We start from the raw sequence: 126,857 nt of genomic DNA on the forward strand, positions 1-126,857 counted from the left end.
ATGACAATATTAATTTTGTTATAATCATAAGTGGAAAGTTCAACAGTTGTGCACTTGAACAGTGAAACTCTATTAAGGGCTTGTTTGCATTGGCTAATTTAAGCTTAAATATTGGCATAAGTACATACGAGACTGTTTGAAAGAGCTTATGGAAACGGTGTGACATGTCCATAAGCTGTTTTCAGCTTCTTTTCATAACCTTTCCAAGACACCTTATCAAAACAACTTATAGTTTATATGAAAATAGTTTGACCTGATTTAATAGTTTGTTATAGAAATAGCTTATACTTAAGCACTTAGGGCTCGTTTGGATAGACTATTTTTTGAGCTTATGCGAAATAGTTTATGCAAAAAAATAAGCTTTTATGTATTATTATAAGTTTTTCAAGGTAAATTATGAAAAAATATCCTATAAAGATGGAAATTTTGTTAGTAAAAACTTATGAATTAACATAAAAGTTTATTTATTTGCATAAGCTATTTTCTTAAGCTAAAAAATAAGCCAAATCCAAACGGACCCTTATATAATAACCGCTTATTATTAAGTGTTTAATTAAGCTGTTTATCTAAACAAGGCCTAAGTGCAACCTTTGGTTTCTTTGTAAGGATTAATAGGTTACGTAACTTATCTAAGTTATTGTTGAATAGGTGGATTTCGGGTGACGGGAAAAATCTGTACTCAGTGTTCTTTGTCTAGTCCTATTAATGGTGAACTAACTGTAGAAGCATCAGCAGTTGCAATTCAGTCTATTGACATTCAGTTATTTCGCGTTGAATCCATTCTTCACGGGGAGAAAATTGTGACGGAAACCTCTCTGATTCAAACAACTCAGGCAAGTGATGCTGGATTTGTATAAGAGCATGTCACACTTCACAACAAGTTGTTTATTCTCCTTTTTTGTTGAGTAGATAGCAGATGGAGATGTATGCCGTAAATTGGTGCTGCCTATTTATGTAATACTTCCTCGTCTTTTGACCTGTCCAACAATCTTTGCCGGGTATGTGTCTCGTCTTGTGCATGATAATCCTCCTCTAATGTAAATGCTATATCCATATGCACACACACTGACTCTAAATGGTTGATACTAAGGGGAATTTGGAAGAACTTATTTGGACTTATCTTATGACATGTTTGGAACGTGGAGAAGCTTATGAATAAGTTATTTTCAGCTTATTTTCTTAAGCTTTTAGTGTCATAAGTTGTTTCCAATTTACCTTCATTCTCCCTTCGATTGTAGAAATAACTTATATACATAAGCTCTTTCCTCTGATATGATGAGTATGTAATTAAGTTGTATATTCAGACATCCTAACACAGTTTGGATTAGCTTCTAGCTTATGGAAGCTTCTCAATTAAAATAAATTTATAGTTCTTTAGTTTCGAAAGGTCCTTATAAGCTTATAGTTGTTGGAGAAGTTAAATGGGAGAGCTTCTAAAAAATTTGAGATGTGAAAAACAAAAATTTATTTCAACTCATACAAGAATCTTTTGTTTACAAAGCACAAAACTTCTTGCAAGATTCTATTAATATTTCATTTTTTACAATACTTGTGCGAGTTTGTAATTTGACATTTTTCATTTCATAAAAATCTTCTCATATGTCATGAATCACTTTATACTCATAATATTTCTCGGGTACTATGAAGCAAGGACACACAAGCACAAACACATCAACATTGTTAAGTAAAAAACATAGGAATTGACACCGATACATATTTGAACTGTCGAACACAGTGACATGCCTGATCCTAGAGGTGTCCGTACTTCATAGTACAGATATGTTGCCTATCGAATTTTAAGGACTCATCTTTTTAGTTATTGTATTTTTCATGCAGTCCCTTTTCAATTGAGTTTAAAGTTGCAATTGTTATAAGCTTTCAATCAGAGCTATCTAAACTACATAAAAAGTCTGACTCAAGAACTCCAAGACTCTGGGTAGGTGCATCTACATTTCATCTAAAAAATAGACTTCTGTTGAATTCTCATTCTCATCACTAACTAACGAGTCTTCACTTTGGAGGATCATTTAACAATTTTCTCATTCTGAATTTTCAGCTGGCGATGGAAACATTACCGCTTGAATTGGTTCGGACAATTTAAAGATATGATTGATGTATGGTTTCTCAGAATACAACTTTACATGAATGTGGATAATTTTGAGTGTTATTGACTATATGGCTTTTCAGTTTCATAAAATGTAATTCTATATTATTAAAAGTGCATTTTTTCAAGATAGCCTACAGCAACATTGGAATCCTTCTCAGTCTCCGTATCTGTGCAACATTTCAGATATTGTAATTGGGTTGTCAATCCCAATTAGCAGGGCATAGCAACTAACCCTAAAAATGCTCTCACTTGATAGCAGTTGGCAAGATGACCGCTATTTTGAAATATTCATACAAAATTTATGTATACACATAACTCAACAACTGTTGCCATTAACTAGGGAGGGTAAAAAATGACCAAACCGAAGGGACGGTACAGTGAATGATATCGAATGTGTTTTTATTTTGAAGTACTCCCTCCATTCTAAAGTATAAGCAAAAAAGGGTCAACAAATTAAGTTAATGTATCTAGTCTAAATTTTACACTAAATACATTAATTTTTGTTGACCAATTTTTGCTTATATTTTTAAACGGAGTGAGTAGTTGCCTAGTGGTGACTCGTCTGGTGACCGTGACATATCTTACCATTTTAATGAGTTAGGGGATTGAACAAGATAGGAGAAAGAACTACCAATATGCTAGAGTTAAACAAAAATACTATGAATTTGAAGAGGTTTACTTTTGCCACCCTATTGATTCTGGCGCGCGCCTTACGAATTTACCAAAATACCTTCGTTCGCTACTTAAGTAACGGACACCTCTCAAAACATCATACCTTTATAATATCCGCTACCTAAGTAACATAAGGGTAAAAGGGGAAAGACATAGGGCGTACAAGTAACTGGTATGGCGGCAAAAATAATTCTCGAATTTGAATATCTTATGTTGTAACCGATAAAATAGATTCTAGGGACGAAACCGATAGAATTAAGTCTTAAAGTAGAAATTCTAATGAATTGAATAGAATTCGGTACAAATGAGATTATGCAAACATAAATAAGAGAGTTTTGAGAGAAGAAGGTAATTGTTCATTCATTGATTGGTTTTCAAAGTAAGGCATAATGCCTTTAAATACAACTCTAAAGGATAAAAATGTAAAATGACATAAACTAAACTATTAATCTAATATTATTTCCTGTTACAATACCCTCCCCTTAAGGATGAACAATCACAAGTGTCATGTTTAAGAGGCAAATCTTTCCATTTGATTAGAAGTTTAGCATCTTGAACATTCCCCTAGTTGATCATCTTTCTGTGAAAAATAGCCACACAAGTAAACCGGTAAAAAACTAGCTGAGATTGCCTTGGTGAATAGTGTGCAGCAACCACATAGGTGTTGTTAATTTAAAGCTTTTCAAAATATTCAAAAGAGATTACTTTTTCTTTTTTTTTATATTCATGAGGGCTTAAAGCCTAAAAGAGAAAAGATTACGTAGAGATCAATCTAGGATGTTTTCTCTTTAGGCCCCCGATGGTTCTTTTTCCCCCTGGATTTTACTTTTTTGCCCTTCAATAAAAACTGCGGTCGCTACAAACCGAATTTTTTTTGCCTTGAAAAAAAAATTTGGTTTATGTTAACTGAATTTTCCCTGAATTTGAACTAGAAAAAACTTAGGTTTCCGCGAACTGAAGTTTTTATCAAGGGCAAAATTGGAATATTTGGGGTATAAAAGATAGATGAGAGGCCTAGAGACTAGAGAGAAAACATCTCAATCTAGGGGTCGTAACTCCCATATTGTCTTCCAACATAATGTTACCAAGAAAAGAGGGACAAACATCATAAAATACAGTATCATATCCTAGTGAACATCCAACATTAGCTAATACATCTGCATATTTGTTTGCTTCCCTATAAGAATTGGAAATTTCAATATCCCAATCCAAATCCAAGAGCTTCCAAATTTGAACCTTTAAAAAGTGAATACTTAATACCCATCTTAAATAAAATATTGTTACACAGTAAATAATTTTATAAATACTTAATTTTGGTATAATGTTTTGTAAATATATAATATATCTGAAGATTAAGAAACACAAGAAAGAGGGTCTGAATTGGGTTTCGAGATTAAAAACTTTTTTGCCCAAAGACAATTACATCACAAGGGAAGCAACAAGATAATATACTATTTCAGTCCACTCGTCAGAGATATTTTGCCTTAACCCAAGGACTTAATTCACTAATCAACATAGATTACAAGCAAAAACATCGAATTTAACAAGAGTCAAATCCAATGTTAAAATAAGTAACATCTGTAGCTTATTTTACAAGTTATGTATCTCAACACACAATTGCAGATGTTAATCTATCGTGTCAAACTAAACTACATGAACGACAAATCTTTATATTTTTTTGGTATAAAAGAGGATCAAAGCCCAGGAAAAAAAAAAAAACTAAATCAACATTTTAGACATACAAGCTCCAGAAGTATCATAAAAAAGAAATCTGTTGAGTTTACTTGGTAGAGTCTCCAACACAGAACAATTCAAAGAATCCATAGAACATTTATTTTGCAGAATACATCAGGAGTTATTATAAAATAAAACAGCTCATGATGTGCTCTTAAAACTGAGTCTCTCAAACAATTAAGACAATTATTTAAACACAAGTAACAGTTTCAGGAGCAACCAAAGTTCAGGTTCTAAACAATAATTATAACCAGAACAAGTCTACCTTATTTATTTCAGTACTTATTCTATCTCTCCAACAATATTCATTCAATTGAAAACTCAAACAACATAGAATGTTGATACTTTTCACCAGGTCGAACCACAACAGACGGAAAATTCGATTGGTTTATAGCATTCGGGAATCCTTGTGTCTCAAGACATAATCCGGCATGCTTTCCATATACAGCGCCTCCTTTTCCAGCTACGTTGTCGACATAATTTGCGGTGTAAAATTGCATACCGGGTGCATTTGTCCACAAGTTAAGTACCCTTGAACTTGATGGATCCCTAACTTTTGCAGCATGCCTCAAACCAGCTTTCTCTTCGCCACAATCAAGCACATAATTGTGGTCATATCCTAATCCAACCAGATTGATGGTGTCACCTACTCTCTTCTCAGATGTGAAATCAAAAGGCGTACCCTTCACTGGCACGATTTCACCGGTTGGCACAGTATTCTGATCCACAGGAGTGACATGATTAGCCGCTATCTTAACTGAATGGTCAAGTATATGGCCTGAGTTATGGCCAGCTAAGTTCCAATAGGTATGCTGAGCTAAGTTAATGATGGTTGGCTTGTTCTTTGGCACTCCTTCCATGTCGAGCCTTAGAGTCGTCTTTGACGTGAGCGTGTAAGTTGCGGTAACAGTAATGTCACCAGGATAACCTTTTTGGATAGAAAACAAAAATCAGATAGTGTGAATGGAAGATCATAGTAACTGCAATACTACGAAGCACTAACATGGACACAGCACAGACACCAACAATTGTATTAATTTGAGAAAATAGAAGTGATTGTAATGTAATCATAAGTGTCAGTGTAGTGGTGTATCGGAACACTAAAAACGCCTACAATCTGAAGTGTCAGTGTTACATGCTGCAATACATACAAGTGAGAGGGAAAGAGGAAATAAACAATACCTTCTTCCCCATCATGGCTTTCATACTTAAAAGTGATAGATGGAGTTTCTCCCTTTTTATATTCAGTCACCTCCCATACCTTCTTATCAAACCCAACATTTCCACCTAAAATTTGGACAGAGATTAGGAAATCACAAGCAAAAATCATAAATTGTTCTAAGAGAGTGGTTTACCGCTTGAGATTCAATGCAGTTTCAAATTTCACTTCAGAATCATATTATTGGTGAAAATTGAAAAGAGCGCATAAAAGTCTAGCCATACTTGTAAGATGGTATGTAATTTTGACAAATAGCATATCATGTTGTATTGGCTAAGTTCAAGCACAAACCCTTACTTGCCTAACTTTCATTTTCAAATTCAAATTCTGACAGAATGGATGAAATAGTCATATTGTATAGATATATTAAGATTATGCGTTGATAGAATTGATACCATGGAGACTGTTTGGGGGTCTGTTGAGAGGCAAAGAGTACTCAACCCCATCAAGTTTAAACTTGCCATCCTTAATCCGGTTTGCGACGCGACCCACAATGCAGCCAAAATAAGGAGCAAGACCCTTCTGCTTGCAACAAGCAACATAAAAAACGTTAGGAACCACAGAATATAGTAATGAAAAGCAAACAGAAAATGGAATAAAGAAGACTATTTATTATATTTGACCAAATGGAATGTTTACAGATTTGGGGAAAATAGTAAGCTCCTATAGGAAGCCTTTTCAAGGTGCCTTATCGACCCTCTCCTACATTACTTATAACAAGAAAGATAGTTACAGTCTCAACAAACTCTCGACGTCACCTTTTACTGTGTTTCTTCCTGTTTACCTCTTTTATCCTTCCTTGAGTAAACTCTCCATATTATGGGCTAACAAAAATCAAATCAATCATACTGAAAACTTAAAACTATACACAGGCGCGCACCCACATAGATACATTATTGTCATCCACAACTGTAGTTGCGAATGACACTTGAATCTGAGACCACATCAGTCACTTATATTTTTGAATATATAGGTCAGTGACCAGGGATTTAAATAAAGGTTTGCGACGGCGATCTAAGCCGCGATATTGTCAAAACTGCTGCAAGATCAAGATTGAGGCCGCATCGGCCATATTTGACAATATCAAGGATCATGAAGTGACTGCAACCGTTAATCAGACCAGTATTTATGATCCTAGCAATATCAAGACAATGGACCATATTGCACTTGCAAATTTGCAACTGCAACTGCAGCTGCATTAGCAATTGTTAATACAATATCAAGGATTGTGGCATAACCGCAATACGACCCTGACCAAGATAAAAAAAAACCTCGATTGTAAGTTTGTAACCATGACTTTACATTGTCAATAATTCAATATATACATATCTAATTATAATTTTGAAAAGGGATACATAATGCCCATGAATGACAGAGGCAAATCTAAGTGAATACAAAACTACCCAATTACAAATAAAAGCTGAAAATTCATACCTGATAGGATTCAACAGAATCAAGGCCAAGAACAACATCGGACAATACACCTTCATGTTAGAGACAAAACTATCAAATCATCTCCATGTCAAAAAAGGGAAAAATTGAAATTTGAGAGAGAAGACAAACGAACCATCTTTGCCAGGTACAGAGAAGGATGTGATTGTGCAACCGAGATTGGTAACAAGGAACTGTACGGTTCCATTGTTGAGTTCAAAGATCTCTGCTTTTTGGTTCTGATCCGCCATTGAAGAGAGAGAGGGTTTGTGAAAATTGTGATAAGGATTGTGATTCAATTTGAATTGAATCGCAGTTTTTGTTTGCTGAGTCAGTAGTGATGATGATAACACACTCTCTCTCTCTATCGGATTTATTAAGAATGTTACATGTGTTGGCGTTACGAGGTTGTCGTTCTTAACAACTGATGATTTTTTGTGTCGGTTATATTTGAATTTATTTTATATATCGACGGTTAAAAAATTTCTTTTTTTTTTAAAAAAAATATTTTTAGTCTCTACATTTTATTCTATTATTAAAAATAGTCACTACTTTTTTTATGGGAAAAATATATCCTAAATTTTTTCCGTTAGCAATTTTAGTCCCTGCGATCTGTTTGCCAAACAGAAAGATGATTTGGCATGTGTGGGCCCAATTTTTAATTGAGTTGGCAAATGACATGATGACACATGTCAATAGAATGACATTTTATTTTTATTTTAAGAAAAATGGCATTTTAAATTAGAAAATGCATTTTTAATTTGTATTAAATCTAAAATTAAATTTGATTATAAATTATAAACAAAAACTAAAGAAAAATTAAAGAAAAAAAATGTAAAAGAGAACCTAAGGCTTTGTTTGGATTGGTGGTATGGAATGAAATATAATTGTAAGTAATTAAGTTTCATTGTTTGGATTTGTAACTCGGATTTGGCAATACAAAAATGTGTTTAATTCAAAAATCATATCAAATTTTGAAGATGATGATTAGTAAATTAATATGATCTTTGAATTAAATTAAAATAAATGGTATATCAGTAAAATCCCATAAAACATTTATAAAAAAAAATAAAAAATTATGGGATTTTAGATTGGAGAGAAGAAAGAAAATTGAAAATGAACCTTTTGGGAAGGAAGAAGAAAATATGTTCTAGTGCCTTCAACACAAATTTATGGGTTTTGAGAAACATGAATTAATTTCTGGGTTTTGAGAAATAAGAAGAAAAATATATTTTTGTGTTCAATTTAGTTTTTTGGATTTGGTCTCTCTCTACATTTTCATTTATGGATTTGGTCATTATAAGTGGATGACTGAGCATCATATTTGACACATCATCCTCGTTTGTCATGTCACACGTTGTCATATCAACCTCCATTTGTCACATATGTACTTTTTTAACAGGGATTATTTTAAAAAAAAAAGAGATACAGGGACCAAAAAAAAGATCTTTCAGGGATTATTTCAAAACAAAAAAGAGATACAGGGATGAAAACCTAACCTCTTGAACTTACGGGGACGAATTGATTATTTAAGCCTACATTAAATTAAAAAATCAAAACATTTGATTAACATTTCTTACTAACCAAAAAAAAATATTAATGTTTGTTGAGATGTTTTATGAACAAACCTATATTTATGGTATTTGTCAAAAAAAAATTATGGTAATAATTAATCTCAGTTATTTTTATCTTATTAATCTCAATTATTTTACACTGAAATGTCATAAGATTCTGTTTCGGACCAGGCCAAAGACTCATCTGCGTGCTAGATTAGATCACTCGAACCATGAAGTTACAACGTAGACCATACGATGAACATACCTTAATTATAGGCAATCACGGCTCCCCAAGGATAGATGGACTGTCTAAGATTGTCGTCCTTCAATGAGCAACATTTGTCATAATCACAGGTAGGAGAATATTTTAGGTCTTTTACAACCTTAATTTTTTCTTATATGTAATATTAACCCTAAATACCTCCAACGTACGGCACTTATCGACTTGATCATCGTAGTGTGCATGTAGGTACCACCCCTCCTTCTAAATATTTAAATGTCTACTGTAACACCCAAACCCATTATTTATATATTTCTACCTTAGTAAAATCTTTTTCAAAATACGCAACGGAAAGTAATGTTCGATATTATAAAAGTTGTGGTTCGAGTATTACATTCTTCAATCAAAATAATACTAATGTAGTTAATTAGTAAAAATACTTGTTTATACAAATGTTAAATCAACTAATGTATTTATTGATTATACAAAACAACCTAGACAATAGACTTTATATACAATATAAAACCCTTTCCCGTGTCACAATCAGAGCGGAGCTTCACCGACGACTCGACATCGAATACCACAAAATCCTGTAAAATCTGGACCCCCAACGGTCCAGCACATAACACATAAAAGAGAGTTAGATAACATACTCAAAATAATACAAGTGTAAGTAAATTGTACTTAAACACTTCTTCATAAAAACATGCATAATCATACATTATACATATACATCACCATCATTCATGCATATTCATATATCATGCATATTACTTCATTTATCACATAATCAATCATCTACAATTATATACCAAACATATAGTTTCACGTCGTCTCGGACAATACCAAAACATCAACAAATACATTGTTCAGATTATGGTCATGACGGACCCTGCGTTGTTCATTTTATAGTCATGACGGACTCTGCTACTCACATACGGATTAACAATCAACATTTACCAAGTATGTGTCAAACATCATTTATAATAAAATGCACACATAATCCCTAATGCAATCTAATGCTTCACATTCATGTTATGTCCTCTAGACACCTCTAATGCATGTGGTACCATCGTCTTTATCAGAGTATTTCACCTCCGATATCCTTCTTTATCAAACAATATAGTTCGATATCCTTCTTTATTGGACAAGCCAATATCCCTAAATATTCATGATGCATGCACTCAAAACTCATGAATATATTCATCAACAATTTTGGCATATAGCCCGTCAACAATAACGTGGAACACTATCCAACGTCCGTCTTTATTAAGATAATCAATACCTTAATATCCGTCTTTATTAGAATAACATAATTCTAATATCCTTCTTTATTAAGTTGATTAACACCTTAATATTCTTCATTTATACTTCATACATGATTAACAATCAATATATGCATCAACAATCATCAACAAGCATCAACAATCATCAACAATCATCAACAATCATGTAAGAATAAGATACTGGTTCGAAACTACATGCAAAGGAAGATCGCAGATGAAAAACTGGTGCAAACTGCAGCATTTACGCCTGGGGCGGAAATATTTACGCCCGGGGCGGAACTTTACGCCTGAGGCGGAAATGTTTACGCCTGGGGCGGAAAAACATCTGAAAGGCTGGCTGCTCACTGCTCTGCCGTTTCAGGCGGAAATTATTGGACAGCCTCTCATTGCAACGATCATAACTTGGGCTACGAAAGTCCAATGGAGACGCACATATACTCGTTGGAAAGCTAACAAACAGGGCTACAACTTTTATGTTGACCACTAAAACCAGTTCACAACGAAAAGAGGTCAAAATTGCACGTAAAGGTTCAGACCTCATAGATAACAATTTTCTACATTTCTCATTTCAAACTCTAAACTCTCAAGATTCTCACATAAACCATTTTTCATGTTATAAACCCCAAATAAGTTCATATTCAAGCAAAACAAACATATCTAAACACAAAAGGACGGTTCATTTCTCAGATCTACGCCATAAACATCGAAAAAGTAAAGATTGACACTTTTTCATCAAAACTCTCAAGAACACAAAGTTCTTGAGTTTAATCCATTAGAAAGCTCGTTTTAACCATTATTTCCGTTCATTAATCATGTTACAAGCATGTTAAACATATCAAGAACCTTAGGAACGATTTCCATCAAGAAAATCCGTTCTAAGCTAAAACGAAAATGGGGTGGAGGAAGTTCGGGTGAGGAGAAATCGACATTCTCCCCTTCCTCGAGTCACCCACGAATATGAAATCTACTCTCTTACCTGGATTCGAAGAAAACACGACGAAGATCTCGAATCCCTAGCTCTCCCCTTGCTCTAGCTCCCAAGCTCTCCCTTCTCTCACATGAACACACAAGAACAAAAGAGAATAATGAATTCTCTCTTCCCTCATGGCCATATGGCGCCACACACACCTCACACAAGGCCCATTGGGCCTCAAGCCCAATTGGCTTGGCCCAATAACACATTAACTCACTCTACTCGCTTAATAACTAAAGTATTCGATAAATAACTCTAGTTATTAACTTAATTAAAATTCCACGTTAAATAAAATATTTTAACACATAAAAATAATAATATGAAAATTGGGTCGTTACAACTCTCCCCCACTTAAAAGATTTTCGCCCTCGAAAATTACGCTACTAAAACAACTCTGGATAACTCCTGTATCCGACCCTCCAATGAAACGTTCAAAACACTGCACATTACCAAGTTTGACAAAATTAATTTATCCCATCCAACACAATTTTTGTCTATTTATCAACAAGAGATCAAGGACGGCCAGTTCCTCAATTTGTCGATAGACAGTCAACAATCATGATATCGACATAAACCATTCCTATCAAACCGCTAAAACGTCCACTCCGCACGAAACATCCATAGACTCACATTCTACGGTACTCACAACTCTACCCCAAAACAGGTATAACTAATCGAACTCTCCGAAAGATACTTCCGTGGAATACTTCCACAACTCCATAATTCTCTGATTCCCTCAGGAATCACTTAACCGTGTTACATCACTTATTCATATTCGAATCTTATTCCAACTTATCACTTGATAGTTCAATTCCAACAATCACTTGATGACCAACATTCTCAAACTTCATTGACACATGCTAAAAACTACCGTCTCTAACCGTCAAATTCCTTTTCTCACATATCTCCAATCATTGAGTCGAATCCCAACACGACTAATCCGTTCCCAAGTAATCTCTCAACCAACATTTGCATTCCTTAACGCAACATTTTCCAATACCACTTCTCCTTAATCCCTTAGCAATTCGCTACTTCAAAATTAGGCTACCGCCTAAAATTGGTTCTCCAAACAATCATAACTTCTATCTCGTTGATTCCAACAACATCTTCAATTCTCTCACACTCCATCTATCCATGTTCCCCATCATCTTGCATTGCAACAAGCACACTCTTCTCCGTTTATTCACTCATCGAATTAAATCCACAAAGCTCCAAATACTCGTCATACGATCTAATCCCATCCATTAAATTCTAATCGACCTTTGTCTTAGTACTCTTACTCATGACTCCTTGTCTAATCCCAATATGACATCTCTAGAAAATTTCCAAAATTCTCGTCCAAATACATTTTAAGTTATGCACCAAGTCACTACCGTTTCATCATCCATGATGAAACAATTTAAAATCCTTTACTTCATTGCCACCGATCACGATCATACTACATCAACATCCACGGTGCATCTAACAAAACTAGTCTCTACCGACTCTTCCATTCCACAAATCCAAATTCCTTAACAAATACTTACTCACTCTTATCTTGTGGGCACTACCAAATGCTCTCTGACATTTACCTTAGGCATCACCTTCAACTCCTTACTATATGTGCTAAAACACAACATCTACTCACATGTGTGGTAATCCTTTTTCGCAAACTCCCACCTAACACAAGTCACTTCCAACATGACCTCATATTACTTATTCTCTGAACGTTCTCCAACGGCTAACTTTCTTATTTCAAATCATTCTAAGACGTTACTACTCACTTAGCTTCATCTCAACCTCCAAGACTCTACGTTCTCATTCAACTTCGACACAAATTGCCCTATCATTATCCAAATCCAATTACCCTTTCTTCGGCAAGCCTCTCACAAAATCTTTCGAATTGTTATCCTACTTCCATCTTCGAATAAACTCGACTACTCATACAATCCTCACTTCCAACGATTCAACAAACATACCAATCCTATTATGATATTTCTCAATTCCATTCTCATTTACTTTAAAACCTACTTCCCTTCATCGATTAATTAACACCAACGGTTCACTAATCTTCACATCTCTTTCTCTAAGCTTCTCAAATCTCCTCCGAAAGTCACTCCACACACTAGACTTAGAACTCCAAATTGTTCAACCAATTCATCCTACTACCATATGCACGACTCACATAAAGCTTCTTACTCAAGAATCCGGTACAACATCCGATCCACTTGGATGACAACTTACTTCAAAATCATCACCTCTTCAAGAATCTTAATCACTCCCTCTTCCTCATATTCGACTCCTTTCGATCAAACATGTACTTCAACTTTGGTCCGACAACTTCTCTTCTAGTAGTTTCTCACAACTTGTTGCGCCCATTCATTCCACTTTGAACAACGTCGCCAATTCCTGAATATTCCGCTTCAAGAACATCTCTACTCATCTCATCTTCTCACGTTCGAAACATCTCGGAGGGATATAACCTTCTCCCCCACTTATCTCAAACCCACCTACACTCTTCCACTAGAACTTCTGGTGCTCACACCTAACGGTTCTATCGTCTCTAAACATATTCTTCCCAAAAGAAGAAACTAGTATCGACATCATTTACACGCATGTCGCATACAAGGGACAAAACCTAACCCACGATACCTAAACACTAACACAAATTCATGCAAGCATTCAAGTAACCTATACTTCCCTCACTTCTCAAAGTTAGGAAATCAAAACAACACAAGAAAAATGAACATTGCATAGCAATAATTCATACTCACATTCAATCAACTCAGAACAAGACGTCAACAAAATAAATTTCTTGTCTGGCTCCCTCGCTTAGCAAAAGCTAGCGAGCTCCCGGCGAGACAAGTCAAAAACATTCACAGGATTTAGCAAGACTTAGCGAGACTCAGCGAGGTTCATTCTTCGCCTAGCGAGCACATCCAAAAATCTGGGTGCTCTGCTACGGTTTTGAACTTACGCTCACTAAACTCTCGTTTTCTCGACTCACTAATCCACAAAATCCAAAACATCAAGCATATAACATCATTATATACTTGAAAGTAAAACTAGAATCATGCATCAATAATCACAACATAGGATTATGAGATCTTCATGTTTTTACTCATAAAACGCATAGCAATTCAAATGCCTAGTAATCATCTAGCACATGTTATAAACAAACATATAACAAACACATATCAGGACACATTAATATTCTACTCTTCTCACCATTTTGAAAATTAATTTTCACTCACTCAAAAGAAAATAACTCTATATTTTCATCAAAATCTTCAAGAAATAATATTAGTTTTTAAAATTATTTCAAATCATTACCACATGCAGTTTTATATCATGCCGGATCGTCACATGCAGTTTTATATCATGCCGGATCGTCAACAATTGGCAAATAAGCATCAATCAATCAAGTTTAAACTACAAAAAGGTTAAACTCTACGCATATACAACTATTATAAACATAGGAGTATAGCACTCACACCATTACTCACAAAAAGAACGAATAATTTAATCCAATTCACATCACTCATAGTTCCTAAATGAACAACATGAATGATTTCACAAAACAAACACAACAATATTGTTAGACAAACACGACTGACACACAATACTCACTTGGTCTGACTGCACAGACCTGCTCTGATCGACACATAACCCACACAGTCCGAAGACGACCTGCTCTGATACCAATTGTAACACCCAAACCCATTATTTATATATTTCTACCTTAGTAAAATCTTTTTCAAAATACGCAACGGAAAGTAATGTTCGATATTATAAAAGTTGTGGTTCGAGTATTACATTCTTCAATCAAAATAATACTAATGTAGTTAATTAGTAAAAATACTTGTTTATACAAATGTTAAATCAACTAATGTATTTATTGATTATACAAAACAACCTAGACAATAGACTTTATATACAATATAAAACCCTTTCCCGTGTCACAATCAGAGCGGAGCTTCACCGACGACTCGACATCGAATACCACAAAATCCTGTAAAATCTGGACCCCCAACGGTCCAGCACATAACACATAAAAGAGAGTTAGATAACATACTCAAAATAATACAAGTGTAAGTAAATTGTACTTAAACACTTCTTCATAAAAACATGCATAATCATACATTATACATATACATCACCATCATTCATGCATATTCATATATCATGCATATTACTTCATTTATCACATAATCAATCATCTACAATTATATACCAAACATATAGTTTCACGTCGTCTCGGACAATACCAAAACATCAACAAATACATTGTTCAGATTATGGTCATGACGGACCCTGCGTTGTTCATTTTATAGTCATGACGGACTCTGCTACTCACATACGGATTAACAATCAACATTTACCAAGTATGTGTCAAACATCATTTATAATAAAATGCACACATAATCCCTAATGCAATCTAATGCTTCACATTCATGTTATGTCCTCTAGACACCTCTAATGCATGTGGTACCATCGTCTTTATCAGAGTATTTCACCTCCGATATCCTTCTTTATCAAACAATATAGTTCGATATCCTTCTTTATTGGACAAGCCAATATCCCTAAATATTCATGATGCATGCACTCAAAACTCATGAATATATTCATCAACAATTTTGGCATATAGCCCGTCAACAATAACGTGGAACACTATCCAACGTCCGTCTTTATTAAGATAATCAATACCTTAATATCCGTCTTTATTAGAATAACATAATTCTAATATCCTTCTTTATTAAGTTGATTAACACCTTAATATTCTTCATTTATACTTCATACATGATTAACAATCAATATATGCATCAACAATCATCAACAAGCATCAACAATCATCAACAATCATCAACAATCATGTAAGAATAAGATACTGGTTCGAAACTACATGCAAAGGAAGATCGCAGATGAAAAACTGGTGCAAACTGCAGCATTTACGCCTGGGGCGGAAATATTTACGCCCGGGGCGGAACTTTACGCCTGAGGCGGAAATGTTTACGCCTGGGGCGGAAAAACATCTGAAAGGCTGGCTGCTCACTGCTCTGCCGTTTCAGGCGGAAATTATTGGACAGCCTCTCATTGCAACGATCATAACTTGGGCTACGAAAGTCCAATGGAGACGCACATATACTCGTTGGAAAGCTAACAAACAGGGCTACAACTTTTATGTTGACCACTAAAACCAGTTCACAACGAAAAGAGGTCAAAATTGCACGTAAAGGTTCAGACCTCATAGATAACAATTTTCTACATTTCTCATTTCAAACTCTAAACTCTCAAGATTCTCACATAAACCATTTTTCATGTTATAAACCCCAAATAAGTTCATATTCAAGCAAAACAAACATATCTAAACACAAAAGGACGGTTCATTTCTCAGATCTACGCCATAAACATCGAAAAAGTAAAGATTGACACTTTTTCATCAAAACTCTCAAGAACACAAAGTTCTTGAGTTTAATCCATTAGAAAGCTCGTTTTAACCATTATTTCCGTTCATTAATCATGTTACAAGCATGTTAAACATATCAAGAACCTTAGGAACGATTTCCATCAAGAAAATCCGTTCTAAGCTAAAACGAAAATGGGGTGGAGGAAGTTCGGGTGAGGAGAAATCGACATTCTCCCCTTCCTCGAGTCACCCACGAATATGAAATCTACTCTCTTACCTGGATTCGAAGAAAACACGACGAAGATCTCGAATCCCTAGCTCTCCCCTTGCTCTAGCTCCCAAGCTCTCCCTTCTCTCACATGAACACACAAGAACAAAAGAGAATAATGAATTCTCTCTTCCCTCATGGCCATATGGCGCCACACACACCTCACACAAGGCCCATTGGGCCTCAAGCCCAATTGGCTTGGCCCAATAACACATTAACTCACTCTACTCGCTTAATAACTAAAGTATTCGATAAATAACTCTAGTTATTAACTTAATTAAAATTCCACGTTAAATAAAATATTTTAACACATAAAAATAATAATATGAAAATTGGGTCGTTACAACTCTCCCCCACTTAAAAGATTTTCGCCCTCGAAAATTACGCTACTAAAACAACTCTGGATAACTCCTGTATCCGACCCTCCAATGAAACGTTCAAAACACTGCACATTACCAAGTTTGACAAAATTAATTTATCCCATCCAACACAATTTTTGTCTATTTATCAACAAGAGATCAAGGACGGCCAGTTCCTCAATTTGTCGATAGACAGTCAACAATCATGATATCGACATAAACCATTCCTATCAAACCGCTAAAACGTCCACTCCGCACGAAACATCCATAGACTCACATTCTACGGTACTCACAACTCTACCCCAAAACAGGTATAACTAATCGAACTCTCCGAAAGATACTTCCGTGGAATACTTCCACAACTCCATAATTCTCTGATTCCCTCAGGAATCACTTAACCGTGTTACATCACTTATTCATATTCGAATCTTATTCCAACTTATCACTTGATAGTTCAATTCCAACAATCACTTGATGACCAACATTCTCAAACTTCATTGACACATGCTAAAAACTACCGTCTCTAACCGTCAAATTCCTTTTCTCACATATCTCCAATCATTGAGTCGAATCCCAACACGACTAATCCGTTCCCAAGTAATCTCTCAACCAACATTTGCATTCCTTAACGCAACATTTTCCAATACCACTTCTCCTTAATCCCTTAGCAATTCGCTACTTCAAAATTAGGCTACCGCCTAAAATTGGTTCTCCAAACAATCATAACTTCTATCTCGTTGATTCCAACAACATCTTCAATTCTCTCACACTCCATCTATCCATGTTCCCCATCATCTTGCATTGCAACAAGCACACTCTTCTCCGTTTATTCACTCATCGAATTAAATCCACAAAGCTCCAAATACTCGTCATACGATCTAATCCCATCCATTAAATTCTAATCGACCTTTGTCTTAGTACTCTTACTCATGACTCCTTGTCTAATCCCAATATGACATCTCTAGAAAATTTCCAAAATTCTCGTCCAAATACATTTTAAGTTATGCACCAAGTCACTACCGTTTCATCATCCATGATGAAACAATTTAAAATCCTTTACTTCATTGCCACCGATCACGATCATACTACATCAACATCCACGGTGCATCTAACAAAACTAGTCTCTACCGACTCTTCCATTCCACAAATCCAAATTCCTTAACAAATACTTACTCACTCTTATCTTGTGGGCACTACCAAATGCTCTCTGACATTTACCTTAGGCATCACCTTCAACTCCTTACTATATGTGCTAAAACACAACATCTACTCACATGTGTGGTAATCCTTTTTCGCAAACTCCCACCTAACACAAGTCACTTCCAACATGACCTCATATTACTTATTCTCTGAACGTTCTCCAACGGCTAACTTTCTTATTTCAAATCATTCTAAGACGTTACTACTCACTTAGCTTCATCTCAACCTCCAAGACTCTACGTTCTCATTCAACTTCGACACAAATTGCCCTATCATTATCCAAATCCAATTACCCTTTCTTCGGCAAGCCTCTCACAAAATCTTTCGAATTGTTATCCTACTTCCATCTTCGAATAAACTCGACTACTCATACAATCCTCACTTCCAACGATTCAACAAACATACCAATCCTATTATGATATTTCTCAATTCCATTCTCATTTACTTTAAAACCTACTTCCCTTCATCGATTAATTAACACCAACGGTTCACTAATCTTCACATCTCTTTCTCTAAGCTTCTCAAATCTCCTCCGAAAGTCACTCCACACACTAGACTTAGAACTCCAAATTGTTCAACCAATTCATCCTACTACCATATGCACGACTCACATAAAGCTTCTTACTCAAGAATCCGGTACAACATCCGATCCACTTGGATGACAACTTACTTCAAAATCATCACCTCTTCAAGAATCTTAATCACTCCCTCTTCCTCATATTCGACTCCTTTCGATCAAACATGTACTTCAACTTTGGTCCGACAACTTCTCTTCTAGTAGTTTCTCACAACTTGTTGCGCCCATTCATTCCACTTTGAACAACGTCGCCAATTCCTGAATATTCCGCTTCAAGAACATCTCTACTCATCTCATCTTCTCACGTTCGAAACATCTCGGAGGGATATAACCTTCTCCCCCACTTATCTCAAACCCACCTACACTCTTCCACTAGAACTTCTGGTGCTCACACCTAACGGTTCTATCGTCTCTAAACATATTCTTCCCAAAAGAAGAAACTAGTATCGACATCATTTACACGCATGTCGCATACAAGGGACAAAACCTAACCCACGATACCTAAACACTAACACAAATTCATGCAAGCATTCAAGTAACCTATACTTCCCTCACTTCTCAAAGTTAGGAAATCAAAACAACACAAGAAAAATGAACATTGCATAGCAATAATTCATACTCACATTCAATCAACTCAGAACAAGACGTCAACAAAATAAATTTCTTGTCTGGCTCCCTCGCTTAGCAAAAGCTAGCGAGCTCCCGGCGAGACAAGTCAAAAACATTCACAGGATTTAGCAAGACTTAGCGAGACTCAGCGAGGTTCATTCTTCGCCTAGCGAGCACATCCAAAAATCTGGGTGCTCTGCTACGGTTTTGAACTTACGCTCACTAAACTCTCGTTTTCTCGACTCACTAATCCACAAAATCCAAAACATCAAGCATATAACATCATTATATACTTGAAAGTAAAACTAGAATCATGCATCAATAATCACAACATAGGATTATGAGATCTTCATGTTTTTACTCATAAAACGCATAGCAATTCAAATGCCTAGTAATCATCTAGCACATGTTATAAACAAACATATAACAAACACATATCAGGACACATTAATATTCTACTCTTCTCACCATTTTGAAAATTAATTTTCACTCACTCAAAAGAAAATAACTCTATATTTTCATCAAAATCTTCAAGAAATAATATTAGTTTTTAAAATTATTTCAAATCATTACCACATGCAGTTTTATATCATGCCGGATCGTCACATGCAGTTTTATATCATGCCGGATCGTCAACAATTGGCAAATAAGCATCAATCAATCAAGTTTAAACTACAAAAAGGTTAAACTCTACGCATATACAACTATTATAAACATAGGAGTATAGCACTCACACCATTACTCACAAAAAGAACGAATAATTTAATCCAATTCACATCACTCATAGTTCCTAAATGAACAACATGAATGATTTCACAAAACAAACACAACAATATTGTTAGACAAACACGACTGACACACAATACTCACTTGGTCTGACTGCACAGACCTGCTCTGATCGACACATAACCCACACAGTCCGAAGACGACCTGCTCTGATACCAATTGTAACACCCAAACCCATTATTTATATATTTCTACCTTAGTAAAATCTTTTTCAAAATACGCAACGGAAAGTAATGTTCGATATTATAAAAGTTGTGGTTCGAGTATTACATTCTTCAATCAAAATAATACTAATGTAGTTAATTAGTAAAAATACTTGTTTATACAAATGTTAAATCAACTAATGTATTTATTGATTATACAAAACAACCTAGACAATAGACTTTATATACAATATAAAACCCTTTCCCGTGTCACAATCAGAGCGGAGCTTCACCGACGACTCGACATCGAATACCACAAAATCCTGTAAAATCTGGACCCCCAACGGTCCAGCACATAACACATAAAAGAGAGTTAGATAACATACTCAAAATAATACAAGTGTAAGTAAATTGTACTTAAACACTTCTTCATAAAAACATGCATAATCATACATTATACATATACATCACCATCATTCATGCATATTCATATATCATGCATATTACTTCATTTATCACATAATCAATCATCTACAATTATATACCAAACATATAGTTTCACGTCGTCTCGGACAATACCAAAACATCAACAAATACATTGTTCAGATTATGGTCATGACGGACCCTGCGTTGTTCATTTTATAGTCATGACGGACTCTGCTACTCACATACGGATTAACAATCAACATTTACCAAGTATGTGTCAAACATCATTTATAATAAAATGCACACATAATCCCTAATGCAATCTAATGCTTCACATTCATGTTATGTCCTCTAGACACCTCTAATGCATGTGGTACCATCGTCTTTATCAGAGTATTTCACCTCCGATATCCTTCTTTATCAAACAATATAGTTCGATATCCTTCTTTATTGGACAAGCCAATATCCCTAAATATTCATGATGCATGCACTCAAAACTCATGAATATATTCATCAACAATTTTGGCATATAGCCCGTCAACAATAACGTGGAACACTATCCAACGTCCGTCTTTATTAAGATAATCAATACCTTAATATCCGTCTTTATTAGAATAACATAATTCTAATATCCTTCTTTATTAAGTTGATTAACACCTTAATATTCTTCATTTATACTTCATACATGATTAACAATCAATATATGCATCAACAATCATCAACAAGCATCAACAATCATCAACAATCATCAACAATCATGTAAGAATAAGATACTGGTTCGAAACTACATGCAAAGGAAGATCGCAGATGAAAAACTGGTGCAAACTGCAGCATTTACGCCTGGGGCGGAAATATTTACGCCCGGGGCGGAACTTTACGCCTGAGGCGGAAATGTTTACGCCTGGGGCGGAAAAACATCTGAAAGGCTGGCTGCTCACTGCTCTGCCGTTTCAGGCGGAAATTATTGGACAGCCTCTCATTGCAACGATCATAACTTGGGCTACGAAAGTCCAATGGAGACGCACATATACTCGTTGGAAAGCTAACAAACAGGGCTACAACTTTTATGTTGACCACTAAAACCAGTTCACAACGAAAAGAGGTCAAAATTGCACGTAAAGGTTCAGACCTCATAGATAACAATTTTCTACATTTCTCATTTCAAACTCTAAACTCTCAAGATTCTCACATAAACCATTTTTCATGTTATAAACCCCAAATAAGTTCATATTCAAGCAAAACAAACATATCTAAACACAAAAGGACGGTTCATTTCTCAGATCTACGCCATAAACATCGAAAAAGTAAAGATTGACACTTTTTCATCAAAACTCTCAAGAACACAAAGTTCTTGAGTTTAATCCATTAGAAAGCTCGTTTTAACCATTATTTCCGTTCATTAATCATGTTACAAGCATGTTAAACATATCAAGAACCTTAGGAACGATTTCCATCAAGAAAATCCGTTCTAAGCTAAAACGAAAATGGGGTGGAGGAAGTTCGGGTGAGGAGAAATCGACATTCTCCCCTTCCTCGAGTCACCCACGAATATGAAATCTACTCTCTTACCTGGATTCGAAGAAAACACGACGAAGATCTCGAATCCCTAGCTCTCCCCTTGCTCTAGCTCCCAAGCTCTCCCTTCTCTCACATGAACACACAAGAACAAAAGAGAATAATGAATTCTCTCTTCCCTCATGGCCATATGGCGCCACACACACCTCACACAAGGCCCATTGGGCCTCAAGCCCAATTGGCTTGGCCCAATAACACATTAACTCACTCTACTCGCTTAATAACTAAAGTATTCGATAAATAACTCTAGTTATTAACTTAATTAAAATTCCACGTTAAATAAAATATTTTAACACATAAAAATAATAATATGAAAATTGGGTCGTTACATCTACTTTGTTTCTTCTTAGTCTCTATGGATCTATACTCTTTTTATTATGACAATAATCTTGGCACTTGCCAATACCGAACAAGTCGTGGTTAGTGACAATTTTGACCAAGAAATGTTCGAATTAAGGGATTTTAAATGTGTTTTTTTGCTGATTTATGGACTATTATGACAGTGAGTGACACTTTCAGATACAAAATTCATATATGAAATAACGAAATAGAGAAATATTAAGAGATTCTATACAATCATTAAAAATGTGATTATAAAGAAAACAATACAATTCTTCCCTGTTTTTCAACCTTCAATGTGGTTATAAAGGCCACCTAGTTGTGTTATGTAGACTCAATGAAGTTAAGAACACTATTCGAATGATTATATCGTAGAATACACTTTTAGGGGAAAATATACCTTTTTGGTCAAGGGATTAAGTCCAGCGAGTGACCATGACATAAAAGGTATATTTTAGGACAATTTTTGCAAAAACATTTACCGTTAATTAGTTCCATTTATAACGGCAGCAACAATGGCTCCATCCATAGAGCTTGACTCTATAGATATTAGTGTTAAGAGTTTTACATCGGAGAGTGTCATCTAAAAGGTGTGGCTTGAAAGTTTATAACTCATGAGATTTGATCTACCTTTCGGCTTATGCTTCTAAAATTGGTAATTTTATGAAAAGAGTTACCAGCAAAAGGGTCTAACTGGTGGAGGGTTTTGACCAATGGTAAAGTTGATTGAAGTATAGTGGAGTGAAGATCATTTAAAAGATATATCCCTGCACTTTATTCTCCTGGATAAACAAATCCCTTTTACTGCTTAAATTGTATAAATAAAGGTAAACAACTCAAGTCAAATTGCAAGAAACCATAAAAAGAAAAAGTATAAGTGTAAGACAAGTCAATGAGAAATGTACTAATCATTTATTTTATTTTATTTTTGTTTTCACCACCAGTATCCAGCCCCACTGGACTGCCTACTCTAGTTCGAGAGTCAGTTCTGACATCAAGTAGTTTCAGCCTCCTCCCGATCGCAGTTGCGGGGATCGAACCATAAGTAGAAATTGCAAGAAACCATAAAAGAAAAAGTACAAGTGTAAGACAAGTAAATGAGTCTTATCAAAAAAAAAAAAAAAAAGGTAAATGAGAAAAAGTACTAATCATTTATTGAATTGAAGGAAATGTTGATAATTAATTAATGCTGCTGTAATATTCTTTATTAGAAAACTAATAGCAAGATAATATGTAGTTGATAGTCACCATTAATCCTAACAAATAAATTTGTTGATCATGCCTTTCCTGCTGAACCAAAGAGATGCATTTTTTCTGCTACTACAGCTTTCATGGCTTCTTTTGCAGAAGCCATAACATGAACTAGATCTTTTTTAGGAGTAATGAGCGAGTCCATGTATGCTTTTCTTACTTCAGTGTTGACATTGAACTTTCTAACACCAAGATTTATGCATTCCTGTTAGTAACAAATGAGAATTTACAGGGTTAGCAATATAAACTTTCAAATCTACATTGCCCATCACAAATAAATGTTAGTAATTTCTATGAATAAGAGGTTCCACTCCACATAAAGAAAAAGTTCCAAAATCTGTGATGTTGTATCCTGAGATCAATGTTCATAGCATGTAAATGTTAATTGAAAGACAGAAAAAAACATAAAGTGAACTTCCAAAAAAATTATGTTGAAAACTGTACCTTAACAAGTTCTTCGCCCAAACCTGACGCACCGTGAAGTACCAGAAAAACTCCTTTCTTCTGGCTCAACACTTGCAATTCCTAAACATAGTTGAATGTCAAAATCTCACAATGCAAAGAAACATCAACTGTAGGTTAAATGACTATCTATTAAAGGCACAAATACAGATCAAATGCCACATTGGATTACCCATATTGAAGAGAATATTACTTTATAGAACAATTTCTGGAACTAAAATTGCTTTCTATATATAATTTAGAGGTTGGAAACAATTTGTATTCTCTACTATAATCTGCTATTTTCCTTGTTCATTTTATAACAGGAGGACACCCTTCTGCTGAAAATTTGAATTAGGAGCTTTTCTTTGTTTTTAAATTTTTGGTAATTGGGAAAATGAATGGATATTATAAGCAGAAATATAAATCCACCTTAAGCAAATCTAATCTGAGATTTGGTCCACTTGCCGGGTACTTTCCATGCACATTACCAATACACACTGCCAAAGCATCTATACCAGTCTCGTCAATGAATTTTTCTGCCTGAAATTAATGAGACAAGCATTAATAAATTTAGCAATGTCAAGCACGGAAGAATATTTTGAGATTTTATTTGTAGAGGAGATAGCGACCATATTAACATCTGTTAGCTTGGCTTCATACTCTTCGACAGTCAAGTCATCTTCTGTCCCTGACAATCTTCCTAGCTCAGCTTCAACCAACATATCATTTGAGTGAGCCAATAATGATATAAATTTTGTGTATGCGGCATTTTCATCGAAAGAAAGATGTGAACCATCCACCATTACAGAACTGAATCCCTGGAGGAATATAGAGTAAAGAGATAATAAAGCAATGACAAACTATAAATGCACGCTGCATCATCTTTGAGATTGAACTTGTGCTGTAAGTGTTATGCAAGTAGAGATGCAAATTACCAGTTCAAGAGCTTCCACAAGATCTTGCTTTGAAGTTCCATGATCAAAGTGAACAGTAATGGGCACCTGATAGAAATATTGAAAGTGAAATATAACAATACACAAAATAATATTTATCCAAGTCAAAATAAAGATCATTGTGCTCTCCTCACCCACATATAATCACTGCAAATCAGATACTTAGTAACACCCTCATTTATTTCCTTAACTGATACTAGTTTCTTTTGACAAATAACTTTTCTTACTTATTACGATTTAGATGTCCATTCACTTCAAATAATTTTGCATTCTTATTAAAAATGAAGAATGAAAAATTAAATTAAAAAACTCAAATAATATCATTGCCACTTACACTGGCACGCTCTGCAGCAGAAATGCAACAAGCAACCAAGGGAATTCCTCCTTGCTTCAAAGCACCAGGATGAATCTGAAAATTATATAGGTTATACAAAAGTACTTATAGAAACACCAATTTTTAAAAATATAAAATAAATCAATTTCAAGTCATCTAAAAATCCATGTATAATATGATGCACATCCATAAATAACGAGTAATTACTAACATGAAACAATCGATAAAAAATGCAATAAAGTTTAGTTGCTTCAAAATTAATCCAAAACTCAGCATGCTATGATATTTCTATTGTTTCCTTAAACTAATTTGATTACCAAGCCATAATAGTGCAATTTTCTAGGATAGGAATTGGAAAGACATCATCACGCGTGTAATACAAAGAAAAAACTACTGAAAAAGTATTTAAATACCACATTAAGCCATCTATGGGAAGAAATCGGCAGAGGTTCAAAAGAAATTTGTGAAGAAAAAAAATTGTATCCAGAATACAGTATATCAGGTGGTTTTCCCTACAGCTTTACAAATATTTCTCTATCTCGCTTTTAAGATTCTTTTAGTTTAAACACGAGTCTGTGTTAGGATTCTAAAGTAACAGCTATAAATTCAGTAGATATAGTCATTTACGATTCAGTTATAGCTGAACTCTAACCATACTCATATCTCATGTATATACCAGACTTTTGAATACAGTTGAAACACTGTCATTTTCTGATTTCAGATTCTCTTTATTTTCTCTCTGCACTTTTCATCACTTCCCATCATTTTCTCTTGACTTCATTGGTTCACCAATTCCATCAAATAAGCAGTAGAGTCAATTGTAAGGAAAACGAAACAGAAGATGTCCCTTTAAACCTGGATCTTGACAACCACGCTATCTTATTCTCTATAGCACAACTAGGTTTGTCAGTTTTCACGTTGGTAGGTTCCCTGACGCAGAACGGAGGATTAGAGTTGTATGCATTATGTTGTTATTCTTAGAAATTTTAGAATTTCCACTTGAGATTTCATTATATTTAGCAGTTTTTTCATAAACAAACTATCCCAAAGGCTTAGGTGGGTAAGTGAAAGCATAGGAATGATTTTATATTTAAGAAATCTCCTCATGCAAGATCCCTCTGGGCTTGAAGTGTGCTTCTGACCTGTAATATTGCAGGACTTAGCTCTTCCTCTGCAGCAGAAACAACAGCATCAACTCCTTCCAAATTATAGACATTAAATGCTCCAACAGCATATCCACCATTTTCTGCATTCTTTTTGCCAAAAAGAACAAAAATCAGTATTCACGAATACTCAGCTGCAAATCCTAGAACCAGATTATCCTTACGTTAAGAATCTCTTTTGTTGATGAAAGCCTCATTGGACAAGTCCAGGACTTCACCACTTCTGCCAATGCTCCGCTGTCACCAACATTACCTACCAAAGACGGATTATTTTAGATAAGTTGAGATGAGATCTAGAATGAAGAAACATATAGATTTTTTTTTTATGAATAGAGAAACATAAATTTTTTTTTTTATAAATAGAAACACATAGATTTAACAGTATCAGATACTCAGACTTAGTTAGAAAGGGTACTTTAAAAAGAAGGAAAATGAAAAAAATACCTGGGAAGACAATGTAAGGAACTCCAGGATGTCTACTTTCAGGTCCTAGTTGCCACAAGGGAATACCGGCGAGTGCTTGTCCAACAATCTTGGCACATCTTGCACCAAGGGCTTTTGTAGCAAGGTCTGAAGAGGTAATACCACCCTAGAAAAGGTAATATTTGTCAGTGTTTGATTAAAACTTAGGAACATATCAAAAAAGAAGGATAAGCAATAAATTTTTTAAATACATAATAAATAGTCTTCAAATATTAGCTCTTATACAAACAAGTAACAAATTAAACGGGCAGAATGAAGGTTCACTAATTCATTTAAACATAGAGTACCTTTGCAATTATATAGCGAGGTTTTGTAGTTATTCTTTTCATTATTTCCACCAACGCAGAACTCACTTTATAGTTAATGTCCAAACTCTCAGACGCAGCTGCAAATTTGAAAATTAACCGAAAGATTAGATTGATGGGCAGAAAAATTATTTCCCAAATTTAAAACTAGCGTTCTTTGAATGATCATAACAAGAACAGAGATGCTATCTTAGAGATGATCTTGAATGCTAAGACAATAATAAAATCTTGGCAAGAAAGAAGTGAAGAGAATAAATAAAAACCAAAAAGGAGAGAGACAAACATCTCCCAGTTATGAGATTTCGGCTGGTCATTATAAGTGTGTCTTTATGAGTTTTAAGATATACATCCCCTAATTCAGCTGCTCTACTGATTTCATCCTCCCTCTCCTCAATAGTCCCCATTGCAAGTTTTTCAACGGAAACCTATTACAAAAGAATCTTAATCAGACCAGCAAATAAAATTTAAAAAGAAAGATTGCATTAGGCATAAAAATGAATGCTTTCACCAAACAGATTTTCATTATTATTCTCTACATGAGAGAATTTAAATTAACAAAGAATGATGAAAAGAAAATTAGAATGTTGATCACCTCAATGCTTCTTAAGAACTGGGCACACTGTAGTTTAAGCTGTTCAACCTGGAATTATAAGCACGAGAAAAGAATGGAAAAAAATAAGAAAGAGTTTGCTTGCGAAATTTGATATCAATAACTTGATTTAACTTTTCACCTGCTTCGTCGTTTTTGGAACATAAGATCCCACAATTATCAAACCTCCATTCCTTTCTCTGGCTATTCCTAGATCCTTTGGCAACACTGGAGGCTTAGAGATGATTCCGATACGGGCAGATACAAAGCTAGCAGCAGTGCGACACAAGAAACGTTTCCCTGACAACTCTGCCTGTTCATGTCAGAATAATACAAGAACATTTTTATTAGCAACAAAACAGCAGAGGGAAGAAAAATATTACAAAGTAGAAGAAAGAAGATTTGCCTTGATCATTCCAAGTGCAAATACAGTCATGTCTCTTTCACTAGCTGCATTAACTATGCATACTGACCCCTGCTTAATAAAATATATGTGATCTTAGTAAGTGGATTCAATACCTCTACTTATTCATAGTATCTTGCATATGCAAAGAAAACCAACATGTTTTAAAGAAAATCAACGATATATCAAATTTTACATACCTTCTGTAAACTGCATAGATGCTGAAAAACTGCATCTGGCCCCCCTTTCCTCAAAAGCTGGATAGAAATAGATACAACGCTACTTGCAAGTATGCGACCATTTGTCTTTTCCTCTACCCACTATATTAGGATAAAATGCATCTCGAAACAATATTATTCTTATCAATAATAATAAAATATAAAGTACATTGATCAAGTCAAAGGAAGGGACAAAATGTTTTACATCACGTAGGTTTGAAGATTTGTAGCCAAAGGCAGCATCTTTGGCAAACTCTGTGTCCCCTGCAGGAACAAGGCTGCAGACAAAAATAAGTAGGATTATAACTTTGTATCCATTCATAATTCCTTATAGCTAGATTATGAATGGAAATACATACATTTCGGAATCAGCAACATAATGTGTATCATTAATAGTGTAACGGCCTCCTTGAAGGAAAAATGGACAAATAATCCATGCATCCATTTCACCCAATACTGAAATGACAGCATCTGTTTCCTGTAAACAACTGTCATGTTACTTTCCAAATTGAAGCATAAGTCTCAATATCATTGACTAAAACAACTACTGAGCTAAAATATGTCATCCTTGCCTCTGGAAAATGACCGCGCAAAGTTGAATCTCCCCTCAAAACAACTGTATAATCCATGTTGTCAACTGAGTTTGCTGCAGTGTCTAGATTTCTGCAAATCTCTTTTATCAATATAGTGGCCTGTCAAAGATCAAATGTAAATTATTAATTTCATAGAACTCAATATGACTGATCATAGAAATATCTAATAGCTTGAACTCTGGTTTGAAGAACAGCCTATGCATCAGGTTTCTTTTGAAGTAATTATGTTATGTCACTAAGAGGCTCAACTGCTGCATCTATTACATAGCTTAGGTGGCTTTGGTTCAAGCCATTGGCACCTAGATACATCAGTGCTGCAACTATTACATGTCAATAATGAATACACTGACACTTCTTTGTACCATGAATAGCATGCTTTCCAGTTACAAGGGAAACAGGAGAACATAGTGTTATGCAAATATGTGGCCTATTTTATCTTTGAATATTATTCATAATTTTCATCTGTGGTCATAACTGAAAACAGATGACCAATATCTTGTGTTTGATAACTAAATAAAAAATGTGTGGATTTATTGGTATATGTGGACTAAGCTCTTTACCTTGTCAGAACTCAGTGCCCTGGAATTTGTCAAAATGAAAAAGCATTTTGGACATCTTTTAAACTGATCAATCAGTGAATCAACAGTCCTGCACAGGAATAACTTGAGATTTTACTTCTGAAAGAAGATCTGGCTTTCAGTTCCACTATCATGATTAAACTATCACTAATTTAGAAATGACAAAAAGTTATCTCAAATAGTAACCCAATGGTTTTGGCCGTTTGGTTTGAGATAATATTTCACTATTATGAGAATATTATTAAAAGTATAATTGAATCTTCCAAGAAATTAGAAATGACAAAAAAGAGAATGAGTAACACTTACCATTCTGTTAATACCTCAATATCATGAACAGTTTGTGTTCCTGTTGGATCATCATCCAGAACAACCAAAATCTTTGAATTGCTTTCTTTTAATTTTTGTATGTCAAGAACATGATCTTGGGGCCACTCGGGTGGAAGAGAATGCAACACGACATCTTTTCTGAGAGACTCGAGTTTTCCTTCAACTCTAACACCAGTTAGAGTTTCATACACCTATAAAAGTGATAAAACCATCCATGAGAATTCACCTAATAACTCACTTTTCAGGTAGTTGGTTATTGATAGTAAACACCAACAAACTTGAAATAATACAGAAATTAGGAAATAGTAAGTAAAATTGTTATTTTTGTCAAGCTAATTGCTTTCTCATTTGATTTAAGTATAAACGAAAAAATTATATATCAAATTCTAGAGTTTCTTTCAATTATCAATAGGTTCATATACCTTGACCACACCAGCATCATCTTTTCGCCCAAAGCCAGCAGCAGAACCTATACAACAATGTTACAAGTATGAGCAAGTACTTATAGTTTCTAAAAGTCCTTTTTTCCCGGTTTCTATTTTGCATCATTTTTTGAAACTGTTTTCACAGCTGACCCCGACTTATGGAAAAAGCCTTCTGTAATTGTATTTGCTAAAAACTATATAGCTAACTTTTATTGTTTACATGTTTTCTATTTGGGTACCACAATAATATGAGCATTCAAACTTAAGAACCCTGTGGAAATAATTCATTAACTAACCATACCTCTTTCCAAGAGGCTTGGTATGTACACATATATAAGAATACATGTATCATTCAGCATATTGAGATGCACTTAGGACTGAATAATGTGAATATTGTTGTCAATAACAAGGTACCTTTAATTATTAGCATACATTGAATTTCCATATTTTCTTGATAATAATTATTTACTAGGAGCACTAGTTCGTATTAGACCTGGTACCTTTAACTAATTCAATAATGTTCAGAATTTTATTTTCATATGTATTAGATGTCATGACCCAAGCTCACATCGTGACCGGCACACGAACTAATGATCAAACTTAACAAATATACTTGGTTAAAATATAGAGTTACTGAAATTATAGCTCGACAGGGAGGATCTCTGGTCCTACGTATCCCTAAATGATTAGAGAATCAGAGCCATGTAGTTCTCTAAGTGTTGGGTAAAAACATAGTATATAAAAACTATCTCGTTTCATTATGTGCACCTAGACCACATTATCTCAAGTTAAGGGAACTAATGTTCAATAAGGGGATATGACTAATCTGAGCAATACTACTATCTACTTGATTAATTTCATTATTCACTATGAGCAATATCCGTCTTCAATTACAATCAATTAATCTTTCATTCCTATTAATTAAGGATTCTAATTAAGGAAAGAAGTTAATTTCTCTTAGCCATTTTAATTATTCCCTCGAAGTGTCTCAAATTTCAATACCAAGGGACTAGTAACACAACCTCCATCTGCATAATTACACAAAATCTAAACAGCCATTTCATGCCTAAACATCCAACATGCTACACAAAATTTACAACATTTAATTCATGTATTCTAGCATTATCATGTTAAGACATAGTAGCTCCATTTTCAAACATATAAAAAGATTCTATTTGACTCATGAACTGCAATAGCATAGTTCAAGTTCTAATTCCTTTAAATTTATAGCAGCAACTTCTCAATTGACTTTCAGAGAATGTATCTATTCTAACATTTTAATTGTATAACTAGCAACCTCATATCAGCCCCAATATTCATTCTAATCTTTTCTAACTCAATAAATTACAATTACAAGTTCCAGAGTTCCAATCCTTAAATAGAGATGAATAAAATTCTAGGCTTTAAAATCTTGTGATTAGAGTATTTATATTACTATGGTTCTAACAGAAAATGAGTATTCAAATCCCTAAATTCTTTACATGAATTTCAACACTCCCATTATTCAACATAAAGTTATTCTAGGGTTCTAACTCTACCAAAACCAAACCTAGTAAGAACTCGCCGTTTAACATTTAATCCAACAAAAGCATCACTTCAAGCTATGAGGAAGGAAAACGAGATGAAATGGCCGTAGTAATAAATTCCGGTGCAGCAGAGGCGATTTCCAGTGCGGTGGTCGTCGGAGGAAGGTACTCAAATGATTAAATAAGTTTAGGGGTTTTGTTGAGGAGGAAGAGCAGAATTTAATGGTGCTAATTTCATTGCTAAGGGATGCCAAAACTTTGCTTAGAGCTGGCCTGAAGTTGTTTTGGCGGTGGTGTACATTTCCGAAGATGAAAGAGGTTGAAAGCTGTCTCTTTTTTAGTTTCTAGAAAGTAGTCATAAGGTGAAAGTTGTGTGTATTCAGGAGAGTTCAAGAGAAGAAGAGATAGAGATTGAAGGTATATTTTTATTTTCCTAAATTTCTTTAAAAATGACCAATGTACTTTGTTTCCTATAATATAAGCACCCTTAAACTTCCACTTTATTACTCTTGTGCCATTAATGTCTATTACAAAAAAATTCCCAACTCAATTACTATTTGCTCACCAGCTTAATCTATTTCCTAATGATAATACTAATTAAGATTAATAAAACAAATTATCATAACTTATTTATAAATTATTCGGGATATTACAATAGACCTTTGGGGGTAAACTAACATTCACAAGGAAGTAAACTAATTGTACTTTTGTATTATGTTGATTATTGTATTGTCAATCGAGATGATCCGGCTGAGAGGCAAATGCTCACAGAGAAGTTAGCGGCAGAAGTTTAGATGAAAGACCTTGGGAAACTCAAGTATTTCCTTGGGATTAAATTGACCCCCTTAAAACAGGATAGTTCCTTTGGATTAATGTGATTAATCTTTAGATTTGATAGAATATATTAAGTTATTTCCTATGATTAGTTTATATTCTTAGAGTATCTCTTGGGATTATATTTTATATTACTATGATCTTCTCTCTTCCTTTTGTCTAAGATTTTCAGTATCAATAATATTCTAAGGTTCTTATTATATTCTTTAGTCCTATTGGAACTAGCAAACTTGGATGAAAATCAACAAGTGGCCCCATCCAGCAAAATCACAGAATAAGTACTGAAGAGAAGAGTGTTAAGGTTGATAAGGTTCAATATCCAAGACTAATGGGTAAATTGCTTTACTTGGCACACAAAAGACCCGATTTAGCATATGCGGTTAGCATAGTGAATTAGTTCATGCATGATCCGAGAGTGAAACACTTGCAAGTTGTGAATTGTATTCTGCAGTATCTCAATGCCGCTCCATGAAAAAAGACGAGGGTCATTTGAAATAAGAGCATGAATAAATAGATCCTGAATGCACCACCCTTCATCTATCATATGGACAAGACAAGCTCATCTCCACCCTCTTCTTTTACTTTTTTTAGTATCAATAATAGGATTATGATTTATTCAACTTCCTTTTTGTCGGACAATTAAAGTCGACAATTAAAGTCTGCAATAGGAATGATCTAATTGAACAAAAGAACCTAAGAATGTATTCATCATATAGATTCAAAGTGATATACAGCACCTGACAGATACAGTTGGTGAACTATAGTTGACAGTTGAAGTGGAACTTTTAACGAAGACGATTCACGAGTAACGATCCCCTGTTTATGAAAATTATATTAATAAAATAAATCTCAAAATATTATTCATATGGAGTGTCTCACAAAGCCCATACAAAACATAGAGGGGCAAAAATAGATTTTTTTTTTCTGACCATATCTTTCACAAAGATATCAAGCGCTGAATAAGGAGTGTAATCATTGTTTAGCATGTGTGGAACACGATTTTCAAACATCCTGCAACAAGAGACATCTTTTAGGCATAGCATTAACACTTTCTATTAAAATATATGAATGTGTTATTCTATAGAAAATAATGAAGAAAGAAAAAAGAGAATGGACAACTAGGGAGAGGATAAGAAATCCTCCAAATTAAGAAATGAAAATAAACAGTGATCAGTGACAATCCTTTGAAATAGGCATGAGCAGAGAACGAAAGAGAAGCCATGAACACAATCATAACCTCAAGAGATGATTATGAAAAAGAAAGAAATAAAAACTTCAAATGACTTCGATTTTGTTCCTTATTTTCCTTATTTGGCCAGGAGAAGAGGAGGGAGGAGAAAGTGATCAGATCATGGAAGAGACATACCAGGATGTTCCCCCACTAATTGTAATAAAATCAAACAATAGTCTTGTATTCAAACCCAATCTTGCTGCAAATGCCATTGCCTCGGCAGCTGATGCAATATGAACTCCAGCTAGCAATTGGTTAACCATCTTTATACCACTGGAGAACAAAATCGACCAAAAAGATATTATACAATAATTTGAACTTATGTTATCTCATTCGCTCATCTTTAATATCACCTTCTATCAGAATCAACATAGAATTACCGGTTCCATGCATATGGAAAGTAATACTAGTATGAGACAGAGGACTAAAATGGAAAAAGAATGACGGACTTATAAATTGAACAGTACCTTCCAGAACCACAACCACCTTTGATAACATAAAGCTTTTCGCTCAAGGCTGATTAAAAAGAAACAACATGAATTAACCAGAAAATTATTTCAGAAATCTGTTAACCCAGATACAAAATTGACAATATTCACTTCTATGCTAAGTATTTTGTTACCTGCCAAGACATTACCAACACTCTTGAGAGCACCATCAGTCCCTGAAGCCATTATCTGAGAAATATACATGACTTCAGTGGCTCGTTTCACAAAATCAAATGAGCAGTTTAACTAAACTCCAAAGTTGTACTTCATACCGTAAGTGTTCCCATTGAGGCCCTTTGAACACCACCAGAAACAGGGGCATCCACCAGCTTTAAATTCTTAACTCCATCTGTTAGTTTCAAGTTAACAATTAGACAACTACATCCTTCAATAAAGGAATAAAAGCACACTGTAAACTGAACTCTAAAAATCATTCAACATAAAGAAATAGCATTCCTTATGAACATCATACAGATAACTATGACCAGGATTCGAATAAAGGAAACCACATTATATTTATATCTACTATACAATTTTGAATTGTCAGTACACGGTCATTAAACCCACAAAAATTATCATGTACAAACATTTACATAAACACATTTCTCTATTTGATCACAAACAAACATAATCCTAAAATAGAAGAGGACTCTGCACATTTAGACTAATATTAACTTCCATTTTTTAAGAATTAGATATATTTGATGGGGTGGGACAAACATACCCAAATTGCCTCAAGAGCTTTAAGCATTACTATTAAAATCCTAGCCAAGTGTATCAAATCAAGATACACACTATATTTAACTATAGTAAACCATGTTTTAGAGACGAAGAGTGTCCAATGTGCAGAAATTTTAATCTATGATTTGTAACAATACAAATTTCTGTTCGTTTTTAACTTGCACGATTCTTCAGGGTATTCACAAGTGGGAGGTTGTAGCTAATTGAAAATACAAGCTGACAGGATGGTATACTTATCGATTTTGCATGACACCAACAAAGCAGAAGCTAACATTAAACTCTTGAAGATTTTCTTAAACATAGCATACCTTCATGTATCATACTTGGCAAGAAAAATTTACCGAATTATCAAATTATATTTTACACTAGTCTGCCTCCTATTTTTAATATTATATATTAATTCGATTTACAACTAGGCTAATAAACTTTGCAATCTACTTTTCCTTCTACTTGCACGTCACATGAATCAGTCATAAAAATTCAAGTCCCATTATAGCAGTTGTGAGTTGACAAGGCCAAAACTCAATTGCTCTTGCATAAAAGAGGAAAGGAGAAAAGAAATTCAAAACATAATAACATTAGATAACCATCACAAAGGAGTAGTAACCTACTATGCAATCTACGCTCTAGCTGACTCACATATGCCGGAGAAACTGTAGAAGAGAGAACGATAGTTGCCCCCGGAGGAAGAACTACAAAGTGCAGAAAGAAGGATCAGTACAGTTAAAAAAATGTATCAAACGAGGGACTATTAGATACATATGCGCACCTGAAACAGCACCATATTCTCCATATAAAGCATTCTCTGCTTGAACTTCATTAGCCACCATGATTATGAGAACATCAACATCTGGAAGAAATAATATGTGAATAATTGGTAGACATAGAGGACTTGAAATTGATTGACAGACTTTTATTTGTATGAATCTAGAAAATTCATTTACATAAAAAGAAAGAATGAAAAAAAAAATACATTTAAAACAAAGAAATAAACGGGTTCAATACTTGGTGGCACAGACAACTCAGTTGTCCTGGGCTCATGCACACAACTAAATTACTAATTACCACAAAAGATCATTATGCACTCTTAGATTACATAAAATTCCTTGGTTCTAATAAAAAAACCATTTAAGTTTTTTTTTAATCATATTTCTGTTTTGATTCTTCATTATCAACTAGGAAAATAATATGAAAATCAAAGCTATGCCTTATGAGAAACGAATAAGCAAATAAATTGACTGGTTTATTGGCCTAATTTCTGTAGCAACATTAGCACACAATGAAATGATGATAAGCTCTATTAGATATGATTGAATTATTGAAGCTTGCAATAAACCTGTCTCTTTATTGCTGAATGCTATAAATTTTCTAGCTAATCTCTACATTTAAAACTAATATGATTTTTACCCTGTTGACCATGGGTGGTAACCAGGAAAGAAATAACAATTGGTATATTCAACAATATGACAAGTGAACTTGGATACCAAGAGTTGAGAACTTCTCATCTAGTCATCATTTTGAAATTCATCACAGCATGAGCGTTCAGTAATAGACAATAGTGTCCTTTAAAGAGACTAAAGTGCACTAAAAGCAAAATATGGTAAAGTTCGACTTCATTAACATTGTTATTACTCAGCGAAAATATGCTCTTGATATACTTGAGGAAACTGGATTGCTTGATTGTCGTCCTAGTGACACTCCCATAGTCCCACGGATCCCAACGTTAAGCTACTACCAGGTCAGGGGGAGCCATTGAAAGACCCTGGTAGATATCGACATCTAGTTGGGAAACTTAATTACCTCACAGTGACAAGACCGGACATTACTTTTGCTGTCAGTGTGGTTAGCCAATTTCTAAATGCTCCATGTGATGACCATTGGAACGCTGTGATTTGCATTCTCAAGTATATAAAGAGTGCACCGGGTAAGGGATTACTTTATGAAAACAAGGGCAACACTCAAGTTGTCGGTTATTCTGATGCTGATTGGGCAGGTTCACCAGCAGATAGAAGATCCACTTCAGGGTATTGTGTCCTCATCGGAGGAAATTTGATCTCATGGCGGAGCAAGAAACAAAACATAGTTGCAAGGTCGAGTGCAGAAGCAGAATATTGTGCTATGGCCGCAGCAGCTTGTGAACTTACGTGGCTAAGACAATTACTCCAACAACTCATATTAGGAGATGTCAAATCAATGAAATTAATTTGTGACAACCACGCTGCACTACATAGTCCCTCCAACCCGGTTTTTCATGAAAGAACTAAACATATAGAGATCGATTGTCACTTTGTACGAGATAAAGTTCTTTCGGGAGATATTGTAACTGATTTTGTTAGTTCAAATGATCAATTAGCTGACATATTTACTAAGTCCCTTAGAGGACCTCGGGTTGAATCTATTTGTAACAAGCTTGGTGCATACGACATGTATGCTCCAGCTTGAGGATGAGTGTTAGAATCAAGAAAATATGTAGATATTCTATGTACTTTACATCTTCCTAGATTAGTTATTAATAGTCCTAGTCTCCTTGTATTCATTGTATCTACATTATAAATACACAGTGTGTGTGATCTGGTTAGACACACAGAATTTACATATTCAATAAACAAGATATACGGAAAACAATTCCTAGTGTCACCTTTTCAATCTTACACAATTGAAAGAAAAGTCATTTATTCATCTTATTATTCAATGCTGTACTGGAGCATTAGTAGGTCTATAGGTAAGAACCAATTTGTTTGGGGTACATAATATGGTAAGTATCAACTTACCTTTACTCACTTCGGCTGGAGAGTTTCCAACAAAGCCACCAGCATCTGAAAATCGGACTCGAGTTGGTTCATACACCTATAGATGCAAAAATAAAAATAAGGACTTGAAATGCTTATAGAGATCATTCAACTTTAAACCCGTGATGTTCAATAAATAATTTGAGTTTGCAATAACGGTCAAATTCTAGACCGTACAAAAATTGCAATTGCAAAATAAATAAATTGCAATTGTATAAACAGATATATGAAAGCAATCACATATTCCAACAATCATGATAAAAAGAGTAAGTTAAAACCAGATTTAGTCAGAATCAGTGCTTGTCCATAATGGCTAAGATCAGCTTTGAATCTTAAATTCTGATGCCTATCATGTTGCCACTTCACTTTGGTTTTTTTTCTTAATGATTAAGAATTAAGTTAAAATACTAGTGCCTCATTAATGGTCTCATTATTTTCATTCAAATCTATATCAAGACATACAAATGAAGTAAACCTCAAAAGCAACTCATGTATAAATTTCTCATTGCCTTCAAAAAAAGATTAAACTTGGACCTGACTTTTGATTTTCTGATTCCTCGTAGAAAATGGGGAAATTTCTTATTAAATACCAATGCTATTGATAATGTGAACAAACATTTGCATCATTAACGAATTAAGACACAGACTAACTAATATGATACCATTATCAACTTTTAAAGCAAGTTTAACATTTGTTTAATAATGAAATATAGGTTAAGATCCCAAAGAGAGAAATTACGTCATAACCAAAAACGCTGAAATTTGATCTGAGCAAATGAGTTGCCATGCCAAATCCCATAGCTCCGAGGCCAATAAAACCAACCCGCTTGCCACTCTTAGAAGCAGTAGTGACTTCAGATGCAAGTTGTTCGGGGTTATATACATCTGCATTTGCAGCATCTGAAACTTTCACGCCGTAAACTTTTTCCCAAATCTGTCATGATAATGAAGAAGAAAAAAGTTACCTTAATGTTAAAAGATAAGAAAAACAAAAGGCATGTAATCTATGTGTCAATAACACACAAAGGATATATTATAAATACGATCACAAGGAACTATGATTACAGTTATTACATAATAATATAAAAGCAAAACTCAGCTCATAATGTTTCTGTTTAGTAACTACATTATTTCTAACAGTTAAGAAAAATTCACTGCAGCTTCTAAAAACAATAACTTCTTGTTGAAACTATCAAACAAATGTATATGAAATTAACCTTAATTAATGTTGTGTCATCATCATCTTCATAACAAACCTGTGAAACCCCTGAAAAAATGAATTTGCTAAACTATGTCAGCTGCAGATGGGTTTCTTTTATATAAACTTAACAGCAAATGAGTACTGCATAGTTTACTGGATTTCGTACCATGAATAAGTTGTTGGTGAGTGGTCGCCAAAAGTGGAAGTGGAAAAGTAAGTGACTTGGCGGTATCCAAAATTGTTTCCTGCAATAAAAGCGAATTCACTTCCCGTTGAAAAAAGTTTAGAAAAGAGTAACAACAAGAAGTGCTACTGTAAAACAAATAAAACGGTAATTTTCAAAACAAGAACCAGATAAATACAATAATATGACTCATTTCCAACTAAAATAAAAGGTAACAAGCAATTTCATCACCACGGAATAGTAATTCAAGGTATGAAGTTTACTTAAAAAAGTGAATTACATTTTTATCATAATTGTCAACAAATAATCTAACCTTGATCTAATTTGGAGCGTTTTAAGTAAAGACTAAAGAGGCTAAATTATGCTTATTTACAATTATAAAAATGTCTTTTCTAATATTCTCTCTGCTCGAACACACTCTTTGAAATCAGATAATTTCTAAGAAGGTACTAAAAACAATTTTTCATTATAACTAGAAGATTGTAGATCATTTTCACATTCTGATCATTTCTAAAAGTTGAAACAAACATATAGAAAAATCTAAAAAGTGATTGTTATTTTTAAAGAAAATATTTATTAAACAAAACAATCATTGGCGTTGCTCATAATCCAAGTGTGGTAAGACAAAGCATGCAGATAGATCTGCACTTCTTTGAAAACTAAAGGACTTTCCACTGAGCTATTTCAAGATCTTACTAGCAAGTTGGGAATGATAGATATCCACTCACCAACTTGAGACAGTGTTGGGAATTCTTATTATTATTATAATAATAATAATAATAATTATTATTATTATTATTACTGTTATTATTATTGAGACTAATAATAATTGCCACATATCTATCCAGTTGTAATATAGCTTAATTTAGGAAATAGCATCAGGGATTAGTATATATTATGGAAATATATTGGTACATGAGAGTTAGTTCATAAATAATATTTGATAATTTTCTCTCCTTCCAATTGTTTTATATCAAATCTAATAGATAATTCCCATTCAAAAAGTTTCCTCCATATGAGATCAGCAAAAGCAATTTACAGTCCATGAGACAAGCTAAAACACTGAATGTGTATACACACACACACACACTTCTGATTCTAAAGATCTTACCAATTCCTTAACCAAAGTGTTAAGAATTTGATGCTTAACCTCTCCTTTCAATAAAAGTGGAACATTATTCTTGAAAACCCTACAAAATAAATGAAATAACACCACCTTCCATTAATTGAGAGGGAGGGGTTGCAATTAGAGAATATTTGAACAAAACTGTGCATGGCACGTTTTAGTTATCAGCATTCCATTTGTGAAGAAACCAGAACATTTTAGTTTATAGACATCAAAGAATATTTGTAATAGCAGAAAGCCTCCTTATTCAATATTTTTTTAGTCACTCTTCCTTTTTTTTTTTTTTGAACCAATTAGTCACTCTTCCTGCCTTCAAAAACTTCTTTTTCAAATAAACAAAAAAATTATAAATAAATATAGTCCAAAGCATCAACAACTGTACATGTGTGTGCAAGAATTTGTTTAATGTGGGAAGTAGCTGTATCATATTGACTAATCACATACCATGAATTTCCAGCGGCATTGGAAATTATGTCATAGATTATCCATGGATGAATTCCAGCTTTTGCACCAAGAGAAAGGGCCTCCACTGAAGCAATGAAATGAATGCCTTCCAACATCACACTGACCATTTTAACCTTACTGCATTGAAAATGAATGGTATAAAATTAATGAAGTTAATACAACCAACAGAACACAACATTATATAACAGTAATTTCTTGTGGACATCGACAATATAAAGTAGCATATGATTATTATCTAAATAAATCATGAGGCATGTAATTTTACAATATTGTTTTGGGATGGGGGGGATCTGTAAGGCATGGTCATCTAAAGCTTTTTACATTGTGAGAAAATTAGGTTTAGCAAGAAGGAATTGCACCTGCCACCCCCAATTTCACCCTCAAAGGTGAACAGCTTTTCACACATTGCTGTCAACAAAAAGCAAACATTAACTAATATGTAAGGGAAAAAAGTCTCAAACACAAGATACTTACCTTTATGGCATATCGTATTTATGTACTGTATAACCATAAGAGTCTCAAAACTAACCTGAAAGAAGAGGCCGTACTCTTGCAATGGCATCTGATCTTCCAGATGATACAATCTAAGTAGTACAAGCAGCAATAGTCGACGCAAGATAGGATAGTTAAGCAGTTGATTAAAAGCAGGAACTTTATTATTAGCCGACAAGCCATGCAACATATGATAAATATAACGTTATAACTTACAATGACTTTTCCATTCAAAGCATCAGACCTCCCGTAAGAGCCATATGCGTCAACAACATAGGCTATCTTCTGAGTTTCTACAGAATAAATAAACACAGTTTCCAAAATAATCAGAAGTTGTAAGATATCATTCTAGAATACATGTTACATTGAGTGTGCAATGGATATAGTTGATATATTAGAGAAAATGGTAAGGAACTCCTATCGGTAAATCTGTATTTGTGAATTGCTATATGAAAAGAAAGAAAATACAAGGAAAGTAGAGACAATGTTCCTAACTCAGAGTGTGCCCTCTAGACTCCGAATTACAAAAGTAAACTTTCTCATGTCCCCCAGATTATTCATTCCCTCTTCACATAATAGACTCGGTCAGTTGTTGAACTTAATGTTGTTTGACTTAAGCCATAGGAAACATATAACAGTATTAACTTCTTCAAAAAAATATAACAGTATTAACATATGCATCATATTGACCCAAAAAAATCTGATAGCTTCATATCGTCAAATGTTCAACTAACATGAGACTGCTAAATGGATCAACTGGCTAATTATACATTCTGAATTCGGAAGAATAAGCCTAATTAGTTAGGAACTCCTTTTACAAAGAATCAAGCATTTAAATTAGCCAAAAACATGGAAATGCTACCTTCCAGATCTCTCTCCAGTTTATGGAGAACTGATGGTAATATGGTTGAACGAAGAATAAGTCCTGTATCTGGTTTTAGACCTGCATTTCAAAAAATGATTATTTTTTACATGAACCAAGATCCTTAAAATTAAATACTCCTGTCTAATGTCAAAAACCTCCATACAGACCTTTCAAAGCACCCTCATCCCCAAAAATCAGATCATTAATCTGATCCATGTGAGCTATAAGGACAACTAAAGCTTCTGCTCCTGTAAGTGAGAGAAAAATATGCATTATTGTAGGTAATGACAAAAGTAATATTCTATTCATCTAAGACTTATATTTCTCTAGAAGATGTTTAATTATTCGATGCAAAGTCAGGTGAAGTAATGAAAATCTAAGTTCCAAGAAACATGAAATATGGCAAAGCAGATTGTTTCCAACACAGATGTTCACCCTTAAAATATAGCTGAAATATCAATTACCTTTCCCTGCTTCCAAAGGGCTTGCACATCTAACTCCTCCAAGCTTTACAAATTCTTTTATAATGGGATCACTTATCTACAGAAAAATTTATTTGAACTTAACAAATTTAAAATAAACATAAGTTGCCCTGAAAATAAAAGTCTAACTATATTGAAGAAAAAAAAAACAAGGAAATAATTATACACGATGTCTGATTTATGGAAACAAGCAGGTAAGTACTGCAGCCTGACAAGAAGTCAATAAAATTGTTTGACTTCGAAAGTAAATTACTAATAAAAGGTTTGGTTTTGTATGAAAATCTAAAAGAATTCGTTTACCAAAAAAAAAAAGAAATCTAAAAGAATTCGAAAGTAAATTTATATAATTTTTTGCAATTGAGTTATAGTCTAAATATACTCTCTCATTTCATCTAATAAAAATATTTTCGTTGGGGAGAACTCGAATGCGATTCCTGAGTGCAAATCGTGTGAGATATTAGGAACTCTTTCTCCTAAAAACTGAAGGGTTAACAACAAAAACAAATCTAATAAAAATATTTCAAAATAAGCATCAAATTTGAATTTAGAAAATCAATATCCTAATTTGCAAATAAAAATATTAAAAGTGATAATTAATTTAAGATGAATAAACAGAATAACTTTTTTAAAGAAATAAAATAACATTTATAAAATAAGTAAATTCAACTTATTTTTATTTTAGTCAAAGAAAAACTTATTTTTATTGAATTTAATTTATATATATATATATATATATATATATATATATATATATATATATATATATATATATATATATATATATATATTTCCTATGTAAACACAGATAAACACGTCCTTACTTAATTTTTATTATATCTTTAGTCCCTATAAAAATTTCTTGCACATAGTTTTAGTCCCGACTAAAACTAAAGATGTTTAATTATCATTAAACTATTAAAATTTTGAATGATTTTTTATAGGTATGTTTAAAATATCATATAAAGTTTATTTACTAAAATTTAGAATTTTTTAACATGATATCAATTAAATATGAATTTTTTAAACGGAAAAGTTTCAAGAAAAATGTAGCAAAATTCATGACCTAGAAATTAAATTTTGAGCTCATTTTTTTTTGGAAGAACTTTTTATGATGTTCTAAACATACCTGCGAAAAAACCGTTCAAATATACATGTTGACTTAACAGTAGGAACTAAAAATGAGTGCATAATAATTTTTCAGGGACTAAAAATTTAATAAATATTAAGGACTAAATTAAAAGGTCGTCATTATGTAAGGACCAAAAACATATTTAACCCTTCATCTAATCATGTGATGCCACATCATTTTTTTTACAATATTGCCACATTATTTAATGAATTAAAAGTATATAACTTGTGAGATTTATTAAATGATGTTGCAACGCATTTATGCTTGTGTTAGCTTATAACTTCTTATATTAACTTTCTTATTAAATGATGTTGCAACGCATTTATTTATTAAATGATAACACAAATAAGCTAGCTTATAACTTCTTATATTAGCTTATAAGCTTGTTTCATAAAATTAGAGATGTTTGGTAACAAGATTTTTTCACTAGATTATAGCTTTTGTTTAAATACTATTTTAAGTAGCTTTTGAGTTTATAACTTATACTCCCTCCGTCCCTTAATATAAGCCCCTTTGCAATTTTTCACGCTTATTAAGAAAAGTTTGTAGTGTAATAAATGTGTATTTTTTGAGTATTACAATTACTATATTGTCCTTTGTAAAAAGATGTGTTTGTAGTTAACTTTACGTATTTCAATGCAAAATATGGTTATGTTTGGAAAAGTAATAATAAATGTGTCTAGGGAATTGAAAAGGAACTTATATTTAGGAACAAAATTTTTCTTTAAAAGAGTGTTTATAATTAGGGACGGGGGGGAGTAATTTTTTACCTTTCATTCAAATTTTAACCTTATTAATTTCATTTCTTTATTTTTTTTTAGTAAAAAACTAGTCACTTACAAAAATAACGACTCACTCACATACAATAATCATCTAGTTGTATGTCATTTGTAGATACAATGGTTAAATTTACAAGCACTTTAATTTCGCTAAAAGTTAGTTTATTATCTACTATCTTTTCGGTTATCAACTAGTTTATAGCTTAATTTTAACAAACAAAGCTATATCTTCTTCTCCCCTTCGTTTCTCTCAAGTTCGCGGATATAGATTTTTTTTTTTTTTACTAAATTCATGTCCGTGAATCAATTTTCAAAACTACAAAGAACAAAACCTGAACTATTTGTAAAAAAAAAAAAAACTGAACTGAACTATTCTTGCTATATAAAGGAAAAAGAACCTCGAAAGCTTGAACAGCATAGTCATGGCGAAGAAGCGACGACGCCATCTGTAATCCTAATTCATCCAATCCAACGAACCCGATCACTTTCCGAGAATCCATTGCTAAAACCTTCCAATTAGACACACTCAAATCCTAAAACCGAAACCTGTGTGTGTGAGAGAGAGAGAGAGAGAGAGAATATTGAAATTAAAGTAAAAATGAAATTAAAAACTGTTAGGAATCGGGAATAAGTTAAAGGAAGGAAGGTGTAGAGAAATTACTGTTTGTGATTTGGTGTTGGTGTTCGTCAAAACAGTACTCCCTTGACTCTTTTTGCCTTTTATTTGTCTCTCTAATAAATGGAAAAAAAATCTCAGAATCACGGTGGACCTCAATGTTTGGTACTAGTAAATTGATCCCAAAGGTGCTGTCACACGATCAGGAATTCGATGTATCGTCATTGAGATAGGACCCACTTTTGGAAGAAGGCACCAAAATATTGTACGCTTACATACCCTTTGCCTTTGTTTGTCTAGTCACTAGGAATGGCAAACTTTTCATCATATGTACGATTTCGGTCCTAACGCGTGTTTTTTTTTTTTTTTTAACTAAAATACAAATTTTAGTTTTAAATGAGATGAGATATTTCGTCGTTAAATTTAATGTTAAAGATAATAAATTATTTTTTTAGAATGTCAAAAATTATCAATTTTACAGAAAATATGAGTTGGATCAAAATTACAATAAAAATAAAGTCATTAGGTTTAGTCTAGTGATGAGAAATTTGAGTAGTATGTTATAGATTCTGGGTTCGATCCCCAACTCATTGTAAATCAAAAAAAAAAATTACAACAAATATGAAAATCAAGTCCGGCTTTATATATCAGCAATATTGCGATAGTAACCGACCTCAAAATTTCGAGAATTCAAAACCCTAAACCATGAAAATCCGGCTTCCTATACGTGTCTGAATTCATTTATTTATAGTTGTAAATTGTAATCATAGTACTAAAGTATTTTTCATAGGAAAAGATGTTATCCATATTAATATTAATAATTACTGTAAAAGAAAAAAAGGGATGTTATCCATCATCATGCTGAGTCATTTCAAAGTAATCCAATGCCCACTTACTTGTCGTATACGCTTTTTTAATAATGGTATTAGGTACCAACCTCCTATGTGGCATCCAATCAGCACATGAAAGTTCCCTCATTTGCATTTTTTCTTTCTCTTTTCTCTTTCTAGTACTACATATTAAGAAATGGAGTATAAGATTTGATTGAAAAAGTTATGGTGATTAATTTTGATTGAAAAAGTTATGGTGATTAGTAAAGTTAATTGCGATAAACGACAAGCAAATAAGGTAATTCATACTTTAGCGAGAGTAATCATGTCTATAACTAGCTCTAATATTTTCATTGATGTGCTAATATGTATTAACCATATCTTTTACTAGTAAAAAAAAGGTTGAATTGCTCATAGGCCTTCATTGTGATGATGTGACACTCTAATAAAATGTTTCCAATCTTTGTTAAAATCTTAATATGATCTCTTTTAATTTATTAAATTAAATCTAAAAAAACTAATACATTATATTAAAAGGTAATAAATATTGCTAATGACATCAACTTTGGGTGTGTTTGGTAACACAAATAAGCTAGCTTATAGCTTATTATACGAGCTTATAAGCTTGTTTCAAAAAATTAGAGGTGTTTGGTAACAAGCTTTTTGTACTAGCTTATAGCTTTTTTTCAGATGCTATTTCAAGTAGCATTTGAGCTTATAGCTTATAGCTTTTTACACTTTATTCCATTTTTACCCTTTAATTTAATAACTACCCATTCTAAAAAATAAACTACCTACTATCAATTATGTAATTTTATATTTAATAACCACTTTAAAAGCTAATTTTACCAAACACTTTAATTTCAATAAGCTAGCTTTTCAGCTATCAGCTATAAGCTAGCTTTTCAGCTATCAGCTAGCTTATCAGCTATCAGCTAGCTTATAGCTTATTTTTACCAAACAATGAAAAAGAATACGGAAAATCAATTTACTCACACCTTATGAAATGAATACATAAGGTCAATAAATATAATTAGGGGGTTATTATGCTATGTGACTCAAAGAATTCCAATAATAAACATATACGTTCATAAAATTAAGAAACCATAGACATAATAAGTATATATAGATACTAGCTAGCATAGAGATTTTATCATATATATATATTGAGACTTTTGCAAGAAGAGTCATACATGTTTGGGTATTCAACTATTCATATTGTAGGTTTTATTTGGTGTGTTTTCAAGTTTAAAGCTTATTCTATTTTTAATATTCATGTCCATTTTTCTTACTTTGTTAAGGTTCAAATTGTTCAAAGATAACAATGGAACAGATCTTGGGGATGTGAATTGAGATGATTTAGCAACACGTCAGTTTATACGTAAGTAATTTAGCTATACTTAAACTAAGGGTTTTGTATATGTAATGTTAAAAAAAAAAAAAAACACATATTTTTGATTTAGCAACACATCAATTTGTATATTGATGGCAAGAAACTCATTCGTGTAATTTTTGTAGGGTTATCATACCTTTGACCGTCAGTGTCACTACTGTCGTGAGTTACTACTTTGTGTTCATATATCTTCCCTTAAGCATAATGCATTATTATTTTGAACCCTATATAAAAATTTTAAAAACAATGGCTCTTAACTTTGTTTCTTTTTCTACTAAACATACTGATTATTCTTTGGCATTTCAAGTTGATAAGAATGTGAATGGAAATTTCAAATCGATTGTATTAAGTATTTTAGAAGATATCACGACAATAATTAAAAATATAGACATGTATAGATCACACTTCTATACAATTTTTTCATACTATATATTGTTCACACTTACTTTGAGTGTTTGGGTAAAAAAGTTAATTAATCTCGCATAAGAGCTTATAGAAACTGCGGTAAACTTGCATAAGTTAGTGATGATAAGTTCTGACCAATATTGTAAGATAGTTATATGATGATGGACTTCAACTCTGACAGCTCTAAAGTACTACTAAAGCATGATTGTGCTTGTGCATCTTAGATATCATCATTAGAGAAAAATTTTGGGAGGTAATATATAGAAAAGATAATGTATTATTTCTCTTCATTTTTTTATATTAATTATGTTTGACTCTTAATGTGTTGAAAATATAATTTACTTAAAATTTTAATTTGCAATATAATATTTTTATACGTTATGATCTCATTGTTTCTTTTGAAGGTATTGACTATGTATCTATTGTCAACATGAAACACCGTCGTTAAGAGCTTTAATATGCGGTACGTACTAACTTTATGGTTATTTTGTAATAGATAATTTTTAAGAGATTCATATTAAACATAATGTGAATTTTTTTTAATGTGAGCCACATTTTTTAGATTTTATTTTTCCATTTATTTTACTTTAGTAGTTTTTTTCCTTTTTGTAATTAGTCTTCCTTTTGTTGAATATGAATTATAATTATTATTATTATTATTAAACCTAATTAAATTCAAATATATGAAATCAACATCCAAACTTATATATTGGCGACAAAATTATTCAAGTTTATATTATAACAAAAATAAAATAAATATTCAAGCAAATATTATTTTCCACCAAGTGAATATGTGAGAAGAGACTTAAAAAAAAAAGAGAAGTAAGTAGAAAAGCTATATGCAGTAACTTAAATTGCATGGAAGAGAGTAAGCGTTTATGCTATTTTATACGTAATTTTCAAAAAACGAGATTATGTGATAAAAAAAAACATGTATGTATGCATTCCTCCAACTCTTATTGAAAAAATAAAATAAAGGATACACCAAGAATAAAACGCATAGTGATATGTGACTATACAATTGCAACTCATATAAAGAAAGCTAAAATCTCATACGACTACACCATTAAAATAGAATATGATGCATCCCTTCAAACTTATAAGATATTATCAAAGATATATTACATTAAAATAATATAAACAAAACTACGATATAAATCAATAAAAAAATCTAATATTTTTAAAAAATTTATACATATACTAATATTAAATATCATCATATTTTAAATTATTATTTATTTAACGATGTATGGTTATACTTAATTATTATCACAACTATTATTTTTCATTTATAAAAATATTTTAATTATATATTTTAATCGAACTCGTGCAACACACAAGTTTATCCCTAATTTTTTTATTATAAAAGAAATGTTATAAGCGCTTTTTAGTCACAAAAAATAGAATTAATTGTGATATTAAATTTATTAATATGTATGAACTCGTAATAGAGTTAATGTTATATTAGTTCATTATAACACTCAAATTCATCTTCATAACACTCATATTGAATTCATATAACATTAACTCTATTTTAGTCAGAAATTATTATAATTATATGAGTTCCTTATGAGTGTTATGAAGATGAATTTGGATCTTATAGTGATCAAACAAGCAAGCAACAATGATTGATTTTCTTTTGATATAAAATACCCTCCAGGTTATGGATGTCATCCAAGCACAAATTCTCAATTCTTCCCATATGTGTTTCTGTTATGTGAAAACCTATATATCTTTTTAAAAGCAAGTAAAGAGGTACCTTAGCGGAGTAAAACAACTTTCCTTCTCACAGCTGTTATCAAGCGCCCTGGATCATCGTAGCCCAACGCCTTAGCACCCCAACTCCTCCATGCTTGCAAAGCTTCCATCCTTTTCAAAGCGATTGTCAGGCGCCCTCGATAGTCACTCTTCAAATATATTCAGAGACATTGGTCATAAGTTGCAGAAGGTCGAGATATTGATTTCATCTTTCGATTCATCACAAAATACCCCAAGATAAACAATAGAAAACAACTGCAACATATGATGATTCTTGCTAGTAGTCATCAGCAACATACACACACAAAGAAAGAATCAATAGGTTATGTTATGGAATGATTTCCATAACCTCAGGGTGTGAGTGAATTACTCACAGCTTGACATGATAAACATGAAACTAAACTAATCTAAGACAAGAACAAAATGGAAAATGAACTAAGATAATTTTATTGGATGAACACAAATGTTACAAGCTTGGAATGATGGTCATTACCACGGGGAGATCGGCTATATCTATATATATAAATCCTAAATAGTTCTCCTATCACTAATCCTAACCCTAATTGTATTAACCAATCATAGCTTTTAAATCATTTTCTTTAAAAAAAATAATAAAAAAATTAACAACTGTAATTTTTTTTTTATTTAGCCGCATGCCACATTACTTCTAATGATTTGTCATATGCCACATTTAATCTCAAGCATTCATATGTCTTTTCATTTCATTTCTATTCATACACCATTATCATTTTCATATGCCCAATTTAATTACCAAGAAATCTAATGGTTTCTAATGAAAAGTTTTTTTTTGAAGCAATGAAAAGTTGTACAAATTTAATTTCATATAAACATCTATCTTTCCCGTAGACATTATAAATATTTTTCTATTTATTTGTTTCTTTTTCAATTCTTTCCACCACCCGAGTCATTTGGAAAGAATTGATTTTCTTCTTTACCTATGTTTTTTTTTTTATCTTCCATTCATATTCACCTCTTCATCCTTCTTATTTTTTTCATTTTGTTCATTTTTAACGTGTTTGCACAAGATATTAGGTAATAGTTCATCATTTTAACTATTTTTGTTTATTCACTTAATTACTTGCATTCAACATATTTGCAGCAGTAGGTTTAATTCATATGCTTTGAATATCTGTAAAATCTTTTGTTTTGTAGATATACTAATTTACATTGGTTGATCTAACAAATACTTTATTTTAATTTTTGTCCAGGTAGATATTGTTATCATCATGGAAGTAGGATCTAATCTATAATGTAATATTACTATTATGCAATTGCATTTATATATGCTACTATTTATTTTGGGTTTGGAGTATATATTAAATAGTGTATTGTTTTTTATTTATTTATTTATTTATACTTTTTTATGTTTGCATTATATATTTTTTTATTTTAATTTAGAGATTGATATACTTGATCTATATGTATACAAGATTTATATTATAATTGTGTTTCTCCAAGCAATTGACACTGTTTATGCTTAATAAATGATTTGTTTGTTTGATTTTTGTTTACAAAGTTGGAAGAACTTGAAAAACTATGTTTGTACAAAAAAAAAAACAACTTATGAACTATGTATGTCCTTGCCTAAAAAAAAAGTATTGTTCATGGTTTTTTTGTTTTTATTTCAAGTTTTAACTATAGGTCATTCTTCCTTCAATTATTTAAATTTTTATTTATGTTTGCATTATATATATTTTGATTTTAATTTAGAGATTGATATACTTGATCTATATGTATACAAAATTTATATTATAATTGTGTTTCTCCAAGCAATTGATACTGTTTATGTTTAATAATTGATTTGTTTGTTTGATTTTTGGTTACAAAGTTCGAAGAACTTGAAGAACTATGTTTGTACCATAAAAACAACTTATGAATTATGTATGTCCTTGCCTAAAAAAAAAATATTGTTCATGGTTTTTTTTTTTTATTTCAAGTTTCAACTGTAGGTAATTCCTCCTTCAATTATTTAAATTTTTTAGTTGATAATATATTATAAACAACAAATAACATCCGTGCATCGCACGGGTAAGGGTCTAGTATAGCCTCTAAGGCTGGTCATTTCATACTTGAGGTGATAAGTCACATATAATTGTCATTAAAAATGGAAAACAAAGAGCCAGAATTGTCAATTGCCATCATTATCCATTATCCCTTCATGTATTTGGACCTATAAAATGCAAAACAAAAGAAATAAAGTAAAATAGTTCCAATAACTTGACTAATAACCAAGTTTTATTAAGCAAAATTACTACTAAATTGGTTGCATTTTACGGACTTTCACATATTGTGCATTTTTCACTTATTCTTCCATTTTATTTTATGTCATTTTCAAACTCAAGAGGAAATAGGAACTAAAGTGAAAAAATGAACCACTGAAATTTTCAAAATATCTTATCAAGCAAGTCACGCTTTAATTTCAAATCAAATTTTAACACAATTATAGTTCAAGTTCTAGGAGAAACGACACAATCGGGATTAATTTCACTCAACAAAGAAAATGGCAATATATATTTTGCATTTTGGTCTTTAGAGTTATGGTTTGGTTAAAGTCTGGGTTTTTGTGAGGTTGGAGAAATAAGTTTCAATGGTGGTTTGGAAGTGAGAGAGAGTGAGAAAGTGAGCGAGATAATTGTTGAGAGGGTGAGGGTGAGAGAGATACTCCAAGTCTCCAATAATTAATTGGTAGCCCCAAGCCATTTATTATGTGTGCATGATTGGCGACCATCAGCCTTCAATAACGTGCAAGACAACTTTTCAGCTTCGCGTCTCCCAGTGTGCATTATTGGCGGTCCTCAAAATTCAATGATGCTTATTTTATTTGTTTTTTTTTATAAGACTGGTTTTGTGCATTATTGAGGGCTTTTAGCCCCCAATAAGCCATCAATACATTATTGAAGGCTTTTAGTCCTCACAAAATTTGATAAACAATTTTAGGTTTTCTTGTAGTGTTGTTTCTTTGTAGTACGGTGACAAAAAAAGTTTGAGAATTGAAACAAGATCAAAGTATGTTGATATTCACTAAAATAATAATATAGAATTAACAATTATTTTTTTGTTGACGGAGCCCCTAGAGTCATGTAACAGAGACGAGAGAGAGATAATCTTTCAATGGTGTAGAATGAGAAATGGGTAGCACTTTCCACCCCACTATTAAAAATGCACATTGACTAATTAAATTTGAATTCCGACTACGAGAATTATCCATAAGCAAAATAAAGAACATAAGCAAATACATTATGCAAAAATTATCTCAATTTTATCGTAGAATTTTAAATCAAACTACTCAAAATTTTTTTTAAAATAAACCTATAAATAATATTAAAAAAGAAAATAATATCGTGCGCAGTACGAGCTAACATACTAATTTAACTTTTTTTTATTGATAGACGAGATGACAAAACCATTGAAAACTCGCACACAAAATAGAGTGATCAGGGTTCGAACCTCGCTTCTGACGTCCGACACTAGCAATTTTAACACTTCTGTCGGTTGAGCTAGGATTTGTGAATCTAATTTAACTTAAATGATTAATGAAATAATCATTTATCATGTTTTAATGGCGATCAAACTCTGAATTATCGGATCTTCCTTAAAAACCAAAGTATTAATACCAAAAACTAAAATAAAATAAGTATTTAAGCAAAATAAATTAAAAAAATGCAGTCATTGCTACTTTGGGGCGTATATCAGAAAAATGAGGTTGTGTCGCTCTGAACTCCACTGCCGGTAATAACCTCGCCGGGAAACGCTACCGGAGTTAGTTTACGGTCGCCAGAAACGGTAATATAGTCCGTCCAGTTTTTCCCTTTTTCTCTTGTATTTTTCAATTCCAGCGCAATTTTGCCCTAAAAATCTACACCTTTCGCTGATTTCAATTTTCAATTTCGTTAATTCTAACAGTTACAGTTCCTCAATGGAGAATTCCGATGAAGAAACCGACGGAATCTCTGGTAATCATGCACCTAAAGAACTAACTCGTTTATCATCTAACGGTGCTAAATTTGTTGATGAAGTACTCAACGGTCCAAATCAACGTTGTTTGGACAATTTCCGAATGGATAAACAAGTATTCTACAAATTATGTGATATTTTAGAGACTAAGGGTTTATTACGTGACACAAATAGAATCAAAATTGAAGAGCAATTAGCTATGTTTTTGTTTATTATTGGTCATAATCTAAGGATTAGGGCTGTTCAAGAGTTGTTTCATTATTCTGGTGAAACTATTAGTCGTCATTTTAATAATGTTTTGAATGCAATTATGTCCATTTCGAAGGAGTATTTTCAGCCTCCTAGCTCTGATGTTCATTCACTAATCTCTGAAGATCCTAGATTTTTTCCATATTTTAAGGTAAGATTTTGATAAATTAGTTTTTATACATGTTGTTTGGATTTCATTGTGTCTCACTCAGTGTTGTCAAATAGAAGTCGTAGCTCTGGCGCCAACATTTTTTATGGAATTTGTGTTTGGTGTCCAACATGTGTCATTGTTTGACACCGACACGACACTACATTATTACACATGTGATTGCTATATCATTTTTAAAAAAGAATAATTATTACTGGTGTTGACGTGTCGGTATATTGTCCGGTATCCATGTGTTGTCGGTGCTTCATAGCGTTCTATCTAGTGTAGTGGAATTTGAACAAATGGCTATTGTTCCACCATACACTATTTAGAACATAGCAGTGTAGTCAATCGTGGATTACCAAAACTATTGAGCTTTTTCTAATTTCGCTATGCTACAGTATACTATAGCTGCTATGTAACAATACTCTCTACTAACTCGTATATCACAGAATAGCAGCTTGTTAAAATTCCGCTATGCTATAGAGCTATAAAGCCTATATTTGACAACATTGGTACAAAGTGTAATCAACTAGAGATTATAGTGATGCTATAGCACTGTACCGAATCAGAATTTAAACATTTCCTGTTTTAGGCAATCTATGATCGACAACACTGGTCTTACTTTCTGATTATTTTTTAATAGGATTGTGTGGGAGCAATTGATGGTATATATGTACCTGTGACAGTTGGTGTAGATGAACAGGGACCTTTCCGCAATAAGGACGGGTTACTTTCACAAAACATTCTTGCAGCATGCTCATTTGACCTCAAGTTTTGTTATGTTTTAGCTGGTTGGGAAGGATCTGCTACAAACTTACAAGTGTTTAATTCAGCAATCACTAGGAAGAATAGACTGCAAGTTCCTGAAGGTAATACTTATCTGTAAAATGCAATTATGATTTCAGTAGCAATTATGGTGGAGGTCTGTCTCTTGAAATTTTTTGGGTTACTGGATGTTATGTTTGAATCTGCATAGACTGCATATGTCCATTAATTTGGTTTGAAAATAAAATAAAATAAAAAATGAAAATCTGAGTCATTTTTCATCACATATCCTTTAACTGCAGTGAATTGAAGTTATATTTAATTATATAGTTGTCAACTTTTATTTGGTTGTAGTTGTAAGAGATTGATAGTTATGGTAATGTCACTTAGATGACAGGCAAGGGGTTAATATGAAAAGATTGCAACAATTATGTTAAATTTAAGATATAATTGAAACAAATAAAACTTGTGCAACAAAAACGAAGCTTGATGCAAATTTAAGGGACAAATGATTAGTAGTTCCAAATGATTACTATACACTTATAACTCTTACTTCAAATGTTGGATTAAAACCTTTTTTATGACACAGGTAAATACTACCTGGTAGACAACAAGTATCCGAATGTGCCAGGTTTCATTGCTCCGTATCCCCGAACTCCCTATCACTCCAAGGATTTTCCCAGTGGTTACCACCCACAGGATGCATGTGAATTGTTCAATCAACGGCACTCATTATTACGAAATGTCACTGCTCGAACTTTTGGTGCTTTAAAGGCGCGATTTCCTATATTGATGGCAGCTCCTTCATACCCATTACAGACACAGGTAAAGTTAGTGGTGGCAGCTTGTGCATTACACAATTACATTCGCGGGGAGAAACCAGATGATTGGATTTTTAAGATGTATGAAAAGGATACATCATTTACAACAGAGGAATCACTACCCCCATTAGAGCTGGAAATACATGTTGAGACCCAAAACCAGTATCAGGGTCTTAGTTTTAATGCTGAAGAAATTGCACTTGCTTCACAGTTAAGGGTCAATGTTACAACTGAAATGTGGAACACATTTATCCATGATTTTCCCTCGATGTAAAATTTCTTTAATTAAGTTTATGTTCTCAGGTTAGGTTTGAAGTTTTGCCAGGACCTTCAGGATATAGTAGGGTACTGTTTATTTATACTTTGATAGTGTACATTGCCATTTTGTTCATAAATAAGAAGCATGCATGTTGATCACATCTCATCATTTAAACTGAGGCCTTTAACTTCAGGGGCAAATGAATTTTCTTATGAAGCACTGGCATTTCTCGGATTAGACATGTCCTAGTGTCGGGCACACGTCGATGTCCAATACTAACACTTGAATTATGTCATTTTTTCAAATTATTATTGGTGTTAACATGTTAGTGTTGAATGTTGTGTCCGGTGACTGTGTCTTATGTCCGTGCTTCATAGGAATTTTCCATACCTCCCTAAGGATGAACATGATAGGAATACTGTTGCACTAAAGAATGGAGTAAAAAACAATTCAGAGAGCTCATCACCAATACAGAGATCATGTGGCAACTGGCAGACCATGATATTCATTTTATTGTCCAAGCTCTGAAAATGTACAGTTAGTGTATAGTATACTCCAATTTGTTCATGGGGCCATTATACAGAATCTGCTGGTATAGACAGCTTGCATATGTGACATTAAATGCAAGGGTAAACTAAACAAGGGTACAAAGGCAGGGAAATGACTTAGCTTGCAAGGTTAATCATGTTAATGTCATTTCGGAGTTTTAGTACTTCAGATTCAGTATTTACCTTCAACTCACTCAAAGATAATCACTATCCAAAGTGTTTGGTTTTTGTTTCGCAACCTTAAAATTTCACCCAAAAAACACTCAACTTTTAGTCCTCAAGAATTCCCTCTTTTGATGATGCCAGCTCTTTTAAATCTGCAAAAAAAAAAATTTGCTATTTTTACACCAAAATAAAGAAGTGATTACGTGACTAGTTCAACTAAGTGTGTCTTTGTCACTTGTAGTTCAACTAAGCATTTATTTATTTATTTACCTTTTTAGTTGGGTCATGTAGATATGTACTATCATTGGGATATTACCTCATGTGATTGTAGTCCTTTTCAACATAGCTTTGGCTTAAATTGAAGATTTTGAAAGCTATCGTTTTAGTTTACTTTACTTGCATCATGTTTGATGTCAATAAAAAATAAATAACTATCAATTTCTGGTGTGGATGCAAATGGAGGCACAAGTACAAGGTTTCTTTAATGCCTAGTAAATTCTTGAATTAGGTAAAGAAAGTGATAGAAGATTTTTAGGAAAATTTTAAGAAAGATAGGAAAAGAAACATAAAATTGAAGTTGAAATATATAAGAAACGCATATAAGATTGGCATATTCATTGGATGAATGATAAGATCAAGATGATAAACCGTCAAAAGAGTATGATGCTCATGTTGAAAATTCATCAAACCGTGGTTCTTCCTATTAAGTTCAGTGTCAATCACTACTGAACTAACTAACGATTGATGAATTTAACATCAATTTTAGAATAAAATGGGAAATTAAAGTTTTTAATTCCTCTTATAAATGAAGAATCAAGAATAATTAAAGCATTTTTCCTTCTATTTTTCACTTTTTTTCACATGCTCTAAAGTCTAACACCTTCAGCTTTTACAGTTTTCAAGCATCATTAGTTTATCATCCCTGATTCTATTCAAGTTTTCAACAATAGTAGATCTTACTAATATTTAATAGTACCCTGGATCTGGTCAATCTATAAAATATTTGTTCACATTAATGTTTCTTCCCGGCATAACTAATGTTTTAGAGTATCATTTTTTTTAAGAGATATTTTAGAGTACATAATATTAAATTGATCTCATTAACATTTACTTGAAGCATATTATCATGGTTCACATTATATTAGTAATTCTTTTTCAACTTACCAGCAATAATTGGGTATCCTATCCTGCACCCATTCAAAGCTATTATATACTTCTCATAAAAATAATTATAACAAGAATATTAATCATAGAATCTAATATTAAATTGATCTCCTAAATTCGTAAAGCATATTATAGAGTTTCATTTTTTACTTAATTGCACATGGTGTGGCTACATTCTTCTATTTTATTGGTATATCCATTTGTAACAAATCTAACTCTACTTGTGAATGTCTAACAGGTTTCCAGCCTTCTTTTTTCTTTCTTTCTTGTTTTTTTTTTTTACAAAGTTTTCAACTTTCTATTCACCCAAAGTTTATTAAAAAAAATAAAAAAAAGGCTAATCAATTTATAGAAAAGTGTTAGCAAATTGTTAGGTGTTACGACTAGGGTGGGCATGGTTCGGTTTTGGAAGAAAATCGAACTGAACCAAACTGTTTTCAAAATTCATAGTAACCGAATCGAATTGTTTGTCTTTCGAACTGAACCGAATCAAACTGTTAAAGTGGTTCGGTTTTATGGTTTTGAATCAAACCATAACTAATTTTTCACTAAAAATAACTGAACCATTAAACCAAACCGAACCGAACCAAACTGTTAACCACAAATCGATTAGCCTACCCCTAGTTTTAAAACCGTTAGATATGGTTCAGTTTTTTTGGTTTGGTTCGGTTTAGTTTGGCAGTTCGGTTTAGTTTTTGGCTTTTTTTGCCCACCCCTAGTTAAGACTCATTCTAATAAAAGATACGAAATAAATTTATTACCATGGATCTTGTAAACACAAAAATTCACTAAAGGATTCACGTGTTTACCTCAAAAAAGCGTCAATGAGTTTGATCATGAGCAAAGTAAATGTAGCAATGCCTCTATTCGTCCACACAAACAGAACTTCTCTGATGAAAGGTGCTAGTCAAATCGTACGAGACTTATGAGAGAGAGAACCAAAGGAGCGACTAGGTTTTTTATTCTTACGACTAACTCATAACGAGTCTTATTACAAATAAATATCACTTATTAATTTATAAATAAGTTTTGCTACTTATTTATTTAATCTCTCATCTGTCTATCCTATGTATGTGTGTGACATTGTAGGTTATCATAATGTTGACAATCATATTAAACCACATATTTAATATTATAAACAACAATTTACATCTAACAATACATCGACGTCACCCAAGTGACAAGAACGTCATGTGATCTGACGAAATCTTTCTAGGATAATAATCACGTGTTTAATTACCCATTTGTCCTTCATATCTATATTGAACACAATGTATAGATCGTGTCACCCTTGCATAGTTCAATATTGTGTTTCTTGATCTCCGAATATACTGAGTAACGAATAAGTCCAATATCTCATATTGACTTAGTTCGACGTGTCACACATCTTGCAATCATATTTTATCAAGAGACCAACAAATATAACTCATGTTATGCCGAATGAGCAAATTGTATCTAGGTCACTCATATATGTCAGCATGATTCGTAGAGTACCCATCAACCGACTTCATAGTCACCCTATTACGGAGTACGTTTGAACGACAACTAAATACTCAACTTCACATTTAGGGTCTATAATGGTTTAAGGTCGAAGAGTGCCATACACCGTTGGAGTACTAACGTGTTTTGCCGATACCTTTCCCACCATGATCCACCACACCTAAAACTTATCACCACTGTAGCTGTCTTAAACCTCACCATTAAAATTATCTCATTCTAATTTGCACCCAAAAGAAAAAGTTATGGATATGAAATACTCTATAAAAATTTCTATAAACACTATTTAAATAATAAAATTTCTATAATAAGGTAAATTTGAGAGGCCCCACAATTCTAAACTTTATTTCATAAATATTTCATTTAGTCTGTATTATAAACCATATTAGATTCTCAATAAATTTAAAAAAACAACATTTCTTTATGTTAAGGAGTAGAGAGTATCAATACTAAAATCACAAAACTAATCTTATCAAAAAAAAAAAAAAATCACAAAACTAAATGCTCAAAATAGTTTAAGTTCTTGGCATGACCTTCCTCCCAAAATTGAAACACTCATGACACAAGCTGTGTAGCAATAATACAATCATTTCAAACACAATCCCTTTTTCATGGATCCCTCAATATTTCCTCTCTCACCCATTCACTTAACAAACCATGATTGATTAATTAATACATATAAAACCACAAATTCAACCCGTTCATATTTCCTCTAACCCCTTTCCCCTAAAACCTCCAAAATCCACCTCCCCCCCTCTCTCTCTCTCACCACAAATCCACAACACAACAATGTTAGATCCAGCTAATGATTTGGTTCCACCACCATCTTCACCCTCCATCTCTTCCATTTCTTCCTCTGATCTTGACACCGAGGTATCAATTTTCATTATTCACTAATCAATACCATCAAACTCTCTCTCTCTCTCACACACACACACACACACAAATTTCTCTAAAATCTCCCTTTTTTCCATTTTTCAACTTGGTCCTTCTATAACACCCCAAAATTTCAAGTATCTAAATTTTCACTCTTCTTTCACTAATTAATTTAAATTTCAGATTTTTATTTATGGGTTTGTGAATTGTATAGTCCATTAGATAATCAAACTCACAAATTTCTCAAAAATTTATTTTATTTATTTATTTTTTCAATCTTCAATCAATAAACTTGGTTTGTTTTTAACACCCCAAAATTTCAAGAATCTAAATTTTCAATCTTTTTTCACTAATTAATTTAAATTTCTGATTTTTTTAATTTGGGTTTGTGAATTATAGTCCACAGGATCATTTTTTCATGATAGAAGCACAACATTGGGAACTCTAATGGGAGTGAGTTTTCCAGCCATTGGATTCAGAGTCCCATCACAGCACCGGGAATCACATTCTGGCGACGGTGCTGGCGCCGGTGGATCCAATAGGATAACAACTACCAAAAAGAAGAAAAGGACCGCCGCGGCGGTGGTAGCGGCAGAACGGCGACGAAGGTGGTGGCAGCTGTGTAGGGAACGCGATGCAAGACCTGCGTCACTAGGAGATTTTTTGGAGGTGGAGCGGCGGTTTGGCGACGGCGCATTTTACGATACGGCGGCGGAGCTTGAGGGAATGGTGGTTGGAAACCAGCAGAGGAACGGTGGGAGGGAGCTTTTTGCTGATGGAAGGGTTCTTCCGCCGGCGGAAGATATTGGCGGCGGAGAATCGCCGGCAGAGAGTCTTTGTAATAGGTTTCCGGTGTCGCTTGCCGGAATATGCAGCGGCGGTGCAGGGTAGTGCTAGTGATGTTATTGAGATATTTGGTTGAATTTTTCAAATTTTATGTATTTTTTTTCAGAAAGAAAGGAAAATTAAAATTTTGTCGCTTTATTTATTTATTTTTGTGTTAATTTTTGGAGTTTGTTTGGTTGTTACTTAATTTGTAGATTAAGATTATTTTTGTCTGTGGATTAAGTGCAAAAAAGCATGTTTTGGCTTTTACCCTTTTTTACTTTTTTGTTTTTCCTTTTTCTTCTTTTGATGGAAATATCAACCATGTGTGTCCATGTATATGGTGGTGGGTCCACATTATGATCATATCATATGATGAATGGTAAAAAAACACAAATGATTATTGAAATGAGGATTAACAACTAATATAATTCAGATACATCTATTATTTAATGAATTTAAAAAGTGTATTTTTATTTTTTATATTTCTGTCCGGAGGGAGGAAGTTTTTTTTGTATGAAAACATAGATAAGTTAAGTTGTGCAATAGTGCAATGCAATCCGAAATGAAAGGATCTTCTCCATTCTCCATTTTTTATGATTTTTATCTTCAAAGTTTTTTAATATTTTGGAGATATAAAAAAGATTTTGGCTCATTTAATATTACACTTTTATATTTATATATTCAAAATTATATAGTAATAGAGAAAATAAAAAAAATTAAAATGGAGAGAATCTCAACTCATCTAAAATATAAGGAAGAAAATTGTGTAAACTCCCAAAATAAATGACCTAGTTGACTACGGTCACGTTTGTCAATGTACAATTTTAATCGTTAATATCTTAAATTATATTTTATTAAAAATTATATATTTTGAAAATACTCATCGAGAAAAATCAAACATCTCATATATTTGTATTTATGTATTATATTAACAGAAAAATATGGTCAAAGTAAATCATATGAAAGTTAAAAAAAAATAATTTATTTTAGGACATAGGGAGTATATTTTAAGGAAATTCTTACCATCAATATTGTTAACTCTTCTTTCAGAGAGTGGATTCTCTAATGTAAGAATCTCTCAAGTTAAATTTGGTGTATTAAGTTTAATGGAAAAGAAACATTAATAAGTTTAATGAAAAATAATAAGTTTAAAAATGGAAAATAATACCAACCATGCACATTCCACAATCCAAAATAGTGGAACCAAATTCAAAATTGTCTTCTTGCATTTGTATACTATCCACCGCAACTTTTGAGTCTAATTTAAAAATGTCATTAGTAAGGTCTAATTCAAATTGTCCACTCGATATGCTAGTGGTGGCAAAACATGCAAAGTAAGTCAACTTAACTCAAGCATGACTTGTGTAAAAAAAATAAAAAAAATTCAAGCATGACTTAAGTTGAAAGCATCAAGATTTTGAAAATCCATTTCTCCTTGTAATTTTTGAATTGATAGTTTCTCTCATAATAAATAATCTAATAAGCTATAATTTTGTAAGGCACACTTAAATAAGTTATTGAATTTATGAATATTTTTTTAAAAAATTGTTTCCGTTAAATTTTACTCATACTAATATTTCAAATAATATGGTAAGAATTAAATTGAGAATGTGTACGAACTTAAAGATTCAATTGATAATAATTGATAACATATAAGTTACAAAATATAACTTAATTGATAGTGAGTGATTAAATATATAGACAAAGTTGACAATTTAATAGAATCATAAACCTTTTTAAATTATTTATAAAGTTAAAAATCTATTTAAAAATAAGGGAGAAACTAATTTAATAGTTTACTCTTTTCTACCATGACATCTCAAACTAATTAATTTAATAGTTTTTAAACTCCTCAAATTGAAAAGGTGAGAAAAGAAAGACATTATCTATTTCATCATATAATCTTTGAGGCTGGTTGACACTCGACAAGTGCACCAATTTTGTTGTCAAGTAGTAATATTTAAAATAAGTTCGTCTCTACAAGGATCATGCCAAAATAATTAGTTTAATTTAGAAATTAATAGAAAACAAAGTTTTGGATTCGCTTATAAGATAATAAGATACATTAATATATGCTCAGAAGAATTTTGGTTTGTTAAAAAAAAAAATATATATATTGAGAATAATTCAAGTTGAGACAAGTGCTTATATCTTAAGAATCTCTCCTCTATTCTTACTTGGTAATTGGTGTTATATCTTTTGCAATTATATCTATTATCCCGGAGGCTTAACCCTAAAATTGTGAGACGTGCTTTCACATACTAAAATCACCCATGCAATTGAAGACACCGACCACTTCATGATTTCTGGTTTGCTCTTTGGATCGACAAAGGAGACGGTTGAGGATCGTGAGACAGTTCTCAGAACTGTTGAGGATCCATGGAGGATTCAAAATTGTTGATCGGTGCAGATTTTGCAAGCGGTCAATGAGCTTCAACATGATTTCATGATTTCATGACGTCATTGGGTTGATAAAGGCCATGGAAATATTATTGATTTTATGACAGTTTGTTGTCACTGGATAAAGGCTAGGAAATATTATATATCTTGGATTCTTGGTGGCTTGTTTAATCACATTGCTGCGTAGAGCAGTGGTGTTGTTCCTTGCTTTAGTTTCTCTGTGTGTGCTATTTTATTGGATGCTTCCTATGATCCGGATTCATCAGGATCTAATGCGACCTACTAATGTTCGAAAGATCTAGGTGCGTAGACACTTCGTATTGACGGTAGTAGTCGTTCTCGTGCTTACGGGTTCGCTATTTTGGTGATTTTGCGGTCATGGTACTCAGTCCCGTTGATCGACCATCCCTCGATCTGGCTTTCGATTGGTTCTGGGTTGTTTTCAAACAGACTTGTTTCGTCAGAGGTGGCTAAAGAGCTATTGTGTTTATATTAACATCCGTATCATTCATTGATTTCGGACGGTTATCTTGAAAAAGCCATCATTGCTTGCTGCTTGGTGTAGGGAGTAGTGGGTACTTGGACCTTTTCCGTGTTGACGGTTGGTTCATTAATCGTCCTGAATTATTTTAAGACTTCTATTTTGTCTTCCATGATCATTTAGAAGTTGGTTTGTTTGGTTTCAATGTCCTCGGACTCACTGGGTTAAGGTCTATGTCCCCCTAGTTTTTGTGTATGTATATATATATTTTAATATAATAAGGAGATATAGGCAAAAGATGGGGGTAAAGCCTGCTTTATCCCCTAATGCCTAGATGTTCTTCGACTTATCAAAACAAAAAAGACACCAACCACTAACACTAGTTGAAAATCATGCAAGCATTAATTTTGTGACCGTTAATCCTATTGTCATCTAGTCTCGGCCTCTCGGGTGCTTGAGTTACCTTTTTCATGCCGGCCAGACTATGTATTCCAGTTCTAAACTTAGGGCTTTGTTATGACGACACCTAATTCCTAAGGACAATTCACAAATATGGCCACTATCTATGAATGTAAAAGCAATACATGAGATACAATTAGAGATAATAACTAATATCAATAATATAATCTTTTTCAAACCAATACCAATTATATGAATCAAATATTCCTAGGAAAGTTTGTATACTTGACCTATACTAAGGAAATTAGTTACTCATAAGCATAATTATAACAAAAGGGTTACAAAATTACACATACGAAATAACCTCGTTAAAACGTGAGGAAAACTACTCCCAATGATTGAAAGTTGCCTTCTTAGAGAGCCTTGCTTTCATTCCTTCTTGAAGTGCCCCTTCTTGAGTTGCTTCTTCAGTTGTGAGTGAATTTTGGAATTTTTCTGAATGAATAATTGTGGTGGTGAAAGACTCTATTTATAGACTTTCTGGACTTGGGCTTCACGCATCATCGTGGCACGATGTCTCACAGAGGTTCATCGTGGCACGGTGGGAAAGATTTTTTCCATAAATTTTGCAGATTTTCTTCAAATATATAACCATCCCATCATGGCATGATATAACCGGGCTTTTTCTTCATTTTTTGCTCTCTTTTTTGTGTAATTTCTTGAAATATTTCTTCTTGATCAAGTAACTTCGTTCTTTAGGTATTTTCCATGTTTTTTGTCTTGAAAACTTAATAAAATAACTAAAACCTAATCTAAAAATTATCTAAAGACATCATATATATTATTGTCATCAAAGGCCTTCTAGGATGCGAACTGAGTATGTATCCTAGGATGTGAACTCTTTTTTCATAATACTTTTATTCATGGGGGCGCAGACGTTGGACTTAAGTCAAATAAAATTGTCACTCGCAAAATAGGGTATGAATTGAAACACAGTTAACTATTTAGAGTGTGAATGCAGTTTACACTTTAACTAGTGAACCTTATAAAAATGTGGCAACTATCTAATACTATATTTAATTTGCCATTAGAGCGGTTGTGACATTATCAACCAATCACACACACCGTAAAGATAACTATATTGAATTGTTACTTTATTTGATATGACCAGGACATTTATACTTACAATAAGCATGTATCAAGACTACGACAGTGGCGGCTTGCACACATGTGTGAGGTGTGCGACGGCATCGGACCTCAAAATTTTGAGGGCCTCAACTCAAAATTTTGAGGTCCTATAATATTACTTATATATTATTTATACATATAAAATATCATATGTATATTAATAGATTAATTTTTAGGCCCTGAACTAATAGTTATATATTGTTAATGTTCATATAATATCATATGAGTATCAATAGATTAGTTATCTATACTCTTAAATATAGTTTTAGTCTATTTTAATCTTTGCATAAAATTTAACCTTAGATTAGGAGGTTCCTTTTTGACGTTATATACAAAGATAATTATTTTGTATTTCTTATTCATTTGATTTAATGCAATTGGTTTAATATTGATAATCTATATGTTTACAAGAATAAAAATGATTTTTTTATATTATACACAATTTAAATCGACAGTTTTTTTTAAAAAAATTAAATTTTTTATATTAAAGAGTCACTATTATATTTTGCACAGAGTCTCCTAAAACCCGGAGACACTCCTGAACTGCAAGAGCTGATAAATTTGATAAAAAAATAGAAAATTAGGATCAACACATGTAATTACAATGAATGATAAAATAAAATAAATTGATGAGTGCAATAACTAAGGAGATAGCGGTTGCATTATGATGATCATTTTATGCTTATTTATTTCATTTCCTTGATTTGGTATGTAGGTCAGTCTAACGCACACATCTTATAATTCTATAAATTAAAACCTCTTTGTTTCATTCAAAATATATTTTTTAATTTTTTTTTTAAACAAAAAAATAATCTTGGAGGTGTATAAAAATTTCATACTTTAATTTGAGAATTGTGTTTCATTCAAAATTGTTTCATAAGAAACTCTCTATTTATTCGGATTTATCAAGCCGATCTATACCAGAGGCGTCTCGCACACATGTGCGAGGTGTGCGATGACATCGGGCCTCAAAATTTTGAGGGCCTCAACTCAAAATTTTGAGGTCCTATAATATTACTTATATATTATTTATACCTATAAAATATCAAATGTACATATTAATAGATTAATTTTTAGGCCCTAAAATAATAGTTATATATTGTTAATGTTCATAAAATATCATATGTTTCAATAGATTAGTTATCTATAATCGTAAATATAGTTCTAGTCCATTTTAATCTTTGCATACAATTTGATCTTAGATTACGATGTTCCTTTTTGACGTTATATACAAAGATAATTATTTTGTATTTCTTGTTCCATTTAATTTAATGCAATTGATTTAATATTGATAATTTATATGTTTATAAGATTGATTTTTTTTTTTATATTATATGCAATTTAAATCAACAATTTTTTTTTAAATTATATTTTTTTTATTAAGGAGTCATTTTTATATTTTGCACAGAGTCTCCTAAAACTCGGAGACACCCCTGATCTATACGGACTAGTCCATTTTGATTGCTATGTACTCCAATAAAAGTAAAAATTAAGGAACTATTACTTAATATTTAAAATTCAACGTTGAAACTTTCCTAATTGATGTTCTCTTAGAAAATGCAAAGGTATAAAAAAGAAGAAAAAAAGGCAAAGGTATCATATTCATATAACATATATATAAATAAATGCAAGTACTAACCTTTTATGCATTGATTGGTGTTAATCATATGCTTCATTTACGCGAAAAATCAATGAATAGTGAAACAATAATTAGAAATAGTGAAATGCTATTTAGAAACAGATTTTGACCATTGAAGACAATCAATGTCCAGGTTAGTTTGCAATTAAAATTTTGCCAAAATTTTGGCAAAACGTAAAATTTAAAGAATTCACTTTATTTATCACTTAAAAATTTAAAGACCTATATGTAACAAACGTAAAATTTAAAGGGCATATATCCCCGTGAGCTTAACTCAATTGGTAGGATATAGCGTTATAAACACATGAGCTGGGGTTCAAACCTCAAAACTCCACTTGTCTGTATTTAGTGAAATTTCTAGCCACCAGACTATCTGACAAAAAAAAAAAAAAACTTAAAAGGACACATGGAGGCATTTTTCCTAAATTTTTGTATTGCTTGGAATCCAAGTAACATATTAGAAGCTTATAATTGTTCCATTTTGTAGTTAAATTAAATCTTTTCAAGTTTCATTGCGCCAACTTTATAGTTTAATTAATAATTATTCTTTTTCTTTTTTTTACACAAATTAATAATCGTTCTTAAAAAGAAGAAAAGTATCAAACACAATACAAAGTGTCTTATCAAATTATTATAAAGTTACTTCTCTGTTTTTTTTTTTGTCAAGTAGCCTAGTGACTAAAAATTCCGCATATAAGATTGGATAAGTGGAGTATCCAGGATTCGAACCCCGCCCTCTGCATATATAATACAATGTTCCTACCAACTGAGCTATGCTCATGAGGACTTTTTCCGTCTTATTTTATTTGTTGTTTAAGATGAAAGTAATTTTATTAATCAATATAAAGTATAAAAAAATTATTAGACTTAATTTAATTTAATAAATGGAAATATAGCGAAGGAGAGTTGCTCTAAAAAATATGCAGGCATTACACTCCATTCCAATATTCTAGAGAATACCAAAATTTTGTCCTCAATGTGTCTTCTATAACCTGTATCATCAGAAGCTGCTCCAAAGTACAGGGACACGCCAAATATTTATCAAGCACACTAAACAAATTATTTCTAAGGAAAGTATCTGCCTAGCTATCTAAAAGTATACTACACAGGCTGCTGTTTCTGAAATTAATCTGCTTATAATACAAATCTCAGGAGAAAGAAAGCAGTGTAGGATTTTATAAACCTGCAGCATCATTTGAATCATGTTAACATCTTTCAATGAAATTTAGTTCTTAACCTCATAAAAATCAACCAGAAATTGTATCTACATCATTATATTAATTTTTATGTAGAACTACCTTTCTTTCGATACTGCACTGAGTATTCTATTTCTAACAGTACACGTATATTGAATAATCAAATCAACATATCTGCATGTTGTATTTTCGAAAGACAATAAATCAACCAATGGCAACAACCCAATGCAGAAATTTCTGGTTGATTTTTATGAGGTTATAATACATTAATATAATGATGTAGATACAAATCAACCTAACAGTACACATATATTTCTTAAATGTATTTTTGAAGTCAATCCCCTTTCTAAAATTAGGTTGAATAATGCAATTGCCTAAGCTGCATGTTGTATTTTCCAGAAAGCACCTAACAAGATATTGTAAGTAACACCATCAACCGGCGGTCCACCAACATGCATCACTTTGAAAAGCTCCCATGCATATCAGAGATTCTGACACATTTACACAAGCCATCAATAAGAGAATTATAAGTTAGAGTATCGGGAGCCAAATTTTTGCCGTGCATTTCACTCAAGAGGACCATGGCTTCATCAATCCTCTTATTCTTGCAATACCCATTAATCAAGATGTTATAAGTCAAAACATTAGGAGTCAAAATTCTTTGAAGAGTTAACATTTATCGCTTCATTGTAATATAAGATGTACCTTATGCAGAAGGGGCTTCTGATATTATGCCTTTTGAACAATATAATCCGGTGCTTTCTTCTACAAATTAGGTTCTGCACCAGGCCCATCCGCAGTAGCATTCCGCAAAGCCACATCCTGAATTAGACCTGAAGCAGTCGTGGGTTCTCCCCGCATTAGATCTGACGCAGTCACATGTTCTGCAGAATCTGCAAGCATTAAACCTGAAACAGAACATGGTCTCAGCGCTAAATTCCATCCTTCAAGTAATTGACAAGCACAGTTTTCGACTGTAAAGCTCGAGTCTAGTGCTTGTTTCCATATGTTGTTACTTGTTACCATAAACTCCATAATATACAACAAAACAGAGCAGAATTATGAACATATAATAAGTCCTAACAGTTCAAAGAGTATACTATTTTGTAGTGGAAGCAATGCATGCAGCTGCTGAAAGTACATCAAAACTGAAGTTTTGTGTCTATTCCAAAGTGTAGTACTACTTGCACAACCAAAGAACTCATATTGTGATCCACATTTTTGGCATAAAAAATCATCTCATTAGGGTCATCCAAACACAGCACCCCAAGACTTGTCTTGGAATTCTTTTGGCAAATAAACAATTTCTTAGCCCAAATTAGCCTTCTTAGGCATGAAAATCAAGATTCACTGATTTAGCACCCTCCTAGATAATCAATGCATACAAAAAATTACCCCTAAACAACATTTGTGTCAAACAATATTTTGGAGACTGTGTTACTCAACGAAAGACAAAATTGAGTCAAATCAATTAGGAAAAAATTACAAATGATAAAGGATGAAAAATTGAAAACAAAGATGTAGATGTGATAAAAATCACAAGAAATCAAATTCATACAAGCGACATTGTTAAATCTGAAAGGATTTGCAGAGTCATTGAAGGTTCAATCAAGAAGTTTAAAATTATTTTCTATTTCTACATTAATAATGAAATTGCATTTAGGACAACAATTTAGGGTCAACAAGGGACATATATTTAATTTTCGCATCTAAGGTCACACATGCACAAAACTATTATTCCACAAGGGACATATATTCAATTTACCATTATGAAAAATCATGTAGTCATCGCGTCAAGGGTCATCTCCACTTACATCAAATTGCATTCATTCAGATCATCAATTTAGGGACATCAAGGGATATATATATATATATATACATATATATATATATATATATATATATATATATATATATATATATATATATATATATATATATATATATATATATATATATATATATATATATATATATATATATATATATATATACAAGTTAGGGATATTGATGGACAGATATTCAATTTAGGGATATCGAGGGACATAAATTCAATTTAGGGACATTGAGGAACAATATTCAATTTATATTCAATTTAGGGAGATCGACGGACATATATACTACTCCAAGGGAGTATTTCGCATCAATGGTGTCAAGGGTTATCTCCACTTACATTTGATGTTATGAATAAGTATTCACCTTGGAATTCCACTTAGACCATCAATTTAGGGACATTAACTCAATTTCGCATCAAAGACACCAATGCACACAACCATCTTCCCAATTTACTATAATAAGAAAATCGTTATCAAGTCTCAACTTGCATTTCGAATAAACATTCATATTTCAAATTGCATTTAGAGCATCAAAATTTCCATTAATACCATCCTGATTCCATATGAATAAAGGATTCATATTCCAAACACAATATCTCAAGACTTTTATTAATAATTCTTTTGGCAACAATACAATTTCTTTTAGTCCTAATTAGCCTTTTTAGGATTTGAATAATCAAGACTCGCGGATTTAGCATCTTCTTGGATAAAAAAGATTAACAACCTCAAAACAACATTTTTGTCAAATCAATGAGAAAAATTCAAAAAGATAATAATGAATCGAAAATTGAGAGAGTGATAAAAATTACATTGATTCGAGCGGCATTGCTAAACTTGAGACGATTGCAGAATAATTGAAGGTCCAATCAAGAAGCTTATAATTCTTTTCCATTTCTACATATCTCTTTCAAAATGAACCAAACAAGGGCAACAGAAAAATGAAGCCCTAAAATTGCTGAACCGTTCATATAAAAATTGTAGGGTTAATAAAGATTCACAAAGAATGAATCAGTTTTGCAAACAAATAAAAAATTGGCTCAAACAAAATATTCGCAACAATGTAACATTGTTGGTTTCTTAATAGAATTGAACTGATTATCAATTAGAATGAAATTGAATTTGGAATTAGAAAGACCGAAAACGATGAAAAGATGAGAAAAATAATGAGCAATAAAGAGAAACACATACATATTGTTGATGTTTAGCCTCTACTTACTATCTCAAGCCTCTCTCAATTTTGAACCCATGTCTTCCAAACAAGTTCTTACCACAATCAAATAAGAATTTTGTTCCTTTTACTATGTTGTTTAATGATAAACTAAACTATTCTTCTGTAAGAGTTTACATAAGAATGCACCTTTTAATACTTCTATCCTTCTGCAAGTCATCCACTAAAATTGCCCTTCTTCTCGAGTCTTTTTCTACTCTATACCTTCATCACACTTTAGGTCAACTTACCCTATGCAAACCAGTCTAATATGGGATAGTTAAGCCTTATCTTAATCAAACAGTTATGTTTACTACCTCGGAACTCACATAGGTTAGGCAAGCTCTGAATATAAATATTTTATGCATATTCAGAAAATAAGTCAGCAACTATTAAAGGCGAAGAGCCATCTAATAGTTTCTGTCGACTAAATAGGAACACATCTAGTGGTATTATTGACAATAGTATGAGCATGAGCAATATTTCCTACTAGTTTTTTATATGTAACGACCTCCGGCAAGCAAATAACAACTGATTTCTACTACATTTGAACACTAAACAAGACTCAAATATTACGTGATAGACATAATAACATCTCTTTCAAATTCTTTGAAGAGTTGGTACAATAACATTTATCACTTCATTGTATTATAAGATGTACCTTGTGCATAAATGGCACCTGATATTATGCCTTTTGAACAACATAATCCTGGTGCTTTCAGCTACAAATTAGGTTCTATACCAGGCCCAGCCACGATAGCATTCTGCAAAGCAGAAGCCCATATCAGACCTCAAGCAATCGCAGGTTCTGCCCGCATCACCTGAAGCAGTCACAGTTTCTGCACGCATCACACCTGAAACAGTATGCGGTCTCTGCGCTAAATTCCAACCTTTAAGTAACTGACGAGCATAGTTTTTGACTAAAGCTTAGAGTTTAGAACTTGTTTCCATATGTTGTTCCCATACACTCCATGATAGACAACAAAACAAAGCAGAATTATGAACCTTTGTAGTGGAAGCAGAGCATGTTGCTGCTGCTTTAAGTGCATCAAAATCGAAGCCTGTATATTCCAAAGTGTAGTACTAGCTACACAACAAAAGAATTCATATTGTAATCCACATTTTTGGCATAGAAATTCATCTCGACAGGGTCATCGAAACACAACATCCCATAACTTGTCTTAGAATTCTTTTAGAAAATACACAATTTCTTGGGACCCAAATTAGCCTTCTTAGGCATGAAAAGTCAAGATTCAATGATTTAGCACACTCCTGGATAATCATCAATGCATAAAGAAAATTACCCCAATTCAGACCATCAATTTAGGGACATCGAGGGACATATATTCTATTTCGCATCAAAGGCACCCAAGGGTCATCTTCACTTACATTTGAAGTTATGAATAAGCAATTAAACATTCACATTGAAATTCCATTCAGACCATCAATTTAGGGACATCAAGGGACATATACTCAATTTGGCATCAAAGGCACCATGGCACACAACCATCAATTTAGGGACATCGAATTGCATTCATTCAGACCATAAATTTAGGGACATCGGGACATCAATTCAGGGACATCGAATTGCATTCATTTAGGCATCAATTAGGGAGATCGAGAGACATATATTCAATTTAGGGACATGGAGCAACATGTATCCAATTTAGGGACATATATTCTATTTTGCATCAATGGCACCAAGGGTCATCTCCACTTACATTTGAAGTTATGAATAAGCAATTAAGCATTCACGTTGAAATTCCATTCAGACCATCAATTTAGGGACATCAAGGGACATATACTCAATTTCGCATCAAAGGCAAAATGGCACACAACCATCAATTTAGGGACATCGAATTGCATTCATTCAGACCATAAATTTAGGGACATCGGGACATCACTTTAGGGACATCGAATTGCATTCATTTAGGCATCAATTAGGGACATCGAGAGACATATATTCAATTTAGGGACATCAAGCAACATGTATCCAATTTAGGGACATATATTCTATTTTGCATCAATGGCACCAAAGGTCATCTCCACTTACATTTGAAGTTATGAATAAGCAATTAAGCATTCACATTGAAATTCCATTCAGACCATCAATTTAGGGACATCAAGGGACATATACTCAATTTCGCATCAAAGGCAACATGGCACACAGCCCATCAATTTAGGGACATCGAATTGCATTCATTCAGACCATAAATTTAGGGACATTGGGACATCAATTCATAGACATCGAATTGCATTCATTTAGGCATCAATTAGGGACATCGAGAGACATATATTCAATTTAGGGACATATATAATATTTCACATCAATGGCACCAAGAGTTATCTCCGGTTACATTTGAAGTTTGAAGTTATGAATAAGCATTGACATTGAAATTTCATTCAGACCACATCAATTTGGCATCAAAGGCACCATGTATAGCATCTAATTATATATGAATAAAGAATTCATATTGTAAGCCACATGTTTGGTAAAAAATTCATCTCATGGGGTCATCTAAACAGAATATCCCAAGAATTGTATTAAGAATTCTTTTAGCAACAATACAGTTTCTTTCAGTACAAATTAGCCAGCCATCTTAGGCTTGAATAATGAAGACCCGAAACAAGATTAACAACAATAAAGTGGTTTTCAGTACAAATTTAGCATCTTCTTGGATAAACAAGATTAACAGCATGTTAATGTTGCAAACAAAAAACAACCTCAAATCAATTAGAAAAATTTAAAAAGATAATACAGAATCGAAAATTGAAAGAGTGATGACAATTACCTTGATACGAGCGACATTGCTAAACTTGAGAGGACCGCGGAAACATGAAACCCTAAAATTCGTTTCCATTTCTACATATATCTCTTTCAAATTGAACCTTGCAAGAGCTGCAGAAACATAAAACCCTAAAATTGAGGAACCGTTCAAATAAATTTTTTAGGGTTCCAGTAATCAAGATTCGCGGAGAAAGAATCAGTTTCGTAAACAGAGAAGAAATTTGCTCGAACGAAAGATTCGCGGCAATGCGATAATGAATTTTTGGTATAGTTAGCGACAATGAATTTTTGTTACTAGGGTTGAATCGATGATGAATTAGAATGAAATAGGAAGATCGAAAACGATGAAGAGATGAGAAAAATAGTTATTAGCGATAACAAAGAAACCAAATCACAAATCAAGAATCATGATAGTGTGCGTATGTTCTACGTCAAATCGTATTTATAATGTCAAGTCAAATTAAATTGAGTCATTATAAAAATTTTAAAAAAAAAAACAAAAAAAAAAGGCTAAAATACATTTTTAGCCCCCTAACATTCATAAAATTGCGATTTGGTCTCTAATTTTAAAAATAGCAGTTTTGGCCCCTAACTTTGGCCCTTTTGCAAAACCTCAATTTTGACTAAGTCAACGTATAAAAATTGAATCGTATTTTTTCGTAGAGTCATTATAAAAATTTAAAAAAGACATTCGTCACATTAAAATCTTTTGATTGTTTTTTATTTTTTATGCATACAAGTGGCCACATGGACATATTATGTTCCCATTTGACAGAAAATAGGAAATTAGCATCAGCAACGGTAATTACAATTTGCATTCTAAAATGTGAACTTCTTTCTCCAATTTTTGTTATTTACAAGCTCTCACATCCCAAGTAACGAGTGAATAAATTGGGAATGTCAAGGGGCACGCAAGTGTAATGGGGAGCAAGAAGAAACTCTATTCGAATTTGACAAGCCAATCCACACGTATTAGTTCGTTTTGATAGCTATATATTCCAATAAAAGTAAAAATTATGGAACTATTGCTAAATATTTAAAATCAACGTTGAAACTCTCCTAAGAGATGTTCTCTTAAAAAAAGACAAAAGTATAATGCAATGTTCCTACCAACTGAGGTAAACTCACGTAAACTTTATCTGTCTTAAAATAAATTTCTCTTAGCATCGGGTTGTTGCCATTGGTTCATTTGAAGTAATTTTATTAATCAATATAAAAGTAATAATAGTATAAAAATGATTTTATCAATCAATAATTTTTTATTTATTTTCTTAGACAGGGAATCAACAAAAGTCCAGGTTAAATACACCTATAACATTCTGGATCAAGAAAAAAAATATTAGACTTAATTTAATAAATGGAAATATAGGGAAGGAGAGGTGCTCTAAAAAACATGGCATTACCCTCCATTCCAATATTCTGGAGAATACCATGAACTACACATACACACAAAATTTTGTCCTCAATGTGTCTTCTATAACCTATATCATCAGAAGCTGCTCCAAAGTACAGGGACACACCAAATATTTATCAAGCACACTAAACAAATTATTTCTAAGGAAAGTATCTGCCTAGCTATCTAAAAGTATACTACACAGGCTGCTGTTTCTGAAATTAATCTGCTTATAATACAAATCTCAGGAGAAAGAGAGCAGAGCACTGTAGGATTTTATAAACCTGCAACATCATTTGAATCATGTTAACATCTTTCAATGAAATTTAGTTCTTAACCTCAGAAAAATCAACTAGAAATTGTATCTACATCATTATATTAATTTTTATGTAGAACTACCTTTCTTTCGATCCTGCATTGAGTATTCTAACAGTACACATATATTGAATAATCAAATCAACATATCTGTTAAAACTGTAGAATTGGCAATAGCATAAATATTGTCTATTCGTAAAAAGGATACAGATATAATATAGGACAATTTAAGTGCATTTTCTTCGGTACTTTTGGTATTGACGTATTGTTCTTCACTTAAAATACACATTTTGCAGTTATAACAAACTTTGAGAAAATTATTGATTTGGAGAACAACACACCTACACCTAAGTTTTGTCCTATAATATATTATTAGAAATAGCAGCACATAGAACATGAATGCCATTGTCATTGTATTATATGAGGGACATAAATGAACTAGCATAAAAAAAATATCTAAGCTACAAAAGAGATCCTAGAAACAATTGATAGGTGGAACATCATAAACTTATTTGCCAAAGTAAATGTATAACTATTAACTATAATATAAAGACAATAAATCAACCAATGGCAACAACCCAATGCTAAAATAACTTAAAAAAAACCTTGCATTGCCAAAGCATTTAGACATACCCATCATAAAGTATAAATTTGGGTGTACAGACCTCCAGCAACCATTTCTTGATGCAATTCCTCTAATTAGATATTACTATCACCTTTAATTCGTAGACAGAAAGCTGCTGCTTCTTAACGGAACAAATCTTAGGAAAGTCCATTGGTTATTGTGTTATATGTGATGTCTTTCAGACAATCAAAAGATGCTGAACAATCTCTTATGCAACCATCAATCTTAGACCCCTGTATAAACCATCAATTAAAAAAAATAGGAACGAAACAAAACATATATCTTTTCATTGTTGTTTTGAATTAAAGCAGCCATCTAGCCTAGATGCTGGCTTTTACAAAAAGCATCTAACAATGTATATAGTATCATGCATTTGGATTCTCCTAGATTTGCATAAGCCTGAGCCATTAATTAGAAAACTATGAGTTTATAGTATCAAGAATCATACCACGTGCCTTTGAAGAGATTCATGACTTTGTTCATCGTCCTTTTGCAAAATTCACTAATCAAGACTGTATGACAAACAACTTAAGAAGTCAATCCCCTTTCTAAAATTAGGTTGAATAATGCAATTGCCTAGGCAGCATGTTGTATTTTCCAGAAAGCACCTAACAAGATATTGTAAGTAACAACATCAACCGGCGGTCCACCAACACGCATCACTTTGAAAAGCTCCCGTGCATCAGAGATTCTGCCACATTTACACAAGCCATCAATAAGAGAATTATAAGTTATAGTATCAGGAGCCAAATTTTTGCTGTGCATTTTACTCAAGAGGGCCATGGCTTCATCAATCCTCTTATTCTTGCAATACCCATTAATCAAGATGTTATAAGTCAAAACATTAGGAGTCAATCCCCTTTTAAGCATTAGTTCAAATAATCCAATTCCCGTGTCAATATGTTGGTTTTTGCAAAGAGCATCTATCAGAATATTATATGTGATAACATTCGGTGGCGGACCGTTATCATAGATTGTAAGAAAATGTTCCCATGCATCAGAGAATCTTCCAGATTTGCACAAACCATCAATAAGAGAACTGTAAGTAAAAATATTAGGAACCATATTCTTGTAAAGCATTTCATTGAAGAGACTCACAGCTTCATCGATCATTTTACACTTGCAATACCCAATAATCAAGATGTTATAATTCCAAACATCAGGCAAAATACCCCATTCAATAACTGCATCAAATATTTTTCTTGCCTCGACTACATTACCGTGCAAGCAATGTCCACTCATTAAAGTGTTGAACGTAACAATGTCTGGTTGCTGACCTTTGTCAATCATCAAATCAAACATACCTTGAGCTTCTATCATCTTCCCTTTTTTACAAAATGCATCAATTAATATATTGAAGGTATAAACATTTGGATTTATGTTTTTATTAACCATTTCACACATCAATTGATTAACTTCTTCCCATTGATCTGTGCTACAAAAACCACGAATTAGAGAAGTGTAAGTTAAAATATCAGGATCTATTCCCAGGACAACCATTTTCGAATATATATCTCTAGCCTCGGTTACAAGTCCGTCTTTACATAAACTGTCAATGATCATGTTGTAGATTACAATGTTAGGTTTCACCGCTTGTCCTTGCATCTTTTGCAGCAACTGAAAGGCATCTCTTGTATGTCCTATTTTACACAAACCATTGATCAAGGTCCCATAACTAAATTCATCCAACAAAATTCCTTGTGCTGCCACATTATCATGAAAATCCATTGCTTTCTTAACCTCGCCATTGATACAAAGCCCTTTCATGACTGTCGTCAACGTAACTTTATTAGGTTGATAACCCCTTTTGAGAACTAAACCTAGTATGGAAAAGGCAAAACCCATCTCGCCCAAATGACAGTAACAATTGATCCAAATACTCAAAGTGAATATAGAAGGAGTAACTCCTTTCAACACCATTTGTTTCAAAAGAGAGATAGCTGTGGGACAATGCTTCATCTTTACTACTGACCCTAAAATCATGTTAAATTGAACAACAGATGGAAGCGGCTGCATATTAATCAAGCGATTGAATAAGGTAACAGCATCATCAATGCCATTAAATATTTTCGCGTTTTGTTTCGGGCAATGAGAAAAGAGCCTCAGAAATTTGTGGAAGGCATACCTTAACCTTGTTGTTGTTGTAGCAGTACACAACATCACAAACTTCTCCCCTGAGTTGAAGAAGATTGTCTTTCTTGGATAACTCCATTCAACACTTCTTCCCGAAACACTCTCACATACTCTTCTTTTTTCAGACTAATTCTCGTATTTCATTGTATTGAAACAATCAGATAAGCAATCTGCACATAAAACAAGTGAAATGGAACATCAATCAATAAGAGGAAATAAACAAGTTTAGGCATACTAAACATTTGATCCAACAATTAATTTAGGCAATAAAAACATACCACTTAACCATCTAGGTCCTGGTTAGCTATCCTTAATTTACATTTGAAGGGAAAAAGGGGAATTATGAGCAAATTTATTAGGCCATGATATTAAAATTCAGGACTGATCATTAACCTAAGCATGTGTTACTTCCTTTAAAATAACCCTAATAGGGAAAAACAAATCCAGAATTTCGCATTTCAGCCTGGAGACCAGAACAGGGCAGCAATGTGCCCCCAGTCAGAATTAAAATTCTACCAGGCGCTCTGAATTTCAGCCTCGCGGCCAGGACAGAGCAGCAAGGTGCCCCCAGTCAGAATTAACCTGCAAAATTCAGCAGAAAATCCAACAAAGTCCAATTCATGTGTCCTAATAATTGCAACTAACAAAACTCTGCATCTCCATTTCAACCATATACAAGACTTTATTAGCAGATGAATTGAAATAAACAAAGTTTAAATTCTACTTCTTCAAATCTCTAGTAACCCCTTCTCTAACTAATATTGTTCCAAAAATGTTATTTTCTAACATGAAAGTCAATGTACATGTATAGTGCAATTGCTAACACATCTCTCCCCCAATAAAATTCTACTTCCATTTTAGATCATATTTATGCCCTTATTGCAAATAAATGGACCTTATGGAAAACTCCTTAACTCCTACAAAATGAAAAGGTGAAGTTGTCCAAACCACAAGTCTCAACTAAAGTAAAAAATGGGTTATATGTTTAGTTATATGAGTTAAATCATAAAGCTTCTATAGCTGTATTGACAAATTCACAATACATATAGACAGATTCATCCATAAATCATCAATCATAGTAAGAGTTAGCTTCTTCGGCAGTGGACGGATACTCGGCTGAAATGTTCATACATCTTTCTAAAGACAAAATTACAAACTAAAAACACACTTTCTTGATAACCCAAACACCGAACATAACTGCCAAGAACTTTCATGTATCAATATATTAATTACCATATAATATAGTATAATGTCCATGTGAGTATAGCTCAGTTGACAGGGACATTTCATGTAATATGCAGTTACCGGGGTTTGAACCTTGGTAACTCCCACTTATTCACCTTAAAAAAGTGAAATTCTAGCCAATAAAAAAAAAATGAAACTCCCATATTATACCACAGATGGAATTAGTTTCTGACAATACTTATACCAACTAAATAATACTAAAGAAAAAATAAAATAATCACAACCCAATTTATCTTTTTCGTTTTAACACAGAAGAATAAAACTCGAAAACATGTTAAAGATGAAACAGTAATGCTATTTAGAGCGAAAATGTTTTCCCGAATTTTCACGAACCGCTTGATATTGTCTCTTTTATATTTTTTAGAACGTGGACATAGCTTCTTCTTTTACTTAGAGCGTGGCTTTATTTTTTTAACATCTCAAAAAATTAATAAAAAATATTAGTTATGTGTTGCAGCATAGGTGCTATGAACATAGAGACCCACCGTTTGGATAGTAACAGAGTGAAAAACTAGACTCAAAGAACACTATCAACCATACCCATTTTGAGCTTAATTTGTTGCCCAGCAAACAAAGAACAAAGTAAGAACTAATTTAGAAGCTTCAATCTATTAATCCCAAAACAAAGACTTTCTAAACCCAATTTGTTATCAAAATCTTTACTTTTAAAAACCCCATCTTGATGGTACTTCCAAGTTCCAAACAAAGAAAAAACAAAATCCAATTGAGCAAGCTGGCCTTGAGAGGTAATAGAAAAATCTTTGTTTCAAGAGTTTGAGGGGGAAACGACCAGCCAAGAATTTGAGAGAGAAATTCAGAAGAGCAAAGAGAAGGGGCAGTTGTTGTTGGGGATGAGATGAGACAGAAGAGAGAAACAAAGTTTATTAAATTAACGGTTAGATGATGCAAATCGGTGCCACCAACGATTGCCACTTCATTCGGGAATAATTCGTGATTCAAGTTTTCGGGATAAGTAGCATTTCCCAAGATGAAATCAGAAATAGAAAAGAAGAAACAAAACTGAGCAATTAGCAAACTCACCTTGAATTTCGTTCAGATGTCGCCGGTGGTGTGGTGGGCGGCAGTGGATATGGGAATGTGAGAGGGAGTGGGTAACTGGGCGGCGCCGCGGCGGTGCAGGGACAGAAGAGGACTGCCGCCAACCTGGGGAAGAAGAGAAGCGAATTTTCTTTCAGATCTTGTGGTCCGTCTAATCAATCTAACGCTCCACAAAGTGACATGTGGTCTTTATATATTATTATTATTATTTATTATTCTTTTTCGTCAAGAAAATGAAATTTGAACCCTAATTAAATTCATTTTTCCACTCTCACTGACCAAAATCCATTGCAGATTATTATTCAACAAAGAAGACAAACCAAACAAAGAAGAAGAAGTGGAACAAAGAATTAAATGTAATTTATTTATTTATTTTCCTACGGTGAAGGTAAGGTCCACAGAAGCTATAGGTGCTCTCACACACAGCAGGTTTGAACCCCATAAACCCTTTCTCTGCGATTCTTCATCTTTCATTGTTTTCTCTCACAAGTCACAACCATTCTCCCGATGCCATCGTCGACTTCCACCGCCCGAACCCTTGCAGAACTCCGCCGTGTCGCCACCTCCGCCCGCGGCAGCACTAGCTCTGATCATTTCCTCGCAGTCAGACCATTCAGCTCCACTGCACCCGTTTCCTCCGTCTCTAATTCCGACCCAACACTTTCTTCTTCCTCTGATTCCAATGGTATGCACTCATTCATATTATTTCGGTGAATTCCTCATCTGGGTCGTTCTTCTTTTTTGTAATCATGTTTCCTCTAATTAAAAGTTCATATTTTTATAATGTTTATTGATTTTTTTTTTTTTGGGTGTATGAAAGGAAAAGCTTCAAAATGGTGGCTGTATCTACCTGGAGCAATCGCATTTGGTCTTGGGAGTTGGCAAATTGTCAGAAGAGAAGAAAAGGTGAGTGTGTTTTTCCATTCAATTCATTATTCATTATAATTTGTTGAGGCTCAAAGACACAGAAGAGGCTGTGATATAGGTATTCTTGTAATTTAGACCATAGTATTATTATATACTTGTAATACTGTAAAGCTTAATTCATTCAAGTAATAATACGGAACTACAACATCTCTGCCGTTGCAGATGTAGGCACACTATGCTGAACCGCATGAACAAACTTGTTTGCAATTTTCATTTCTCTTTTCTTTTGTTACAAAGTTCTAACATAATTATTAGGAATATTTATACTTTCTCATAACCGTTGTTTACACTGTCAGAATGTATGAAATTAGACGTAGGGAGTTATGTTGATACTTGATTTATATCTGTGTGAGTTATTATGTGGCGAAAATTGGATTCAAATTTCGTGCAGCCCATAGTCACAGGGTTCGCAATTCGCTTTGGTACGTGGTACGAATTCGGGTACGCGGTTCGTAACCCTCAAAGAATTTGGTACGCGAGGGGTATACAGAGTCGGTACGTTGTTGGGTTCGTGGTACTTTGTAATATTTTTTCCGGTACGCTATTGATAATTTTCTATCTAATCTACTTAAAAATAATAAATCACATACTAGAAAAAAAATACAATATCTTTCATACAAAATCAACTTCAAATATTAAAAGAAAATATATTTATGTGTGTTGTTTTCAAATGAATTACTAATACTAATTTAATTTTTTTTGAGACATAATACTAATTTAAGTAACTATTTACCAATTATTCTTAAAGAAAATCACTATTATAATTATTATAAAATAAGAAACTAAGGTCAACAGTCAACACTTATATATAAATAACTCACATAAGATTTGACATGCAAGCAAAGCTAATAGCATGAGTTTTGTTGTTAAGCCTTCAAACTAATAGTCCCACATCAGAAATTTTGTGAGAGCTAGAGAAGGAAGTTACCTATAAAACCATGCATGACCGAAGCAAGCTTAACCAAGAAAGGCCTGATTGGATTTGTGGACACGCAAATATTGATGTGTCCTCATCTAGTGTCGGTCATTAGTTTTTTAACGTTTTAATGCTGCTGGTTCGGTGGAAGATTTGCAGTGTGCAAATTCCTTGCTCTGGTACGCCAGTTTTGGTGAATTCCATGCGAATTTCTGCGTACCAATACGCAAAAGTACCCGAATTTGGTACTTACGAATTGCTTCGCGGTTCTCCACTGTTGCAGCGAATTCTGTGACTATGGTGCAGCCAATTACCAGTGGTGTAAAATAGAGGCTATAGTGATCCTATAGCGCTATAGCATCGCGTAATTTAGACAAACCGCTATTATGATACACTGTTTGGTGCTAAGTGTTGTCAAATTGCTGTTAAAGTGACCACTATAATGCTGCAGCGTAGTGTAATTTAAACAAACCTTTGTTTTCTGCAATCTGTGATTGACAACATTGCTACTTAGTAGATTTGAATTCTTTGACAAATATCAGACATCTCACATTGAGTTTTTGTTTTGAATCCAAATTGGCAAAGTTAGAATTTAACCCTACGATCTTCATTCGATAGCTTTGAATTGGTGAGACACTAGCCGTAGTAATGACAATATTTTTTACTCCAGATAATTTGGATCTAGTGGGAAACATGTAAATATATGGCTTTGTGCTTTGTGTGAATCAGAAGAAAAATTGTGCTTTTTGTTTGTGGCAGGATCAAATAAATGATCCGGTCGACATGCTTGGTGGGTTATGATTTTAAAAAATGTGCTGTGGTGGAGTGTGGTGATTAATCCTTTGACATATGTGCCAATTTGGGAGAATTTTCTTGTTACTGTAATTGAATATGTGTTTTCTTTATTTGTGACTGTCAAGATTACATGGCATCTTTCGTTGTTGTTAGTGATCTAGATAACTTTCATAAGTTTGATGCATTAAGACATTGCATTATTTCAGCATTTTGCTTTTCATTTTTTAATTTACTCTGTTGCATCTCTTTGTGTCGTTCATCTTTAAGTCTTAACTCATCAAAGGGATTTCTAATCATAGGGTTCATATTGTGGATTATTTGCCTTCTCCATTTCCATTTCCTTGATATGTGGGTGGCTTAAAGATAGTGCTTATTGGATAAGTGTTTAACATATAATAAATGTTTATGTATAAACTATTTCTATAATCAAAGAGTGAACATGTTTAAACTGAGTTGTATGATGTTTTCATAATCTATCCAGGGGAATAAGATGAAAACAAACAGGTTATGGATATGTGATAAACTACTATCATATGTTCTCTCAAACATTTTACATAAGTTCTTATAGCTTTTATATCTTACAATGTTACAGATTAAAATGTTGGAGTATCGAGGAAAGAGGTTGCAAATGGAACCATTGAAATTCAGTAATGCTTATCCATCAAGTGAGGAGCTAGATTCTCTGGAATTTAGAAAGGTTGTCTGCAAGGGAGTTTTTGATGATAAAAATTCAATCTATGTGGGACCACGTTCAAGAAGCATTTCAGGTGTTACCGAAAATGGTTACTATGTTATAACACCTCTTATGCCAATTCATGATTATCCTGATAGGTAAATCAAAATTATTAAGAGCTCTGGATATGAATGTCATGCATCAAGTTATTAGAAATTTTAATATTTTACACTTTACCTAGGATGAATGTTTTAAACACTAAACTCTTATGAGTTATGAATTTGCGAGTCGAGTTTACGGAGATCTCTAATCTGGTCTACATACCGTGTTGACTGTTTTGTGGTCTAAATTGTGTTTGCACGGATGTTTCAAACATTACCTAGACTCAATATATGGAGAGTAGTTTCCATGAGTTCACGTATACTCTTGAGTTTGAAAACCTTATATATACCAACTTTCCGATCTTTATTGTTTTGAAACTGCATCATACCAATCTTCATTTTGTCCTAATGAACTTTTAAGTTTTTCCTTCTGGTTAAGAATTATTCACTTCTTCTGGCTAAATATGCATGTTTAATTTTTACTCGAATCTTGAATTTAAAAGGCTTTGGATATATTCTCATCAAAATTATAAGCTCAAAATCCTAACTCTTCTAAGTCTAACACAACATATCTGTATCATATTATAAACTAATTTTTCTTGATAATCAGCAATCAATTGCTTTGTTTTGTCACTGCCATATTTTTGAGTTGGTTGTATTGTTTTTTTTTCCAAGTTTGTTAAGTTTTTATATTGTGTGTTGCTTCTTGCAGCGTGAGTTCTCCAATTCTAGTTAACCGAGGATGGGTTCCCCGCAGTTGGAAAGAAAAGTTTCTAGAGGCTTCACATGATGAACCCTTTGCAGATCCACTTCCTTCACCTTCACAAGCCGATGGAACTAGATCTTGGTGGAGATTTTGGTCTAAAAAAGAGCCTGTTAGCAGTGAGGTTGTCACTACCTCTTGTTGTTTTCCCATAATATCATTCCTTGTTTATTACGGAAAATTGTTGCTTCAAACTTATTTTCAATGTTTTAAAAACCAAATCGGACATAGAACTGGCAAGGCCTTTGAATCATGGTTCAACTGCTTTAAACTGCTTGAACTGGGATGAAACTGCAGTTGAACTGCTCAAATAACCGAACATCAGACAATGCTGTTTCACAGCTCAACTGGTTGAACTGTCCGGTTCAGTTTTAAAACATTGCTTATTTTAAACATTGCTCATTTACAGGATCAGGTCCCATCTATAACACCTAACGAAGTGATCGGGGTAGTTCGTGGAAGTGAGAAACTAAGCATATTTGTTCCTGCAAATGATCACGAGTCTTCTCAGTGGTTCTATATTGATGTTCCTAGCATTGCCAGACATTGCGGCCTTCCAGAAAATACCATCTATGTTGAAGATGTTAATGAGAATGTCAATCCAAGTAATCCTTACCCTGTTCCTAAGGATGTCAATACCTTGATTCGAAGTTCAGTGATGCCGCAGGACCACTTAAACTACATATTGACATGGTGTGCAACTGCTTTTCTCCTTGCAAGTTGAATATTGTGCTTTTTTTTCCGGTCAAATTACTATTTATTTTCAATTCAAGTTTAGTCCCTATATAAGTTTTATTCATTTTTAGTTCTCACCATTTTAAAAAGGACAAGTTTAGTCCCTAAGTGTCAGCGTGACACGCCAAATTTGAGGAGTGTCCGTGTTTCATAGGTTATGTATTTTTGGAGTAGCTGTCTTGGTGTCGACCACTTATAACCGCAAATTTAGTCGTGGATAGGAAGCTTAACATCAAGAGAAATGATTGTCAATGCGATTGAAATGATAAGTTCTTTCTAACAAAAAGTTTGATTTGTATTTGGGACAGGTATTCTCTTTCTGCAGCAGTTACATTTATGGCATTCAAGAGGCTAAGACAGAAAAATACGAGGAGATAGCAAATTTGTTACTGTTATAGTTGAATTTTACGGACACATAACACCTTCTATGGAGTATTTGTCTTCTCAATCTTCCAATATCGATGCCAAGGATAATTTTCAAGCAACTTGTGATTTACAAGTGAAGTCTTCTCAGCAAGTTACCCACCACCTCAAAAACACTTGTGGAATGGAAATGAGGTGATATTTTATTGAAGAAAATAATTTTTAAAAATTTTGATGCAAGGGGAATGATATCATATTTTGATAAAAAATTTATTAGAAAAAGCTACTACTACTACTACTTTGTAAAATTGATGTTGGATTAGAGGTGTTAGATTGCAGAAATAAGGGCATTAAGTTTTTTTTTTCTTCTTTTATTTCCTACTTCTCTTAGTTCAAGATATACTTAACAAAATTAATAGTAATGATAATAATAGTATTAATAAAATCACCATTCTTAAATATAGTAAATTAAAAATTACCAATCAAATTGGGCAGAAGTTATAAGTACAGAAAATGAAAGACCATCCAAAAAAGAAAAAGAATTAATAAAGATTGGATTTGATCCATCAGTTAATGGCAATGGATCTTCTCTACCATGCAACATTAAAAATTCAAAATGCATTGCACACTATTGATAGTTCTAAATTCATGTTCTTAACTCTTTTTTTGTTTTGGTACATTGTTCTTAACTCCTTTTTTAGTCATGATATTAAAAATTCACATAACCAAGCCTGAAAAGAGAAATTTCAGCAGTGAACAAGCTCATACATAAAACATGATTCTTTTCTAGTATGCAGAAACTACAAGAGCAGTCAACAATGCAACAAAACCAGGTACACCAAAATAAGTGATTCCATATGGAGGAATAATTTTTGTCGAGCTAGCTGAATCTTCAGCAGCAGCGTCTTCTGCAGCTGTTTCATCCTCAACTGGAAGCAGTAAATATAATATTAGTTATTATACGTCGAAGTCAGATTCTATTTAGATAAACAACTCAATCAAGTGCTTATAATATAAACTCTTAGGAAAATCAGAATATGAGTCATCTGATCTTCATCTAATCATTGAGATCTCTTAAAAAAACATGTTTTCCTTGAATAAAATTAACGGTTTATGGGTTTTTATTGAATACCGTTAATTTTGATGGGTGTCAATAACATATCAAATAATTTTTAAAAAATTTCAAAATTTTTATAGATGATCTATACGATATAAACTTTCAATCAAACGGTGAGTTTTGTAAAATTCGTATTTGTTATAATATAAATCACTATTTGTACACCATGCACAACTTGAATGACTTATGCATGTTAGACAAAGCCTTGTTGAATAAAATTCTAACTTTTCAATGTCTAATATGTTCAAAAGTTTTCACATTTATGGACATAAGTATGTATGACTGATGATTTACCTTCTGATGATGGTGTGTTTCCTTCTGATGTTGGTGAGGTTCCTTTTGCAATGAAAGAAGCAAAATAAGTTGAAAGTTAGAACTATACCATCCAAACAATGCAAATGAAACTTAAGGACAAATATAGGATTTAAGCCCTCTTTTTTTTTTCTTTTTTTTTTTACAATGGAGCAGAGGATCGAACCCAGAACCTCATGCATACTCTCAAATCTCTCACCACTAGATCAAACCTAATGACTTAAATTTAAACTCATTACAAACATTCCATAATACAAGAATCAATGAAGAAAAAACAACAATCAAAAGAATCTAAATATCGACATGCCTAGTCTACTGCGAATGGAATCACTCTTAATAAAATTCGGAGGTAAATTCCACGAACAACCACAAACGCAAAGCAGACCGCAATAGGCTAGGGCTACCAATTTTTAGATTCTACAAGATTATAATTATATTTAGTTACTAGAGGAGTTTTAGGGTGTTCCCTTATTGGAGGGGTGCATGTTGTTTCCTTTAAGAGCACATTTATATTAAGCTATTTTCGAAATTCCACCCTTAAGGTGGATAAATGGGATGATCGGGGTTCGAACCCCGACCCCCTGCATATATAATGCAATGTCCTACCATCTGAGCTAACCTCACGAGATATTTTCATTAAAATCTCTATCATTGATTTTTTGAAAGAAAAAAATCATTAGTGGGGGAAGAAATAACTAATAAAAATCAGGTTCAGATAAACCAATATTTTTTTTTGGTTAGTTTTAGATAAACCAATATGGTTGTTCATTGTTAACAATGTCAGACATATTTTTTTCTACTTACCATTATGTGGATTATGTTCCTTCTTACATTCCTAAGGCTATTATTGCCATTGAAATGAATTGAATTTTTCCACTCAAGATAATTAAACCAATTGATAAAAAATCAACAGAAATTAATTACCTGCATTGGCATTGCACTTAGAGGCATCAACATCAACACCACAAGCAGTTGGAAGCTTCAAGATTTCCTCCTTAGAAGCCTCAAAGGCTAAAAGCTTAGGATTGTTAATGAGATTGCAAATACAATCAGATGAATTGGCTGCTAACTCACTTAAAGGGTTACAACATGCTGGAGGAGGATTGTTTGGAGCCTTCAAATATGGTTGACAAGGAAGCAATTTTTGCATGCATTGTGGATCTAACAAACCTGCAGATTGTGCAAGGCTAGGAAGAAGATCTTCCAAACTGCCACCGCCGTCGCATAAACAAAGATGAAAAAATGAAGATAAATTTATGAGGAGGAATGAGAGGTAAGCCTTAGAAGCTGCCATGATTTTTAACAAAGAGGAAGATATAAAAATTATTGAAAAATTTAAGAGAAAACAAAAGAAGATTATTTTTTTTTTTTTTTTTTGTTCTTCCTCTATTCCCCTAGTGGGATATTATGGTGGAAAGTTTGTTATATAAAATAGAGGGAAGTTCTATTTTTAAAAGGTAGTTATTTTTAGATGAAATTGAGCCAGCCATCTATGATCATAAATATAAATATATTGTGGTATGTTAGGCTGTTTTTTTTTGCCATTACACCTGTTTTTTTCCTTTATTCTTTTTTGCTCCATGATCATTTCACACTTAATTTATCTACAATGCTGGAATTTACAAAATCCATATATATATATATATATATATATATATATATATATATATATCTGTGTGTGTAAAAAAAAAAAAAACTCAAAAATAACGATATTCATTCATTTCTATAATTGATAGAGGACATCAGATGTAAGTACAAATTCAACATCGCTAAAAACAAAAAGGATGAATCTACGAACAATCTCACAACATTCAAGTTAATAGCATAGAACGACAATTGCAAAAAATGTCCATGTTTCTGGATCTGCAACGATGATGCCCAAATCATTGATTAAATCTGCAATTGATTGAAGTCGGTATTTCAATATGAACTAAACGAACACCGCAACAACACGGAAAATCAAACGTAGTACCAAAGACGACCGACAACTATTATATTAAAAAAATAATTATAATACGATGATGCCCAATATTTTTCATGCGGAACTAAAAAAAATAAATTGGGTGGGCCACTAAAAAATTATAATATTGAAATTAAATACAAAAATTATTATTATTATTATTATTATGACAGAAAATACGAAAATGACATTGCATATAAAAATATTTGTCGTAAAAAGCTATACCAAACTTTAAACGTATGATTCATATCTTATAAGCTCATATTAAAATAAAAAACCTATTTAGTAACATTTTTTCATTAGCTTATAATTTATTTTGATAAGTTAATTCAATTAGCTTATAACTTATTATTTTTTATCCTAATTTTATCTCTATATGTCATGTCATTAATATGCTATTTCAATTGCTACTTTTATTCAATACTACTATTCAGATATCTGCTATTTTTTGTGTGGATATTCTTCGCGCAATGCGCGAAGTTCCGCCGGCGTACTAAACCCACAACGTACTACATCACCGGGCGGCTCGCCTGAATGCCGAGTCTTTCTCCCGATTCGACAACGTCGTCACCTGCAATGATTTTAGTCCCTCAAACTAAGAATTAAAATAAATATTATAAAGACTATTTTGAACATAAACATATTTTACAGGGCTTAAAAAAAATTAAAAGGACTATAATAAAAATGCAAAGTAAAAACAACTTGAAAATTATTGTTAATAGCTGAAAGATCCCTACAATCCTCAATAAAAGAACCATAATGAATCTAAATATTATTCAATGTCGTATCTATAAAGTGAAATTATACAACATGATTGAAACAAAAATATGACAACATGGTAGATCTTCACAATGAAGTAAAATACTACAAAAAAAAAGAAGAAGTGATAATTATAAAAAGCTTAGGAAACAAAAGACATAGTAATTGAGAGGGACCAAAATGGCTACGAAAATTCTCTGCCAATGATCAAATTAAATAATTGATCTTACAACTAAAAAAGTATATATATTATATCATCTAATTCCTTCCATACATGTTCTTCTTAAGGGCATGTTTGTGGCTGGTATAGGACTTGAACTAGAGAAGTCAATGGAGAAACTAGCACTGTCTGATCCAGGAGTACTGCATTCAGGTGATTTCTTGCTCATATAATATGGTGATGTGCTCATTGCCCTGAGTATGTACAAAAAAATGCACTAACATTAGAAAATTACATCACATGAGATAATAGAATTACAAATAAATATAATGTTAACCAATTTGGTTACTAAGTTTAATTAAATTATAAAATTGTTTCGGGCTGAACTAAAGCCCAAAGCTATAAACAAGCTCAACATGTCCTAAGGTCGGTCTATGATAGCTCACCCACGATCTACTCAAGGTACACCGTACTCTATGCTAAACTCGGCACAACATATAAATGACATTTGCATAGAATGTTATATTCCTCAATTCCACTCACACTTAGTTTTCTACAAGGTTGCTATGATAATCCTCATGCATATCCACCTCCAACAAATACGCATATACACTCACTCTTAAGGTACATACATTTTATCCAATTCATACACACTCATCTTGAGTTGTTATTAACTTGAGCGTTGAAGTGCTAATATTTTTGTTGGTACCCTTCCTCGCTATACTAGAAGCTCACAACCACCATCAAATTACACTCTATCTCACCAGAGGAACCATCTAATTATGATACCTCAAATAAAAAATATCCAAGAAATTGAAAACTAAAAAATTACATAAGTTCTTTTGGATTGGCCAATTTATGCTATGTTTCTGTGAAGAGTCTCCACCACACGCCCGGGTGAAGTCTCATATGGAAAATTCGTGTTGACCGCACGTTAGTAAAGTAGAAAACAAAAACAAGATTTCCAAACATACACTTAGTTTTCTAATTATGCTAGAGTGAATAATGTGATTAAGAATCTTCAATTTCTGGGTTTTTTTTTTAGAATTTTGTTAATTTTAGAAATTGGATCGCATGATCTCTATAATTTCATAGACTCAATTGGTGATTCGCTAAAAATTAATATACATTCAATGAATGAAAGAAGTTTATAAATTTTCTATATGATCGTAGACTCAACAATATTAAAGAAAACTCATTAGAACATTACCTTTCCTTTCGCTTCTCCAAAAACCGAGTCAGCGATGCTTTTCGTGCCTGAGGCAAGCCTACTAGAAACACAACAAAACTTCGCTAATTATTATTGTGCCTTACATAAACTAGAAGAAAATACTAGCAATGTTGACACTTTTTTCAACATTTAATTATCGAGTTAATTATTGCAAGTTCCGGCCTTTCAATTTGTCGACTGGCATGTGATTTCACCATTAATATAAAGAATATTGAAACTAAAGTGTTAAAGAATGTGTCACTAGCATTTTTCGATATATAGAGCAAGTAAGCATAATATACCTTGTTGAATCACTTTTGTAGGTGTAGATCCTACAGAAGTAGCAACAATAGGAGATTCCAAGGTGTTGGTAGGGGCATTTGAAGGTCCTAAAGATCTTATTATTGTGACTTCATTGTTGCTACTTACATGAGAGGTCATTGGAAGAGGACTTGGCAATGGTGAGGGGTATGATTGGCTTATATTGAAACCATCTTTTTTGGAAGGAATAGAGATTTCTGGTTGCATTTTAGTGCCATTTCCAGCTAGTAACATGATAGCCTTAGCCTAGTCATGAAAAATGAAAATCATAAATATTTAATATAAGGCCATAACATATATATATATAAACAAATCGGACTCAATGTTGTCAATTGTAGATCGCAGAAAAAAGTGGTTTGTTCAAATTCTTCTATGCTACAATGTTATAGTGCCGCTATTAGCTTTCATTTTACAATACTTTGTAGTGCTAAATAATGTATCACAGAATAATAGCGATCTGTTCAAATTCTACTATGCAATTTGACAACATTGAGGGGACTAATTTGAAACTTGAACACAAATAAGATAAGTTTAGGGTAAACTAATTTACCTTCTCGGGAGATATGTAATCATATACACATACCGAACCACCATAAAAAATTGTCATAGTACCATTGGATTTGGAACAATTCCTATTCCTATAAAAAGAATAACAAAATTTTCTTAATGTTCTATTATAAATTACTCCACAATATCATATCATAAAAATATTAGAAGTAACTTTCCACACCCCCAAATATCACTTCAAGTCGGATGTACCCATCTAAAAAAAATAAAAATTCTTTCATCCAATAGTACACTTTTAAATAAAATATATTGTTCAAAAGTACACTTTCGAATAACTTTTATTGTTTTTTTTAGAAATGTGGGTGGAAAAATTGCTCCGAAAACATTTTCAATGAAATAAAAAATTTAAAAATTTTCAAATGTTGAAATTTATGATACCTCAAGTCAGTAGAACCAACTATGGAACCTATTGATGGAAGAACAGATACAGGTGTGGCAGAGGATTTAGAACCAAAAGATTGTGATCTTGTAACTGAATTAACCATTTGATTATTAGATTGGTTTGAAACTGAAAATTGTGCATCAGAAGATTGCAAAGGATAAACTGTCATTCCATGCTTGTTTCCTACTTGCTTTCCCATGGACAAATTTTCCTTCAAAATTATCAAAGAATAAAAATTAGTTGTAGAAAAAATTTAAAAATGCATAAATATGGAATTCGGATTCATGCAGTTGGGATATCGGTGGCCGTTTGATCAAGATTGGACCGTCTAAAGAAAGCTGATTTTTATTTTTATTTTATAATTCAAAATACTAAACTAAAATCTGATCTATCTGAATTTTGATCATATGGTCGCCAATGTCTTGATTGCATGAGTGCGAAAACCTGTAAGGCTCTGTTTGGTAAAATTAAACTATAAGCTAGCTGATAGCTGAAAAGCTAACTTTTAGCTTATAGCTGAAAAACTAGTAGAATGAAATTAAAGTATTTGGTAAATTTAGCTTTTGTAATCATAAAATGACATAAAAATATATGACTATTTTATTTGAGTGGTAGTTATTTTTGTGAGTGGTTAGTTTTTTTATTAAAATAATAAGGTTAAAATTAAAATAAAAGGTAAAAAGTTAGTAAAAAAAACTTATTATCAAATAGTACCTCTAATTTTATAAAAACAAGCTTATAAATTACTATAGTAAATAAACGATAAGCTAGTTTATTTATGTTCCTAAACACATCCTAAATATAAAGGTAACAAAATTATTTCTCATTATAAAAATTAGTTCATGTTTAGTATCATAATAAATTTGTTGAAATGACAATGGCTTACTGTGATTTTGTCAAAGTAACTGTAAATCTAAACATATGCATCTAAACATCATAAAAATCTTGACAAACCATGTTTGACCATTGTAAACTAAAGAATCTCTAAAATAAAAGAAAAATTTCTAAAATAAAAGAAAAATTTCTAAAATTAAAGAATAAACAAACCTGTGTCACACCCAAGAATGATTTGTGATTAGACTCAAAAGCATCTTTATTTGAAATAGTCATATATCCAGAAGAAGTTACTGGATCCATAACAGTGTTTCTTGACCTATCTTCATGAGTGTTCTTGAAAGACAAGAATTGAGGAAGGTTTGAACCCTTATTTGAGAATGACCACTGCATTCCTAAACTCTTCACTGCATCAAATTTAACAACCAAAATTGTGTTAACACCAAATTAAAAATTTAAAAGAAAAGAAACGAAAAACTTTGACATAATGATTTTAGAATCGATTTAAAAAAAAAAAAACCTTTTAACCGATTTAAAAAGTCTTTTCTGCAACGGTGAAGATATCGTACAATAGATTGATTTATTCCTTTTCCAAACTAAGAAAAAGCACAATGATGATGGTATTGAAAATGATCTAAACTACTAAGAAAAAAATTTCATCAAACTTTCTAGGAGCTCAAAATGAATTAGAATGATAAGAAAACCACCACCAATAGATATAGGCACATGGATATATGTCACACAACCTATATTTAATCTACCCCACCAAAATAAATAAATAGAAAACAAATTAGCTACAGCAATGAAATAATAAAAATATTAATCTTACCATAAAACAATTTAGAAGATGCTCTGGAAAAACTTTCATCACAAGAAGCTAGAGTTTATAAAGAAAAAGGAGTCACATATTAGTATATAATTATATCACATGTGACTTTGTTATTTTGTTATTAGTCTATTTATTATTGTCAATTACTAGGTAGTATCTTAGCCAGGCACGGCTGAAAAATTTAAAATTTTTTTTTTTTCGGCTTTTCACCACCAGTTGAATCTGGTTCGGGGGTCAGTTCTGGCATCAAGTGGTTCCAGCCCCCTCCCGATCGCAATTGTGGGGGATCGAACCGCGGTCCTCCCTACCAAGTTCAGCACCAATCACCACTGAACCAACTAACGATTGGTTGAAAAATTTAAATTTAGTAACAAGAAAAAATAATATTGTTTTTTTTTTTTTTTTTTTAAAAGTTGATGGTTTATAAGTACCACCAACTTGTTTACAAAGAAAATACTACATTTGCTACTGTCAAGGATCGAACCCCTGACCATCAGCCTACACCCGCTCAGTCAGCAAGTGCCAACTGAGCTACCCCACCCACCCCTCCACCAACATCCAGCTCAGCAACCTTTAAATTTTGTCTTGAAATTCCTTACGAAGCATAGTATTATATTATTTAATCATAGTCCATCAACATATACTTTATTATATAATGTACTAAATGGTACAATTCAATTAGCCTGCTGCAATATCTTTATATGCTATGACTTTGTTTTTATTAAAATGTTTCCTTGTGTATAATTATATTTTATATGCACCTCTTTGCAACCAGCTTGTCATTACAATAAAAAAATAGTTATTTATATCTCAACAAGGACATGCAGGCATCAGCAATGCCCATGTTAAACTTTTGATAAATAATGTTAATTAAATATAGTGATTTGTTTATATACATTTATAAGTGTGCATATTTTTTATGCTTTTCATACTGAGAAAGTCTTCAATAGGCACATATACACCACTTCAGTTTTGGGCACAACCAATAAAATAATGACAGCTCATAGAAGTAACAGAGGAGTACAAACTTTTTTACATTGACATTTTTATTTTTATTTTTATTTTTATTTTTAAAAGAAGAAACACTGTTTATCATCTTCTCTCTTCCAAGTTCTTTTACACTGACATTTCTTCTCAAAATTTTCCTCTACGTTGCGACTCTGTCTCCGAGATCCGGCCTCTACCTAAGATGAGATTAGCAAACTCAAGATTATAACCATGTATTTTGGGGGGGGGGGGGGGGGGGGGGGGGGGGGGTTGGGATGGTGATTTGGGTTTTAGCCTTTTAGTGTTCAATTGTTTTCAATTAGTTGAGAATTAAATTGGATCTTAGGAGTTCTTTTGGGCTTTGCAAGAGACCCTTTTCATCCTAATTATGTTTGATTTTTGATTGGTGGAAGAATATGAGCATAGAAAATCAAGAAATCACTCGCTGTGAGAAGAGGCATGGTGGATTTGGGTATTATGCTTATTGGAAACTTCCATAAAAAATCCTTCTCAAATGTTGGATGCCGACCCCCGTTGTCATTGTTAGGAATTGAAAGATTGAAAATTTTTGTAGTTGTTTTTAAATTTTTTTGTTATTTTCATGAACAGTAAAATTAAAGAAAGAGGACCCAGTTTATATGCAAGGGAGATTGGTGAAATAGGTTGTTGGAGCTTAGGGTGGAAACTGGAAAGTATAATTATAAGAAGAAATTCGAAAAAATGAGAATCATTGATGATGAAGTTAAACCATGGATGAAGAAATGGATGAAAGATGATAACAGAGAAATGGTCGGGTTCTCAAATCCCAAAATTAAAGATTTATATTTTATTAGAAAATGAAAAAAAATTAGAACTTTGGTTGTTATGAGTTGTCACAATTTTATTGGGTGTGCCTAAAATTTAGGTGTTGTATCCGTGCCTATACAAGACTTTCTCTTTCATACTATCATTCACACATCAGGATCCAAGATAAATAATGTTAATTAAATATAGTGATTTGTTACTAGTTTATATTAAAAAAATACTACTATTTAAATATTCATACTAATATTCTATTACTGCATCAAAATCGAGAAAATGTTGGACCACATTTTGCAATAAAATATAGTAGAATAAAGAGCACCAACAACAACCAAGAGCACGTTTTCTAACATAAGTTACGTAACTAACCATCCAACAAAACAATATAGAATTTGATTGCTAAAAAATAGTGAATGGTTGATAAAATTATAATGAATTGTTTATAAATTATAAGCTAGTTTTTAATTTAGAGTGAATAAAATTAGTCGATTGAATTTATAATGTTTGATAAAATTAGTGTGGTTGAATTAACTTGTAAGTATGAAATGACATAAAAAATATATGTTTATTTAATATTTTATATTTTTTTAAAGAAATATGACAGAAGTAAAATTGGAAGAAAAAATGATAAGCTATAAGCTTATAAACTACTTGAAATAACATTTAAAAAATAAGCTATAAACCAGTAAAATAAATTATAAGCTCTTTTTAAAAAAGTTTAACAAATAGGTCTTTTTTGTTCATATAAACTTATAAGCTCAAAATATGACTTTATCAAATAGAGCCATAATCTTTTTACTATTTATAATTATTTGCTAAGAAATATATAAGTCTCATAGTATTTATAAAAAAAAAATTAAAGGACTCAAAATCTTAAAATTTTAAAGTTTTTGATGGTTGCTCTTAATTTAATACGTTAATTCTACTAAGTGAGACTTTATCCTCACATCCCAACATTCTTTATTGTATTATTTAGGGTCCGTTTGGCCTAACTTTTTTCCTCTTCTTTTTACTTAAAAGTAAGAAGTTAGGTCAAACAACAATTTCTAAAAGTATGGTAAAAAAAACAATTTCTATATTTTAGGAAAAATTATAATATATTATCAAATATATTTTTTAACCCTATTATAATAAAAAAAAACAACTTTCAAAAAAAAAATTATAAAAACAATTAAGATTTATCAAACAATTTTAACTTTAGTTAAAAAACTATTTTTTCTAGCTTTATGATTAAAAGAGCTTCTACACCTAAAAAAAATTAAGTCAAACGAGCCCTTAGTATAAATAAAAAAGTGTCGCACTAAATATTTTCCATTTTAAATTGGAGCATCATTCTTTCACCTTAAAAAATTTTCATAAAAAAGGTGTCTCATGCACACTCAGAAACTAAGACAAATAAATCAATATTAATTAAAAATAATAAAAATAATTAAATGTAATTATATACTTTACATCTTAAATTTAAAGTGTCGATACTACATTCTTATCTTTAAAAAAATCATATTCTAAATTTTTTTGTTGAATCATTAGGCTTGATTTTACATGAGGTTAAATTTATATTCACAATAATTTTTGTGATTAATATTAAATAAATAAAACTTTATAAAAAATATAAATTAATTATCAAAAAAAAATTTATTTGCATAAAAATATCCGGTGACATACATTTTTTTTCACCCTATATCACAAACACTGTGTTTTTCTTTTCATATAATAATGAATGGCAATGAAATTCAAACTAAAATCCACATGGACTATAATCACTGTGCGGGCCTATGGCTTTTCTCTCGGAGATTTTCTTTTGTCATTTTACCAGTTTCTTGCACATTACATATCTTTTTTATTTTATTCTCATACTACTTAAGTAGCGAACATTATAAAAAAAAATTGTAAATGTCATCCGCTACCTACATAAATAGCGGATGTTATAAAGGTAAAGTATTTTTTTGGGAGTGTCCACTTTCTAACTAATAAATAGGATATTTTGGTAATTTCACAGAAACCCTCTTACAATACACTGACAAATTGCTATAGCCCACCACATATCAAAAATCAACTTTGAACCATTAATACCATATGGTCCTATCCATAGTGTGCTAATATAAGATTTTCCTTGCATAACATAAGTAGCTCAGCTGTATGATAGATGCTTTACCTTATTATGCAATTATGTAGATGGAAAGTTAGCTGCAAATTGCAGCTAAAATGTCTTTTTATACTAGACTAGATAACCTTAGCCAAGTTCACCCTAGAAAACCTTAAAAATCTTGAACTTGATCTTATCCATTAAAGGAAAAAATAATAATAGGAAAAAAAAAGTTCCCAATAATGACACAAATTTTATTCTTTTTTATTTTATCATCACAAATTTAAAGTAAAGTTTTTTCATCTTTAAAAAATCAAACAAAAACTTAATTAAAAAAAAACACAGAAATCATTCCCCCAATATTAACAAAATCACACCAACTCTCAAATTTAATTTAGTCCCCAAAATTAAACTCTCAAATGTAATTGTTATTTTCTCCTTGCATGATTAAATAAAAAAAACAAACTTAAATTCCAAATATTAAAATAAAAATAAAATAGAAATCTTCTTTCATAAAAAACAAAACTTAAATTCCAAATATTAAATTAAAATAAATGAAAATTGGTATACTATACCTGGGTCTTTTGTTTTGTTGGAGGCATCTTCTTTCATAGAAATCCATGGACTGTTTTTGGAACTGAAGCCAAGGAATTCTTTCTCCATGTGTGAAAAAATTATCAGATACCAACAAATTTATTTCTCTTCCAAGTTGCAGAAAGAATAAAAATTTGACAAGTGAAGAAAAAAAACAAACAGAGAAAAGTGTAGTGTTTGGTTGTGGTGAATTGAGAGAATTGAAGAGAAAAGAGAGTAGAAGAAAGAAGTAGTGACAGGGTGACAACAAAACAAAAGTCTATAAATAAATAAATAAATAAATTGAATGAACAAATTGAGAAATATATATAGGACTAAACTAATTAATATTGGATTTAATTCATATCAATAAATTTTAGTGACACTAATATTTTAAAATATTTTGACCAATTTTCTCTTATATTTTGAGACAGAGAGAGTAACTCATTAGATAAAAGATGTTTTCTATCTATTTCTCAATATTAGAATATATCTCTCACAAAAGGCTTCAATTCTTAGTCTTAATGGTTCGCTAAGGATCCATTTTTTAGTTCCAAGATTCTCTAATCATTCTTTTAAAAAGATTTGAAAAAAATAAACGTTTTTAAACCAATATGCGTGCACCCGTATGATGGGTAGGAATTTTTCTACGAGGTTAAAACACATTTTCAATTGAATGTCAGTGTAAAATTTGTTTACATCCATAATCATTAAATTATAATTTTACATTATTTTTTTATAAGGCATGCAGGTTTCGGCCACATCCTTTGCCTATATCTCCATTTTATTAATAAAAAAGAAAGAAATATATACATAAATTATGGAGACATAAACCTAACCCAGTAAGTTCACACAAAAGCTCGTAGGACAATAAAATATATCAACTTCTATTTAATCCTAAAAGACAAAATAGAAGGCTTAAGAATTCGAGGCGAATGAACCGACTGTCAACACATAAACGGTTCACATACCCACTACTCCCTACAGCAAGCAGCAAGCAATTATTGTTTTTTCAAGCTAAACAGTCTGAAATCAAAGAATGATACGGATATTGAGATAAACTCGGTCCAATAGAGGCAATACGAGACCCTCTAACAACCGTCGTGACAAATCAAGTGTCGTTGAGAATCCAAAACTCATAATCAATCGAAAGCCAGATCGAGGAATGGTCAATCAACGGGGCTGAGCACCACAAGCACAAGAATCACCATAAACCCAAACGATTACTACCGTCAACTGTAACGACCCGGTTTTTATTATTCGCTATTTAAGTATTTAATTAATTGTTGCGATGACTTTTAATTACGTTAGTGGCGAATAATTATTTATCGATAGTATTAGTTAACGCGAGTTGGGCCAAGCAATTGGGCTTGAGGCCCAATGGGCCTTGGACTTAAGGAGGGGGCGCTATATAGCCCATGGTAGAGAGAGAAAGACCCTTTTTGGTCTTGATAGAGAAATGAAGAGAGAAGGGAGAGCAAGGAGCTAAGGCAAGAGCTTGGAGGAGAGATTCGAGGAGCAATCGTCGAGCTTTCGTTGGATTAAGGTACGAGAGTTAGATTGCATATTGGTGAGTGGTCATAAAGAGGGGAGGATGTCGATTCCTCCATTCCCAAACTCTTTCACTCATTTTCGTTTTTGGGTTGTGAAATTTTTCTTAATGAAAGTGAAATCTATTGATCATAACATGTTTAATAAACTCTTAACATATTATACAAACGATTTGTGGGTTAAAAGTGGAAATTTGCTATGTTTTGATTGAGTTGTAGTGTTCACGCGCGGCGTAATAGTTCTTGCTGGCCATCACGCCCCCGGCGTAGTTCATTCAGTCCTGTGTTGACTGTTGACTTTTGGGTTGACCGTTGACTTTTGACTTTTGATGGTTTATGCACCCGGAACCTATTTTATCCAGTTTTTCGCGTAGATTCCAATTTCGGAGTTTGTTTTATGAGAAAATGCATGCTTAATACACTTTACTTATATTATTAGTATTGTGTTAAAAATGTGAGTAAATGCATTGTATGTGTTGATGATTGTTGATGATGTTTGTTTAAATATCAAAGAAGTATATTCATTATTATTATTATTTTGAAAAAAAAAATCAAAATAAAATTCTGAAATACTGAAAATAGCTAACGATGGGAAGAGGGCGAGGGCGGCCACGTAAATCGGTGCCCCCGCCACCGGACCGTCCAACACAACGATCTCCGAAACCGCGCGGTGATGGCGATGCGATTCCGAATCCGCGAACTGCTGGTGATGCGAATCCCAATCACGTCGAAATCAACTCAAAATCGACTGAGAAAGCTGGAGAAGATGAACCTAGTTTCCAAATCCATGAGGAGCAATCGATAGCCAACAAGTCAGATGAGCAGAAGGATGATACACAGAAACTCTGGGTTGACGTCTTGAGTGGAAATCGAAACCCTATCAATGGGTTGGCTATGGAATTTGTTGCGCCTAAGTTTGTGAACGGCGAAGTAGAAGTAGAAATTGAAGCTGCTGACATTGAATCTGAGGTAAAATTCTGGCAATCCTCCCTCGTCATGTATGTTCTAAGAGGTGATTTAAGCATGAATGCTGTCAAACAGTTTATGATTAAGACATGGAATTTTGTGAAACTGCCTGATATGTTCTATAATGAAGAAGGTTACTTCATCCTGAGATTCCACTCCTTCAAGGAAAAAGATGCTGTGCTGATGCAGGGGCCTTATACAATTAGAAATATGCCAATGCTGCTGCGCGATTGGAAACCTGATTTCAACCTCAAACGAGATATGCTCCGAACCATACCTATATGGATTAAACTGCCTCAACTTCCGCTACATCTATGGGGGGTTAAGAGCCTGAGCAAAATAGGCAGCGCTATTGGAAACCCTCTGGTTACTGATGAATGCACTGCTCACAAATTCCGGGTGTCATATGCGAGGATTTTGGTTGAGATGGATATCACACAAAAACTGCCACATGATATAACAATTAAGGATAGTGAAGGGAACAAACTGAAACAAGTGGTGGAGTATGAATGGAAGCCTCTCTTCTGTGATAAATGCCAAAAGATGGGACACATTTGCGAGAAAGACCCACCTAAGAAATTGCACAAACAATGGGCGCCGAAGCCACTACCAATACAGGTAGTGAAGGCACTTGTGACAAATGAACAGCAGGAAGCTAGCGAGGCGGATGTGTGGACCACGGTACAATGCAGCGGGAAAGTGAAGGGAAAAGGAATTCAAGCAGGAAGCTCCCCCATTACAGTCACTTGCAGCAACGGTTTTGAACCACTAGGGATTTTGAATGGTCCTCTAGTGATTCACGACACTGGTCAATGATTCTAGCATGGAATACTAGGGGGCTAAATAAATCAGGTAAGGCTAGAGAGGTTGGCTCCCGTCTCCTATGCCTTCGACCTGAAATTGTGGTTCTTATTGAAACTAGAGTTAAAAGTACAAAGGCTGCGAACATTCGAAATAAATTGCGGCTCAAAGGTAAATACTTAGATAACTACCTCCACCATGAAAATGGTAGAATCTGGCTGAATTGGGATGACAGAGTTGTGGATGTTAGACTTATTAGTAGTACTGCCCAAATGATCCATTGTGGTATATACGACACTAATGGTACTTTTTTGAACTGGTTTACTGCCATTTATGCTTTGAACCAACTGGAGCATAGAAGAAAATTATGGAAAGAGCTTGAAGGCATACACAATACCCAACATGGACCTTGGTGCTTGATGGGAGATTTCAATAATGTCCTAAAATCTACAGATAGAGTTGGTGGTAAACTGGTGCATGAATCTGAATACACTGATTTGGCCTCACTAATGGACAAGGCTGGGCTCTCTGAAATGAATAGTCTAGGTGATTACTATACTTGGTCTAATAAACATGTGGATGGGATTATCTACTCAAGGATAGACCGAGTCCTTGGCAATGTTGACTAGTTCCAATTAAATCTTGATTCCACTCTGACTAACATGGATCCTGGTATCTCTAATCATGCCCTGCTGTGTCTTAAAGGACATGATAATGCTATTTCTACTTCTAAATCTCAATTTAAATTTCTGAACTGTGTGACTACTATGGCAGACTTTACTGATTGTGTTTCCAGATGTTGGAATGAACCTTTAGATGGCAGGCCCATGTTTGTGCTTTGGAGAAAGCTCCTTAGACTGCAACCCGTGATAAGGAAACTGAGCAGACCTGTCACAAGTATTAACATCACCCTTGAAAAGGCCCGAGAGAACCTGAGGCAGGCTCATAGCAGACTGCTGCAAGACAGAATGAACCCTCTTAACATCATAGCAGTTAAAGAGTACACCGAGGAGGTTATTAAGTGGAGTGATATGGAGGAGCAAATGTTGCAGCAAAAAGCGAAAATTGAATGGCTTCGGCTGGGAGATGGGAACAACAAATATTTCCATGCCTCCATAAAGACAAAACAAACACAGTGTGAACTAAGAACCTTGTACATAGAGGATGGTACTATGGTGACTACACATGAAGATATTGAACAGGAAGTGCTCAGTCTTTATGGAAATCTTATGGGGAAAGCGGACACTAATCTGGAGGGCATTGATATTGTTGCTATGAGAGATGGCCCTCAAATCACAAATGATCAGAAAGAGCTCCTTCTTGCACCTATTATGGAGGACGAGATTCTAAGGGCCCTAAAGAGCATCGGGGACCTGAAAGCTCCCGGCATGGATGGTTTTGGAGCCAAATTCTTTAAATCCACTTGGAGTATTATTAAAAATGATGTTATAGCAGCTGTAATGGAGTTCTTCTATGACGATAAGATTTATAGTGCAATAAATAGCACACTGGTAACTCTTATTCCAAAGCACTCTGCAGCAAAGACTATCAAGGAGTATAGACCCATCTCCTGCTGCACTACTATTTTTAAAACCATCTCTAAAATTCTGACTGTGAGACTGAGCAGGGTATTAGGCAGTATTGTCAACCTCAGTCAAGCTGCTTTTGTGCCTGGGCAACACATCCATGACCACATCTTGCTGGCCTATGAACTCATCAGAGGATATAGTAGAAAGGGTGGAACGCCAAAGTGCATGTTGCAGTTGGATCTTCAAAAGGCTTATGACATTGTAGATTGGCAGGCTCTTCAACATATCTTGAGGGAGGTTGGGTTGCCGAATCAATTTGTCAGGTGGATTATGTTGGGGGTAACTTCGGTGTCTTATAAATTCAATATACATGGTAAACATACTAGTTTTATGAAGGCTATGCGTGGCCTCAGGCAGGGTGATCCCATCTCTCCATTACTGTTTGTGGTGGTGATGGAATACTTGCACAGAACTTTACAGAGATTGACAAAGGTGCCTGACTTCAATTTCCACTCAAAATGTGAGAACCTTAGCATCATAAATCTGAGTTTTGCTGATGATTTATTGATTTTCACACGTGGTGACGCCAAATCAGTTGAGCTGGTTATGTCTAAACTCAAGGACTTCTCTCGATCAACTGGTCTTTATGTCAACCCTTCAAAATGTAAGGTCTTCTATGGTGGGGTGGAGGAGCACATAAAGGAAAGTATTAAAAATGTGACCTCTTTTGCGGAAGGATCCTTGCCGTTCAGATACCTTGGTGTGCCTCTCACTAGTAAGAAGCTTTCTATACATCACTACATGCCTCTGGTGGATCGTATTGTGGAGCGCATTCGAGTGGTTGGATCAGTTGTGATCACCTTGTACAGACTTGTTTTTTGAATGGAATAAAAGTTTTCTTGTTTCAAAAAAAAAAAAAAATCAAAGAAGTATATTAAGGTATTAATCAACTTAATAAATAAGGATATTAGAATTATGTTATTTTAATAAAGAAGTATATCGAATTATGTTATTCGATAAAGACGTATATTAAGGTATAATGTTATCTTAATAAAGACGAAATGTTGGATAGTGTTCCACATAATAAATGACGAGCAAAATGTTAATTGTGTGAGTGTGAAATCATGAATTACATATATGCATTCATGAATTGTTGATGTATATTGGATATTCCAATAAAGACGGATATCAGATTATATTTATCCGATAAAGACGAATATTAGAGGTGAGATACTCTAATAAAGACGATGGTACCACATGCATTAGATATGTCTAGGGGACTGTTTACGTTGGAATTTGGTAAACAACCGCTAGTTTAAGTGTTTAAACTCGCGAGATCAACTAGTAAATCTCAGGACAATTTTGTGTTTATTCGTTGTAAGAAAACTGTTTGAATGTTCGTTTTAATAAGGAAACAAACACTTAGGAATTAAAATGTTTTAAAGCATACAAGAGAAACTAATTCGAATCGCCTCGAAGTAGCAGTTTCTCAAGCAAGTATCTGAATTTAAACTTGGAGAAGATTACTGGAAACAAATTGCATTGAATGAAAAGCAATTACAAATAAAGATGGTTCACAAAACATACATTTCTCTTCTGAATTCCGTTCGTTCGATCGCTGAGTACTTAGAATTTTAGAGAGAGTGTTTGTATAAAATTTTTGTGACCTTTGTTCTGAATGAAAAACTACTATAAATACTACTACAAAGTGGTAACTGTTTCTCGATCATCTGGACGCTCCTCCATTTGCCACGTCGACCACGTTCTCCACTTTCATCTTTCATTCCTTCAGCGCGCGCCAAGACCTCTTGGGCCGTTCGTTGTTCCTTCTTTGGGCTTGGCCCAACTCTCCATCGGTTCGATTTCGCGCTTTCGATAGCTTCCTGGCAAAACCAAAATTGGACGCGTTATCCATATCTCTCGAAGCGCTTTTTTGGCTTCGACCTAGCTGGCTTTCGACGCCACCTTTGAAAGTTTTATTTTGACAATATCACCTCCAAATAAATATTGGACCCACCAATTATATTTAATTGATAAATACCAAATTTATATCCAACAAATTGCCCCCCAAAAAAGCCATTTTCGACTGTGTCTATCGAAAGAGGAAGTGGCGTTTTTGAAGGTACTAATGGATAACTTTCTTTTCCATTTATCTCTCCTATCGTTTAAGTTGCCATTCAAAACTTTGGATTGGCTCCAAAACTTGTTTTTTATTCCCACCTATCAAGGGGTTTGGACACTTGTCACCACAGGAAGTTGAAAAATTTGTTATTTTCCTCAATCCGCGTGCCTCTATAAATAGCCAAATTCTCCCTTTATTAAGTTTTTCTCTAACTTTCGCTCTGTCAACTGTTCATCTTCTTCTTTATCTTCTGCGATTTTTCTTGAATTCTTGCTTTCAAAAAGACTTCTTATTCTCACTTTTCTGTTTATCACCAAGTTATTACTTTTCTTTTCACTTGAATTCTCCTCAACTATCGCAAACAACCGGTGATTCCCAAATTTAACCCAAATCCGTTCTCTTACACCATCTTTACCTCTTCATCAATGGCGTCAGGTCCAAATGTTGGAAAAATCCTTCCTTCCGCCGGTAAGTGGACCGCCGCCACTCTTTCTTCTTACAATACGGACGTGGTTCCAGAACCATCGTTGCGTCTAGACTTGCAAAAGTTTTGGGAAAATCAATTGATCTTTCCTTATTCTGTTGATAATCTTGTGCATGCGTTTGGGGGACCCAAACCAAGTGATAAAAGTCGGAATTCCAAGGTTTTGTCTATTTTTCCTGTTTATAAACCTTGTGCTCCTAGGGTTTTCATCAGTGAACCCTATAACTTTAGCTATATCAAGGCGCCTAACAGAGTGTTTCGATCGGCTCCTTCTTTGAATGACCAATACCTGGGCTGGTTAGACAGGGTACAACGTGATAAAGCGGATATTTGGCAAGCTTGTGGTATTTATGACCTTATTCAGCTCTCTCGGACAGGCCTTAAATACCAGCAAGAGATGATTATTGCGGCTTTACACTTCTTTGAGTCCTCTACCAACACCTTCCACTTCGAATGTGGCATGATGACTCCTACACTGCTGGATGTTGCTGCCATTACTGGCTTATCGCCTCTTGGCGACACTTATGATCCTTGCAAAGCTTCCGACACCATCAAATTTGATTTTCGAAACAAGTCTTATTCTAAATACATCGTGGAAAATCGAAAGACCAGCGATGAAGTAAGTGACGAAGAACACGTTGCTTTCCTAACCTTATGGTTATCGCAGTATGTCTTCTGCACTCAATCTCTCCAAGTAGCCAAGAAATTCATCCCTATGGCTATTCAATTACATGAATGCCAGCAATTCAACTTCGCTCGGCTTATTCTTGGATGTCTTTATGAATCCATGAGGGATGCTTGTGAACACCTTAAAAGAACAGGCGATGGATCTACCTTTTTAGGTGCTGGCCCTTTTTGGTTGCTGCAATTATGGTTAACTGCCACTTTTCATGCTGAACTTGACCTTTTCTTACCTGAGCCATACTATGAGGAATCGAGAACACGTCGAGTCGAAGGCACAAGGTTGGCGAGGATGGTGCCTAGGGAAAGAGGCCTTGGTTATGATGTAGCTTTCCAACAGTATTTTAATACTTTTCTCAGCCTGAAGAAGTTCAAGCCTAGCTTTGCTCCCTTTGTGGATAGGCCACTTGGTTCTCCTTGGTTTACTCACAGATTTCCTTCTCCACCAGAATTCGAGATGGTAACCAACAACATTTGGACTGCTTACTTGATGCCTACAGTCTTGTCTTGTCGAATTGGCTTGACCTCTGGAGATTTTGGGTTAGTTGGTTACTTCCCAAACCTGGTGTCTCGCCAATTTGGCTTAACTTAAATACTCCCTAAGAGCATATATTTGGAAGAGAGGGAGGTTTGTTTAGGCAAGCATGGCATGACAGAACCACAGTTCCATTCATTCTTGAACCATTTCAATCAGCCTTCTTATGAGCTCACCCCATTCGACTTCGCTCCCTCACATGCCTGCACTAGGGAATTTTTTACCTGGTGGTCTCGACACTATGAAGGACGCCTGGTCGACAAGACTGCCTTGCTTACCGCTATCTCTAATGGGTTCGACTCATCTATTTTGAACAAGATTAAGTCGAAATTGAACGCCAGAGGTATTCTTTTGGTCCTACTTTTACTTGCATAATTCTTACCTTGCGTGCTTTTCTCTTATGCGCACCTCTTCGATGCAGGGAGTAAGTCGAAGGCAGGTTCCAGCAACTCTAGCAAGCCTCTTCCTCCACCATCTAAGGTTGAACTAAAGGTAGGCTTTTACCTTCTTGTGGCTTCTCACACTTCTGTAAGATTTCTATGTTAACTTTGATATGCCCTTTCTAGATTGCTTCACGCAAGAGGCCTCCTTCAACCGAAACTCCTTCTATTTCAAAGAAACAAAGGCCTATTCCTGCCACTTGTTCGAGTGCTCCAGATAAGGTACTTATTTAGCAAAAGACTTTTCTCTTCTTTTTCTTACCTGCGAACTTACGGAGCTGTGGCTTGCAGGATATTCCTGTTCTCTCGACCATCCCCGAGCAGACTAACGTTGCTACTACTCAAGATCTTTTTCCTAGTGCTGAACCCATTACTGATGAGAAAAAGAAAAAGAAGAAGAAGAAGAAAGAACACCAACCCAACCAAGAAAGTACTCCTGAGCGCAAGTCCTCTGAGATTGAGGCACAACCTGATACTCTGGCATCACCTGAGGACCCTCCTTTGGAACAATCGGAGAGGAAGAAAAAGAAGAAAAAGAAGCAGAAAAAATCTCCTGCTGCAGCTACTGTTGTCGAGGCTTCTGCTACTGCAAAAGAAACAACTTCACAACCTGAAGCTTCTGCTACCCCTCAAACCCAAGTAAGCCATTCTTACTTCTTGTTATTTCTCCAGCTTTTGACTGTGTTACTCATTCTTTCATGGTTTTGTTTGTTTCAGCCACAAAACTCTGCTCAAGTTATTCCTCAGGATGAGCCTGCTCTTAGCAAAGCGGCTGAGGGGGTGGTCGAAGGACCAAGCGATGCGCATCCTGAAGATGTTGCAGAAAAAATCTCATCTCCTCAGCCTCTCGAAACGGCCATTCCTACTGAAACCTCATCACCGCCCAAGGCTCCTAGCTCGCCTCACCGCGCTTTCGAAGATGACAATCTTAAGCCTAACAATGAAGAAGACCAACTCGATCGAAACCTACCACAACCGAACCCTTCGACACATCCTGCCCAAGTATTGGCCAATAATGATCCTCCAACCAACTTTCAAGCTGACCCTATTGCTAATACTGAACAAAGGCCAACAGTTGATGGTGAGCACTCCACTACCAATCAACCACAACCAAGTGGGTCAAACCATGAATCTAGTTCACCCAGTGCTGGCACTTTCGACTCTGAAGATGGGAACTCCTACATTGGTGATTCACTTGGTGAAGAGGGAACTTCCGTGTCGAAGCCACTTCCCACTGTCGTCCTGCCAGCTGAACTTGCTAAAGAGTTAAAAGATTTAACTCCAGTCGACGCACTTAACAAGCTTTTATCAAGCCATGGCACCTCTAGCTCCGCTGTTGAGGACACAGAGGGTAACGGAGATGTACTTGAGCAAGAACAGTTTGAGCATGAAATCAGGTTCAGGCGAGAAATTCTTGATGGGGATATGTTGGGCCTGCTTGAGCGTAATTCTTCCATATATTACAACATCAAAGCCCTTTTTTGCAAGCTGCAAAACCCAAGGACTGACGAAGCAATGTTCCTTCTAGTAACTCAGGCTGAAACCTTTTTAGAACAATTCATTAGTCAATCTCAGCTCCTAACCAGGACTAGCGGCCTTTTAACATCTCTGCTTGCCACCCAGCAACAACATTTCGAGCAAGCTAATAGTTGCAATGCAGAGGTCACAACTATCAAGGCTGCCTCTGATGAAGCCCTTGAGCAACTTGTGGCTTGTGAGAACAATATTGCTCAATGGCAGTCTGAAATCGAAGCGCTAAAGGAAAAGGTTCGACAGGAAGAGGCTAAGATGGAAAAGCTAGCTGCAGTGGCTATCGAAGCACAAAAGGTTAAGCTTGATGAGCTAGCACGTGAAGGTATCCAACACTACAGTGAGGGTTTAGCTGTCCAGAAGCGAGTCGAGCACCTTGCTAGTGATAAGGAAATGCTACAACGTAAACTGGCGTCCATTCGAACTCAGTATTACCAATTTCAAGCGGCCAATCGAAAACCTCCTTCGACATCTCAACCACAACCTTGACTTTGTAGTTTTTCCTTTTAGTTTCGAGCTTTTTCTTTCTTTTTCTTTTGGATGTCGTATTGTAACTCTCTTAACACTAGCAACTGTCAAACAATTTCGTACATGGCTTTTGAATGTATGCCCGTTTTGGCTTTTTTTTTTTTTTTTTTTTAATGCTGCATGTTCATATATTGGCTGAGTATTTTATTCTCTTGTTATTGTTTGCTTTCCTTCTTTTGGGCCATTCTCCCAAGCCTTATTAATGGCACTTTGTAAGGAATGAAGCGAACATGTTTCCAAAGTAGTCGACACAGTTAACTACATGGCTTTGAGCATTAATGCAATGGCATTTCCTATGTAAACTGACCGTGGTTAGTTGTAACTGCCTGGTCATTAACGCGTCTTAATTCTTCTATAAATACTCACGCCTTGCAACTCTTTTTGCTCATCACTTTATACAAACTAACGCATCAACACCTCTCCACAAAGAATGGATAACAAGAAAAATCCTCCTTCTTCCATCCCGGGCTCAAGCATGCCACATCCTCCTGGAAGGGGACGAACCAAGGTTCCAGCTTCCAAACCTCCACGCACTAGAATCCTTCGCCCTAGGCCGTCATCGGCTAAGGTAGTAGAAACCATCGTTCTCTCTTCTGACTCCTCAGGCTCTAGTTCAGATGACGAAGATGAAGACTACCTCAAGTTCCTCAGTACCCTAGAGCCTGACGAAGAATACCCAGGAACTCCGACTCCTTCTTCTGAGGATGAAGACTCTCAGATCTCAGAACTTTCCAATTCTGATTCAAAGGATGAGGGAACTCGGGTTCAGAGTAAACCTTAAATGGTTATCTTTCAACATTCAGCCATTTCTTGTATTTTCTTGAACATTCTTGAATGATTGGTTGTATTGTTGATTTTATATGAAATAAAACTTGATTCTTGGCATTTCCTTTTACCATTTCGCAAATTTTATTCTTGCGTTATTCATTTTTTATGGTTATTTCTTGCAACATTGGCTTGTATTTCTTTAAATATTTGCCATTCATGTTGACTGAACGTTTCTCAGGAGTTAACTCTTCAATCTCATAAGCTCCATTTGACAAAACTTGAGAAATCTTAAATGGTCCTTCCCAATTGGGTGACCACTTTCCAAAGACTCGATATCGTCTGTCCATGGGGAGGATGACTTTCCAAACTAAGTCTCCTTCGTCAAAGAGTTTGGATTTAACCTTTTTGTTATATGCTCTAGCAGTTCGTTCCTTTTGTCGAATCAAAGCATCTAACGCCTGCAACCTCTCCTCATCCACGTCTGTTAATTCATCTAACATTATGTTCCCATAGTGATCAGGAGGTAGTTCCCATTGCCTTTGCACTCGAATTGACTGCATCATTATTTCAACAGGTAACACAGCATCGTGACCATATGTTAGTCGAAAAGGTGTCGAACCTGTTGACTCTTTAGGAGAGTTCCTGCATGCCCATAGGACTTGGTCCAAGGTCTTATGCCAATTCTTTGGCTTTTGAGCAACGTGCTTCTTAATTAAACTAATTATAACCTTGTTGGCTGCTTCAACTTGGCCATTTGCTTGAGCATAATAAGGCGTCGAAGTCATTAGCTTAAAACCTAATTGTTCAGCAAAATCTTGCATCTTTCGACCAACAAACACCGTTCCTTGGTCCGTAGTGATCGTCTCAGGAAGCCCAAACCTATAAATAATATGGTCTTGGATAAAATTGATCACTGTTTCCTGATCCACATTTGTTAGGGCAACGGCCTCTATCCATTTGGTAAAATAATCAATCCCAACTAGTATATAACGTTGGTTCTTGGATGACGCGGGCCTAATCTCACCAATTAAATCTAAAGCCCAGCCTCTAAAAGGCCAAGGTTTGATAATCGAATGCAACTCACTGGCAGGGACGTGTTGTATCCCTGCGTGTTTTTGACACTCTTGACAGCCTTTCGCATATTCTATGCAATCCTTAAGCATGGAAGGCCAATACAAACCTTGTCGAAACAAAAGCCATTTCATTTTGTGGCCTGCTTGATGGGCACCACAGGCTCCACTATGGGCATTTGAAACTGCTACATACGCTTCATTTTCATTTAGGCATTTCAACAAAACCCCTTCAGGAGTCTTCTTAAATAGCTCATTTCCCATGATTGTATAATTCAAGGCTCTATACTTAATCTTCCTATCGGCTATACCTGTTGGATTTTCTATGTATTTAACAATGGGTTGTCTCCAATCCTTGTCAGCCAAATTGTCAATCACGAAGACTTCAGTCATTACTTCATCAAAGTGTGCATCAGCCATTTCGGACTCCCTTTCGACATTTAGCTCATTTGCCCCCAGCTGATGGGGTATTACCTCACATGAGATTAGTTTTTCTTTAATTTCAACTATCTCATCTAATTTTTTCCCTGTTACCTTATAACCAGAAGCAATTTGGGCTAAGTCATTTGCTTCTTGGTTTTCGATCCGAGGTACGTGTTGAATGTCACACGAATCAAATCGTTTTAGTAACGAGAAGGCAATGACAAAGTATTTCATCAAATGTTCTTGAATGCATTTGTATTCCTTTGCCAATTGTTTTATTACTAACTTAGAATCTCCTCTGATTTTAACATGTTTTGCCCCCAAGTCTAAAATAATCCTTAGACCTGCAATTAAAGCCTCGTACTCGACTTCATTATTAGAGCATGTTCCATTAATCTTATACTTAAATTTTGTTGGAATCTTTAAAGGAGAAATGATTAAGATTCCAATTCCTGTACCATGTTTGTGCTTCGAGCCATCAAAGTACAACATCCAAGGTTCATGTTCTACATATGTTATTGGGGTTGAAGGTGTGAAAACACAAGAAGGGGGGGGGGGGTTGAATTGTGTTTTAGCCAAGTTAAAACTTTTTCAAGTTCTTAACTCAACTACGTTAGCAGCGGATAAATAACACAAATAATAACAAGATAGAGAGAGAGAGATCACACAAGCAATTTATACTGGTTCCTCTCACAAAACGAGAGTAGTCCAGTCCCCTTGCACTTCCAAGGGATTTCACTATAATCACACAAGATTACACCTGCTCAAGCACACAAGCAAGAGACTTCTCAACAATGCTCAAGCACACAAGCTTAAGACTTCACACTTAAGCACACAAGCTTAAGACTTCACACTTAAGCACACAAGCTTAAGTTTCCTCAAGTAATGAAAAGTATATAACAATATACAAATGCTCTTAGATGAACCTAAAGAGAGCAAATACAAGTAGTACAGAGTATTTGACTAAAGTGCAAAAACACTTGATAAGAGGTTCAGAGCTTGTATACACAGAATTCAGAGTTTGTTCAGCGCGAGTTCAATTCTTGATAAATGTATATTTTTGATGTAGCTGATTCTTCTAGTATATATACCACCAGAAAAGAGTCGTTGCAAAAAGAACCGTTGGAGTTGATAATCTTTTGTCTTCAAGCAGTCTGTCTTGATGTAGTTTGGTTGTATCCAAAACTAAGAAAGAGTTTCAGATACTTTGACTACTGCAGAGTGGACTTTCCTTATTCAGCTAACAAAACTGAAGACCCACGTTCTCAAGTTAGGACAGACAAAACAGAGGTAGCTGAACTGATCAGGCTTGAAAGGTCCTTTTCTTCATTGGTAGAAGAGTTGACTAGTAAAGAGAATCTTCACAGCTTTCAAAGAGATCTTCAGAGGTTGATGAAGCTTGTAGACAGTCAAGAAGTTCTGAAGTCTTCATCCTCTGAATGTTGTAACTTCTGAAGTCCAACATCTTCTGAGCGCTTGTGAACTTCTGAATTCACATCCTCTGAAGGTTTATTCAGAGCATTATATCTGCACACTTAAAATAAATTTTTAGTCCATCCAATTGTTTATTAATACTTTGTTATCATCAAAACCTTAAAAGGTGTTGGATATTTGAATTGGCTTAATTTTGCTAAAACAAATATACTAACAAGATGTTGGAAAACATGTTACAACATCATATTTACTCAAGGAAATCTCGCGCATTTATGAGAGCATCTGCTATATATGGAAATCCACTTAAAGAGCACGCTCAATGGAGATTTGATCTGATCAGGAGTTTTAAAGATAAGACAGACTTAATGGTACAACGGTATGATCACAATTATCCTATAAAGTCCTTAAACACTTTTGGAAAGTTTATATACAATCTTGATGAAGATCAAAAGAGAATCAGATCACCTTTTATGAGTTACAAGGAGCGTCCTACGAGTAATGAAGAAAGAGGAGCGTGCTAGATCATTATATATACGAAGACCAAGCTCAAGACTATTATCTCATTGAAAAATATTAGTTATACATATTGAGTCTTTGTTGAGTCTTTGTTCAGTCTTTTATTATTTGATTGTAATTCTTGCTTGTGGATTCTATAACACGAGTTAAGAAGTAAGTTTATTAGTTTAAGGTTGCTCCTAAGCTTTGAAGTACGGAGTTTACCGTGTGTGATTCACTTGAAGCTTTTAAGCAAAAGTGAAGTGTTGTCTTGACAAGTTGTCACCACATCTTTCCCAACATTGTATAATCAACACAGGTTGTGTTGTGTGAGTGGAAGTGAGATGTGATCTCATGTCTAGGAGTTCCTAGGCAGAAGTTGCATGAGTAGTGTCGAGGTTATAAGGCGTAAACCAGGGGTTTGCTGGAGGTCTTAGTGTAAGGCGTAAATCCTAGGGTTTGCTGGAGGTCTTAGTAACTAGAGCTATTAGTGGATTTCCTTCCTGGATTGGTATCCCCCAGAGTAGGCAGTTGGCTGAACTGGGTTAACAATTACTTGTGTCATTTATTTTTTTTTCTGTCAGTTTTTATATGTTATATCAGATGTGCCAACAATAGAAAACAACATTGTTCACAAAGTAGTTGTTGGGACATCTTAGGCAACATCATTCTAGTGATACCAGAATTTCAATTGGCATCAGAGCAGGCACCCTGTTCTGTTATTTTGGGTGAGCTCCAGGGAAAGTACTTTCTGGTACAATGGATAAAGAAGGAGGGTCAGTGTCTAAACCCCCCTTACTGACAGGTCCTGAGAACTATGATTATTGGAAATCTAAAATGGAGGCTTTCATAAAATCAATTGACAGCAGGACATGGAAGGCTGTGTTACGTGGATGGGAACCACCAATGGTTCTTGACAAAGATGGCAATAAAACTAATGTCAAGAAGCCAAATGATGAATGGACAAAAGATGAGGATGATCTAGCACTTGGCAACTCCAAAGCCCTGTATGCAATCTTCAATGGTGTGGATGCTAATATGTTTAGGCTTGTAAAGAGATGTGTTACTGCTAAGCATGCCTGGGAAATTCTGAGAAAAGCTCATGAAGGAACATCAAAAGTTAAGATGTCTAAGCTCCAGATGCTCAAAACCAACTTTGAGAATCTCAGAATGAAGGAGGAAGAAACCATTCATGACTTTCAAATGAATGTGCTTGATTTCGCAAACTCATTTGATGCGCTTGGAAAACCTATCTCAGATGAGGAGTTAGTTGGAAAAATACTCAGATCTTTGCCTAAAAGATTTGATATGAAGGTGACAGCCATTGAGGAGGCTCACGATCTCTCCAGCCTGAACTTAGATGAACTCATAGGATCACTTCAGACCTATGAAATTGGCTTGAACAGGAGAAATGAAAAGAAAGAGAAGAATCTAGCCTTTGCCTCAAAAAGCAATGCTGATGACTTACAAGTTGAATCTGAAAGTGAAGAAAGCTTAGCTGAGTCCATGGCTATGCTTGGGAGACAATTCAACAAGTTGATGAAGAAAGTAGATCAAAGGGCCAAGCCAAATGGTCGATTCAACAACAACAAACAGTCCAGCTTTCAGAAGAAGACAAATGAAGATGAAAGAGGAGTGAAGTGCCATGAATGTGAAGGTTTTGGCCATATCAGACCTGAATGTCCAACCTTTCTAAAAAGGCAAAAGAAAAGTCTTGTGGTTTCATGGTCTGATACAGATTCAGAGGAGGAAGAATCTGCCAATGCTCTAACAGGGGTATGTGTATCTGACTCAGAATCATGTGATGAGGAGGTAACTTATGAGGAACTAGCTGCAACTTACAAAGATCTTCATAATAGAAGTATAGAAGTTTGCAAAGCATTGGAGAAACAAAAGAAGATCAATGGCAAACTACAAGCTGAAAGAAATGACTTACTCATGAACATTAATAATCTCAACATTAAGGTTGAAGATCAGAGTAGTCAGATTCGACAGTTGGAAATGGAGAAGTCTAACCTCCTGTGTAAAGTTGCTGAACAAGGTGAAGAAGTGACCAAGTTAAATGCTGACATGGATCAAATCACAAAAGTGGCTAAAATGATGACCAAAGGTACTGATGCCTTTGAGGAAATGTTACAGAGACAAAACTATGGGAAACCTAAGCCCATTGGTTTTGAACATGAAAGAGTAAAGCAGCAGATGAAGTTCAACAATGCTACTGTACATACTCCAATCAGCAGTACATTTGTGTCAGGAGGATTGTCGCGACATCTGATGGAACATCCTATGCCCAGGTTCTATAACTGGACATGCCATCATTGTGGTAGGAAAGGACACATTAGGCCCTTCTGCTATAGGCTGCACGGATATCCAAGGAGAGTTCATCAAGAAAGCTATACACCTGCTTTTCCTAATGTTACAACCAGAATGGAATGGAGAGAAAAGAAGAAGATCACGGGTCTAATAGCTCATACATCCTTGAGAGCTTCTTCAAGAGAAACTTGGTACTTTGATAGTGGCTGTTCTAGACACATGACAGGTGTTGAACACTATCTTGAAGATTTGAAGTCATATGCTTCCAGCTTTGTGACCTTTGGAGATGGGGCCAAAGGAGAGATCAAGGGAGTTGGTAAACTTGCAAACCATGGCTTACCAAAGCTAGATAATGTGCTGCTTGTAAAAGGGCTTAAAGCAAATCTTATCAGCATAAGTCAACTTTGTGATCAAGGCATGAAAGTCAACTTCACAAAAGCTGAATGCCTAGTTACAAATGAGCAAGGAGAACTGTTGATGAAAGGAGTAAGGTCTAGAGACAACTGTTATCTCTGGATTCCTAAAGAAGAAGATGTATCCACATGTCTTATTAGCAAAGAAGATGAGGTAAAATTGTGGCATCAAAAACTTGGCCACCTGCACCTCAAAGGCATGAAAAAGGCAATAGCTAAAGAGGCAATCAGAGGACTTCCAAAGCTCAAAATAGAGGAAGGGAGTATATGTGGAGAATGTCAGATAGGGAAACAGACAAAGATGTCGCATCCAAAGTTGCAACATCTTACCACAACAAGGGTACTAGAACTGTTGCACATAGACCTGATGGGGCCAATGCAAGTGGAGAGTCTTGGAGGAAAAAGGTACGCGTTCGTAATGGTAGATGACTTTTCAAGGTTCACATGGATTGAATTTCTGAAAGACAAGTCTGAAAGTTTTGATGCATTCAAAGAACTTTGTCTTCAACTCCAAAGAGAAAAGAACTCTGCTATTGTTAGAATACGAAGTGATCATGGTAAAGAGTTTGAGAATGCAAGCTTCCTTGAATTCTGCATCTCTGAAGGAATCAAGCATGAGTTCTCAGCTCCAATCACACCACAACAAAATGGTGTTGTTGAAAGGAAGAACAGGACAATACAAGAGTCAGCCAGAGTAATGTTGCATGCAAAACATCTTCCATATCATTTCTGGGCTGAGGCTATGCATACTGCCTGTTATATTCACAACCGTGTCACACTCAGAACTGGAACCTCTACAACACTATATGAACTGTGGAAAGGCAGAAAACCAACTGTCAAACACTTTCATGTGTTTGGAAGTAAGTGTTACATCCTAGCTGATAGAGAGCACAGAAGAAAAATGGATCCTAAAAGTGAAGAAGGATTATTTCTTGGGTATTCAACAAACAGCAGGGCTTATAGAGTTTACAACCAGAGAACCAAAGTAATAGTAGAATCTATCAATGTTGTGATAGATGATATGACATCTGCTAAAACATCTGACACTGAAGATGATGTTGCAACAACTTTGCCAACATCCGAAGAAGAAGTAGCAGAGAAAGAATCAGATTCAGATGATGAATCAACAATTCCTACACCTGGTCCTGTTAGTAAAGCTCCTTCAATTAGAATACAGAAGAACCATCCCAAGGACCTCATCATTGGGAATCCTAACCAGGGAATTGCTACAAGAAGGACAAATGAAGTAGTTACTAATTCATGTTTTGTTTCAAAAATTGAGCCAAAGAATGTAAAAGAGGCTCTTACTGATGAGTTTTGGATAGAAGCTATGCAAGATGAACTAACTCAGTTTAGAAGAAGTGATGTGTGGGATCTTGTCCCTAGACCCAATGGTGTTAATGTCATAGGCACAAAATGGGTGTTCAAGAACAAGTCAGATGAAAATGGTGTTGTAACAAGAAACAAGGCAAGGTTAGTGGCTCAAGGGTACACTCAGGTTGAAGGACTTGACTTTGATGAAACATTTGCGCCAGTAGCAAGATTGGAATCTATCAGACTTCTTCTTGGTATAGCCTGCATCTTTAAATTTAAGCTGTACCAAATGGATGTCAAAAGTGCCTTTCTTAATGGGTACTTACATGAAGAAGTCTATGTGGAGCAGCCAAAAGGTTTTGTAGATCCTACCAATTCTGATCATGTGTACAAGTTAAAGAAAGCTCTTTATGGACTGAAACAGGCTCCAAGGGCTTGGTATGAAAGGCTGACAAATTTTCTTGTTAGTCAAGGATACAGAAAAGGAGGCCATGACAAAACCCTGTTTGTTAAAGAACAAGAAGAGAAGCTGATGATTGCCCAGATTTATGTTGATGACATAGTATTTGGTGGAATGTCTGAAAAGATGGTGCAACATTTTGTACAACAAATGCAATCAGAGTTTGAAATGAGTTTGGTAGGTGAGCTGACATATTTCCTTGGTCTGCAAGTAAAACAAATGGAAGACACCATATTTGTCTCTCAAAGCAAGTATGCCAAGAACATGCTCAAAAAGTTTGGAATGGACACTGCAGCACACAAGAGAACACCAGCTGCTACTCATCTAAAGCTAACCAAAGATGAAAATGGCATTGATGTTGATCAAAGCCTATACAGGAGCATGATTGGCAGTCTATTGTATCTTACAGCCAGTAGACCAGACATCACCTTTGCTGTAGGTGTTTGTGCAAGATATCAAGCCAAGCCAAAGATGAGCCATCTTGTACAAGTCAAAAGGATTCTGAAGTATATAAAGGGCACCAGTGATTATGGGATTCTGTACTCCCAGACAAAGAATTCTACTTTGATAGGGTATTGTGATGCAGATTGGGCTGGAAGTGCTGATGATAGGAAGAGTACCTCAGGAGGATGCTTCTTTTTGGGTGACAACTTAATCTCATGGTTCAGCAAGAAGCAGAATTGTGTGTCTCTATCCACTGCAGAGGCTGAATACATAGCTGCAGGTAGCAGTTGTTCACAGTTGATGTGGATGAAACAGATGCTGAAAGAATATAATGTTGACCAAGATGTCATGACATTATATTGCGACAACTTGAGTGCAATCAATATATCAAAGAATCCAGTTCAACACTCAAGAACCAAACACATAGACATCAGGCATCATTTCATAAGAGACCTTGTTGAAGACAATTGTGTGGAACTCAAGCACATTAGTACAAGTGAACAGCTAGCTGACATTTTTACAAAGGCGCTTGATGCTAATCAATTTGAATTTTTAAGGGGCAAATTGGGAATTTGCCTGCATGAAGATGCATAGCAGTTACAGCAGTTGAGGCGTGCAAAAGGAAACCGTTTTCTCTCCCATCATTCAATGCACGCTAATTTAGGGAAATCATTACAAACTTCCCTTAAATATGTCTGTACACGCAATCAATGCACTTCCATTCAAATCCTAATTTTCTATCGTAAACCCTATTCTTCCACTTCCAACCTCAACCTTCATCCATTCAACTTCCTAAACCTCAAAAATCTTCATCCAAACATGTCTGAATCATCACAAACTACAAAGACTGGCCGTTCTACTCGATCAAAGGCGAAGATCGATTCCTCTAAGATCATCAAGGACGCCGTTCCTGTTACGACTGTTCGTGCTACCAAATCCAAAACTCAATCAAGTGTTGCTGAGAAGAAGGTAAAGGGAAAATCAGTTGAAAAGATGAAAGCTCCAAAAGTAAGTGACGTTACTTCCCCTTCTATTGATAAATCTGGTAAAGGAAGTTCTAAGAAGAAGAGAAGGGATTATAAGTCTAGAATTCCTCTTTCTATGTCTGATCTGGTTTTTGAATCTAATGTTAAAACATCCGAGCAAACAACTGAAGAAGAATCTCAGAACCCTAAATCTGTGTCTGAAGTTGTTGAAACACTTATTTCAATTGCTGGTAACCCTAATCAAGATAATTTGGGGTCTGATGCTGAGAAGAGAGATCTGAATAATATGCCTGTTGATACTGAGATGGAAGACACTCCTACAGAGGTTGAGCCTAATATTGCTGAGAAATCACCAACAATTGCTGAGATGGTGGCTGAAAAATCAACCCCTGCTGCTACTGAAGAAGTTGTTATGAAGGATGTTGAAACATCCTTGAATGAGAATGAAGAAGTTGAAACTACAACTGCTGAGGAAGAACCTGTGAAGGAAACTGTTGCTGAAAAGGATGTTGAGACAACTGCCACAACATCTGAGTCTACAGATGAAGAAATTGGGACTGCTGATGAGGGTACTTCTGATAATGAAGGGGACACTCAATCTGAAGAGAGTAACCAGTCCATCCCTACAGATGAGCAAGAAGTTGAAGCTGACAAGCCTGCAGAACCTGAGAAAGAAAAAGAGAAAGATGTTGTTGATGTTGATGATTATGTCACCACCAAGACTGCTGTAAAACCAACTGGTGGTATAACAAAGAGATTGAGAAGCTGTACAGGGAAGGCTGTGGCCACTGCAAGCAAGACTCCTGCACCAAGAGTGAAAACAAAAGGTGTTGGACCAGTCAAAGGTTGGAGCAAGGTTCTCTCCCCTCCTGCCAAGAAGAAGGAAACACTGAAGAGAAAGAAGGAGTCATCTAGTGACTCAGACTATGATGTTGCTGAAGATGCTGTTAACATCTCCTCTGCTAACCCTAAGAAGACTACTGTGAAGAAGGCTCCTCAAGGTGTTGAAGAAGCCCCCTGTGATAACATATCTTTCCATCGTGCTGCATTTGCACTGAGATGGGACTATATCTACCAAAGGAGATTGGCTGTTGAAAGGGAACTGACCAAAGATGCTCTCAAATGTCAAGACATCTTTGACTACATCAAGGAAGCTGGTCTGATGAAGACAGTCTGTGACTTCAGTCCCTGTTATGAGCTGCTTGTGAAAGAATTTCTGGTGAACATCCCTGAAGAATGTGATAACCCACTGAGCAAGGACTACCACAAAGTTTTTGTCAGAGGTAAATGTATCAATTTTTCCCCTGTTGTGATTAATAATTACTTAGGAAGATCTATAGAACCTAAGGCTGAATTAGAGGTTGCTAATGATGTTGTGAGTGCTGAGATAACTGGTGGTAAGGTTAAGGTCTGGCCTACAAAGAAGCTGATACCCACGAGTAAATTGAATGTCAAATATGCCATCCTCAATAGGATAGGGTCAACAAATTGGGTGCCAACCAAGCATGCAACCAATGTTGCTACAGACCTGGGTAGATTTATATATGCTGTAGGAACCAAGTTTGACTATGACTATGGAACCTTTATTTTTGATCAAACCATTAAGCATATTAGATCAACTGCTGTGAAGATGCCAATAGCATTTCCATCCTTGTTATGTGGAATCATCTTGGACCAATACCCAGACATAAAGTTTGTGACTGACACTCCCAAGAAGAGGGAATCAGGGTTTACTTTTCATCATAAGCTTTTTGGTAATCACAATGTTACTGATCATGTTGGGACATCTGTTGCTGGAGCTGCTGTTATGACCAAAAAGGAGATTATTGCTGGTTTAAAGGCTCAATGTCAGGATATTGATAAACAACAGGCTGAGCTTGAGGAAAGGAAGAATGTGTTCTTGAAGATGATTGAAGGATTGGAAGCTGATGAGGTACCTGTGAAAGCTAGTGCAAATGTGGCTGCTACAGGTGATCAAAACAATGCAGATGAAGATGAAGGTTATGCTACTGCTACAGATGAGGATGAAGCCTCTGACAGTAGTGATGATGAATGATTTTGTAATTTTTTACTGTTTTACTGAACTTTGTTATTTGGTTTGTGGGTTGTTTGTGCCCTGGATTTTAGCACCTTCTGAGTGCATGGTCTGTACCTTTAATTCTGCACTTTGGATACTTAACTTTCCTGTTTTGGCACATTTTGTGGCTAAAAAGGGGGAGTAGTACTTTGCTTTGTTTGTTTCTGCTACATGTTGTTGTGTCTTTTGTTATGACATGTTTTAAGTAGCAGTAAGCAAGTATTCAGGGGGAGTAAAAATTTTACCCTGAGATGATGCACAAGCTGATGAAGTCAGGGGGAGTTTGCTACTGAATGGATGCTGCCCTGATTGGACGAACATGTGCTAGAAGATGTGCTCCCATATGTCACAACATCTTTGATGACATATAACATATGATATATGTTTTGCTCTGATACCACGTTTTATTTTGCTCGAGGCTAATTGATGATAACTCCGCTGCTGCTGCCTCTGATGCATATATTTTCACCTATGAGAAATTTTGTTTAAATGATGCTCTAACATTCCTTCTTTTGTGTGATCATGGAGATTTGAAGGATTGCGCTTTTTAATCTCTCAAGGGTAATGGCCTGAAATTGTTTTAGCCAAAAATTGCCAAAGGGGGAGATTGTTGGATATTTGAATTGGCTTAATTTTGCTAAAACAAATATACTAACAAGATGTTGGAAAACATGTTACAACATCATATTTACTCAAGGAAATCTCGCGCATTTATGAGAGCATCTGCTATATATGGAAATCCACTTAAAGAGCACGCTCAATGGAGATTTGATCTGATCAGGAGTTTTAAAGATAAGACAGACTTAATGGTACAACGGTATGATCACAATTATCCTATAAAGTCCTTAAACACTTTTGGAAAGTTTATATACAATCTTGATGAAGATCAAAAGAGAATCAGATCACCTTTTATGAGTTACAAGGAGCGTCCTACGAGTAATGAAGAAAGAGGAGCGTGCTAGATCATTATATATACGAAGACCAAGCTCAAGACTATTATCTCATTGAAAAATATTAGTTATACATATTGAGTCTTTGTTGAGTCTTTGTTCAGTCTTTTATTATTTGATTGTAATTCTTGCTTGTGGATTCTATAACACGAGTTAAGAAGTAAGTTTATTAGTTTAAGGTTGCTCCTAAGCTTTGAAGTACGGAGTTTACCGTGTGTGATTCACTTGAAGCTTTTAAGCAAAAGTGAAGTGTTGTCTTGACAAGTTGTCACCACATCTTTCCCAACATTGTATAATCAACACAGGTTGTGTTGTGTGAGTGGAAGTGAGATGGGATCTCATGTCTAGGAGTTCCTAGGCAGAAGTTGCATGAGTAGTGTCGAGGTTATAAGGCGTAAACCAGGGGTTTGCTGGAGGTCTTAGTGTAAGGCGTAAATCCTAGGGTTTGCTGGAGGTCTTAGTAACTAGAGCTATTAGTGGATTTCCTTCCTGGATTGGTATCCCCCAGAGTAGGCAGTTGGCTGAACTGGGTTAACAATTACTTGTGTCATTTATTTTTTTTTCTGTCAGTTTTTATATGTTATATCAGATGTGCCAACAATAGAAAACAACATTGTTCACAAAGTAGTTGTTGGGACATCTTAGGCAACATCATTCTAGTGATACCAGAATTTCAAAAGGTTTAGGGGCTAACTTTTTTAAATCAATTTTGTTCCAACAATCTCCCCCTTTTTGATGATGACAAACATAAGTATTAATTGACAATTGTTGTTAAATTAACTTATCATGTTTCTCTTAGGTTTATGAGGTTTGCAAGCTCCCCCTAAGATTGATACTTCTTAAAGTCAAGACTTTAGGTTATATCCATGATATTTTAATTTAGTATAAGATTAAGATAATTTGAAATAAAACAAGTTTCATATCTTTCTTCAGAGTGAGAGGTTTGCAAGCTCTCCCCCTAAGTCTCATAAGGCTAAGTTAAAATTGCACTCTTAACTTATCCTTACTTATGAAATTTATTTTAGTTTCAACTAACTTAGTCTCCGCATTAAAATACTTAAAACAACTTAAAAGTAACAACTTTTAATTTAACGGATAAAAGCGAGATAAAAGGCGTGGTTTCAGTTTTGAAACTTATCACTTTATCAATTAATGCGTAACTACTCCCCCTTTTGTCATTATCAAAAAGTAAAAAAAATTTATATAACCAAGACAGTCAAAGAAGAAGAGTGGTTGTTACAAAGGTGAATTAATTCCAAAAACAGAAAACAACGCGCGTAAGGGTTTATAAAAAGGAACAAGTTAACATGCCTCCGTCACGAAAAAGCAAGAATAAACAAGTGAAACAAGAAAGATTAGGAATAATGAGGAGGTTTAGTACACGCATTGCAGAGTTTAGGAGAAAGAAAGAAGACGAAAAACGCGAAGAAGAGGAGAAAGATAAAGAAGACAACAAGAAACCACAAGATGCTGAGATTATAGTTATCTCATCAGATTCTGAAGCTGAAGAGAATGAAGATGATGCTGACTATGTTGAGTTCTTGGCTAGCTATGTTCCAGAAGAAGAACAAGAAGAAGAAGAAGAAGAGCAAAACCCAGATCCCATAGAAATTTCATCAGATGATGCTGAGGAGAAATCAGAGATTTCTTCTGAGTTTTATCCACCTGATTAGGATTAGGTTGTCTTTTTCTTTTTCTATTTACCAATGTACTCAACATGGTGAGATTATTAATAAAAATTTTCGTTTTAAAAAGCATCTTGTGTTCTTATGTTCTTATTTATCAAGAAAATATAAATATCAAGTGAACATGAAAGAAGTAATCAAGCAAAACATAAACAAAACAACTTGAAATAGATAAACCAGAAAAAGTGTTCAGAAGATAAACAAAAAAATTAAAAAGAAAGCTTAAAACAGGTGCATAGGATCCTAGGGTTTCTTAAGAAAGGCTAAAAGCTGGTCGAATTTGTCATTCAGAGATCCCACGTTGGAAACCAGACCATCCACTTTGGATTCCAAGTTGAGGTGAGCTGTCCTTTGCCTTTCCAAACCTTCTTGCTGCTCCCTCAGAGCTTCTTGAAAGATCTGCAACTGATCATCCACAACAGGAGCTTGATCTTGAACCAAAGGCGTTTGTTCTTCAACCAAAGGTGCCTTGCCTTTATCAGAGGGTTCACCTTCCTCTGGGTAATCAATCATCAGGACATCATCCTGGTTCAACACATTCAGTACATCCTCTTCTGTGGCATCCTCATTATGTAGCTCATGTGCCAACTCGGCAACTCTAGCAGCAGCTTCTTCCAGACGTTCATTCTCAATCCGTTGATCCTCAAGACGTTGCAAAATAGTAGAATCAACCCAGCAATCCTTGAATGCAGACAGACGCCTCACAGCAGCAGATATAGCGGCAAGCTTAGCACGCTCATGCTCTTCATGATTGAAAGGCGTTAACCTCTTCAACTCAGCCCTAGCCAAACTGTTCCTCATGAAACTTATACCATCCAGATCCCTCTTACTAAAAACAGCCTTAATCTCTTCAGCAGCATCATCCAAAGCATTGCAAATCCTTGCCTTAATGCTTGAAACTTCTAGGTCCACATCAGAAGGACAAACTAAGAACCTGTCCTTTATCTTAGATAATCTACGTAAGTCATCATGAAACTGAGTGGATAGATTACAGAAAGGGTTAGATGATGAGGGTGAAGGATTGGGAATGGTAGAGAGATTAGGTGTTTCAGTAGCAGGGTTGTCAATAATAACAACTTCTGCCTCTGAAGGCTTGGGGGCACAAGTATGAATACGCTCAGGAGAAGCATATTCAGCACTTGGTTCAGGATTTGGTTCAGGATTTTGATGTTGTGGGGATGCAGGTTCAGATGATTGAATTGGAGATGGTTCAGGAGATTT

General features: G+C 34.0%; 9 protein-coding genes across 20 annotated transcripts in view; 4 read left to right on the forward strand and 5 right to left on the reverse strand.

The window, feature by feature from the left end:
- Window positions 1–2,247, forward strand: part of LOC123913846 (vacuolar protein sorting-associated protein 26C) — a 5,103-nt gene extending 2,856 nt beyond the window's left edge. The window contains exons 8-11 of the mRNA XM_045964726.1: window positions 649–833; window positions 910–998; window positions 1,837–1,936; window positions 2,057–2,247. Of these exons, the coding sequence (XP_045820682.1) occupies window positions 649–833; window positions 910–998; window positions 1,837–1,936; window positions 2,057–2,101 (419 nt within the window). The 3' untranslated portion in view covers window positions 2,102–2,247. The remainder of the gene's footprint in view (window positions 1–648; window positions 834–909; window positions 999–1,836; window positions 1,937–2,056) is intronic.
- A 2,286-nt stretch (window positions 2,248–4,533) lies between these two features.
- Window positions 4,534–7,592, reverse strand: LOC123913845 (galactose mutarotase). Its single transcript, XM_045964725.1, has 5 exons — window positions 7,300–7,592; window positions 7,167–7,216; window positions 6,128–6,254; window positions 5,696–5,800; window positions 4,534–5,441 (listed from the first exon to the last, which is right to left on the reverse strand). The coding sequence occupies exons 1-5, from the start codon at window positions 7,412–7,414 to the stop codon at window positions 4,819–4,821; spliced, it is 1,020 nt and encodes a 339-aa protein (XP_045820681.1). The 5' UTR covers window positions 7,415–7,592; the 3' UTR covers window positions 4,534–4,818.
- Window positions 7,593–23,998: 16,406 nt separating this feature from the next.
- Window positions 23,999–46,659, reverse strand: LOC123913842. Of its 2 annotated transcripts, none has more exons than XM_045964720.1 (43): window positions 45,926–46,659; window positions 45,663–45,797; window positions 43,339–43,414; window positions 43,042–43,122; window positions 42,872–42,952; window positions 42,226–42,302; window positions 42,047–42,101; window positions 41,877–41,925; window positions 41,497–41,634; window positions 41,038–41,116; window positions 39,909–39,987; window positions 39,759–39,808; window positions 39,281–39,475; window positions 38,524–38,599; window positions 36,522–36,602; window positions 36,364–36,444; window positions 35,284–35,360; window positions 35,146–35,200; window positions 34,991–35,039; window positions 34,659–34,796; window positions 34,222–34,303; window positions 34,030–34,108; window positions 30,930–30,976; window positions 30,487–30,698; window positions 30,163–30,250; window positions 29,582–29,701; window positions 29,369–29,487; window positions 29,215–29,287; window positions 28,992–29,111; window positions 28,795–28,863; window positions 28,531–28,701; window positions 28,392–28,439; window positions 28,083–28,224; window positions 27,782–27,879; window positions 27,456–27,600; window positions 27,176–27,264; window positions 26,991–27,101; window positions 25,849–25,923; window positions 25,497–25,562; window positions 25,191–25,379; window positions 24,991–25,101; window positions 24,562–24,642; window positions 23,999–24,322 (listed from the first exon to the last, which is right to left on the reverse strand). In XM_045964720.1, exons 2-43 carry the CDS (start codon window positions 45,762–45,764, stop codon window positions 24,143–24,145), a joined length of 4,134 nt encoding a protein of 1,377 aa, XP_045820676.1. In that variant the 5' UTR covers window positions 45,765–45,797; window positions 45,926–46,659; the 3' UTR covers window positions 23,999–24,142. The 2 variants fall into 2 exon arrangements, with proteins under 2 accessions (XP_045820676.1, XP_045820675.1); XM_045964719.1 differs by having other exon boundaries at window positions 45,663–45,810; window positions 45,926–46,177.
- Window positions 46,660–53,923: 7,264 nt separating this feature from the next.
- Window positions 53,924–56,644, forward strand: LOC123917607 (protein ANTAGONIST OF LIKE HETEROCHROMATIN PROTEIN 1). 2 transcript variants are annotated; one of them, XM_045969375.1, is made up of 5 exons: window positions 53,941–54,070; window positions 54,191–54,240; window positions 54,567–54,641; window positions 55,285–55,510; window positions 55,996–56,644. In XM_045969375.1, the coding sequence occupies exons 2-5, from the start codon at window positions 54,217–54,219 to the stop codon at window positions 56,499–56,501; spliced, it is 831 nt and encodes a 276-aa protein (XP_045825331.1). In that variant the 5' UTR covers window positions 53,941–54,070; window positions 54,191–54,216; the 3' UTR covers window positions 56,502–56,644. The 2 variants fall into 2 exon arrangements, with proteins under 2 accessions (XP_045825330.1, XP_045825331.1); XM_045969374.1 differs by having other exon boundaries at window positions 53,924–54,070; window positions 54,191–54,641.
- A 3,710-nt stretch (window positions 56,645–60,354) lies between these two features.
- On the forward strand, window positions 60,355–61,973 carry LOC123915889 (uncharacterized protein At3g17950). The gene is made up of 2 exons (XM_045967164.1): window positions 60,355–60,733; window positions 61,136–61,973. Exons 1-2 carry the CDS (start codon window positions 60,650–60,652, stop codon window positions 61,625–61,627), a joined length of 576 nt encoding a protein of 191 aa, XP_045823120.1. The 5' UTR covers window positions 60,355–60,649; the 3' UTR covers window positions 61,628–61,973.
- Window positions 61,974–68,861: 6,888 nt separating this feature from the next.
- LOC123913924 (pentatricopeptide repeat-containing protein At3g22470, mitochondrial-like) lies at window positions 68,862–81,572 on the reverse strand. Of its 5 annotated transcripts, none has more exons than XM_045964843.1 (6): window positions 81,450–81,572; window positions 79,156–79,333; window positions 77,639–79,040; window positions 77,479–77,542; window positions 77,039–77,263; window positions 76,147–76,374 (listed from the first exon to the last, which is right to left on the reverse strand). In XM_045964843.1, the coding sequence occupies exons 2-5, from the start codon at window positions 79,240–79,242 to the stop codon at window positions 77,239–77,241; spliced, it is 1,578 nt and encodes a 525-aa protein (XP_045820799.1). In that variant the 5' UTR covers window positions 79,243–79,333; window positions 81,450–81,572; the 3' UTR covers window positions 76,147–76,374; window positions 77,039–77,238. The 5 variants fall into 5 exon arrangements, with proteins under 5 accessions (XP_045820802.1, XP_045820799.1, XP_045820801.1 ...); XM_045964845.1 differs by lacking the exon at window positions 81,450–81,572 and adding an exon at window positions 79,442–80,639; XM_045964842.1 differs by having other exon boundaries at window positions 77,479–79,333.
- Window positions 80,906–87,105, forward strand: LOC123913925 (surfeit locus protein 1-like). Of its 2 annotated transcripts, none has more exons than XM_045964847.1 (7): window positions 80,906–81,612; window positions 81,762–82,152; window positions 82,288–82,373; window positions 84,698–84,936; window positions 85,592–85,766; window positions 86,052–86,335; window positions 86,686–87,105. In XM_045964847.1, the coding sequence occupies exons 2-7, from the start codon at window positions 81,975–81,977 to the stop codon at window positions 86,753–86,755; spliced, it is 1,032 nt and encodes a 343-aa protein (XP_045820803.1). In that variant the 5' UTR covers window positions 80,906–81,612; window positions 81,762–81,974; the 3' UTR covers window positions 86,756–87,105. The 2 variants fall into 2 exon arrangements, with proteins under 2 accessions (XP_045820803.1, XP_045820804.1); XM_045964848.1 differs by having other exon boundaries at window positions 81,538–81,642.
- A 367-nt stretch (window positions 87,106–87,472) lies between these two features.
- On the reverse strand, window positions 87,473–89,463 carry LOC123914950 (non-specific lipid transfer protein GPI-anchored 8-like). The gene is made up of 2 exons (XM_045966112.1): window positions 89,094–89,463; window positions 87,473–87,669 (listed from the first exon to the last, which is right to left on the reverse strand). Exons 1-2 carry the CDS (start codon window positions 89,461–89,463, stop codon window positions 87,527–87,529), a joined length of 513 nt encoding a protein of 170 aa, XP_045822068.1. The 3' UTR covers window positions 87,473–87,526.
- Window positions 89,464–90,821: 1,358 nt separating this feature from the next.
- LOC123916126 (protein TIFY 6B-like) lies at window positions 90,822–100,098 on the reverse strand. 5 transcript variants are annotated; one of them, XM_045967503.1, is made up of 8 exons: window positions 99,641–99,920; window positions 95,192–95,239; window positions 94,576–94,769; window positions 93,525–93,739; window positions 93,130–93,217; window positions 92,561–92,825; window positions 92,259–92,316; window positions 90,822–91,302 (listed from the first exon to the last, which is right to left on the reverse strand). In XM_045967503.1, the coding sequence occupies exons 1-8, from the start codon at window positions 99,726–99,728 to the stop codon at window positions 91,143–91,145; spliced, it is 1,116 nt and encodes a 371-aa protein (XP_045823459.1). In that variant the 5' UTR covers window positions 99,729–99,920; the 3' UTR covers window positions 90,822–91,142. The 5 variants fall into 5 exon arrangements, with proteins under 5 accessions (XP_045823459.1, XP_045823458.1, XP_045823460.1 ...); XM_045967502.1 differs by having other exon boundaries at window positions 92,259–92,319; window positions 99,641–99,919; XM_045967504.1 differs by lacking the exon at window positions 95,192–95,239 and having other exon boundaries at window positions 92,259–92,319; window positions 99,641–100,098.
- Between the last annotated feature and the right edge of the window lie 26,759 nt (window positions 100,099–126,857).

The sequence above is a fragment of the Trifolium pratense genome, linkage group LG3, assembly GCF_020283565.1.
Source record: "Trifolium pratense cultivar HEN17-A07 linkage group LG3, ARS_RC_1.1, whole genome shotgun sequence".
Classification (NCBI taxonomy): Eukaryota; Viridiplantae; Streptophyta; class Magnoliopsida; order Fabales; family Fabaceae; genus Trifolium; species Trifolium pratense.

Excerpts from the sequence above, each read along its gene's own strand:
- LOC123915889 (XM_045967164.1), top strand. The coding sequence starts at position 60,650 with ATGTTAGATCCAGCTAATGATTTGGTTCCACCACCATCTTCACCCTCC. Across the intron at positions 60,734-61,135 it reads CCTCTGATCTTGACACCGAG|TCCACAGGATCATTTTTTCA; the intron begins GTATCAATTTTC and ends TGTGAATTATAG.
- LOC123913924 (XM_045964841.1), bottom strand. The coding sequence starts at position 79,190 with ATGTTGTGTACTGCTACAACAACAACAAGGTTAAGGTATGCCTTCCAC. Across the intron at positions 77,543-77,638 it reads TACTTACAATATCTTGTTAG|TCTTGATTAGTGAATTTTGC; the intron begins GTGCTTTCTGGA and ends TTTGTCATACAG. Across the intron at positions 77,264-77,478 it reads AATCTCTTCAAAGGCACGTG|GGGTCTAAGATTGATGGTTG; the intron begins GTATGATTCTTG and ends TGGTTTATACAG.
- LOC123914950 (XM_045966112.1), bottom strand. The coding sequence starts at position 89,463 with ATGGCAGCTTCTAAGGCTTACCTCTCATTCCTCCTCATAAATTTATCT. Across the intron at positions 87,670-89,093 it reads TAAGTGCAATGCCAATGCAG|TTGAGGATGAAACAGCTGCA; the intron begins GTAATTAATTTC and ends TACTGCTTCCAG.
- LOC123917607 (XM_045969374.1), top strand. The coding sequence starts at position 54,204 with ATGGAGAATTCCGATGAAGAAACCGACGGAATCTCTGGTAATCATGCA. Across the intron at positions 54,642-55,284 it reads GATTTTTTCCATATTTTAAG|GATTGTGTGGGAGCAATTGA; the intron begins GTAAGATTTTGA and ends ATTTTTTAATAG. Across the intron at positions 55,511-55,995 it reads TAGACTGCAAGTTCCTGAAG|GTAAATACTACCTGGTAGAC; the intron begins GTAATACTTATC and ends TTTATGACACAG.
- LOC123913842 (XM_045964720.1), bottom strand. The coding sequence starts at position 45,764 with ATGGATTCTCGGAAAGTGATCGGGTTCGTTGGATTGGATGAATTAGGA. Across the intron at positions 29,488-29,581 it reads TGCGCGGTCATTTTCCAGAG|GAAACAGATGCTGTCATTTC; the intron begins GCAAGGATGACA and ends AGTTGTTTACAG. Across the intron at positions 27,880-28,082 it reads AAATCTCATAACTGGGAGAT|CTGCGTCTGAGAGTTTGGAC; the intron begins GTTTGTCTCTCT and ends TCAAATTTGCAG.
- LOC123913845 (XM_045964725.1), bottom strand. The coding sequence starts at position 7,414 with ATGGCGGATCAGAACCAAAAAGCAGAGATCTTTGAACTCAACAATGGA. Across the intron at positions 6,255-7,166 it reads ATTCTGTTGAATCCTATCAG|AAGGGTCTTGCTCCTTATTT; the intron begins GTATGAATTTTC and ends TGTTGCAAGCAG. Across the intron at positions 5,801-6,127 it reads ACCCCCAAACAGTCTCCATG|GTGGAAATGTTGGGTTTGAT; the intron begins GTATCAATTCTA and ends TCCAAATTTTAG.
- LOC123913925 (XM_045964847.1), top strand. The coding sequence starts at position 81,975 with ATGCCATCGTCGACTTCCACCGCCCGAACCCTTGCAGAACTCCGCCGT. Across the intron at positions 82,153-82,287 it reads TTCTTCCTCTGATTCCAATG|GAAAAGCTTCAAAATGGTGG; the intron begins GTATGCACTCAT and ends GGTGTATGAAAG. Across the intron at positions 84,937-85,591 it reads ATTCATGATTATCCTGATAG|CGTGAGTTCTCCAATTCTAG; the intron begins GTAAATCAAAAT and ends TGCTTCTTGCAG.
- LOC123916126 (XM_045967502.1), bottom strand. The coding sequence starts at position 99,728 with ATGGAGAAAGAATTCCTTGGCTTCAGTTCCAAAAACAGTCCATGGATT. Across the intron at positions 92,320-92,560 it reads TACAAAAGTGATTCAACAAG|TAGGCTTGCCTCAGGCACGA; the intron begins GTATATTATGCT and ends TTGTGTTTCTAG. Across the intron at positions 91,303-92,258 it reads TTGGAGAAGCGAAAGGAAAG|GGCAATGAGCACATCACCAT; the intron begins GTAATGTTCTAA and ends GTACATACTCAG.